This window comes from Chenopodium quinoa, unplaced genomic scaffold (genome assembly GCF_001683475.1).
Source record: "Chenopodium quinoa cultivar QQ74 unplaced genomic scaffold, ASM168347v1, whole genome shotgun sequence".
In the NCBI taxonomy this organism is placed as follows: domain Eukaryota; kingdom Viridiplantae; phylum Streptophyta; class Magnoliopsida; order Caryophyllales; family Amaranthaceae; genus Chenopodium; species Chenopodium quinoa.
In genome coordinates, this window is record NW_018745248.1 from 395,990 (window position 1) to 528,316 (window position 132,327).

At 37.3% G+C, this 132,327-nt stretch overlaps 3 protein-coding genes across 3 annotated transcripts; all 3 read left to right on the top strand.

Annotated features, from left to right (window-relative positions):
• The first annotated feature begins 33,046 nt into the window (after nucleotides 1-33,046).
• On the top strand, nucleotides 33,047-43,350 carry LOC110711236 (protein DCL, chloroplastic-like). The gene is made up of 3 exons (XM_021889614.1): nucleotides 33,047-33,422; nucleotides 39,250-39,364; nucleotides 42,615-43,350. The coding sequence occupies exons 1-3, from the start codon at nucleotides 33,118-33,120 to the stop codon at nucleotides 42,828-42,830; spliced, it is 636 nt and encodes a 211-aa protein (XP_021745306.1). The 5' UTR covers nucleotides 33,047-33,117; the 3' UTR covers nucleotides 42,831-43,350.
• A 3,578-nt stretch (nucleotides 43,351-46,928) lies between these two features.
• On the top strand, nucleotides 46,929-48,362 carry LOC110711267. Its single transcript, XM_021889646.1, has 3 exons — nucleotides 46,929-47,127; nucleotides 47,193-47,970; nucleotides 48,047-48,362. Exons 1-3 carry the CDS (start codon nucleotides 46,929-46,931, stop codon nucleotides 48,360-48,362), a joined length of 1,293 nt encoding a protein of 430 aa, XP_021745338.1.
• A 16-nt stretch (nucleotides 48,363-48,378) lies between these two features.
• On the top strand, nucleotides 48,379-97,274 carry LOC110711268. The gene is made up of 12 exons (XM_021889648.1): nucleotides 48,379-49,311; nucleotides 49,393-49,596; nucleotides 49,683-50,269; nucleotides 50,313-50,337; nucleotides 50,411-50,474; nucleotides 50,524-50,651; nucleotides 80,171-80,308; nucleotides 80,377-80,487; nucleotides 94,066-94,398; nucleotides 94,487-95,821; nucleotides 95,925-96,068; nucleotides 96,184-97,274. Exons 1-12 carry the CDS (start codon nucleotides 48,379-48,381, stop codon nucleotides 97,177-97,179), a joined length of 4,998 nt encoding a protein of 1,665 aa, XP_021745340.1. The 3' UTR covers nucleotides 97,180-97,274.
• The last annotated feature ends 35,053 nt before the right edge of the window (nucleotides 97,275-132,327 follow it).

Consider the following 132,327-nt stretch of genomic DNA (forward strand, 5'->3'; position numbering starts at 1 on the left):
AGCACACTTAATTGCATATTGGTTATAGTTTGACAAGGGATTGTGAATTAGAATTGATATATTTGATTGCATTTTGGGTAATTTTCTTCTATGCACCTAGTCAATGAGGGATCTAGGCTAGGAATTTGAGAGATTACTTTTGAGTGTAGTTAATTCTCATTATAATTCTTTCTTTGCATGATTGATTATCAAATGGATTCTCATTAGCTTATTAATTGTTCTAAGTGGATCTTTTCCCCTAGTACACTTTATCATACCTTGTTCTTTATATGTGTTTTAGTGTAGTTGTAGTGTCCTTTATCCGTAAATCGACTTCGGCATAGCTTAGGCATTAGATTAAGAACAATATAGCAGTACCGTTCCTTGTTGTTCGACTCTGAACTTACCACTAGACTTGTTTAGGGGTTAGTTTTAGGATTTATAAATTTATTTGATTGAGTGTGAAATGTGCGACCGTTCTAACGCCCATCAGGAACACCTTCTTATCAATACCCTTAATACTCATTATTGTCTCGAAGGCTATTAAATGAAAATAAGGGTTATCAGTTGCTTTGTATTTTGGGATATCGTTGGCATTGAACTTCTGCGGAAGAAGATCTTTTTCCTCCGAGACCCCTTGGGAATTAAGCCCTTGAAACTTGTAGTCGCTAGATAGCTTGCTTAGACTCTCTTGCATGAGGTCCATCTCTTCTTGTTTCACGTGATCATCAATCTTAAGTGTGAGGAGCTTCAGTGCCTCAGTCACGGTAACCAGTTGGTTCCTAAGCTCGTTGACTTCTTCTTGTGTTTCCATTATTGTCCTAGATTTCCTCTTACAAGCTATGGGTTTGTCGAAAAGTTGGACTTGTACGAAAAGGTTGTCTTTGATTAACCGTCCTTTCTTTCTTGACCACACCCTGTAATTTAAACCAATTTGCGTTTTAATTACTTGACTCGAATTGACTTGACTATACGGTTTTTAAAAGAGGAAAAAAATATTAAAAAATGGGTGCATATTTTTTAGGCAAAAACAATGTGTATATTTTTAGGGAACTAAGTATAGTTTTTAAATTGGAGGATTAATATCCGACTTACCCCCCTAAAAAAATGACGGGAAAAAACGCGCATACAAGACTCTCTTAGACATGGTCAAAGTGTGTGTATTGGTGTGTGCGTTGAGTGTAAGTGACATATTTGGACTCTTCTGTAAGACCATGGGACTTAGTGCCTAAACTCAATTAATGTCTCAACCAAGTACTATTGACAGCGAAAATTAACTGAATTAATTATCAAACTGGTTAATTAAACACTAGATGATGACTCGATCAATAATCCAAACTGTCGTCAAAACGACAGGACTGGCGCCTCTCTTTGCAGTGTAGCGCCTGACGACAGAGCTGTCGCCAAGCGCCACACTCCACAGAGTGGCGCTACAGTTCAGACTTTGGCGCCAATGATGGAGCTTCAATCTGAGACTGTTTTCAGTGTTATTAATCAACAGGGGCATGACTAAAGTCGTACTAGGTCAATTCTGGTTAAAAAATTTATACTTTATTTACTCAAATTAATTAATTAATTAATTAGGAAAAGTTCTTTTAGTCATTAAATTATTTAATCTCAGCACAAGTCAAACATTGGTTAAGAAAAACATATACCATATGCACAACAAATAATGCACAATTAGTCAAGTAGGCACAATATGATGCAATGAGTTTGCAACCTAACCATGGCTCTAGTTCTCTAAAGTTCGGGATATGGGTTAGTCAATAGAGGGTCCATGGTTAATTGTCCGGATGCACCGCGCGGAAGCCTAACCGTGAAGGCTTGGCGCGAGTGGATGGGACACCGCGAGTTTAGAAGGATGTACCCTTTGTTGCTCCGAGCGTTCAATCAGGTAGAAGGAGCATGAATTCCCAGAGGGTTATGTCCATATGTAGAATACATATGGGTTTCAAAAAAGTGAGAAAAACTCAATCAGGAAGTAGGATCGAGCAAACAATGCGAAAAACTTGTCGAGATTAGAACGCATATTTCTGGCTCGGTATTGGAAGAATTTGGCGCCAGCAAACAGAGGTTGGTGCTAGGATTTAGCTGTAGCGCCTGACGATAGAGCTGTCGTCTGGCGCTACAGTCAAATGTCTGGCGCCAGCTTCTGTTCGCTGACGCTAATTCCTACATGCCTCAGTAGCTTTCTATGCTCGATAAAATTTTCCAGTTTCGCACAGTGTTATTTCGGTCCTAGTTGTGAAAGATATTTCTAAAATTTCCTACATGTAAAATCCTATGTTTTAACTCATTACGGATGGTCTTTCCAATGAGATCTTTTTTTATGCATATGATAATAATGTTAATCAAATTACGCACATGAAATACTTAGAACGTTTCGAGTCTCATCCACTCATTCTAAATCATTGCCGAAACTAATTCAGGAATTAAAATAGAAATCCTCCCTAGTGGAGTCGCCAAAAACTGTAGGGAATATTTCAAGAATTAATCCCCTAGCTTGAACCCCACTGCGATCATACCGTAAAATATGGTGGCGTCCAAAGGGAAAGAAAATAGAGCAAAAGAGTCGTCAACAAGTTTTTTTTAGGAACTTGTAAACCATTCACGAGGTGAAGGTTACACCCCTTAACGATCCTAGAGATTGTCAACTCCATAAGGTCTTGAACCAAATAGGGTTCGGGGATGAAGGTATAAATCCAACCTAAAAGAGATTGAACCTACCCTAATAATAGACCTCTACTTTATTCATATCGTATTCATGTGCGCTTTCTGCCTAACATGCAATCAATAGGATTAGCCCTAAACCTGTTTATCTATGTTGGTTGAATATTAATGCACAAATAAACTATTATTGGCGACCATTTGAATTATAATCAAATTAACCCTAACAAGATTATTAATTATCTTATATAAGCGTGATTACAAGTACAAATTCCCCTTTAAACATACATAAAAGGATGTGATCAAGCAATAACAATAAATACATATCAAGCAACATAATAGCAATCATAATTATAACAATTATAATCATAAAAATAATCATGTTAATAATAAAGCATAATAATAATAGCAAGATCCTAGGCATGATACTAACAATCATAAATATCAGGAAGAACATAAAAGGCATCATAACAATAACATTTAATATTAAATTTACCCTAGACATGATACTAGGAATATCATAATAACAACCTAACATGAACTCTATATCATAACATTAATAAAACAATTAAAGTACTTACTTTGATGCCTCGTACCTCTTTCTAATAACAAAATACACGCGATAGTAACTTCAAGGAAAATAATAAACAAAACAATTAAACTAAATTAATTGAAATAGAGATTTGGGACCAAACCCTCAGAAATTAAACCTTTCACGTCTAGGGCAAAGGCAACTTCGAATATGGCTAGGTGTTTCTAAATCTAATGTATGCGGAATTTTTATATTTGAGAAAAGGCTAGTTCAGAAAAGAGAGAGAGAGAGTAATCTAGAGGATCTTGATGAGGGTTCGTACCTTGAAAACGGAGTTTTTACGACGTTATTTATAAAGAAAACCATCCAAAAGATAAAATATCAAAACAGAGTTCTGATGCGTAATACAGGAATTGGCGCCAAACGCTGACCTTGGCGCCAGATGCCAAGGCTAGCGCCAGGCGCCAAGCGTAGCGTCAGGCGCTACAACTGGCGTTTGGCGCTGACTAGGAATTTGACGCGTTTTCTTAAAATCAGATAGAAATTGCCGTACAGGAGGATAAAATCGTATTTTTCCTCAAAAATTCTCTTTGATTTTAATTAAAACTCTGAAAAGTCAACAAAAGTCAATTTATCAATGCTTATTGAATTATGAATGAAAAGAACCTTCTAGAAGAATCTAGAAGACTAAAACCATTCCTAATTGCATTAGGAATGATAAATCTATATTAGACCCTCCCCTAGATCATTGGGACGCATATAAGGCTCAAACCGGGCCCAGTTCAGTAATTAGGCCATAACTTCCTCAATATTCATCGGAATTGGACTTCTAATATATCGTTGGAAAGGTCTTTTCAAACCCAGACCAAATACACTATTTTTAGACCCATATCATGGACCAACCAAACTAGATTGGTTGTTTTCTTAATATAATTTTTCAAAAACAAAGAGAAGAGAAAAGAAACTAAAACCATCCGCAACACTAAACTTTCCACACTTTCACTTCATTCGATTATGATTCGACGTGAAAGGTACTTCATTCGATTATGGGTTTGGTTTTGGGGAGACACAAATGGGTGTCTACAGCCGTTGAACATCCCTCTTTGTTTTCGGCTCGGGAAGATCGAGCGCTGCTTGCTTCTTGGTGGGATTGGCATCAATCCTTCTTTTACTGACCATGAAGCCCAGAAATTTTCTTGACTTCACTACGAAGACACACTTCTTTGGATTTAGCTTCATTTAGTGCTTTCTCAAGGTGGCGATGGTCTCGGCCAGGTCCGTGAAATGGTCCTTGTCTTCCTTGCTTTTGACGATAGAATTGTCAACGTAGACTTCCATGTTACGACCTTTTTGCTCGGCAAAAACCTGATCGACCAGCCTCTAATATGTGGCCCCCGCATTTTTCAATTCGAAGGAAATCATTTTTTAATTGTAAAGCCCGGCGTTCATAACGAATGCCTTTTTGCTCGGTCGCCGGGGTGCATGAAGATCTAATGATACCTCGGGAATGCGTCCATGAAACTAAGCAGAGCATGCCCACTTGTTAAGTCGACAAGCTGATCGATCCTCGACAAGGAATAAAAGTCCTTCGGGCAGACCCTATGTAGGTCCGTGAAGTCAACGCACATTGTCGTTTTCCTTCTGAACCATCACCATATTGGCCAGCCATTCTAGATATTAGCAAGGTTCGATGAAAACTGCGTCTTGTAATTTTTTTACCTCGGTTATGATGTCTTGGTTCTTACTTGCGGAATAATTCCGCTTCTTTTGCTTAATGGGCCGACACGTGGGGTCAATGCTAAGTTTATGAGAGAAGAGTTTCGGATCAATCATGGGCACGTCTGCTGCCGAGAAAGCGAACACATCTTTGTTGTCCCAAAAGAGTAGTATAAGTTCCACACGGACGTTTGGATCAAGGTCTAGTTCGATGGATACACTTTTTTCAACATCTCCTTCGATCAACTCTATTGACTCAGTCTGTTGATCCAGCTCCATTGTGTTGGGGCCGGACTCTTTGCAATCGGGCCTGCTGTGAATATCAGCAGGTCTCCCAAACTTCAGTCGACCTTCTGAGTCCTCCGGCTTAAATAAGGGACCAGCTTTTTCCTTCCCTGCCGATCTTTCTTTTGCCAAGGCTCCTTGGGCTAAAGCACTTATATCTTTTGGCTTCTTTGCGTTTCGCTCCATTTCTTTTTCTTTCTCTTCCTCATCCTCGTCGTTGTAAGAGCGACTCATGGATAGCTTGAGGTAGTTGCATCTTTGGGCTTCCTTTTAGCTGCCCTCGACTCTTTTGGGGTAACCGGCGTTTAAAACGTAAATCATCATCTGATGGTACGTGGAGACTACCCCTTGATTCTCATGAATCATAGGTCTCCCCATGATCACGTTGTATACGAATGGAACATCAATGACAAAAAATTCGGCTATAGCATTGCTGACTGCTTCATCGCGGACGATGATGACAGGAAGAGTGCTTTTGCCGTATGGATATGTTGAGGACCCGTTAAATCTTGATACCGGGTAGGGTACCGGAGTTAGATGTTTGGTCTTCAACTTGATCCGGTTATAGGATTTGCGGAACAAAATGTTCGCACCGCTGCCACTGTCGACAAGGGTTTGCCAGACGTTGTGGTTGGACAATGTCGTGATGATCATTAGAGGATCTTCATGGGGAAATTTCACCCCCAGTAGTTTGCTGCTATGAATGTAATGTTTGGCACTGGAGACTGGGATTCTCGGATGTCCCCATGGTTCACTTGAAGGGTCTGGGCCCTCAAGTGGCGTTTAAGTGGCGTTTTTGCTCCCTCTGAGAATTTGTCCCCCCGAAAATGGCCAAGACTGGAGGATGAGTCTCTTTTTCTTGCCTCTTTCTATTTTTTGGGGAAAGTTCAGCTCTTACCGAGGATCTTTCTCGGCTTTCTCGACTTTCTTTTCATCGCGGTGATCCGCGAGGTATTTTTTCAAGTAACCCTTTCGGACCATATCCTCGATTTGATCTTTCAACTTGATATAGTCCTCGGTGTGGTGTCCCAGCGATTCGTGGAACTCACACCATTGGTCCTTATACTTATGCTGATGCCACTATGGAAGTTTCCTCGGCTTTCTATATTTTTAAACGTCCTTCGTCACGTTGTAGATCTTAGCACGAGGAAGGGAGAGAAGAGTGTAAGACTCGTATCTACCCATGTGTGGGGCTGACTTTTCTTTCTTCGGCTCAGCGGCTGAAGACGGTTCAGAGGCTTTTACCTTCCCCTTCCTCTAGCCTTGGCCTTCAGATTGTTATTGTTTTGATTTCCCACCCCCAGACTAAGGTTAGGATTTAGATTTTTTCTATTCCTCAGCTTAGATGAATTTATCAGAGGCATCTAAGGCTTCTTCCAAGGTCTTCGGGGGATGCATGACCATGAAATCAAGGAACTTGCTGCCAGCTTGCAGTCCGTTTTGCAGAGCAAAGACGGCTAACCCTTGGTCTAAGCTTGTGATCCTATACAACACGTTGCTGAAGCGAGTCAGATAATCGTGGAGGCTCTCGTCCTCACCTTGCTACAAAACCACGAGTTCTGCAGTCATTTTCTCTCGGCGATTGTTTATAGAAAACTTGCTCTTAACCTTGTTGGAGAGGTCTTTTAAATCGGTTATCGAGCCTTCCTTTACCCCTTTAGTGATCCACACTTGCGCGACACCTTTGAGGGTTGTTGGAAAATAGTTACACCATGTAGCTTCTGACTTGGGGTTCAAATACATGTGCCCCTCGTAAGAGGCTATATGGTCCCTCGGATTTGAAATACCATCGTAAGTAATGTGTGTCGGGATTTTCACCGTCGGCACATGCTCCTCAAAAATCCAGTTTTGGAAGGGTGAGCTGGTCGGAACCATTACGACATTTCCCTTTATCTTAGCCATTAGGACCTCATTTCTCCCTCTTAGAGAGGTGGAAGTGTTTTTCGTCCTTGGATAAGACGATTCGGGATGAGGCTCGATTCCCTCTTGGAAGGAGAGGCGGCTATGCACGCTCAACTCTCTTGAGCTGAGGCGTTCGTGGACGCTTCGACGAGAAGGCTCAGTCCGCACAGAGGCGGAGTTGCTACTTTTGTAGCTGAGGAAGTTCGACTAGGTAGATTCCCTGAAAAACTGAGGGTTTCTTTTTCTCTCCCTTTCATTGCTTCAAGTATCTTCCTCCCATTTGCTCCCTAGTTCTCGGAAGGATGGAGGCTTTCCTTCTTTCCCTTGGCCAGTTCTCCTCCGTAATTCCTCGGCAAAAAGGGTGAACTGTCACAGGTTGGAGGGAGATTTCCGGCCTGGGCCTTCATTGCCTCAATAAGGACAGCAACTACTCTCACTACCTCCTCCGTGGAAGGCCTTGAATGAGGGGTTATCCTCGGTTGGGATCGAGAACGAATGCTTTGAGGCGAGCTCTTAGCGTCGGACCGACTCGGGTGGTGTGACCTGGTCGGTTGTATAGAATTATTTAACGTAGATGATGATCTTCCCGAATGTTCCCTCTCTAAGTTGACCCTCTCCAAGGAGTCTGGTTGTCGGGGAAGATGAGCGAGTTGGCGACGGGGTTAGCGTTGAAAGAGGACCTTTCCTAGGTGCCATTGGGTTCTTCCTCGAGGAGGAAGGGCAACTTTTGCTAGCGTTCTTGCCATTATTACGATTCTTAGCCATGCTACTAAGAGAGTGTAGAACGATTGAGATTGGCTTGTTCTTTGAAAGTCTTCCCCACAGACGGCGCCAAATTGTTTCGTTTGAAAAAAACAATGAGACCTTTGGATAAGTCCTTTCATAATGGGTTGAAGACTCAACTCGGTCCAAGTGATAGCTGGGCCGAGGATTTCCTGCATGATAAACACACGAAATTGGCCTCGGGGGGGTTGTGCCGAGGAAGACCCCTTCGATGCCAAAGTCAGTATAATGTTTAGTGAGAGAAAGCTATGCAAGAGTATTAATCGCGAGCTTGAGACTTGAAGTGAATAAATGTAAAGAGAGAGGATTGATGGCTTTTATAACTTGTCATAATAAGGAGAATGGGCGTGAAGTCAAGTGGGCTTTCCACGTTGACCAAGCCATTGATTTGACTTAGCATGAATTGAAGAGTTGAACCTTGATTGTGGGCTTTATAATTGAATCATTTATGGACTGGCCAAATTGGAGTGAATTGGACCCAAACAAAAGCTAAACCGTTTACACTTGTATGTAAGGGTACAAAAAAGACAACTACGCTCGTGTAAATAATACTCCGTACTTCGTATGATAAGTTTAATCTACTTTGTATTCTATTCGATACCATATCATAAAACTTACCAACAACACTAAATTAAGGTGAGTTACTTATACGTACACTCTAAATCAACTAAATTTTTAACCTCTTCACAAACCATAATGGCAAAGATTTTTTCATAAAAGCTATTATATCAAACCCAACACTAAGGTATTTGATTATCTCAGGCTCTTGTTTATTATATCTACTGTAAATGGAGTATGCAAGATTTAATCATATGTATTACTTTCCCCATATTCTTACTTTAAAATAAATGAATTGATAAATGGTCCTAGGCCATACATGTCATTACTATATTTTTTTTAAAAAACAATGACTACTCACATTTTAGGGAGGGTTTTGTATGAGTCCAATTAATGTGAGTCCGGTTTATAATGCATATTCCCATCCCCTACCCATTGACAATGCTCAACCCTACCGACTACCGGCGACCTTCTCCCTCCCATTCACCGGTGCCAGAAACCCTCCCCCACCCATCCCCATACAAGTTTATTTGAGCATCTAATAGCGTGGTTGTACCAAGTTCAAGCTTCTTATTAAACTTGATATATGTTAAATATTATTAACGTAATTGCTTGATTTCATTTATAACTTTTCCTAAGCTTATATGATACAAAGATCAACCTTATTGTGATAGGATTAGGAAACTACCAAAGATAAAATATACCAAAAGATACACTAGCACAAAATATGCCAAACAAATATATCCTAATAACGTGAGTCCGGTTTATAATGCATATTCCCATCCCTACCCATTGACAATGCTCAACCTTACCGACTGCCGGCGACCTTCTCCCTCCCATTTCCCGGTGCCAACAACCCTCCCCCACCCATCCCCATACAAGTTTATTTGAGCATCTAATAGCGTGATTGTACCAAGTTCAGGCTTCTTATTAAACTTGCTATATGTTAAATATTATTAACGTAATTGCTTGATTTCGTTAATAACTTTGCCAAAGCTTATATGATACAAATATCAACCTTATTGTGATAGGATTAGGAAACTACCAAAGATAAAATATACCAAAAGATACACTAGCACAAAATATGCCAAACAAATATATCCTAATATTTCCTAAATATATCTAAATACCGCCCCACCCCCCCCCCCAAGTTGGAGCATGGGGATTGAAAATGCTCAACTTGGAGAGTAGAGTATCAAACTGCAACTTCCGAAGCGGTTTCATGAAAATATCCGCTAATTGTGTAGAGGTTGGAACATAAAAAGGAGAAATCAAGCCATCTTGAATGGCATCCCAAACAAAGTGACAGCCAATCTCAATGTGCTTCGTTCTTTCGTGAAAAACGGGATTTTTAGCAATGTGTAGAACCGATTGACTATCGCAAAATAACTTTATCGACTTAGGATGTTGAATCCCCAAACTGAATAAAAGTTCCTTCAACCATTTCAACTCCATCGTGATCAAAGCCATGGAACGGTATTCTGCCATGGCAGAAGACGTCGAAACTATAGGTCATTTCTTGGTCTTCCAAGAAAAAGGAGAATGACCTAGAAACAAAAGCCAACCTGTCAACGAACGATGAGTGAGAGGGCACGTCGCCCAGTCTAAATTATACCATCCTTCCAAAGTCAAGTCATTATCTGCACTTAACAAAATTCCCTGCCTCGGGGTACCCTTCAAATACCACACAACACACAAAGCAACATCCCAATAATGCTGAGTTCATGGTTGTTGCATAAATTGAGAGAGAATATGAACATAATAAGCAAGATCTGGTCGAGTGACTGCAAGATAAATCAAACAACCCACTTATCTTCGATATGCCTCGAGATTATCCAACAACTCACCATTAGCAAGACTAAGCTTGTAATTTTCTCAATAGGAAAACCACAAGGCTTAGCACCCAATGAACCTGCTTCTGAAATGATATCAAGGGTGTACTTTTGTTGACACAAAAAAAATCCCAAAGGACTACGAGCCACCTCGATACCCAAAAATTATTTCAAAGGACCTAAATCCTTAATCTTAAAACAATCACAAAGATAAGCTTTGAATACTACCAACGCAGCGGAATCATTCCCAAAAACAATATGATCATCCACATATACTAAGACATTAATCTGAATTTTGCCTTTAGTGTATGAGAAAAGAGAATAATCATAATAAGATTAGAGAAAACCATACCCTTTCAAGGCCGTAGTGAGCTAACATCTCGGAGCCTGCTTTAATCCATACAAAGACTTCCTCAAAGGACATACTAATGAAGGATATGAGCTTTCAAAACCTGGAGGTAATTTCATGTACAGCTCCTCTGCCAAATCACCATGTTAAAAAGCATTTTGAACATCCATCTGATGGAGTTCCCAATTCTTGGAGGCTGCAATTGCAAGAAATGCCCGAACTGTAGTCATTTTTGCAACCGGAGCAAAAGTTTCACTGTAATCAATACCTTTCTGCTGATGATTTCTAAAAAGAACAAGACAAGACTTAAGACGCTCGACATCACCATTAGACAAAAAATTTGTCTTATACACCCATTGACAAGAAATTCCCGACAGAGCTCGCTTACCAGGAGGAAGATGCTCTAAAGTCCATGTTCTATTGTCCTCTAAAGATGTGATCTCTTCTTTCATAGACCGTCGCCAACCCTCAGATTGCATGGCCTCTTTAAAGGAATTTGGATCCTTTCCCTGAACAACTGTTGCAATAAACTTATGATAATTGACAGAAAATTTGTCATAATTTATATAATGTGCTGGATATGGCAAATCTGAAGGAGGAATTGGAGGCGGAGACGGACTATAACACAAACAGAATATGATACATCCAAAGGTGCGAATAGCATCAAAAAAGGGGGGTTTATTGAATAAAATTTAAAACGGAGTTTTATTTGCAGCAAAGGAGTAGGAGTTAGATTAATGAGATGAGCGGCCGCAAGAACACACTCACCGTATCCCAACAATAGATAGGCAATTTGGCTTGAAATCTCAACGCTCTCCCAAATTCAAGAATATGTTTGTGTTTTCTTTCAACCCTCCCATTTTGTTGTGGAGTTCCTACACAAGAGGTTTGAAAAAGAATTCCTGTAGCACTAAAATAATCAAGCAAGCAATTAAACTCAGTGCCATTATCACTTTGTAAAACTTTAATGGTTTCAGAAAAATGCCTATCAACCATCGCAACAAAAGACAAAAAACAAAAGCTTCAGTTTTATCAACCAACAAGTGAATCCAAACTGCTCGAGAATAATCATCCACAATAGTAAAAAAATAACGAGCTCCACATGATGAAACATGTCGATATGGACCTCATAAATCACAATGTATTTTCTCCAAAATTCTAGAAGCCCTACGATCACTTAAAGGAAATTTATCCCTAAGATGTTTAGCACGCATACATACTTCACACACCTTATCAAGACTATTTTTATTGCTACTAACATGAAGAAGTAACTTAACTACTTTCTCGGAAGGATGACCCATTTGATGATGCCACAACTCCAAATTCGATGTAGCTTCAAAGGCAGCTACATGATTCACCGATTTCGTATTGCTAAAATAATATTGTCCATCTCTCCTAGCTCCTGTTCCAATCAGCTCCTTCGTTTGATCCTGCATAACACACATATAAGGGTTAAATTGGATTGCCTCCATTGAGAACTCCCTTTGATCCTTCCGGAACTTTGGTGAAAAATGTGGGGGACGGTGTGTCTCAAACTGAATATGCTAAGGTTCTTGGTAGTCTGATGTTTTTGATGAACTGCACTCGCCCTGATATTGCTTTTGCTGTTAGTAGACTTAGTCGCTATACTCATTGTCCTAGTGAGCAACATTGGGTTGCTTTGAGGCGTGTGCTCAGATATCTATGTGGAACCGTGTATTGGGGATTAAATTTTGTTGGTCATCCTTTGATTCTTGAAGGGTATTGTGATGCAAATTGGGTAACGGATAATGATGAAACAAGCTCTACAAGTGGCAATGTGTTTACCCTTAGTGGGGGTGCAGTTTCACGGAAGTCTGGTAAGCAGATGTGTATAGCTAGATCAACAATGGAAGCTGAGTTCATCGCATTGGATCTTGCTACACAAGAAGCAGATTGGTTGAGAAATCTGCTTATTGATATTCCTTTGTGGGGGAAGCCGTCACCACCTGTGTCTATGTGTTGTTTTAAAGAATACTACAAGAAGGGGGGGTTGAATTGTAGTATGATAGATTAGCCAAACTTTTTGCGGAATTAAAATTAAGTTAGCTAAAGGAACTGAAAGATTAACTAAAGGAACTAAAGAATGCAAGAAGGATTTTACGTGGAAAACTCCTTGGCCCTAACAAGGAGAAAAACCACAACCACTTGGGATTTTGGGAAAAGAATCTTCACTATAATAGGGAAAATGATCATATTACAAGCTAACGACTCAAACTCAAGTTCCTCTACAAACTTAAGACCCTGAGGAACAAGTCACTCAACTTTGTTACTCTTCTCTTCTCTTTCTCTCTTCTCACTTCTCTGTTCTCTCTTCTCTTTCTCTTCTCTTTCTCACTTCTCTTTCTCATATACAAACTTTCACTCAAACTTCCCCATTCCCCAAATTACAACTCGAAAAGTAAACAAACTCTAGTATAAGAACATTAAGAACACTCTAATGAACTTGTGTGGAATTTGACTCTTAACTCGATTTAAAGCTTGAAAACTTATGTGAGCAAGGGTGAGTTTTTCCATTTAAAATCAACAGATATTTATAAACCAGAATTCGTTTAGGAAAAACTTCTTTGTGCAGCAAATCTACAGCGCCACTACTCCAACCCACTAAGAAGATGATGTTCCTAAAATAAAGGAAACATGAACTCCTTAATGTGCACGACCATGACTTGAAGAAAATCATGGAGGTGTAGGCCGCAAGTTTTTAGAAAACGTGGGAGATTTTATTTGCAGAAGATATTTTTAGAAAATCAGAAATAAAATCTTTTTGGTTAAGAAAAAGATAATCGTTAAAGACTTAACCACTTTCCTAAAAACTAGCATGTACAATTTTATCTTTTTAGACCAATTCCACACAGATTTTTCGAGTGCAAATTAATATCTTATACTTACATAAATCCTAAAATATATTTAGTCTTCATGTTCTCTGATGAAGCTTCTACTCCGAGGCTTCTGTTCCTTGGGAGGAGCTTCTCTTCTCTGATGAGGCTTCTTCTTTGAAGCTTCTGTTCCCTGAGGGACCTTCTCTTCTCCAGTCTTCATTTTTGAAGTGCCAGTTCCTGTGAGGGAACTCTTCTATATGGCTAGCTCTGATTTTGGCCTTCTTGTTCCTCATGGTATTTTTACAAGACACTTCATTCTCCTAGTCTTTGTAACTGAGTACACACTTAAACAATCAAGCACTTATTAGTTTGTAAGTGAGGTTGTGTCATCATCAAAATCATTAAGTCCAACAATATTCCCCCTTTTTGATGATGACAAACAAACCAAACTTACTTACAAGGAAACAGAGATATTCCATTTTATTCCTAAAGAAAGGAAATGCAAAAACAAAATACAATGTAGAATGGAAACTAATGTTAAGGAAATAAAAACAATGCATAAATAGATAACTTAAGGAAAAACTGAAAAACTTGAAAAAAACTTGTATATACATTATACCTGCTTGTAGAGATTAGGCAGCTTGTGAAGATTTCGAACAGAGACCATAAAATGATTAAGTTTCCTTGATAGTTTGCATCTTTTTCCCCCTTTTGGCATTATCAAAAACTAACACACACATATATAGTATACCATAACACAGCACCTTCTAGTGGTTTAGTGTTAAGACAAGAAGCATGCATAGAGATAAAATATTCACAAAGCAAATAGGCAAAAGAAACATAGATTATAATCATCCAAAACCAAGTTAAAACATCGGCCAAATGTACCAAATTCGCAAGTTTACCCAAAGAAATTTAAGAAGTGCCCAAAATATTACAGACCAAAAAAAATTGTTCCCAAAAGCAGATAAAATATAAGTTTCATCAACATGAAAAGGCTGCAGAGAAAGTTAGGTTAAGAAGCAATGCTCTGGTCATCATCAACAGCAAGATCCTCCAGCTTCTTGCTAATTTGAGACACTATGTCCTTCACAGTTGACTGTCTCCCCTGTTCTGAGCTCGTGACCAGTTCCTTCACATCAGCATCTAGAGTGAGCACACTCTTCTTCAGTTCCTCCATCTTCACCTTTGACTGCTCTTGTTCCTTCAGCAATTTCTGGAGCATCTCCTTCATCTCCTTCACATCTTCGTTGAGAACCTTAGGTGGGGAACTGAAAGCTGCAAAACCTATACCTGTAGCTGCATACTTGCCCGAAATAGGAGAGCTTGTGACATTCTTCAAATCCTCTTGCACCCCTGAGATATCAATGCAAATGGGGGCAGAGGTCTCCTTTTTCTTCATCAACCTCAAGCTCTTCCTTTTCTTCCTTCCCCCTGTCTCAATGACCTCTTCCACCTGCTTTTCCTCTTCCTCCTCTTGTTCCTGAATTTCCTGAACAACTCCCTCAACCACAGAAGCAACCCTTTCATCTTCCCCCTCAGATGGTGCACTCACTTCCCTAGGTCTTTTCTCCTTTTCCTCCTTCACAGCTTCAAAACACCCATCTACAACCCTCAACTTATGGTTTTCAAGGAATATAGGCTGTATGTACTCAATGTTTTTGAGGGGCAGGGGTTCAACAGCAGTCAAGGAGATACCAAAGCTTTCAAATACATAGGTGATTAGGTTACCATATCCCACCTTCCATCCCTTAGGAACACAGTGGGAAAGGTGTTGAATCATGATGGAGGGAAAGTTGATTTGGATCTTTTTGGCTAGGCAATAGATTAGGATAGAATCAAGCTTGTTGGCACTGTCTTTCTTTTGAGAACGAGGGATTATGTCATTGAACACAAATTTTAACAGGATTTTATCAAGAGGGGTTAGGTCATTGTGGTTTATGTAGGTTTCCTCAGGGTCACCACCTAGATACTCCACTATTTCATCAATATTAGCATCAGGAAGAGGGTTCCTTATCACATTATTTTTGAAATAAATATCATAACCAGTATTGGGCACATCAAACAACTCATCCAAATACATAGCATCAAACTCAATATCCTTCTTAAGCACACAACAACGAATTACACCTTTAGAGTACTTGAAGCTTTTACAGAAATCCTTCATAGCATCAATATACAGACTCCGATTGAAACATTCACCCGACAAATTCACCCAATTTTGAGCCTCAAACAAATCTAGCAATTCATAAAGCTTAACAGAACTACACCAAGGCAAATTAAGTACCAAACCTGTCACAAAGTGGTCACTGATCTTCTCCAGCCTCTTCATGGAAGCAGGCTTGTCTCGATAGTTGACACCCATCTCCGGAATGTTCTCGATTTCTTCTTGCATGTCTTCAGCTTTCCTTTTGCGAGAAGTGCTAGAATCAGTGAGAGATTCATGCTTGGAGGCTTCAGGATTTTGTGTTTCCGGAATAATTTCCATGGTTATGTCTTGGGTAGGGTTTGTGTTTGTTTCGGCTTCAATTTGGGTTTTTGGTGAGACAGACATTGGAGAGTAATTTTGATCGGAGTGATGAGAGAGAAGGTAATTTTTGTGTGGAGTGAGTTTTGAGGAGGCTGTCATTGCTTTTATGGTGGAGGTAAATAGGTGAAGTGAGGTGTCGCTTGGGAGGTGAAGTGAATTTAGTTGATTTGACACTCATATTTATTGCTTAGGGAAACGCAAACCGTGTTTCAAGAGAGTAGTGTAAGTGGGCTACTTTTTGAACAAAAGATAATGATGAAATTAGATGCATTCATCCTATTATTTGTGTTTAGATAAAAAGAATTTGGAATTTTGAAAGATAGATAAACACAACAATTTTATCTTTTGAATATTATCTGTAAAGATCACTTGTAAATACAACTTGATACACGGAACAAATCAACAAGGCTCATGCAACCAATTTTGGACTTTCCATATTCTATGACTTTCAAATTTACATGCCCTTAGTAAATACTACTCCTGCTCACAACCTATCTTAACTATGTATTTAAACATATAACACTTGTGCACAGTATACAGTAGTTTAAGCACGTCAGTTTGAGCTTCATACCTGAGGGAACTTGATGCATTTTTCTCAGTATAACTTAATCATTCCAAGTTCCATTCTCATCTTCTCATGCCTTTCTCTATTCAAGGGTTTAGTCAATATATCTGCAATTTGATTGTCAGTTTGGCAGATATCTAATTTAATTAAACCCTTGTCAACATTATCCTTAAGGAAATGATGCCGTATATGAATATTCTTAACTCTTGAATGATGGACTGGATCTTTAGATATGCAAATTGCACTAGTGTTATCACAGTAGATAGTAATGCAATTAAATTTAATACCAAAGTCACGCAACTGTTGTTTAATCCAGAGGACTTGAGAGAAACAAGCAGCTGCTGCTACATACTCAGCCTCTGCAGTAGACAATGCAACAGTATTTTGTTTCTTGGAACCCCAAGAAACTAGACAAGAGCAAAGGAACTGAACCATACCTGAGGTGCTTTTCCTATTGACTAGGTCACCTGCATAGTCAGCATCTGTGAATCCTTTAAGCATAAAGTCATCACTTCTAGGATAGAACAGACACAGGTCATCTGTTCCTTTGAGGTATCTCAGAATTCTCTTAACAGCCGTTAGATGTGATTCTTTAGGATTGGACTGAAATCTAGCACACAATCCAACACTAAAAGAAATTTCAGGCCTACTAGCTGTTAGATATAGCAATGAACCAATCATACCTCTGTAAGTGGTTTGATCCACACTTGTTCCTTGTGGATCCTCATCAAGTCTTGTTGTTGTTCCCATAGGTGTATGATTTGTCTTGGCATTCTCCATGTTGTACTTCTTCAGAAGTTCCTTGACATACTTTTGTTGGTGAATCATTATTCCTTCAGCTGTTTGCTTTATTTGAAGTCCAAGGAAGAAATTTAATTCACCCATCATGCTCATCTCAAATTCACCACTCATTAGCTCAGCAAAGTACTTTCACAAACCATTGTTAGTAGCACCAAATATAATATCATCTACATAGATCTGTACAACTAACAAATCAGTTCCTTGAGATTTAAGAAAAAGAGTTTTGTCTACTTTTCCTCTTTTGAAATCATTTTTCAGTAGGAACTTTGAAAGTCTTTCATACCAGGCTCTTGGAGCTTGTTTAAGCCCGTAGAGAGCTTTATCAAGCTTAAAAACATGATTTGGAAATTTAGGATTTTCAAAACCTGGTGGTTGTTCAACAAATACATCTTCATTTAAGAAACCATTTAGAAAAGCACATTTCACATCCATTTGATAGAGTTTGAAACCCATAAAAGAAGAAAAAGCTACTAGGATTCTAATAGCTTCTAATCTAGCTACAGGAGCAAAGGTTTCGTCGAAATCAATACCTTCCTGTTGGTTATAGCCTTTCACAACCAATCTAGCCTTGTTCCTTACAATGGTGCCATGTTCATCAAGCTTGTTCCTGAACACCCATTTGAGCCCAATTACTTTCTTTCCCTTAGGCTTTGGCTCAAGGTGCCAGACTTTGTTCCTTTTGAACTCATTGAGTTCCTCTTGCATGGCCACTATCTAATAAGCATCTCCTAAGGCTTCTTGATGATTTCTTGGCTCTAGAATGGACAGAAATGCATGGAATGCACAGTAGTTCCTCATTTGTGATCTTGTTTGAGTTCCTTTTCCTATATCACTGATAATTAGATCAGTTAGATGGGAACCTCGATACTTGAATGGCCTGGGTTGAAATTCCTTTGCTGGAACTCCAATTTGAGGAGCTTCTGGTTCTGTTCCTCCTGCTTCTTCTGCTTGTTCCTCATTTACCTGTTCATCGGGTTGAGGAACCTCTCCATTTTCTTGATGATCCTCTTCTGGAGCAGGCTGCTTTTCCTTGGTTTGCTTCTGAGTCTCTTCTTCATCCCCGTCTCTTATCAATCCAATTTCAAAATCATTATCATCTTCTAGTTCCTGCACACTCACAAATTGGTTAACTTTATCAAAGATTATATGAATGCTTTCCTCAACATACATTGAGCTTTTATTGTAAACTCTATAAGCTTTGCTGTCAGAGGCATATCCTAGAAATATGGCCTCTTCATTTCTTTCATCAAATTTCCCTAGGTTTTTCTTACCATTGTTATGTACAAAGCACTTACAACCAAAGGCTCTAAGATGAGATATGTTTGGCTTCCTCCCCCTGAATAGTTCATAGGGAGTCTTGTTGATGATACTTCTGATTGTTACCCTGTTAAGGATGTAACATGTTGTATTCACGGCTTCAGCCCGGAAGTTCCTTAGCAATCCACTTGCAATCAGCATCGTTCTAGCCATTTCCTCAAGGGTTCGATTCTTCCTTTCTACAACTCCATTCTGTTGGGGAGTCCTTGGAGCTGAGAAGTTATATTCATGCCATTTTCCCTGCAAAACTTATCGAATCTTGAGTTCTCAAATTCAATTATGTGATCTGATCTGAGATGGACTATGGAGTGACCACTGATTTTCTGTATTTTCTTGGCAAAAGCAACAAACTCGTTAAAAGTTTCATCTTTACTGGTAAGAAAAATAACCCAATTGAATCTAGAATAATCATCAACAATAACCAAAACATATTTCTTGCCACTCCTGCTTTGAATTCTCATGGGACCACACAAATCCATATGGAATAATTCCAAAGGCTTTGTAGTGCTTACCATTTTCTTCAATTTAAAAGATGAGCGAACATGCTTTCCTTTCACACATGCATCACAAACTTTTTCTGTAGGAACTTGATAATAGGAAGTCCCACAACCAAGTTCCTTGACCTCAGCTTGCCTAGTAGTGAAAAGCTAGCATGTCCAAAACGTTTATGCCATAGCAGGGGATCATCTTCAATAACACTCAGACATGTAAGGTTGTTCCTTGGGATTAAGTTGAGGTCAACTGTATAAGTGTTCCCTCTTCTTGTTCCTTCTAGAACAACCTTTCCTGACTTGTTGTTGATGATGTTGCAAGAGTCAGAAGTAAAACTTACAGAGTTTCCTTTATCACAGAATTGTGATATACTGAGTAAATTGTGCATTAAGCCCTCGACCAGGAACACATTATCAATGAAATGAGATTTTGATCTACCAATTTTGCCTTTTCCAATGATCTCGCCCTTCTTATTATCCCCAAAGGATATTGTTCCTCCAGTAGTCTTCTAGTGAGAGGAATTTTGATTTATCACCTGTCATATGCTTTGAACAACCGTTGTTGAGATACCATGAGTTGTTCCCTCTCACTAGGATCTGCAAGAAAACTAAGCATTAGGATCAGGAACCCAGGTTTCCTTGGGTTCCTTAGATGTGGATGCAATATCAGTTTTCTTGACCCACACTTGTTTTACATTTCTTTTATCAGCTTCTTCTCTTATCCTATATTGTCCATAGAGATGTCAAGTCTTACCACAAAAAGTAAATACCTTCATTCTAGGAAGCTCAACATATTTCTTTTGCTTACTTTTCTTCTTGGTCATATAACCAAGGCCTTCAGTTCTTTTTCCTTGAGCTTCATCTATCCACTTAGGTATGACTTTTGGGTCAATACTTCTATCCTTTCTAGCATTTAGTTCTGATTCAAGTTGATCCTTTTGGGTTTTTAAAGTAGAAAGCTCATTTTTCAAATTTTCAAAATCAACATTGAATTTAAGCAACTGATCGCTTGAGGAACAACTAGAACTGATATCAGAATTTATGAGCTTATACTGAGTTAATTTAACATTCAGAAGAATACTTTCATTCTTAATCCTATCAGCTATCTCAGTTATGTGTTTGTATTTAAAATCAAGTTCTCTTAATTTGCTTTGAGACTTGGCATAGGCTGTTTCCAACCAAGCGCCATGTTCTTTGCAAACCTTAAGAGCTTTTTCACATTTATTTAACTTCACACATGTATCTCTAAAGAGTTCTTCTTCTTCTAGACATATATCTATCAAGTCATCTTTAGAGAGAGTTTTAAGCTGTTTAGGATCAAGAAATACCTCTTTCTGGAGTTCCTCAAGGTAAGCCTTTTCATCATCTGATTTGGCCATCAAACAAAGATTGGACATCTCCTCTTCTTGTTGGTCATCATCTTCTTCTTCACTTTCTGAGTCTCCCTAGGCTGCTATCATAGCCTTTCTCATGTCTGACTTTTGATAGTTTGATTTGCTGAATTTTTCTCTTCCCTGTTCCTTAGCCTTTCCTTTTCCTTTATCATTTTCCTAGAGGGGACAATCTCTGATAAAGTGATCTGGGGATCCACACTTGTGGTAGCTGTAGTCAGTCTTTGGATTCGAGGTCTTTTTCCCGAAGTTCCTTGAGGTTCGGCCTTTCTTGAACATCTTTTTGAATCTTCGCACAATTAGGGCAGCCTCATCCTCGTCCACTTCTGAGTCTTCCTCCTCATCAGCCTTAAGATCCAATCCCTTGTTCCTCATGGGTTCATTGTTGACTCCAAGGTGTAGCTCATGAGTCATGAGAGAACCTGCTAGTTGTTCAATATTGAACTTTGTAAAGTCCTTCGTTTCCTGAAGGGCTATCACCTTAGCTCTCCATCTCTCATCTTGTGGAAGACTTCTAAGAACCTTTCTAACCTGCTGATCTGTAGGAATCTGTCTACCAAGGGAAACCAACTCATTTATGATGTTAGTAAAACGGGTTAGCATCTCTTGAATGGTTTCCTTAGGCTGCATTTCAAATCGTTCATACTTAGACATAAGTAGATCGATTTTTGAGCGTTTAACCTCATTAGTTCCTTCATGAGTAATCTGCAGCAAATCCCAGATTTCCTTAGTGTTCTTGCACCCCATAACACGATTGTGTTCATGAGGTCCAAGTCCACAGTGGAGCAATTTCACAACCATAGCATTTATTTCCATTTTATCAAAGTCCTCTTTCTCATATTCAGACATAAGCTTAGGGATTACCTCATTCTGAGCATTAGTTTTGGTGACTTCGAAATCACCAACCTCGATGACCCTCCAGACTTGGTAGTTCTCTGCCTTGATAAAGATTTCCATGCGGTTCTTCAAGTAGGTATAGAACTTGTCGTTGAACATAGGAGGCCTCTGAGTTGAGTATCCTTCCTCGAGCTTTTCATGAGTATTCATTTTCTCCAAGACCTTTCTTCTTCAGGGTTTCCTGATTTTCCTAGAAGTTAGGCTCTGATACCAATTGTTGTTTTAAAGAATACTACAAGTAGGGGGGGTTGAATTGTAGTATGAGAGATTACCCAAACTTTTTGCGGAATTAAAATTAAGTTAGCTAAAGAAACTGAAAGATTAACTAAAGGAACTAAAGAATGCAAGAGAGATTTTACGTGGAAAACTCCTTGGCCCTAACAAGGAGAAAAACCACGACCACTTGGGATTTTGGGAAAAGAATCTTCACTATAATAGGGCAAATGATCACGTTACAAGCTAACGACTCAAACTCAAGTTCCTCTACAAACTTAAGACCCTGAGGAACAAGTCACTCAACTTTGTTACTCTTCTCTTCTCTTTCTCTCTTCTCACTTCTCTGTTCTCTCTTCTCTTTCTCTTCTCTTTCTCTTCTCTTTCTCACTTCTCTTTCTCATATACAAACGTTCACTCAAACTTCCCCATTCCCCAAATTACAACTCGAAAAGTAAACAAACTCTAGTATAAGAACATTAAGAACACTCTAATGAACTTGTGTGGAATTTGACTCTTAACTCGATTTAAAGCTTGAAAACTTATGTGAGCAAGGGTGAGTTTTTCCATCTAAAATCAACAGCTATTTATAGACCAAAATTCGTTTAGGAAAAACTTCTTTGTGCAGCAAATCTACAGCGCCACTACTCCAACCCACTAAGAAGATGATGTTCCTAAAATAAAGGAAACATGAACTCCTTAATGTGCACGACCATGACTTGAAGAAAATCATGGAGGAGTAGGCCGCAAGTTTGTAGAAAACGTGGGAGATTTTATTTGCAGAAGATATTTTTAGAAAATCAGAAATAAAATCTTTTTGGTTAAGAAAAAGATAATCGTTAAAGACTTAACCACTTTCCTAAAAACTAGCATGCACAATTTTATCTTTTTAGACCCATTCCACACAGATTTTTCGAGTGCAAATTAATATCTTATACTTACATAAATCCTAAAATATATTTAGTCTTCATGTTCTCTGATGAAGCTTCTACTCCGAGGCTTCTGTTCCTTGGGAGGAACTTCTCTTCTCTGATGAGGCTTCTTCTCTGAAGCTTCTGTTCCCTGAGGGAACCTTCTCTTCTCCAGTCTTCATTTTTGAAGCGCCAGTTCCTGTGAGGGAACTCTTCTATATGGCTAGCTCTGCTTCTGGCCTTCTTGTTCCTCATGGTATTTTTACAAGACACTTCATTCTCCTAGTCTTTGTAACTGAGTACACACTTAAACAATCAAGCACTTATTAGTTTGTAAGTAAGTGAGGTTGTGTCATCATCAAAATCATTAAGTCCAACACTATGCATTGTGATTCACAAGCTGCTATATGTGTTGCTAAAAACAGCGTTTATAATGGTAAGAAAAGGCACATAAGAGTCAGACACGAGTCTGTGAGGCAGTTTATTGTGAATGGGGTTATTTCGTTGGACTATGTTCGAACAGAGAAAAACCTAGCAGACCCTTTTACTAAGGGATTAAGTCGTAGACTAGTGGTGGAGTCATCAACTGGTATGGGTTTAGGACCTATGTTGTAATGACTTGAAATGGTAGCTATATTAGCTATGTGACATGATACATTGGTTTTATTAAATTTGGAACCTGTTTTGGTTTATTTGTTTCATTGGCATGAATCATGTGGATTTGTTATATATGTATCATGTGTTTGAATCTATTACTCTATAAGAGTGGTAATTTTTACCAGTTAGATTCTGCTAGGATGAGTTTGTCTCGTAATGTCATTAGTCCAGTTGTTTTATGAGCAGGGATAGATGGAGGTTCTTAAGAGAGTTAAGACCTTTGTCCTAGTAGTTCTTAAAACAAGATAGATAATGACACCGAAAGTTGAAGGGTTGAACTTATGTTCCTAATTTTCTAGTTCCATTGCATGTAATTCTCTGGTTTGCAAGGTGCTTAAACATGTTTAAGCCTGCAGGGAAAGACCTTTGAATTTGTTGGGAACGTGTGTGAATAACACATAGGATGAACACCTACGTGAGTACGAGAGGTGGCCTCTCTCAAGGGAAGACTGGAGTATTGTTTTCCTGAAGTACTCATGAGAGCCCAAGTGTTGGCCAAGATTGGCGGAGTTGCTTAAGCTCTAAAGTCAACGTATGTGTATTCAAGGTCCCTTCCTCGCTCCTAGGAGTTCAAATCTTAGGATACTCACTAGGGAAGTGTTGAAAACCTTGTGCACTAATGTGTTAGTTCAAACCTTTGGATACTAGCATTTAAGTACTAAGACTTTCATTTACTGTTCAGATTTCATGTTGAAGATCCTCTCACATTAGTGGGGGATTGTTGGAAATAGGTAATGCAAACAGATGCACGCGCCCGATCGGGCGGAGATGGTCAAGGAAAATAGGAGAACTCTCACGCCCAATCGGGCGGCCTTCGCCTGACCGGGCGGCGGACTCGAGTTTTTGACGAGAAATCTCGCGCCCGATCGGGCGGCCTTCGCTCGACCGAGCGGCGGGCTCGAGTTTTTGACAAGCCCGATCGGGCGGCTTTGCCCGATGGCTCGCCCGGGATGGGGTTTCTAGATCGCCCGACCGGGCGGTGTTCGCCTGACCGGGCGCGACACTAGGACTGGAGAAACTCGATCTCGCGCCCGATCGGGCCCGCCTTTTTTCCTAGGTCGGTTTGTTTTGCGTGTTTCCTTTTCCGGGACTCATATAAATACGTGTCTTGCCTTTTCATGAGATTCATTCACTTTCTAGCCGAAAACACAAACCTACCTTTTGAGATCTGAACAGTTATTGAGCAATTCCACTCTTCGAGTTCGGGTGCACGGATTACGGAGAGAGTTGCGTTAAACTTGGGGGGCGTGCGTCACTAGGAAACTTGTACCGGCGGTGGCGTATTTCGCTTGTAAGGCAGTGGATTTTGTTCCACGACGCGACTGTGAGTTTGGGATCTTCAATCCAGGAAAGTTCTAATGTTTTGTTTGTTATTGATTTCAACAGTTATTTTACCAACATGTGAAACATGCTTTCTCTTTTTTGGCTTGGCATAAGTCAGTCCTTCGTTCTCCTTCTCATCCCACTAATGGTCTTCCCTCGTGTTGGTTGAAGGGTTTAGGTCAGGAACCATGGGAATTCTGTCTTATTTTTTTATGGTGCCTGGGATAAACAGAATAATTTTGCTGGAGCTAGCTGGAATTTTTGAGCTTCTGGGTCGGACATTGTTCTAGCTGGAGCTTCCCGAGCTTGTCACTCTTCCTTTGCTCTTTAAGCAAAATTATAGGCATGTCTTTGGGCTCCCTGTTCTGCAGTTCGTCGCAACTACTTGACCTCTTGATTTACTCGGACTGTGCAATGCTAGTGTCTTTACTGGGTGATACCTGCTCGGCCTATATTGACCATTTTTGGTTGCTTCAGGATATCTGGTCGACTTTAGGAGGAATCTCTACCTGTAAGATTCAAAAGGTTCCTCGACCCTAGGTTGCTTTGACTCATTGGTTGGCGGTTCAAGCTCGACAACGGAACTTCACCTTTTGTTTCTTTTAGTTTGCTTTATTTATTTTTAATTTTTTAGTATACCCACATTCATCATGATTCAATAGAGAACACGTACATTTACCTCTTTGTGTAAGAGTGTTTTGGCAAAAAAAAGAATAAAAATAAAAATTAAATATGAGGGTAAAAGGGTAAACAAACATTTTGAAGGTTATAATTGTCAGTGCACTATTCATAAGTGTAATCTTACACTTTTTATAAGGTAGGGATGTACGTAATTTTATCTTATTTTGTCGGCATTAGTTAAATATTTAAGGTCAGAAAAAGGTGTTTTTTTCACTTTTTTGTTGTTAGTTTTCAAAATTATTATAATTCTAATAAATTTAAATAATTTTTGATTCATTATGTGACATATATCATATACTTTTATACAACAAAAGACCAAAAAACAGAAAACCATAGCAATACCAAATGAATCCTTAGCTTTCCATTTTGGGTATCAATCAATCAATAACTATATACTAAAAGACACACCAGCAATGACACAAGTCAGTTTCTGGTGTGTCCTTAGTATTTTTTTAAAAAAAAATATTTAATTGAAAATTTATTTAAGGAAATTATTTGTATAATTTAATTACTATATAAATAGAAACGATATTTACCTTTTTTTTTAATATTCACATTCAATTAACTAATTAAAATGGAAAATAGAATAGCAAAATATAATCTTTGTAAATATTTTTAAAAAATACAATCTTCTACTGTTAAACATAATATCCGTTTCAAGGATACAATTGAGATTGACAAAAATTAATGACTAAAAACGAGATATTATAATATATGATACTGATAAGTATATATGTACATAATTTTTTTGTCAATAACCGTGCATGGCACGGGACCTAACCTAGTTTGGGTATTGTAGACACCCATTTGTGTCTCCCCAAAACCAAACCTAGTGATGAGTACCTTTCGCGTCGAATCATAATCGAATGAAGCGAAAGTGTGGAAAGTCTAGTATTGCGGATAGTTTTAATTTCTTTTCTCTTCTCTATGTTTTTGAAAACTTATTTTAAGAAAACAGTCAATCTAGTTTGGTTGGTCCATGATACGGGTCCAATAGTAGTGTAGTTGGATGGGGCTTGACAAGAGCTTTCCAACGATATATTATAAGCCCAATTCCGATGAATATTGAGGAAGTTATGGCCAATTTACTAAACTGGGCCCGGTTTGAGCCTTATATACGGCCCAATGATCTAGAGGAGGGCCTAATATGATTTATCATTCCTAATGCAATTAGGAATGGTTTTAGTCTTCTAGATTCTTCTAGAAGGTTCTTTTCATTCCTAATTCAATAAGCATTGATAAATTGACTTTTGTTGACTTTTCAGAGTTTTAATTAAAATCAAATAGCATTTTTGAGGAAAATATATGATTTTATCCTCCACTACGGCAAACTTATCTGATTTTCGAAAACGCGTTGAAAACAGGCCTGGCGCCTGACTCCAGGCATTGGCGCCTGTGCTAGCCATTGGCGCCTGGTGCTAGCCATTGGCGCCTGGCGCCAGTTAGCCAGGGTTGGCGCCAGCTCTGTTTTTCGTGCGCCAGACTCTGTTTTGTTAATTTATCTTTTTGGCTGATTTTCTCCATAAATAACGTATTAAAAACTCCGTTTTCATTCACCAATTCACACGAATTCTCACTTACAACCAGTTTTCATTCGTTAATTCTCATCAAAATTCCTTAATTCATTCATCTCTCTCTTTCTCTTTCTATCTTTTCTTTCCTAATCTTTCATATACAAAATTCCGCATTCACAAGATCTAGAAACACCTAGCCATATTCGAAGTTGTCTTCGCCCTAGACGTGAAAGGTTTAATTTCTGAGGGTTTGGTCCCAAATTTCTCTTTCAATTATTTAATTTAATTGTTTGTTTATTATTTTCCTTGAAGTTACTAACGTGTGTATTTTGTTATTAGAAAGAGGTACGAGGCATCAAAATAAGTACTTTAATAGTTTTTATTGATGTTAGATGTAGACATCATGTTTACATTGTTATTATGATATTCCTAGTATCATGTCTAGGGTAATTTTAATATTTAATATGATTGTTACGATGCTTCCTATGTTCTTCCTAATATTTATGATTGTTAGTATCATGTTAGGGTTAAAGATTTGATTTTTATTGCTTAGTGACATGCTAGGGTTTGTTATTAATCTTGTTAGTATCAAACCTAGGATCTTGCTATTATTATGCTTTAATATTAACATGAACATGATTATGATTATAATTGTTGTAATTTATGATGATTATGTTTATGATTATTATTATTATTATTTTGATGATGATTATTATTATGATTATAATTTTATTGTCATGATTATTATTGTGTTGCTTGTTATTTATTGTTATTGCTTGATCACGCCTTTATGCATGTTTAAAGGGAATTTGTACTTGTAATCACGCTTAATAAGATAATTAATAATCTTGTTAGGGTTAATGTGATTATAATTTCAAGTGATCGCCAATAATAGATTTATTTGTGCATTAAATTCAACCAACATAGATAAACAGGTTTAAGTTTAAGCCTATTGATTGCATGTTAATTAAAAAGCGCACATGAATACGATCTGAATAAAGTAGAGGCCTATTATTAGGGCAGGTTCAATCTCTTTTAGGTTGGATTTGTACCTTCATCCCCGAACCCTTATTTGGTTCAAGACCTTATGGAGTTGACGATCTCTTGGATCGTTAAGGGGTGTAACCTTCACCCTGTGAACGGTTTACAAGTTCCTAAAACTTGTTGGCGACTCTTTTGCTCTATCTTCTTCCCTTTTGAACGCCACCGTACTTTAGTGTATGATCACAGTGGGGTTCAAGCTAGGGGTTAACGCTTGAAATCTATTCCCTACAGGTACTAAATGCAGGACAATTTCACCTAAATGCAGAATAAGTTATTTTTTTAAAAAAAAGATTATTTTCCAAATTTGTCCTTGTTTTAACTTAATCCTCTACACTTTTTTTGTAAATGATTAAAATTAATCTTATATACTCCTAACTATATAATCATCCCTATTCCCTACTATCTAATTTACAACCAAATTCTAATGTATTCAGTTTTGTATCCTATTTAATATTGAATACTATACAGATTCAAAGACAATAATAAATGCACTATGGACGATTTTTTGAGGTGTGAAAATTATGTGCCGTAATAGATAAATAATCAAACAAAATAAAATTTCCATCTTGTACGGGTAAGATTTTCGAAGGTCTCCAACACCCCTGTGTACGATTTCCGGGGGTCTTTAGTACCCCCCGGCTAAGATTTTGGGGGTCTCCATCACCCCCCGTCTATGATTTCCGCAGGTCTCCAATACCCCCGGATAAGATTTCTGGGGGGTCTTTAGTACCCATTGGATAAGATTTCCGGGGGTAAACAGTACCCCCGAAAAAATAGACGGAGGTACTAATAATGAAAAATTACAACAATTCAACAAAAAAATTAAAAAAAAAATTAGAATGGATGGTTTATGAGCGGTGAACGACTTCTTTGTCTCTAAAGCTCAAGTTGAAGAATTTTGAGGGAAATGGAGAAATGAAATGAAAAAAATAAATAAAAATACATAATAAAAATTGGTGAATGAAATGGAAAAAATTGGCGAGTGAAATGAATTGCACAATAAAAAATGTAAAAACTGAAAGTCGGGTGAAATGACGAATACGTTTTTTTATTTTGGAAAAGGTTATTTCAGTCTTTTGATTATGTTTGTATCATTAATTAATTTCTACATTTAGGTTATTTTGTACTGCATTTAGTACTTGCGTTTTTTTTGTTTGGGTTTTTCTATACAATGCCCCTGAGGTATTGACTTTTCTAAGTTGTGCCACCCATTTTCAAAATTCTACACTGTACCCCCAAGCTACCTTAAGTGTCTACGATGTAACCCTACCCTAATCCCTCCGTTTAATTAAGTTAAATTTCCGTTAACTTAAAAATAAATAACTACCAGCCACCACTACACCTCCCTCACAATTACCCACCAACCACCACTACACCTCCTGCCGCACCATCCTTGCACCCCAAAAGCGTCGATATATAATCTTGCATTAAGACTTAGAGCTGATCCTGTTTTTTTAACTATTTACACAAGCTTGAAATAGAGTGAAGGAGGAAGAGAGGGGTCTTAAAGGTACCCCAATTCCTTATTGCTCCGACGCATCAAATTGAAGGAATTTGAGGGGTCTTAGCGGGGTAGTACACTAGCATAGAGGTGTTGAGAAAGGAGAGCAAAGAAGACAATTTTGTGCTCAAACCCCCATTTATATATATATATATATGTTTCAATTGGTCGAATCTGGGGATGAAGAACGATTGGTGGTGCGGTTGTGGCTCAATTGAGAGAGAAGGAAAGAGGAGGGTGACGCGTGCGGTGGTGGGTCGAGGAGAGAGGAGCGCGACTCGGTGGTGCGGCTGGAGGTGCGGCGGTGGCGCGGTTGGAGGTGCAGTGGTGGCTGGTGGGAAGTTGTGAGGGAGGAGAGAGAGGTGTTTAGGGTTTTTTTGTTTTTTTTTAATTAATTTATTTTGAAGTTAACGGAAAGTTAACTTAAATTAACGGAGAGATTAGGGTAGGTTACATTGTAGATATTAAAGGTAACTTGGGGGTGCAACGTGGATTTTTGAAAATGGGTGGACACAACTTGGAAAAGTCAATACCTCATAACGAGGGAGCCCTAGTCGATCAGCCTGATTGATCAAAGGATGTAAATCAAGCCTTTTTGTGGGCCCCACTTTGTCATAAATATTAATATAATAAAGCTTTGTACGGTATTTTAAAGTAAGAATGTAACGAAAATGATTTCGAAGTTAGGAACGGAGTCAATAAATCATTTCCCAAAATTTAATCCAAGTAAAATAGAAAAAATATCTAACAGAATTCCAGATCTTCATCGCACTAGTTTACTCCTTCCCAGTTCGACAGATGACAGAGTAGCCGTATGCCTGTTACATTTTCTTGGCTATTTGGTGGATCTGTTAATGTTTGTTTGGCTATTTGGTAGATATTAATGTTTGTAGTGAAATTGGTAATTTTTATTTACAGGAAAAAGGAATTACGGATAGGGGTGGCAACGACTCGGATCTGGACAGGATCCAAATCCAGATCCATTTTTCTACCCAATATCCAGATCCAATCTGGATCCGTCGGGTATGAAAAAGTGGGATCCATATCCATATTCGTTGGATCCTACGAATCTGGGTCTAAAACGGATCCAAAAAGGATCTTGTACATTTCACTTATTTTAAATAACAAATTAAGTGTTTTTGTATAAAATATATAACTAAGTTAGTTAAAGTACTAACTAACTGCAAGTTATAGGAACAATTATACTGATAAGATAAAAAAAAAAAATCAACATGAGAAGAACAGTGAGCAGTAAAGGAGCTCCAGACTTTCTTGAAATTAGTATGAACAATAATGAAACAAAAATTCTCATTATAACATGTTGTGGATTGTGCCTACAGTTTTAAAATAAAAATTTATTTAAAACGGGTAAACGGATCTGGATACGTGTATTTTGGTTAGACCCGTATCCAGATCCGTTTTTAGCACAGGATCCGGATCCGACCCGGATCCGTCGGATCTAAATTTTAAAGATCCATATCCGTTTTTCCACATATCTGGATCCATTGTCATCCCTAATTACGGATTACATTTAATAGTAGAAATTGATGTTGTATTATCAATTTTCTTTGGATTCAGTAGCCATTGATGAAGCTGGTCTTTTAGGGATTTTTCGTTTCGATTGATGAGATGCAGGGATCTTGCGTGTGAATTAATTGACTGACTAAAAATTTTGTTCGTCGGATTTATCGTTTTAAACTTGTTTTTTGCAGTAATTGTTTTTGTAAATCTGCTCGAATCATGGCAAATGTAAATGGGTTTATGTTAATTATCCAGATGCAGTAACATGCATCAATTACAAAGAATTACAAATTTACAACTCCGCCGTATCACGAATTTGACAACAATTGATCGGAATCGGAGTATCCTCGAATCTCTTTGCTAACAAATATCGTGTTATCAGTCGAAAATGCTGCAGAATTAATGGTTCCCGAATTGCTCGGAGAAGATGAAGTTCGAACTTGGTTTTACCAAGAAAAAGGGAAAGTGAAGGAAAAGGAATCTTTGTGTTCTGTTAACGAAGTTCCAACGGAAGGGTAACGACATTATTTGGCATGTTATTTTGTTGTATAACGAAGATCTAGGTAAAATTACATATTTACCCTTCAAAAGACGAATGTACCCTAGATTTGCTTCCCATGTCAATCTAGCTGATCAACATGTATTTCCCCACCTCATAACTAGAGGTGTCAAAATCGAACCGACCCGAAAAAAATTATCCGTTTCGAACTGTAACCGATCTGATTTGATCCGAGAAATTTAAGACCCAAACCCGATCTGTAACCGAACTGAACTCAACCCGAATCCGAACTTAACCCGGCACCGATTTGTTCCGACCTGAACTCAACCCGAATCCGATTTGACCTGAGCTGAACTCAAACCGAACCGATTTGACCTGACCCGAGCTCAACCCGATCCGAAATTGACCCGAAAAATAATCGATCTAATTCGATCTGTTTTGATCCGAACTGATATTAACCCGATCTGATTTTAACCCGATTTGATTTTTACCCGATCCGAATTTAACCCGATTATAATTAATTATTTACTTTTTTATTCAAGTTCTTATACTATATATTTACTAATTATTAATAAGTTAACTTTTTGACTACAAAGAAATAATCCGGAGTCTTAAGTTTACTTCATGTACATATCAATTACATTAACGGAAATTCTCATTGGTAGCCATCAACTTTTGTTTATTTTCATTGGTAGCCACTTTGTATATAAATTATCTTTGGTAGCCTTAAGGAGGCTTAGATCGTTTCGATGGAGAACTCAGAGAGTCAAAGTAAGCTATAAGGAGGCTTAGATCTACCTTTCATCAAACAATTTGGGTGAGAATTCTAAGAGATATAAATAATTAATTAGCAGAGGGAGGAGAGAAAGAGGAACAGTACGGAGGTGGAGGAGGAGGAAAGATGAAAACATTTTTTTAACATTTTTATTTTAACAATTTTAAAGATAATTTTAAAGATTAATTAACAGTTAAAATGACTCTAAATCAAAGTTAACTTTTATTTTAGCGTTTTTATCCATATAAGGTTACAGAAGTAACATTTTAAAAGTTAAAGGCTACCAAAGATAATTCATATACAAAGTGGTTGCCAGTGGAAATAAGCAAAAGTTGATGGATACCAATGAGAATTTCCCTTACATTAATGTACTCTCTAAGCTTTAATAAATGCCACAAGATCTAATAAACCTAAACATTAAGCGGGAGTTAATTGATTTGCTTGTAAAACTCTAGTTAAATGCTGTCTAAAGCCTATTGTCATTTTTAATGAATTTCCTCCCATTCTGTTATATTTTATTGACTCAATAATAATGTAAAGCCTAAACAATATCTCTAGCTTAAAAATAACCTTATTTGGATATGAATTTGGTCAACTCGACCAAAATCCAGCCAAACACAAAAAGGAATTGAACCGAAATTGACCGGACCAAACTTGACCGAATCGAAATCAACCTGACCCAAATTCATCCGACCCGAAGTTACCCGACTAAACCCGTTTTAAACCCGATCCAAATATATCCGAACCGAAAGTGAATCGATTTGAAGTTGACCCGACCCGTATCCGATCCGGACTCAATAGACCATCACCCGAATTTGACCCGATCCAAGTTAAAAGGATAATTTTGATCCGAACATATCCGACCCGAATATACCCGACCCAAATAGACCCAACCCATACTCCATCCGCTTATCCAAATTGACACCTCTACTCATAACATTGTATAGAAAAAACTTTTTTTTTTTAAAACCATTTTATTTGAGAGCTTGACTTGACCTCACTGTAGTGGGGAAATGCACCTCCCATAATCCCACTCCTAAATTCCCATGGCTGTACCTCCAATTCTCAGAGGCTTGTCTCTCCTCCGTCTTCACCTCCGCCACAGACTCGCCGCCAGGATACCAACTCCTCTTCGTCGTCCGTTCTTCTCAACAACCTTTTCTGGTTCAACACCGTCCCCGTTAGACACATCGTCGTCGACTAGTGAACTATCAAAAGTACAAAACCCTCCTAATTCCTCTAACAGGATCAATAACCCTAGTAATGTTGAATGGCAAGATATGGAGAAAGAGATTCTAAGGGATATTGAACCTGTTGTTCTTCTCCTCAAAGATATTCTCCATTCTGATAGGTATCTCTCTCGATCTATTTACTGTTTTTTTTTTCTTTTTATTTCAGGCTTTTCTTTCCAATTTACAGTAATTGAATTCCTTGTCGTTTGGATTTCTGTATCGATTATTATATACTTCGTGGTTCATATGTATATAAATGTGATTTTTTCACTATATAATCCTAATTAAACACCCCATTTTGTAATTTATGTTTAAGATAATTAGCAAATCATAAGTACTAAATGCAGTACAAAATTTCCTAAATGCAGAAAAGATTAATAATATGTAAATTAAAAAGAAGACAAAAATAACAGTGGATTCTTCACTCCTTCCCCCCTTCTCTTAATGTCTAGTTGTCTACTGTAATCTTCTCTAAGCCAATTCTACATTAACTTCATCTCTTAAACATTTTTTTTGGTTGCTTATTTGTCGGTTGACTTCACAAATTGTTGTTATTTTTCATAATTAGGTAGTTTACCTTCCATATATATGTCTAGTTTGTGAAAAAAAGTGCCTTTATAATTCACTGTATTTTGATAAGGGTATTTGTCTTGAAGTCCGGAAACATCATCCGGTAGGTAGTTTAGAGCCCTGGAAACATTGTCCGGTACATAGCTGTCAGCGTCAGAAAAATTATCCGGTAGTTGGCTTTAAAGCCGAACATTACAACCAATTGCTAAATGTTGGTCTTGGAAATTTTTTAGAGAAACTTTTCCATCAATCTTACAAATATTATGTACTTCGTATGATGAACGTGACTGGAAAAAAAAATCAAAAGGTTAAAAAGTTGGAATTTGCGTACAAGTGGTAAAAGGGATGATTATATACTACATATATAAAATTTCTGGGCTGGAACTCTTGGACTTTAGAGTCTTAAAAGAGGTTATTTTTAACAAAGGGTAAGATTGGAAATCTAATTTTCATAAAAATTAATTTATCCTGCATTTAGTATTTAGGCGCGGCAGGGCTGGGGTGGGGATTCATAGTATTGAGGCTGGATGCCTCTGAATTGGAAGATTGGGAATGAGGGAATTGATTAAATAGTTAATTAATTATTAACTAAGGGAATCAAGGTTTTTAGGGCTTAGACTGAAATATCATTAGAAGCAAAATCAGAGATATGGGGTGGAACTACACTTCTCCACATTCGTTTGCCAACATCTCAAGGTTGGAAATGGGCTACTTTATTCCCAACACGCTTTACATATGACCGGGACACACTAGCAACACAATCACTCTCAACAATTTAATTGGTCCTACCTTTTTCTTGTGCCACATTCAAAGTTCAAACCAAAACACTACATTTGCCACCACCACGTTGGTCTCCCACACCTCTGAAAATTGAATGGCAGCACAGCAGGACACTTTCCCCCACTCGTCACTACACACCTCACCATATGGTTCAAGGGTGTTATTTAAATCTCTTTCCCTTCTATGGTTCATGTGAACCTGAAATGACCTAGGAAATGATCTATGACTTATGGCTTTTGCTATAAATATGATCTCAGTTGTTATGTTTTATTATAGTGATGCACATGTGAGTTGAACTAATTTTCTTTACATAAATGAGTTATGGGTACGAAAGTTTCAAAGCTGAATACATGGACCACAAATCTTTTTGCAAGAAGATTGATTTTTCTATCCTTATTGTTCAAGCTTGTGGAGATCCAAAGTGTTTTTGGTTTAAAGCCTTGTTTTTTTTTTTTCCCAGAATCTTTACGAAATAAGTCATGCCTAGAAGTAACTCTTGATGGTTGGTTTCTTAGTTTCAAAATTTTAATGTAATTTGGTTAACTAGATACTCTACAAAACAGTCATTGTTTCTCTTGGAGATGACCATATGACACTTGTAGTGTACATTGTATACCATGGTTTCTCTTGGAGAGAACCACTTTTTGCACTGTATAACAGAAAGTCTTGGTTGCTTGTAGTTGAAATTATATACATAGTATAAATTTTTTATGTTTGGAATCGCTTTCAAGAATTTTACAAATTAGAATTAGCGGTATATTTAGTGTTCAAAAGGTTAGAAAAAAAGCAGAAGGAAATGATTGGATATCTAAAGTGAAATTGATTTCAATTTTAAGATATGTCGTGTCATAATATCTTTGTCGTGCTAAATGACCTGATGTATTGATTTTAAATCAAGTAAGGTTCTAGTGGAAGTATATGGACAAGAAGACAGGTTGGTAAATGAAGATAATAAAAAAAAATATTGCTAGCATTAGGATCATGAGCTAATTTGTCAAAAAGTCAAAAAGTTGTTACAAATTGGTAGCTAATTGATAATTTATTTTGTTATTAGAAGCTAATATTGATAATAGAGGAAATTCCTCACTATACTACAAATATTTTATATAAGGTTTGATGATCAACCTCTCTAAGAAGTTTTTTGGTTGACATATAATCACATAGTAAAATGAATTTTCTAAAAATTAGAGGCATTTGCAATGGCGGATCGAGGGTTTCCAATGAGGGGTAGCGCATAGTTGTTTTGAGAAAATTTAAAAATGAAATTTTGGACTCTATTTTAGAGAAGCGGGGATCGAACCCTGACGGCCTATACAACCAAAATTTTAGAAAACTCTCCTTTAACCACTGCAACAATAGTTGACATTTATTATAAGTTTGCAATATAAAAATTTTATACCAAATTTCTGGTGCTACCCCTTGTGACAACGTAGATCCGCGAATGGGCATTTGGTTTGGGGGTATTCACTAAAGGGTAAGGGCAAGAGTAGACTTGAATTCCTATGGTGTCGTTTGTTAGCCATGTTAGGTCAAATTTATCATTCTTTTACCATCTATTCTTTTTCACTTCTCCTCAAAGTCCTCTACACCCCTTAGGCATCTCCCATTTCTTTTCCCCACTTCAGATCCCTGTCTTCCTTGAAGTATAGAACTCCTTGAGCCATAGCAGCCATTGGTCCTCACCACCGCTGGCCATCTCTGGTCATTGGAGAGTGTCTCTAACTATCGGCAATTGTCACTGGTGACCATCTTCAAGTGGCGTTTTAATGGCCTTCGTCTTCCTCTATATTTTCTTCTTCTCCCCTGTTTTTTCTAACAGATCTATATCCTCTTCTCATTCTTTATAGTTCACCAGCAACCTTTTCTTATATTTTGTTTGAAAATCAATCTTTTTCCTGTCTTATTCACCCATATCTATTATTCTTTGTTTGTTCGTTTATTTTTTTTCATTCTAGAATTCCATGTGTTCAGCTTATTAAATTTACAGTTCAATTTTATGGCCCTTTATTCCCAGAAAATTTGTGTACTAATTCTTTTTCCGTATTTTTTCCCGACTTTATCAGAAAATGAGTGTTATTTTTTTGTTTTGTTATTCTTGTTAACTATTAGCTTATATATAGTCAAATTAATTTATTAAAGCTTGTATCTATGGACTTAATTTTGTTTTTCGTACCTTCTATAATTCTATATGAATTATCTTGCCATTCTTGCATTTTTGCCCAATAGATCGTTGTAATTTATTGAGAAGGATAACAGTTGGGACTACAAAGTTGTAGTTTGATTCTCTTACTATAACCAAATAGTTACAAAACAAATTTAAAAGGTATTCATTCTGTTTCTAGACGAAAAACAAATGGGTGGGTGATTTGTTGTGATTCCTTTCCTTTCTATTTTGGTTTTGCACTAAAATAGGAAGTTTTACGTCCCACAAATTGGAGGCGGTCTTTTACTCAACATCAACTAGGTAAGGAAAAGTAAACAACTATAGTATGTGTAATTATTATCAATAACTACGCTATTTAATATTTTTTGGTGATTTTTCTGGCCTTAGTTTTAGTGGCCTTAGTTATAAGTTATGTAGATGTGCTATACATGGTACTTGTATGTATTTTGGTATCCTTGTTATGTTTACTATAAATTTATTACATAAAATAATTGCCATTATATTTTTCATTTTTAAAATTCATGTTGATAATAAACAAAAACGAATGAATGATAGACGAACACTAACAAGTTTGTGAGCCAAATTGAGTCAAAACCACGTTCACTTAGAATTTTGTTAAAGCCTGTTTGTTTATCTGCTTATCTAGCAAACAAGGTTTGATTAAGCTGTTAACGAGTGTATTGTCTAATTCAAATCCCTATGATAAGGCATCTGTCCTACCCATCGTCGTGCCTATGAGGCATTTGACATGATGAGGCATACAACTCCTTAATTTTTTTTTTATTTTTTTATTTTATTTTATTTTATTTTTTGGCTTTAATGTGACAACTAATGCTTGTGTAATTGATACATCTATTTTTTTAGTATTTTATTATTTAGTGTTTTTTTTTAATCTTTTATATATTTTCTTAAAAATAATTTTCTTTATTTATTAAATAAAATTTTACGTTACTTATTTTACCTTACCTTATTTCATTAGTCATCTTTTAGAAAATATGGTAACAATAGATGAGGCTTTACTACCCCAAAATCAATTTACCTAAGAATAAAATTACTTAAGCTCTTGAATTGGAAATTATATACCATGTAAAAATAAAAATAAATCAGTACTTTAATATTGCAATAGTTTCAATATTAGGATGTTTTACAAATATTGCAACTTTTTCTATTTTGCACATGGTTTCATTTTATTTCATAAATCAGTACTTTAATATTGCAATAGTTTCAATATTAGGATGTTTTACAAATATTGCAACTTTTTCTATTTTGCACATGGTTTCATTTTATTTCTCTCTTCATTATATGATTCCATGTCTTTATTTTTCTCTATCTCTCTCTTCATCTAAAATCCATGTATGTCTCCCTTATTTCAATCTTAGGGGAATAGAGGAAGTATATTGTTTGTACTTGGGTCATGCATGAGTTATCGATGTTATTTATTAGTTTTTAATGATTTTGTTTTCATTTTCTAATGATTAGTTTGGGCCTGGGCAATATTCCATGTCGTGTGAACAAATGTACAATTGTAAATCAGTCCTTACTCTAATACATGGGCCCACTTAAATCATTTAATTACACTCATATCTCTAGACAATTCTAACTAATTAATTTTAGATATATTGAAATATTGTCCCTTCGTTTCGACCTGAAAGTTCGACTTTCTTACTATAGACTCTTGTTTCTTTGAATATTTGGAAGAGTGGGTGTAAGAAAAAAGTAATTTAAGTAAGAGAGACGAGGTAAATAGGTGGGTGTAAAGAAATGTGGATAAAGTAGAAGAGAGTGAGAAAAGTGTGAACAAAGTGGGATAAGAGGGGTAATCCTGAAAAAAAAGGAGTTTTTCAAATAAGAAATAAATTAGAAATGAGTTAAAATTTTGAGACAACTCAAAGTGAAAAGCAAACTTTCAGGAATGGAGGGGTATTTTTCTCCTTTTTGATGAATTAAGATTGAATTATTTTTAGTAGTTTTATTGATTACAACCAAATTTATGTAGGCTGATGGATGGGGTTTTAGGGGGTGTTTGGTATAAATATTGTAAATGAAATGGAAAGAAATCAAATAAGTAAGGGAAAGAGTAATGATAAACGTTACCTTAACTATATGTTTTGTATCCTAGTGGAATGGAAACAAATTGAGGAGATTATGATTGAGTGAGAAAACATATTTTTCTCCACTACTTTGTCAAGGGTAAAAATCAAGGGATTTTGTTACCCTTCGGAAACGGTATTTGTTATTTTGAATCCGTTCCAAACAAAGAGAAATGGAAACACGTAATTGAATCCGTTTCCTGGATCTAAAATAACTATACCAAATGTCCCCTAGAGTCTTCTTTTATAATTACTATAATATTATCGATAGTTTTGCCTTCTAAAAAAACCTTTTCTCATTTGTTGCCAAATATTACCCTAGTTGATGTTTTGCATTGGCAGGTACATGGATGGGGAACGTCTTACTCCTGATGATGAAAATGTTATTAGAGAGAGGCTGCTTGCCTATCATCCTTCTATTGAAGAAAAAATTGGATGTGGACTTGATTCAATTATGGTTAGACTCAATATCCTAACCATTTTTTTTATAGATATAAATTTCCCGTTTGGTTCCCATAAATATATTTTGACCATAATTTTTTGGTTTTTAGATATGGTATTAAATATTAAGGCCACAACAACAAAATCCAACCACTTTACCCTCGTAAGTAGGATAATTAAGGGTTTGTTGAGTTTGGAGCAAAGCCTTGTAATTGTTCGTTCATAGTTTGAGCAATTATTAGAAACACTAACTATTCTATCATTGTATGTGCTACATTTAATTCATTCCCCCCCCCCCCCCCCGGACTTAATTTCTTCCACATGTAGGTTTGATTCCCACCCCTTCAATCCTTCCATCTCCTTTCTTAACTTTTTGTTTTTCCAATTAAAAAAATACTACTTGCGTTTCATATTATTTGCAACAAAAGAATGTTTTATGCCTCACAAATAATATCCCTTTGATGCAAATAATATGAAATGGCTGTAGTATTATAAAACAAAAACAATTATATTATATACCTATAAACAACCCATACGTTCCAAAATATTTAATAGAACCCTAATTCTCTCTATCTCCTTATTATTCAGTCATCTTCTCTACTTACACACCCTTATTATCTGCCTTAAAAAATAACCCTACCTTTTATAACCAAAGATGGTTAAATTAAGGATGGCTAGTAGAATATCATTGGAACTGTGTTGTTTCTACAGTTTATCACTGTAGGAAGCGCACCTACAATATGGCGACTCCACTATGGAAATGGGCTAAGAATTAGGTTGTTTTGTTAATTTTATTGGATTGAATATGGATTTTAAGCACTCCAAAGATTAAATACTTGACCCCGACCTATAATGGCGGTGAAAGGTTGTTCATAATCGGATTTGGTTTTGGAGAGACATTTTTAGGTGTCTATAAGCACCCACTTAAAAATCTACTTGAATGTGAAGAAATGTTGGGAAGTGTTTCTATGGTTTAAATTAGAGTGATTTTTTTTTTAAATGGTACAATATTAAGAACTATGGACCTTGTGCTTTAGAGGTTTATCAATCGTTTGACAAGTGAGAATGATGATCTTAATCAGAGATATATAACCTAAAACAAGCCCATGGGAGTTTTATGAATGAAAGTTATCACTCTAAGAATTTGGAAGAGGAAGTAAAACCATTGACGCCAAATTAAACCGTCTCCCTTTTAAATTTGCAATAAAATGGCTAATTTACAATTATCAACCATTGGTGCCAAATTTCTAAGTATAGTTCATGATGAAGAAAGGGAAAAGTATGTAGAGAAGAGGGATACAAAAGAAGAAAGAGATGAGAAATACTTAGGAAAGAGGGGAGAGAGAAGGAATTGGGGTTTTTTTTTTTTTTTTTTTACATATTTTACTTTACAATAAATAAATAAATAAATAAATTGATTAATATAAATTACTGATTTGATAATTCATTTGTAAATGCTAAAAATGATTTAAATAAAGTAAAAATTAAGTTTCTGGTATGTGAGCTGTGAGCCCACTCCAATATCATCAATGTTAAATTCATAATTATTTAAACAAGTTGGTGTCAATCGAACGAGTGGTACAAGTTAGTGTCAATAAATGCATAATCACCCTAAGTGGGTGTCAACGAGTATGATTTTGCCTTATTGAAATGAGTAAAAAGGTGAGAAAATGCAATAAAGCCTTGTGATTTACCATAAAAGCCCAAGTGGGTAAGCAACTAAAGAGTTTTCATTAAGGGGTATATTAGGTATTTGCATTGTGAAAAGTGACATCAGGTTTGGAAGGGAATTGTTGCAATATTTGTGTACCTTCCTTGGGCAATAATAAAATAGAGGAAGTATATCAATTTTGTGCAACGATATCATCAAATTGGGCAATAATGTGTAATTTTTAACAGAAACATCTGCACACAAAACAGAAAAGAAAGGGGGAATTAAAAGTGCACATTATAAGTAGCATAAAGAATAAAAAGAAAAGGATCAGGGGTGGGGGTGGGGCTGGGGCTGAGGAAAGAAGGTAGTTGGAGTGTATGGAGAGGAGAGTTATTTTTTATTTATTTATTTTTTTATTACCTTTTTAATATTTATGTGATATCTAAGACTACTTTTGCGACCGCTAGCATTTACTGTTTCATGGAGAGAGAGAGGGGGTTCATTGAATGGAATTAAACACAAAGAGTGTAGATCTTCAAGGAATGGAGGTACTATGTGTTAATGTGTTTGGACGTGCTTGTTTTACATATATTACATTGAATGGATTCAAACACGAAGAGCGTAGATCTTCGTAAAATGGAGGTACTGTGTGTTAATGTGTTTGCTCATGCTTGTTTTAGATATATTCTTGTTTCTTCATTAAGTAGTTGGAGTACACATGGTAGGGGGTGCATGGCAAACAATTACAATTTAAGAAATTTAATGAAATTTTAAATGTAACTGTTTTTTCTTCTTTGTTAATGGTCGTATTAAAACAATTTAAAAAGAGTGTCATACAATTAAGTACAATTTAAGAAGTTTCAATGAAATTTCAAATATAGCTTGGGGTGGATTTTCCATTGTTTTCTTCTATGAGATTGTTAAAAATTAAATGGGTGTCTTTTTTTTTTTTTCTCTTTAAAACCTTTTCTTGCAAGTTGGGGCTTGATGGATTGCTTAAATTTTGATTTTTAGAAAAACTGGAAATGGTAGTAGGTAAACCAAAAGGCATAAATAATAATAATAATAAAAAAAAATAAAATAAAATAAAAAGCGCTTGATGTTAAGGATATTCGTACTAAAGACCTTAGACTCCTTAAGAGAATCACAACTTGAGACAAACCACTTAGGGCATTTTAAGTATTGCACAATGCTTTGGTTTTAAACTTTTTTTTTTTTTTTTGTTTACTGGGTTTTAGGGGGCTGCCCCCCCCTCATTTTGTTGTAAGCTGGCTCCGCCAGTGGTGCATGCTTTGCTCTAGAATATTTACGTTACAGAACATGTGCCTGTAGGAGACTCTTCTGGACCTGCTATTTACTATCTTTATTTATATCTTAATTTAAAAAATACTTGTAAATTGTTATTTTCAATTGGATAAAAAGGCCTAATTGACAATTTAATTTTAGAAAATGTCCTTTAAGTGATAATATTTTCAGTTAAGGTTGAACTGATGATGGTAGTAGTTGACTAATTTTCCTATATAAGGAGTGATGTTAAGTTCAATTTGAAATCATTAGCTGATAATGCTTAGTTTCTTTATCTTGAGTTATTGTTCATTTTTCTTGTGTACAGGTTGATCAGCACCCCCAATTTGAAAGATCAAGGAGTTTATTTGTTGTTAGAACGGATGGTGGATGGATTGACTTCTCTTACCAAAAATGTTTACGGGAGTATGTCCGACAGAAATTCCCCTCTTATTCTGAATATTTTGAACAGCAGAAGTCAGCTGTTATTTATAAGAAACAGCCACGACGACTTCATCTTTGGTCCAGAGGAGGTATCATGTAGAAAAGGTATTTTGTTCGTTTCTGGTATCGGCGTTGGTGTGTTAGGCTTTGATTAGTTTAAGTTCCTTTGGTTGAGATTTGAGGCAGTTATCCTACCAGATTTATCAGACAGAAATCATTCTATGTCAAGAAACTCTGTCTCTAAATTGAATGTGCATTTTATTATCTGAGTTCTTGTGTGCACTTTCCCCTTTTATTTTGATGGACTGCAGTGTGAATATTTTTTTTTGGTGTTTAGAGAGCCACAAGGGTGAGGGTGAGAATCGATCCCAGGACCTCCTAGAGTCGGGAGGGAAGCTCTGACCACTTGAGCTATCCCTCACTCTCATTGCAGTGTGAATATGGCTAACCACTTTATATACATGTTTATTGATAGACAGACAATTCAGTTGTTTTGATATCTCTAATGTGATCCCTGCTCTGTATAGCAAAGGCGAAAGGTTATCTTGGCCTTACATTGTGTTTTGGGTGCAAAGGAAGATTATTTTGCATAAATAACATTTATATTCTTATGTATGGAAGTCTCTATTTTATTTATTTATTTATCTATTACTATTTACTAGATGAAGTCCGTGCGATGCACGGTTTGTTAGTATTTTTTTTTTATAAAAATATTTTTCATATTTATGTGATTAAAATTGTTATTATATTAGTTTTAAAATATTAGATAAAATTCCTAATCTCAAAAGATAATATTTTGTATTTAATTAATTTAAACATTAAAATCTCATTCGTCAATTTTACTTCCGTGGCATTTGAATTATTTAATTGTAAAAGAAATTAAAAATCTCTTATTTAATTGGCTACCACTTAAATTTATAATCCTACATGGTCCATTAAGAAAATTAAATCCTACGTATCTCTCTAAAAAGTCGTGAAAAAACTCCCCTTTAAATATATATACTAGTTAAATTCCCATGCTATGCACGACTTTACTAAATTATCCATACCTTATAAAAATTAGAAGATAACTCTTAGGAATAATGTGCTACCGTAGACACTCATTTGTGTCTCCCCAAAACCAAACCCGGTGATGAGTACCTTTCGCGTCGAATCATAATCGAATGAAGTGAAAGTGTAGAAAGTCTAGTGTTGCGGATAATTTTAATTTCTTTTCTTTTCTCTCAGTTTTTGAAAACCTATTTTAAGAAAACAGTCAATCCAGTTTGGTTTGGTCCATAGCAAGGGTCCAATAATGGTGTAGTTGAATGGAACTTGAAAAGAGCTTTCCAACGATATATTATAAGCTCAATTCCGATGAATAATGAGGAAGTTATGGCCAAATTACCAAACTGGGCCCGATTTGATACTTATATACGACCCAATGATCTAGAGGAGGGCCTAATATGGATTTATCATTTCTAATGCAATTAGAATTGATTTTAATCTTCTAGATTCTTCTAGAAGGTTCCTTTCATTCCTAATTCAATTAGCATTGATAAATTGACTTTGGTTGACTTTTTAGAGTTTTAATCAGAATAAAAGAGTGTTTTTAAGGAAAATAGGATTTTGCCCTTCTGTACGACTAAATTTTATCAGAATTAAGAAAACGCGTGAAAATAATTGTTAGCGCCTGACGACAGGAATTAGCGCCTGACGCTAATGCTTGGCGCCTGGCGCTAATGTTCAGCGTCTGGCGCTAACCTGTTTTATCCTCGTTGAAACTCTGATTTGTTTTTTCTATCCGTTTAGCTGATTTTCTCTATAAATAGCCTCATAAAACCTCCATTTTTCATCATTAATTCTCTCTAATTCTCATCAACAATCATCAAATATCATATTTTCTCTAGTTTTCTTATTCTCTCTAGTTTTTAAGAATTCTTCTCTCTCTAACTTTCTATACAAAATTCCACATTCACAAGATCTAGACACACCTAGCCAAATTCGAAGTTGCCTTCTCCCTAGACGTGAAAGGTTTTAATTTATGAGGGTTTGGTCCCTAATCTCTATTTCAATTATTTAATTTAATTGTTTTGATTATTATTTTCCTTGATGTTACTAATGTGTGTATTTTGTTATTAGAAAGAGATACGAGGCATCCAAGTAAGTGCTTTAATGATTTTATTGATATTATGATATAGAAATCATGTCTAGGTTGTTATTATGATTCCTAGTGTCATGTTAGGGTGTTTTGATCTTCCTATTATCATGTTTAGGGTAACTTTAATATCAAATATGACAATTGTGATGCTTCCTATTTTCTTTCCTAATAGCATGTTAGTATCATGTTAGGGTTAAAACTTTGATCTTTATTGTTAAGTGACATGCTAGGGTTTGTTATTAATCTTGTTAGTATCATGCCTAGGATCTTGCTATTATTATTATTATTATTATTATTATTATTATTATGCTTTAACGTGAACATGTTTATTTCTGTGATAATAATTGTTATTATTATAATTATTATATTTTTGGATTATTATTATGTTGCTTGATATTTATTGTTATTGCTTGATCACACCTTTCATGATGTTAAAAGGGAATTGGTACTTGTAATCATGCTTAATAAGATAATTAATAATCTTGTTTAGGGTTAATTTGATTATAATTCACGTGATCACCAACAATAGTTTTGTTTGTGCATTAATATTCAACCAACATAGATAAACAGGTTTAGGGTTAATTCTATTGATTTCATGTTAATCAGAAAGCGCACATAAATACGATCAGAGTAAAGTAGAGGCCTATTATTAGGGCAGGTTCAATCTCTTTTAGGTTGGATTTGTACCTTCATCTCCGAACTACCAATCATGGTTCCAGACCTATTGGAGTTGACGATCTCCTGGATCGTTAAGGGGTGTAACCTTCACCTTGTGAACGGTTTACAAGTTCCTAAAATTTGTTGGCGACTCTTTTGCTTTATCTTCTTTCCCTTTGGACGCCACCATGCTTAAGTGTATGATCACAGTGGGGTTCAAGTTTGGGGTAATGCTTGAAATATTCCCTATTGTTTTTTGGCGACTCCACTGGGGAGGATTTCTATTTTAATTCCTGAAATTTATTTCGGCAATGATTTAGAATGAGTGGATGAGACTCGAAAAGTTCTAAGTATTTCATATGCGTAATTTTGATTAACTTATTGTCATATGCATAAAAACGATCTCATTGGAAAGACCATCCGTAATGAGTTAAAACATAGGATTTTTACACGTAGTAAATTTGAGGAATATCTTTCACAACTAGAATCGAAATAATGCTACGCGAAACTGGAAAATTTTATCGAGCACAGAAAGCTGCTGAGGCATGTAGGAACTAGCGTCAGGGAACAAAGTCTAGCGCCAATTATTTGACTAGCGCCAGGCGACAGCTTCTGTCGCCAGGCGCTAAAGCCAAATTATGGCGCTGGCCTCTTTTTGCTTAATGATGATAAGAATGCTATTCTATGTTCTGGTCCTCACATGTTCTTTGGTAAGCCAGCCATTGTTAAAGCATGGTCTGACAAATTTGATTTCCATGCTGAAATATTGAGAACTGTCCCTCTATGGATTAAGCTTCCTAATTTTCCACTGAACTGCTGAGGAGCTGAAACCCTAAGCAGAATTGGTAGCCTACTTGGTGTTCCAGTCTGTGCTAATGAGTGTACCTCTAGGTAGCTAAGGGTTTTATTTGCTAGGCTTCTTGTTCAAAATGATGTTACTAAGGCTCTACCTAGCTTTGTGTGGGTTGAGAGTCCTGCTGGTGAATTGATTGAGAACACAGTGCATTATGAGTGGACCCCTCCTTTTTGTAAGAAATGTGATAAGGTTGGGCATGACTGTTCCAAGCCTCAACCTATTAAAAAGAAGCAAACAGGTGATCCAAAGACCACTCAAACTCAGGCTAAGAAAGTCTGGGTTCCTAAGAAGATTACAAAGGTGACTGCTGAGGTAACTAAGGTTCCTACTCCTGTTAAGGAAGTTACACCACCCCCTCAGACTCAGAACAATGATGATTGGCAAATTCCTGGCAAGAAATCCAAGAAAAAAGCCAACAGACAGATCAATTTTCATGTCTCTAGTTCTAATGTTTATCAACCTTTGACTTTGGATACTGATGGTGTTGAAATTGCAGATAATGCTAATGAACCTAACGGGGGTGTTGGGAATCCCCCTCTAGGGTCATGATAGTTCTCTCATGGAATATCAGGGGTCTTAATGACCCTGGGAAGGTGGCTGCTGTTAGAAAGCTACTTTCTGATCAGAAGTGTGATGTTCTTTGCCTTGTTGAAACTAAAGTAAAACAACATCATTTTGTCAAGATTCAGAGGAAATTTGGGGTTGCTTGGACTTGGTTTGTTAACTATGCTAATTCTCCAAGGGGTAGGATTTGGATAGGTTGGAAAGCTGATCTTTTCAATCTAACTGTTCTTTCTTCTCAAGAGCAGTTAGTTCATTGTTTGATCACCACAAAAGATCTGCAAACTCAGATTTTCATTACTATTGTGTATGGGTTACAACTGTTCAGGATAGGCTTCCTCTGTGGGCTGGTCTTAGGCAGTTGGCTGGTATCTCTGGAGCCTGGTTATGTGCTGGTGATTTTAACTCTATTCTATCTTGTGTTGATAGAATTAATGGGGCTCTGGTTACTGATTATGAAACCAGGGATTTTCAGAGCTTTGTTGACGATTTGGCTTTGACTGAAATTAAGAGTAAGGGTTCCTTCTTCTCTTGGTGTAACAAAGCTCATAATGGTCCTAGGACTTATTCCAAAATTGATAGAGGTATTGTTAACCAAGATTGGATGGATATTTATGGGCATGTTAAAGGTATTTACTTACCCCTCTCTCTTTCTGATCACAATCCTATTATCTTTGATATCTTTCATTCTCAGCCTGGCAAAGGGAGACCTTTTAGGTTCCTTAATTGTCTTGCTGATCATGAAAGTTTTCTAGATATTGTGGATTCTGCTTGGCAATGTTCTGTTCCTGGTAATGCAATGCATAAGGTTTGGTCTAAACTTAAGCAAGTTAAGACTGCTCTTAAGTCTATGAACATTGAGAAATTTGGTAATGTTTCTGAGAAGGTTGAAGCTGCTCAAAATGCTCTAACTGATATTCAGCAGCAGATTTTAAATGATGTTAACAATGTTGATTTGCACTTCAAGGAGTTAGAAGCTATTCAAACTATTAAATACTGGATTAATGTTCAGGAAAGTATTTACAGGTAGAAATCTAGAGTGGATTGGCTTCAGCTTGGTGATAGTAACAACAAATATTTTTTTTGCTGTTATGAAACAAAGACAAGGCAGGAATATTGATACTCTTTTTACTAGTGATGGCACTTTACTGAAAACCCCTACTGCTATTGAAGAAGAAATCACAGGTTTTTATAAAGCTCTTCTTGGCTCCAATGTTGATTCCCTTCACGGGGTTGATCTTAGCACTATGAGAAGAGGTGCTCAGCTTTCTAGAGATTCTCAGCAGTCTCTTATTGCTCCTATTTACATTGAGGAAATTGACTTAGCCTTGAAAGATATTGATAGCTCCAAAGCTCCTGGAATTGATAGGTTTAACTCTCACTTCTTCAAGAAAACTTTGGGATGTTGTGAAAAATGATGTTTATGCTGGTGTTATGGAGTTTTTCAATACTGGTGTTATGTTGAGACAATGGAACTGCACAACTATAACCTTAGTTCCTAAGGTTCAGAATCCTTCCCTTGTTAAAGATTTTAGGCCAATTGCTTGCTGTTCTGTTCTTTATAAGCTTATTTCTAAAATCATTACTTCAAGGCTTGCAAATGTGATTTCTGTGGTGATTGATGGCTCTCAAGCTGGGTTTATCCTAGGGAAGCATATTGGTGACAATATCTTATTAGCCACTGAGCTTATTAAAGGATATGGGCATAAGTTCCTTTCTCCCAGGTGCATGTTGAAGATTGATCTGAAAAAATCTTATGACTCTGTTGAATGGGGCTTTCTGAAGACTGTTATGTCTGAGATTGGTTTTCCTAACCAATTTATTGCCTGGATTATGGCTTGTTTGTCTTTTGTCTCCTTCTCTATTTTGATCAATGGTGTCCCTTCCAATTCATTCCCTGCAAAGAAGGGTCTTAGCCAAGGTGATCCCATGTCTCCCTTTCTCTTTGCCATTGGAATGGAGTATCTCTCCAGATGTCTTTCTGAGCTTCAGCTGAATCCTGATTTTAACTATCACCCTAGGTGTGAGAAGATAGGGTTGACCCATCTTATGTTTGCTGATGATTTGTTGCTTTTCTCTAGAGCAGATGCTCAGTCTGTTTCTTTTCTTTTTCAGGCTTTCTCTAAGTTTTCCGAAGCTTCTGGTTTATCAGCTAACTTAGATAAAAGTGAGGTGTATAATGGTGGGCTTCTTGATTTTGAGCAGGATGAGCTGAGAGATTTGATTGGGGTTGCTCCTAGTACTATCCCATTTAAGTACTTAGGGGTTCCTCTTTCTTCTAAAAAGTTGACCATTGCTCAATGCAAGCCCCTTGTTGATAAAGTGACTGTTATAATTAATGGTTGGTCTGCTAGGCACCTCTCCTATGTTGGTAGGCTCCAATTAGTCAAGAGTGTTCTGTTTGGCATACAAACTTATTGAGCTCAAATCTTCATTCTCCCTAAAAAGATCCTAAGAGAAATTAAAGCTAGATTTAGAGCTTTCATTTGGACTGGGAAAGCTAATCCCTCAAAGAAATCCCTTGTCTCTTGGTCTCAAGTTTGTCTCCTAAAAGTTAGTGGTGGCTGGAACCTTCTTTCTCTTCCTGAGTGGAATGTTGCTGCTATCTCCAGTCTTCTCTGGGATCTTGCTCATAAAGCTGATAACTTATGGGTGAAATGGGTTCATACTTACTATTTCAAAGATAAACCTTGGTGGAATAAACCTGCTCCCAGGAGATGTTCTTGGGTGCTTAGTAGAATTTTGAATGTAGAACTGTTATTGATAATATTGGTGGTTGGGATGCTGTTAAACAAGGTGGTAAAATCAAGATTAAGAAGATCTATTTGAAGGTTATGACTCAAGCTCCCAAAGTCCCATGGAGAAGACTCTTTTGCAATAATTCTGCCACCCCTAAGAGCTTATTCATTCTCTGGCTTGTTGTTAGGAACATATTACTCACAAAAGATAGATTGAGTTCATGGAATATGCAATGTGATCCTATTTGTTTCCTGTGTAATTTGAATCCCGAGTCAATTGAGCATCTATTCTTTGAATGCAGTTTTACTAAGGTCATTTGGGAAAGAATTTTGGCCATTTGTAGGTGCAACAGGTCTATTTTAAGCTTTGATACTGAAGTTATGTGGGTTTCTAAACTCTACAGGAAGGATAGAGCTGAAAACAGACTGTTGGGAATGTGTTTTGCTGAATATGTGTATCATATTTGGTTACAAGGAAACTCCTTGATTTTCACAGGAAATTGCAAATCTGGTGAAGCTGTGATCAGAGATATATTATTTGCTGTTGCCTGTAGATGCTCTGGTTCTGACAGGAATTTGTTGATCCTGTAATTCTGTTTCTTGGGCAGTTTTGTTTTTTCTGGTGCTTAGCTTGGTGTTTCCAATCTTGAGTCCAGTTTGCTGTTATGGTTTGTATTCTCTGAGTTGCTGTATTACCTCTTTTTGTCTAGTCCTGTTGCTTTTTGCAGCTGAGTCTAGGTGGGGGTTTTTATCTATTATACAGTTTGCAGGGTTGGTGTGTTTTGTTTGCAGGTTTGTCGTGCTCTGTGTTTGTTTTTGTGTTCCTGGGCCTGGTTTCCAGAACCCTTCCTAGAAGGTGGCTGGAAGCTTGAGCTCAGGTTGTTCTTGTCTCTTTCTCTTGAACCCTTACTAGAAGGTGGCAGGAGATTGAGCTTGAACTGTTTGGTGGTTGGTTGGCCTGTTTTTCAGGTCTTGTGGGGTTTGGTGCTTGTTATAACTTAGCTCTTGTAAGTTGTAACTTTTCCTTTTGGTAAAAAAAAAAAGTGAAGTCCTTGCTATGAATAATCAAGGACAAAAGAAACCATTTAGGAGGAACTTTACTCCTATAGGTATGAGTTATGACACCGCATTTGACCGATTAAATGGAAAAGGTCTTATAACTCCTATTGGACCATTTGGGGACCCACTGGTCGAGAAGAGGACAGCTAATTGGAACCCCAATGCACATTGCAAATATCACCAAGGTAGGGGCCATCTTACCGAAAATTGTTGGAAGCTTAAGGAAGCTATCCAAGATTTAATCGATGACAACAAACTTCCATTGCCTCCTGCAAGTAAGAAGCCGAGCATTGACAATGCACCTCTCGCTCACTCCTTGGCCATCTCTGATGAAGAAAACGAGGTTGATCCCTCATCTCTCATCAGGCCTATCGAAGAAGAGGAGGAGATCTTTTTCGATGCCATGGATGAATTTTCAAAACTAGCAAGTAAAGAAGATGTATGGTTGATTACATTGTCCATGTTAGAGGGATCAAACTTGCTACGTGAAGCTCTTGAAGTTGCGAAGAAACAATTAGAGGAGCTTCAGAAAAAGTGTGACAAGGTTCCACCCACGAAGAAGAAACCCTTCTCTCTACAAGTAATTGACAGACCTAAGAAGAGTAATAAAGTCTATACTCCAATTGGGACTTCATACGATAAAATGTTCAAAATGCTCCCCGAGAGTGGCAAGGTCAAACCTCTCGAACCGAGACCATTTGAATCACTAAAAAGGACAGATAGATTCTACTGCAAATACCATCAATCAGGGGGTCACACTATTGAACACTGTTTTAAATTTAAAGATTTAATTCTGAAAATGATTGATGAAAAAAAGTTAGTCCAAATTCAACAAGAGGAAGACATAAGCATTAATGGAGTTTGGGACAGTGATGAAGAAGACGTCTACTTAAAAGACATGGAAGGACCTCCACCTTCAGTGTCATATGCCATGGATGACTTCTGGGTTGAAGAAGATTCATCTATAGACGTCCTCACAAGATCTGGGAGAATGCAACCTCCTATTTCGACACAACCTATACCGACTACGCAAAAAGTTCCCATACCTATCATAGAACACAATGATATTGTCAAACAGTTCAAGAAAACCAAGGTTGAAATGAATGTATGGAAGCTTCTAGCAACATCTCGAGAGCATAGGTTGGCAGTGATGAATGCTTTGGATAAAATAGGGATAGATTTTGACACCACTCTTGAGGGGTTGGCTAACTTCCTTACGAGTGATCTCCCTAGTCCTATCAACTTGATCACCTTTTCCGACAAGGATTTACCTCCAGAAGGTGACAAGCATTATAAGGCACTAAACCTCACAGTAGTTTGCAAGAAAATGAACGTCCCTATGACTCTTGTAGACAATGGATCGGTCATTAATGTTTGTTCACTCAGAATTGCGAGGATGATAGGCATAAGGGATGAAGACTTAACCCCGTCAACACAAGGAATAAGAGCTTATGAAAACACTCATCGTTAAGCTCTTGGCAAGACTACTATGAATATAACGACGGGAGCGATAGAACATGCTACTACATTTCAAGTAGTAGATATTAAGGCTTCATTCAATTTATTTTTGGGACGCCCTTGGGTTCATGACCTAAAGGCCGTCCCTTCATCTCTCCACCAACAGGTAAAAGGCCATAGTTGGAGGAATTCCCATCACGATCGATGCTTCACCCATGAGGATTAAAGCTATAGAAAATCCCATCATTAACGTGGAGCACAATGAAGACGATGAAGATTTGTGGGGCTTTAATGAAGAGGTTTCCTTAATCGAGGAGGATGAAAGGACCCCTCTCTGCCATGACCCCCACTCAAATATGATAGTGAACTCTATTATGAAGAAACAAGGACATTTTCTCGGGATGACTCTAGGAAAGAAGAAAGGAATAGCAAAATCGCCGGAATCACCTAGCCTCCCTAAATTAGACACTTTCGAACTTGGTTTCGAACCGACTTGGGAAGATCTAAAGCGATCCCAGGAAAAGTCAAAGGCGCGTAGGAATGCTCGCATAGAAAAGGAAGCAATCCCAATGGATCAGTATCCTCTTACTCTCAATGGACAATTCATAAAAGAAGGAGAGGACTATCCATGCTACGAATTTCCCGAACCTTTTGTCGTAAATGGAATAAGGCAACCGGGATTCGAAATTTTCCTAGATTGCTATTTTCTAGATGAAATCCCAACTCCTATCAAGGAGAAAGCACCCCCATGATTTGACTTTAATGTCATGGGATTACTATTTGGGCGAGAAAAAGATGAGACGACGTACATAGAGGATAACTCCTCGCTCATCCAAACGGTCCTACAAAGCGAAATCTTTGATCCCTCAAGGCTCATCACTCCAGCTGAAGGATCACTACAAGGGTGGCGCAAGACAGTCAAGGTGACTACTCCAAGCGGAAGGAGAATCTCCATTACGACGGGGCAAGGACCGATGTTCGAAGAGTCGTTTGAGTCAGAGTCAGAGTCGGAGTCAGAGTCTTTTCCTGTAGAGTCATCTAAGTCCTTAGTTGTAGCACCCCCTTCTTATATCTCTTCTACTAGTATAGTTAGCAATCAAGTCCCTGAGGACATATCTCTTTTCGATGTAATGATTTCTGAGTTTAATAATATGTCTTCTTCCCCTTACTCCTCGTGCTTTTCTTTAACCCAAGATGACGAGCATTACTTAACTAACAATAAAAATGACAAAGAACTTATTAAAGCCATGGAAATACTTGAAAAGAAAACACCAATAATGGAGGAAACTGAGACGGTTGATATCTCAAATGATTCAACCAATAAAAGAGAAGTTAAAATCGGATTAACACTTAATGAACAAGAAAGAACCGATTTAATCAATCTACTTAAGGAATTCATCGATGTATTTGCTTGGTCATATGAAGATAAGCCAGGCAGTAATAGAGAAATAGCTCAACACACCATACCACTAATTCCAAGAATGAAACCTGTAAAACAAAAGTTGCGTCGAATGAAACCCGACGTAGCTCTTAAAGTAAAAGAAGAATTTCAAAAACAAATAACTGCAGGTTTTATCAAGGTATCCAAATACCTTGAATGGGTCGCTAACGTCGTCCCAGTTCCGAAAAAGGATGGAAGGGTAAGAATGTGTGTCGGCTATCGAGATCTAAATAAGGCAAGTCCAAAGGACGACTTCCCTTTACCACACATCGATATTCTGGTAGATAATACAACGAATCATGCACTTCTCTCGTTCATGGATGGATACGCGGGGTACAATCAAATTCTCATGGCAGAAGAAGACACGGAGAAAACAACCTTCATAACACCATGGGGTACTTACTGCTACACGGTAATGCCATTCGGGTTGAAAAACGAGGGTGCTACTTACCAACGAACATCGACTGCCTTGCTCCATGACATGATGCACAAAGAAGTTGAAGTATATGTGGACGATATGATTGTGAAGTCAAAAGATCGCCCAGGCCATCAAATAGCCTTGAGAAAATTCTTCGAAAGACTAAGAAAATACAACATGAGGTTGAATCCATCCAAGTGTGCTTTTGGAGTCATCTCATGCAAGCTTTTGGGTTATGTCATAAGCTCTAGAGGAATAGAGATAGACCTAACCAAGATCAAGGCAATCATGTCAATGCCACCGCCCAAAATCGAGAAACAAATTCGAGGATTTATTGGCCGGTTGCAATACATAAGCATGTTCATATCAAAATTGACAACAATATGTGAACTAATATTCAAAAAGCTTAAAAAGAATGTACCAGTAATATGGGATGACGGGTGTCAAAAATCCTTTGAAAAGATCAAAGCCTATCTCGCAAATCCTCCCGTATTGGCACCAGCACTTCAAAGAATACCTCTTAGGTTGTACCTAACAGTCACCAAAGAAAAAATGGGGGCCATGCTCGCACAACAAGTAGAAGGCAAAGAAAATGCAATCTACTATCTTTGTAAAAAGATGCTTGAGTATGAGGTACGCTATACACCACTTGAGAAATTGTGCCTCGCATTGGTGTGGGCTACATCCAAGTTAAGACATTACATGCTCGTGCATACAGTCTTTGTAGTTTCCCGATTGGATCCACTCAAATATTTATTCGAGAAGTCTACACTCAATGGGTGCATATCAAGATGGATAGTCAACTTAGCCCAGTTTGATGTAAGATTCATGCCTCAAAAAGCTATCAAAGGATCTGTGGTTTCAGATTTTCTAGCGGACTTTCCAATAAAAGATTCAACGCCAATACACGACAATGAATTTCCAGACGAAGACTTGATGGTCACGGAAGATGATACTTGGACCTTATACATTGATGGAGCCTCAAACCAAAAAGGATTTGGCGTTGGAGTACTACTAGTATCACCTAAAAAAGAGCATGTTCCAATCTCCATAAAGCTAGATTTCGACGTTACCAACAACGCTGCTGAATACGAAGCATGCGTGGTAGGCCTTGAAACAACTTTGGCATTGGGAGTGAAGAAATTACGAATATTCGGGGACTCTTCATTGATCATCAATTAGATCTCTAAGAGATGGAAAGTAAGGAGCGAAAGTCTAGCCCCTTACCAAACTTATCTGGAAACTCTCACTAATCAGTTAGAGAAGGTGGAATACACGTATCTACCTAGAGAAGAATATCAATTTGCTGATGCCTTAGCAAGACTAGCCTCAATGGTTAGGATTCCAATGGAAATCGAGCAAATGCCTCTAACTATAGAAAAAAAGGCATAAACCAGCTTATATTCAAGCTAAAGAAGATGATGAAGTGATCCAAGATGAAGAAGAAGAAGAAGAGTCGTGGTATACGGGTATACTTAACTATGTCACCAAAGGAGAATACCCTTCCCATGCTGACAAAAGAGAAAAATGAGCATTAAGACTCTTGGCTTCCCAATACGTGCTCATAGACAACGAGTTACACAAAAGGGTACCTAAGGGTCGAGCTCTCTTATGTGTAGGAAGAAAGGATGCTCAAAGAGCAATGAGGATAGTCCACAAAGGCATTTTTGGAACTCACGTGAACGGCAAGATGCTAGTCCAAAAGATAATGCGAGAAGGATACTATTGGACTACCATGAATATGGATTGTCATCAATACATAAAAAGATGCCCTAAGTGCCAAATCTACGCCAATTTACAACATGTTCCTCCATCCCTACTCTAAATCCTACACTTCGCCATGGCCATTCTCTACATGGGGAATTGACATTATTGGTCAAATCACTCCCCCAGGAATAGGAGGTCATGAATATATCCTAGTAGCAATTGATTACTTCACAAAGGGGGTCGAAGCACAATCATACGCTAAAATCACTGCAAAACATGTAGCACTCTTTATCGAAAGAAATATTATTTGTCGATATGGAGTCCCACATGAAATGATAAGTGACAATGGAACTCACTTTCAAGATGAGTGTGAAGAATTGCTACAAAAATATGGCATTCAGCATCATCATTCTTCTCCTTATAGACCTCAGGCAAACGGAGCAGTCGAAGCGACTAATAAAAATTTAAAGACTATCATCGAGAAAATGACAGAAAATTACAAGGATTGGCCTGACAAACTCCACTTCGCATTGTGGGATTATCGCACGTCAATTCACACATCAACAGGAAATATGCCATTTTCCTTGGTTTATGGAATGGATGCCGTACAACCTGTAGAGCTAGAGATACCATCTCTATGCATTGCATTAGAAAGCAAACTCGATGAAGTTGAATGGACTAGGGCGAGATATGAGGAGATAATTCTACTTGATGAAAAACGACTAGAAGCTCTACATCATACTCAATGCTACCAAACTCGTATGGCTAGGTATTTTAATAAGAAGGTCAAGACAAGAAACATCAAAGTAGGAGACTTTGTGTTAAAAGCATTAAGAAAGAATGTTTTAGATCTAAGGGGGAAATTTAGGCCTAATTGGTATGGACCCTATATTGTCAAAACAATCCTGTCAAGAGGTGCAACAAAATTAACTGGTATGGATGGCAATGAGTTCTCGAACATGACAAACCTTGACCAACTTAAAAAGTACTACCCATAATTACTTGAGTAGGATACTCAAGAGAGCTACGTTTGGCCTGATTCCTTAAGAAAGGATACATAGGCAACCCTTTACGGGTGTGGCCACTTTACTTTTTGCAAACCTCGCGTCACAGACTTAAAAACAAATTGGACAGAAATTCGACGAAGCATCGGCCCGTCGCCAGCCGATTGACTCTAGAGCCAAACGACAGTTTCTGTCGCTTGACACCAGACTGCCGCAGCTGGCGCCAGTCGTAAAAATGCGATGCCATTTTTCTAGACAATACCTGGGAATATTTCGGTGATTTTCGGAAAATTTTCGACTTCCATACTCCAAAAAATTTCTGGAAAATTAAAATTTCAGTTTTCATTGCTTTAATAAATTAAATTTAAAGAAGATGATTTAATTAAAAAAGCTGCAATTTCATTAATAAAATAAACTAACAATTACATTATTGATGGAATTTAAATAAAGCTTAAACAAATTAACTTTAAATTTAAAATTAAGTCTAATAATTGAAAGTTAAGCAATGCTTTAATCTTTTTTCTCTTTCTTTGCTCTCTTCCAATTTTTGTCTGTAGGCATCCTTTAGAGGACCTACATTCAATTTTGGAGTAAATAGTTTCTCCCTTAGCTAGGACTCCATGTTTCTTCTCTACCCAAGCCTTCTTCTCTGATGTGTCAGCTTTTCTCTTCCCTTTATCCTTTGTAGAACTTTTCTTCCTAGGCATTGTAGGTGTTTTGAACTAAACCTTTTCACCCAAGCGTTCCTTAACGGGAATCACTTTGTCACCTAGACGACTCTTCACATCAGTTTTACTCTGATTTTTCTTCATGCCCTTTGAAGGTTTCTTCAGAAGCCACTTCTTCACATCATAGGGCAAGGAATGAGGAAAATTTTGGGTAATCACTTCCCTTAAAGTTCTAACGCTCCAATATGCATCAAATTTGTCTACTTCTAGAGACACAAGGAATTCATAGGGACGACGAAGATCCCCATAAGGAATTGTTTGAAGTAGGCCGTACTGTATTTTTACCCTGGAGGGATAATAAAAAGTCATCCTAGATAATCTTGGAAGACGGCAGAATGGTTGCTTGTTGACACCAACCATCTTTACTATTTTCCACCAAGGGATGACCCACTTGATGGCAAAGTTGCAAAAGGCAAAGACCTTCATCCATTCATGGCGCCCCATCTTAGAGAAGTGTTTCTTCCTTATCATAAAGCAATTTGGAGTGTATTTTTCAACATTGTATGGAGGACTAATTAATTCTAGTCTTTCCATTAGCCACATCTGTAAAAAATTCAATGCAAATAAATTAATATTACTATACAAAAATATGTTTTTGATTTCTATAATTAAAAATATTATTTTTCTACCTGTGATAAAATAGGAGAGCCCCGAAAAGGTGCTTTTGGATTTCTTTTCAATTCATCAAGACTAAGCATATTCTCTCCAATGATTAATGACATTGGATTTCTCCCAGATTCAACCTGCTCCAAAACAGTTGATATGATTGCTTGACCCTCATTAGTTCTACCACTAGTGAGAAGATATTGATTAAGCATGCACAAAAGAAAAGCCTTTCTTCTATAAACATGAAAAGACTCAGAATAAGGTCTATCAAAATAATATCGAGCAAATTCTTTCAAATTAACTATGCTACCATCTACTATATTTGTTAGATCTTTGTCTTTTAAATTAAAGAAGCGCTCAAAATCCTTATAATAATATTCATTTATTCTAGGGATTACTGCAAGATCTAATGCAGGGAAGCCTAAGATAGCACCGAATTCTTCCGACAAAGGGCTAATTTCACCACACCCTAGTCTAAAACAATGAGTATCCACATCCCAATATTCTAAGGCGGTACGAATAAAGTCTACATCAAGATCTACCCCCTTGACACCATAAATACCTCCCATATGAAAAAAGTCTAACTCGTTTCTCTCCTTGGCAGTTAGAGACCAACACCATTCATGAGTGAAGTTGGTAATACTCTGAGAGACTAAAGACATGATTATTATTTTTTCAAAAGCTAAGGGTATATTTAATCCGCTGAAATTATGAAGAAAATCGGCTGAGCAGGGGGCTATTTATACACAAAATCGACACAGTTTTAATCCGAAAAGGATTCGGAGTCAGCGCTCATCAGCGCCTGACGCCTGACGCTAGAGCCTGGCGCCTGACGCTAGAGCCTAGAGTCTGACGCCTAACGCTAGAGCCTGGCGCCAAACGCTAAGAATTAGCGTCTGGCGCTAACCCAAAATGCGTGGCGCCAGATGGCGCTAACGTGTCTTGTCATACGAGCTTTTCAAAAACCACGTTTTTTTTTGCCTGATTCGAGTTTGAATATTGACTTTACGATCTTTTATTCTTTTTATACCCTTTTTCTAATTATATTTTTCTTTTTTTTGGATTTTATTTAGACTTAATTTTTAAGTTTTTGTAAATCCAATATTTTTTATTTTTTCATTTTTTCTTTTTGGTGGAGAAAGTCGGATATTCTCCATCAATAATAAAAATGACGGAATTTTCGCTCAAAATTATTAATTATCACAATTCTTTGCACACAAAAACATTCACATAAAAATGAAAAAAAAATTAATAAATGTTAAATAAATAAACTCATAGTAATATGTATATACAAATATGTCTAATAAATGAGTCTAATAAAGGCAAGGTTCTATACAAAGTCAAAATAAAAAAGCACAGGAATCAACTACGGCGCCGGAGGACGTACGCACATCATGTCATTAAACTGCGCAGTACGAGGAGTAACCTCTCCACCAGCTCCAGCTCCAGTCTCCTCGGGAGGTGGAAAACTCAGCTTAGGACCCGTCCACCGAAGATCAACCTGAGGCTGAGGCTGCGGAGGCTGCTGCGATGACGAGCCGACCTCGTACATCCCACCACCTCTAAGAGCCGAGGTAGCCTCTCCCTGGCCTACCGACGCAGCGTGTGCACCCTCAGATGAAGAGCCTGAGCCCTCCACCGCCTCGGTCCGGGCAGCCTCAGAACGACCACCCCGACTGCCAGAACCAGTATGGCGACGTCTCGAGCTAGACCTCGCCGGTTCTCTCCGCACCTCAGGTCTCGTCCGGGTACGAGAAGGAATGGGTTGGCCTTGTAAGAAGAAACTAAATCAGAAACAATCAAAATAGAAGTAGTAATGCAAAAATAAGAAGGGAAACTACCTACTGAACGGCGTCGTCGCGACGACATGTAGCCACATTCCTCATCCGAACGAGCTGGCTCCGGAAGGCATCTATACACTTTGCCATCGCCGTGACCACCTCGCGCGAGAACTGTCAAGGAAATAAAGTCTGTAATGATGCATAACATATATGGACAAAATTGCAAATAAATAAAGCTTACCCGAGTCTGGTGACGAGGAATCTACCGCTCTACAAAGCACTCATCCTCGGGAGCCGGAGGAATCATCTCCTCGATTGGTCCGTATGTCCCCTGATAATGGATGGACATACGAGGTGGTATGAACTCAGTAGGTCCAGCCTGACAAATGCAAATCAAAATCAGTAAAATATTACTTGGGGGGCTACTTAACGGAAGGTAAAAGATGAAAATCATACCGCCACCTCCTCAGCCAGTACAGGGACTGGAGCTAACAAAGGCTACATCTCCTCCTCATAGCACCGCTCAGGGATTGTATAAGATCTCCAAGGGGTACCAACTCTCTCTAACATGCTCACCAACCTCGCGCCGTTGAACATATGACGCGGCGGAGGAGCAGGAACGACGAAAGTTTCTGAGGAATGCTGAATAGCAACCCTCTCTCCAAGATATGCAACTGCTCCGTATGTCCCTAAGAAATAGCGACGCTCAGCAGTATACTGCGCAGCTAACCCAGGGACAACCAAGCCAATCCACGGCCGGTACTGCACGTCAGGCTCCTGCAAAGAACGCCTATCAGATAAGAATCCATCAAAAGTAATACGAAAATGTTCAACTATGCAAAGAACCATACCAAGATGATCTGATCTCGGACATAAGCAGTGGACATCCCAGCGCGGCGGCCTCCCCAACAGGCACTCACTGGAAACCTGTGCAGTGCAGTCTCGCCGGGGCAACTAAGGGAAAGTACTCGTAGAACCAGATCTACAAAAGGAAAAAAGTATTAGCAAGTGCTAACTAAAGCTTAGAGCTAAACTTTATGGGAGATAAAGTATACCTCTACTACTCTACAGAAGCCGGACAGAGCGACGTTCCCTGTGAAGGACCGGTGTCAACACGAGTCTCGTAACGCTCAAACAAAGTCAGCATAGGCCAAGCTGGCCCAATCTTAAGTGTCGATCAAGTGTAGATCACGGATCGAAGGATGGTAGTAAAGCAGCACTCTACTATCCTTGTTAGGGGAGAACGTCCCTGACAGTAAGATAAGCACAAAGATGCACACCCGTTGCTCTCGGGTGGTCGCATCATCCTCAAAAGTCGCCGCCAGAGTCGAACGGCGAATGCCCTTGGCGCTGAACTGAGTCGACTCTACCTCAACACGAGCCCAAACAGCAATCGGACCAACAGCTCCTCAACCTCAGGAGAAAAGACGCTGATCTCGTTGTCGAACGGCAGCGCAACAGAACTAAACTTCAGTCCCGTAATAAGACTGAAGTCGGTCGGGGTGACCATCATCTCACCCTAGGGGAAGTGGAAAGTGTTGGTGGTGTCCCAAAAGAACTCCACCAGGGCACGAGCCACGTGCTGACCCCCGCTAGAGGCAATCATGGCCTCCGAGGTCTCAAACAGTGCAGTCAACCCGCAAGACTCCCAGAGAAGTCTCACTTCTCCATCAATGCCGATGTACATCTTGTATAGGTCGCCCAAGGTATCACAGCCTGAGCCGTGGTAGCGCGTCCTACCAACCGTAATCCCACATCGCACCTTCTCAGAAATACGGTGGACGGGGGTGAAGTACAGAGTCCGCTCATCCCACTCAGGGAGGGGACCAAGAGAAGTGGACGGGTCGGTGTCCTCCTCTACGGGCTCGTGCTCCCGTCATGCGTCTCGGGATTGTGAACCCGAACCTGCTTTCTAGCCATGCTACATTGTGTAAAATCATCATAAATTAAGGTTCTATATTCGCCTAGCCGCATGATACTATGTTCAAAAAAAAAAAAAAAGAGTACGTAGTACTAAAACAGAGCACAATTTCGAATTGAGCATACACGACATTTTTCAAGAATCCAAACAATTTCTTGCAATACTATGGTAATTATTGCGACAAATTAGACAAGAATTGCTAGCAAAACACCAAGAACAAGCTACATTGTATTCCCGACCTTAAGAGGTCCAACAATGGTGATTTATTCGTTTCTTCACCAAATTGAGTCAAACAAGTCTCAAATTACTCCCAAGGCAATCTATAAACATAATCAAGCAATTTCATGGCATAAAATTTGACAAACAAAGTGAATTAAGCAATTCAAGTTTCGAATTTTCAAGAAATTCGTGAACAAACATGTGCAAAATTCATAAAAGCTGGAGTGAGTTTGGAGAAAACTTACATAGATTGGGAAAATGGATGAAATAAGCTTTGATTTGCAACAAACTTTAGTGAATTTGGTTGAGAAACGAGCAAGAATGAGTGAATTGAAGTTCACGGACGATTCTCGAGCAAAAATGAGCAGCAGCAAGTGACAGGATTTTGCGCCAGACGATAAGGTTAAGCGCCTGGCGCTAGTGCCAGCGCCTGACGCTAGAGCCATATATGTGGCGCCAGCAATATTTCAGCGGCAACAGAATGTTCAGCCACTCATTGCGGTTATTTCAACCTCTTACAACATTTTGGGTTCCTTGGCACGCCAGTTAGCCCCTCTAAGAAATTTGACATGATTTAGTAATCGGCTCGATTACAATTGCATAAAGTGATCGACCTGATGATTGATCGTCTCACTTAGCTTAAAGCGCCTAAGCATTGGCTCATCACAAGGCACCGACATAATGGTTCATACAGCAAAGGCACCGAAATACTGGTTCATAGTTCAGAAGGCACCGACATAGAGGATCAAAAGCAGCAAAAGCGTCGACATACTAGCATAGCGGAAGCAAAGTTCAAGCGAGCTTTTAAAGATCGACAAGCGTGGGTCTTTGATAATTTTCCTTGGAATGTTATCGCAACAAATGAGGATAGCTTCAGGCGAGGATATCTTCGGCAGCGTTCCCTAGCTTGCGGAGAGTTGTCACAAATAACCGGAGGTTTTTCAAGCGAAGTTGTCTTCGATCATGTTCCCTGGCTTGCGAAAAATGGTCACAAAGTGCTAGAAGGTGGTTTCAAGCGAAGAAATCTTCGATGGGGTTCTCTAGCTTGAAGAAGTCTATCATGGCAAGATTGTAGGCAGTTACAAGTGTAGTAGTCTTCAGGCGGCATTCTCTAGCTTGCAGGAGTTCGTCAAAACAAATAGCGGGATGGCATTCCCTGGCTTGCGGAAGGTTATCAAAAAATACAACAATACAACAGCAAATCGGTTACTCTCAGAGACGTGTGCTCGACGGTGCAAGATACGTGTTTCTTAACTCTCTTATCTGTTTTAACTAACTCTAGTTTGCAGGTATCGGCGTTACAAGAGTGATTAAGGATCGCAGAACGTTCTAAATCATTCTCCGTCCCTATCGATACTTTGACTTTTGTTTTCGAAACTTGCGTTTCTCCAAACTCAGTCAAAGTGGGGGCTTCTGTAGACACCCATTTGTGTCTCCCCAAAACCAAACCCGGTGATGAGTACCTTTCGCGTCGAATCATAATCGAATGAAGTGAAAGTGTAGAAAGTCTAGTGTTGCGGATAATTTTATTTTCTTTTCTTTTCTCTCAGTTTTTGAAAACCTATTTTAAGAAAACAGTCAATCCAGTTTGGTTTGGTCCATAGCAAGGGTCCAATAATGGTGTAGTTGAATGGAACTTGAAAAGAGCTTTCCAACGATATATTATAAGCTCAATTCCGATGAATAATGAGGAAGTTATGGCCAAATTACCAAACTGGACCCGATTTGATACTTATATACGGCCCAATGATCTAGAGGAGGGCCTAATATGGATTTATCATTTCTAATGCAATTAGAATTGATTTTAATCTTCTAGATTCTTCTAGAAGGTTCTTTTCATTCCTAATTCAATTAGCATTGATAAATTGACTTTGGTTAACTTTTTAGAGTTTTAATCAGAATAAAAGAGTGTTTTTAAGGAAAATACGATTTTGCCCTTCTGTACGGCTAAATTTTATTAGAATTAAGTAAACGCGTGAAAATAATTGTTAACGCCTGACGACAAGGATTAGCGCCTGGCGCTAATGCTTGGCGCCTGGCGCTAGCCTTAGTGTCTGGCGCTAATGTTCAGCGTCTGGCGCTAACCTGTTTTATCCTCGTTGAAACTCTGATTTGTTTTTCTATCCGTTTGGCTGATTTTCTCTATAAATAGCCTCCTAAAACCTCCGTTTTTCATCATCAGTTCTCTCTAATTCTCATCAACAATCATCAAATATCATATATTCTCTAGTTTTCTTATTCTCTCTAGCTTTTAAGAATTCTTCTCTCTCTAACTTTCTATACAAAATTCCGCATTCACAAGATCTAGACACACCTAGCCAAATTCGAAGTTGCCTTCTCCCTAGACGTGAAAGGTTTTAATTTCTGAGGGTTTGGTCCCTAATCTCTATTTCAATTATTTAATTTATTTGTTTTGATTATTATTATCCTTGAAGTTACTAACGTGTGTATTTTGTTATTAGAAATAGATACGAGGCATCTAAGTAAGTGCTTTAATGATTTTATTGATATTATGATATAGAAATCATGTCTAGCAGTCTAGGTTCTTTTTATGATTCCTAGTGTCATGTTAGGGTGTTTTGATCTTCCTAGTATCATGTTTATGGTAACTTTAATATCAAATATGACAATTGCAATGCTTCCTATTTTCTTTCCTAATAGCATGTTAGTATCATGTTAGGGTTAAAACTTTGATCTTTATTGTTTAGTAAAATGCTAGGGTTTGTTATTAATCTTGTTAGTATCATGCCTAGGATCTTGCTATTATTATTGTTATTATTATTATTATTATTATTATTATTATTATTATTATTATTATTATTATTATTATTATTATAATTATTATTATGCTTTAACATGAACATGTTTATTTCTGTGATGATAATTGTTATTATTATAATTATTATATTTTTGGATTATTATTATGTTGCTTGATATTTATTTTTATCGCTTGATCACACCTTTCATGCATGTTTAAAGGGAATTGGTACTTGTAATCACGCTTAATAAGATAATTAATAATCTGGTTTAGAGTTAATTTGATTATAATTCAAGTGATCGCCAATAATAGTTTTGTTTGTGCATTAATATTCAACCAACATAGATAAACATGTTTAGGGTTAATCCTATTGATTGCATGTTAGTCAGAAAGCGCACATGAATACGATCAGAATAAAGTAGAGGCCTATTATTAAGGCAGGTTCAATCTCTTTTAGGTTGGATTTGTACCTTCATCCCCGAACTACCAGTCATGGTTCCAGACCTATTGGAGTTAACGATCTCCTTGATCGTTAAGGGGTGTAACCTTCACCATGTGAACGGTTTACAAGTTCCTAAAACTTGTTGGCGACTCTTTTGATCTATCTTCTTTCCCTTTGGACGTCACCATGCTTAAGTATATGATCACAGTGGGGTTCAAGTTTGGGGTACTGCTTGAAATATTCCCTACAGCTACCAAGTATACCCTCAAAATTGTGTGCAAAATGTGTATTTACTTTTTTACCCTCATTAATATGTTTACTATCATTAATGTATTTAATGTTTTGTTTTTCATTGAACATATATGATATATCATCAATTAATTCAGTTTCATTTTTTTAAAAACAAAAAACATGTAATGCATTTTCTAATGTTTTACACTTCATATGATATTATAATTATTAAAAAAGAAAAAAAAATTGTATGTACAAAGAGACAATTTATTGTCAAGAGAGTGTTTATTTTTACTCTTTTGTAGTTGCTCTTCTTATTTACTATCTTGTTGTCCTTTAATTACAACTATTTTTAAGGTTTATTAGCTTTTGAAATGTACATATTTACAACGTTATATAATTTGAATGAGATTTATATTAAATATACATAGATATTTGAGCAGACGTATGTTATCAAGAGGTATAAAGAACTTTAAAATCCTTAAATCAAGGGAAATCAATGGTAGGAAAAACATAGCTGATATTAATTTTGAGAGAATTTAAGAGGAAAAATATTCATTATTAAGTTTTTAGCTGCAACATTTTACATATTATTACTCCATAGTCCAAATTACTATAGCTCACAAAAAAAATCATTTGAAGGAAAACACGTTAGAAATATTACATATAGTATTATTGAAATATGCACATCAATTAAGAGTTCTAAACTAACACTTGGCGCTTAAAATATGAAGGGATGCAAATCAATTAAATATTACTTAATAATAATTTTTAAATAACACTATCAAACTTTTTAGTGTTTTAAAAAATATTTGTCTTAAAAGATTTTGGTGGCTTTCTTATACTATTCTACAAATTCACCACATAGACACATAAACCAAATAGTGTACGTATTAAAATTACTAGGTCTACCACCCAAACCAACGGTATAAATACACGCCAATACAAATTTTCCGCAAGAGCTAGTCCCTCAGCGTGCATCGCGCACGAAAGACAACCTAGTATAGTGAAGTACAACATTAATTCCGGTGAAATAGATGCATGATTGTTTAATACGGAGTGATTATAATACAATAAAATTATAAAACGACATAAAAAAAATAAGGACTCGACACCAATTATTATAAAGTATGAAGTATATTATTTAAAATAACCACATACAATAGTTATAATAAACAATATAATATTTGCTTTAAAAAAAAATAAAAAAAATAATTTTTTTAGAAAGTTTAGATTAGATTTTATGTAAAGCAAATCTCGTTATTTAGATACAATGATCATTCATTATAGTAAGATTTTTTTTAAGTAAATACTTTTGGAGGGAAAATACTCCATACAATGCTGCCAAGTGTCATTTTAGATTCGCCTTTAGTAATATGTAATAGATTAGATTTATATTAAACGCAACAAGGAGATATATGATTACTCCCTTAAAAAAAAAAGAAGGGAGATATATGATTACTTAATTAAGGCAACTGTCCATAATCATCATAATTACAACAAGATGAATATAACAAATCTTACAATCAAGCATCTTGTAATTTCATTAACTAGTGAGTAAAATAAGAGGTTGTCTCGAGTTGCTACTATTTAACGAGGGGAAAATATTAGGTCGTTGACTACTACTCCCTATGTCAAACTAAATTTATAAACACTTAACGAACCTAAATACAAGCATAGAGGTAAGTCAAGGGTCGAACCCAAAGGAACGGTAATGTTCAAGTGCTTTCAATTTGGGCGCCTAAGCTAGGTCAAAGATAAGGGTAAGAGGTAACAATAACAACTAACAAACTAACAATCTAACAAATAAAACACTAGGAATGGGGATCAACAAGTAATCAAGACAATTGCAACAACTTGGGAAGCATATGCCAACCAATGGTTGTGAAGATTAATGATAAGAGCAATGCTCGTGCATACAGTCTTTGTAGTTTCCCGATTGGATCCACTCAAGTATTTATTCGAGAAGTCTACACTCAATGGGTGCATATCAAGATGGATAGTCAACTTAGCCCATTTTGATGTAAGATTCATGCCTCAAAAAGCTATCAAAGGATCTGTGGTTTCAGATTTTCTAGCGGACTTTCCAATAAAAGATTCAACGCCAATACACGACAATGAATTTCCAGACGAAGACTTGATGGTCACGGAAGATGATACTTGGACCTTATACATTGATGGAGCCTCAAACCAAAAAGGATTTGGCGTTGGAGTACTACTAGTATCACCTAAAAAAGAGCATGTTCCAATCTCCATAAAGCTAGATTTCGACGTTACCAACAACGCTGCTGAATACGAAGCATGCGTGGTAGGCCTTGAAACAACTTTGGCATTGGGAGTGAAGAAATTACGAATATTCGGGGACTCTTCATTGATCATCAATTAGATCTCTAAGAGATGGAAAGTAAGGAGCGAAAGTCTAGCCCCTTACCAAACTTATCTGGAAACTCTCACTAATCAGTTAGAGAAGGTGGAATACACGTATCTACCTAGAGAAGAATATCAATTTGCTGATGCCTTAGCAAGACTAGCCTCAATGGTTAGGATTCCAATGGAAATCGAGAAAATGCCTCTAACTATAGAAAAAAGGGCATAAACCGGCTTATATTCAAGGTAAAGAAGATGATGAAGTGATCCAAGATGAAGAAGAAGAAGAAGAAGAGCCGTGGTATACGGATATACTTAACTATGTCACCAAAGGAGAATACCCTTCCCATGCTGACAAAAAGAGAAAAATGAGCATTAAGACTCTTGGCTTCCCAATACGTGCTCATAGACAACGAGTTACACAAAAGGATACCTAAGGGTCGAGCTCTCTTATGTGTAGGAAGAAAGGATGCTCAAAGAGCAATGAGGATAGTCCACAAAGGCATTTTTGGAACTCACGTGAACGGCAAGATGCTAGTCCAAAAGATAATGCGAGAAGGATACTATTGGACTACCATGAATATGGATTGTCATCAATACGTAAAAAGATGCTCTAAGTGCCAAATCTACGCCAATTTACAACATGTTCCTCCATCCCTACTCTAAATCCTACACTTCGCCATGGCCATTCTTTACATGGGGAATTGATTAAATGGAGATTTAATTGCTCAATTTTCTTCTTAACCCTAGCTGAATTTTTAAGCCCTAAATGCATTAATTTATTGTCTAATTTCCGTTGTGTTATGAACCCCAATTTTGAAAATTAATGTGTTAATTTCATATTATTTGATTTAATTTCTCATACTTAAAATGTGTTTAGTGTGATTAATTACTTCATGTAAAAGAGTTTTATGTGAATTAGAAATCGAATTTTATGAAAAGCCCTAAATTATTTGAAATGGAGATTTTAGATTAATTTTATGAAATTATGCATAAAGGAGTTTATGTTTAATTTAATTAGATCACCAAATTCATTTTACAAGAGTTGTGAAATTAATTTAACTTAAAAAAATGAGAATTAATTGGTTGAGTGGGAGCAACCACGATTAGGTGGTAGAACCATTTGTCAGTGGTCCACGGTGGCTGCTACGGTGGTCGGCAAGGGCTGAGGGCAGCAGGCATGGCGATGGTGGGGAGGGGCGGAGGCTGGAACGTGCAATATTTTCACAATTTCAGCTCTGTACCTGCTGGTTGTTGTGTTGGGCTGCTGCCTAGTGCGCCAGCCAGGACTGTTGTGGCTGGGCGACTGCCTGGCCGCGGCGGCTAGCTGTTGCGGTGGCTGTGATGTGGCTAACAGTCTACTCAGTCACAGTCCCCTGTCTTTCAAAAAAAAAATTAATTAATTATGAATTTTAAAATTTAAATTTAATTATGGATAAGTATATCAAAATCTGTTTTTTAGGATATAAATGAGCAATTCCAATTGTGGTTATTTGACTTGGTTTATGTGATAATCCAAAATTTGATTTTTTGATCTAATTAAATTTAGATGGTTAACTAGTGATTAGGATGGAATTTTAAATTGGTTAAGATAATCCTAGAATATAAATGTGATTTATTTTCTTAGATTATATATTTATTTGATTTCATATCATTCCTAATTTAAATATATGATATTTTAGTTATGGTAATGAATAATATGGAGATATTATCTAATCGTGCCTTAAAATATGTGATATTTTGAATTATACGTTGCCTTAATTAAGAATATTTGATATTTTAGTTTAGGCAAAGTATGTTATTTGAATTATTATGTGGCAATTATATGTTATATATGATCTATTATTATTCCTATAAATGACTAGTATGGCCCAATTTTTAAATTAGAAAATACGATCTGCGTATCGTTGTGTATTTTTGTAATTTAGATACGAATACGTATCGTTAAGTATTTTTGTAATTTATTATAATTATGAATTGATTTTATTATACTTTATTAATTTAAAGAAGAGCCCAGAATGAGGAGGCCCATGATGAAGATGGATGGAGATCCATGAAGAGTTCAAGGAGGAGCCTAATCAAGCTTAGTTTTTTGGGATTAGAGGCCATACTAGCTCATATTTAATTTTATTATTCTTAAAGCATTTATAAGTTTATTGAATGTTTTTATCAAGAGTTCACTAATTTATAACAACATAATAAACTTAATTCCCACAAATATCGAGACTCGCTTTTCCAAATATAAAGTACTTATTAAACCCTTGATTAGCAGTAATGGATCATGCCTTCGCAGGGAATTATTATTAATCTTGGGAGGTAAGGTGAAATTGCGAATTTTTCACACTTAATTTGGTCATCCTTAACAAAATCATCAAAAGCGTTTTGGATTTTGAAGGAAGGGGATAGTTGAACATGTGATGTTATCTATCCAACCAAGAATTACAAGAAGTTGTAATTAGTAAAAGAGTTTACTAAGCTTGAAAATGTAACCTTAAGGAAAGGCCTCCGTCCGCTTAATGCTACATAGGGATAGGATCTTGGAATCACATTATTCATAAAGGGACATAAAATGAATATAGTGTAAAGTAGCTAAAATGATTTCAAAGGATGTTTGAATCATAAACTACTTTGATAAACATAGTTGAATTTGTTCTAAAAAATTAAAAGAGTATCCGTAAACCATTATCCATGCTTTGCTATAAGGTTTTAAAGGCTAAGAGGAGAATTTAAAACCTATTTAAGAATGTCATATGTCTAATGATAGATTCCAAGAACTCAAAAGTTTGAATAATTTAATGGCTACACCATTGACTCATTTTGAAAATGTTTCAAGTGATTGGACTCGATGGAGAGGTACGAGACCTCTAAAGGCAACATGAGTGCAACTCACATGAAGAATCTAATAACTTTCTTTATCTTCAATAGGGTTAAACATGATGAAGGACTTGGATTTTCATACTATCAAATGTTGATTAAGTGACATAATTTTGAGCAATTCCAATTATTACATGCGGTGTTAAATACAAGATTAAACTCCAACATGAATTATGTTGAATGGTTTTAGCAAAATTATGTAAAATGTTCAAAGTAGTTGAGCATAGTATCATTTTGAGCTTGAAAAAAATGTTCTAAATGGTTCAAATGGAAAAGGGTTTAAGAAGGATGGGGACGACAATAAAATGCCAAAGGATAAAGAAAAGACAAATAATTTGTCAATCCCAAGTCTACTAAAATGTTTAAATTGAGGAGTAGCTCCAAGAGATTGAAAACTACCCCATAAAGTACAGTTGGAAGGTAAAGAATGGAAATGTTCCACATCAAGTACTATAGAAATTGATTTAGCAAAGTTCTACTTATTTGACATATGATGTCAAGATTAACTCTCTCATTCAAGAATGTGGTTGAGCTAAAGAGTTGAAACTTGGATAAGAGAGAAGTAAATCTAATATGTGAGAAACAAATGTTGTTTTACATGTATGACTTTATATTTCACTTAACTATATATAGTTTAGCATTGAAATAAATAATCGTTATTACATTCTTGCTATAATCAAAACATCATTTCACTGTAGTTATCACTGAATGTTAAAGATTCAAAAGCATTGAACAAATGTTATTTTGTGCTTAGTTCAATCAAGGGAGGTTTTTAAACACTAAATAGGTTAGAGAGTTCTATATGTTAAATATAGATGAACCAGATCTATATATAAATCACTCTAGAAATGTCAATTTGATCAAAATAAAATAGAATTGCATATGGAAGCTCCAAAGGGATGGACTTATAACATCATAAGATTATGAATCCATTGATATATGCAAATCTTATTGTAGTTTGATGATTAAAAAGTTTATCTTTTGGAGAAAAGGTGACGTGAACCTATGGTTGAATACATAACGATGTAATTAAGAAACCTAAGATTCAAAGGCTAGAGATGAACTTGGACACTTCATTTGAATGTGATCACACATGCTTACATGAAGCATGAATTTGCAAGTTTTGAAGGAGTTCAATAAGGTTCAAATTAAGAATAAAAGAGACTTGACAAGACAATAAAACATTGCGATATGATCGTAACAGTTTACATTTGAGTCAAATTGTTAATTTGGAAAGAATCCAAAAGCACTTATGATATGATCGCAGTGATGAGCATTTGAGCCAAGAACTTGATGATTATCCCAAGGATTGTAAAATTAGTTTACAACCTACTCCACTAAGAGAGAATGTTTTTCAAATGGAGGCATTAAACTATATAAGATATAGCATAATTCATAATGAATTGTACTTATCTTCCAAACAATAGTTCTAAGGATACACCTTTAAAATGAGATTTTACACTAATTAGGACTGCGTCAAATCACAATGTAGATAAGACATCATATAAGATATGAATAAGAGAAGTTCTTATTTTTTCCTTTCTACAAATTTAAGAATAAGAAACTTGTATTAAATTGTTTAGTGCAAATTGAATTCTAAATCACAGTACAAGGGTACTACAACCACAAGTTGTTTGAGGAGAAATTGTTTGTTGCTCAAATTGGTGCCTTTTTGAAAAAGATGTCATTTTCAAAAGGGCAAATGGAATTAAATCTCGAAAAGATTGAGAAGAGAAATAAATTGCCTTACCCTATGCTAAAAGAGAGCCTTATCATAAGGCAAGTGGGAGTTAAGTTTCGAAGGTGTTCGAGAGAACCAACGAATGAGCATGTTTCACACCATGTTAGTGCCGACAATAGGTGGTCTCATTAAGGTAATGAGATATATAACCATGTGTCAAGTGTCACATTCCATGTATACCCTTCTTATGTTGTTCTTCATTGAAAATAAGTTTTCACTTGTTGCGTATAAACACACAAAGTCTAGTAAATCTAAGCTAGAGAAATAAGTTTGCTGGTTAAGAAATTCTAAAATATTGATTTTAGAATGTAAGATTTGAAAAGTCACAACTCCAAAATAGCTTAGTACATTGAAAATCTAAAATGATATCATGTCTAAAATTGAGTGTGAGACACTTGGTTGATTCGCATGAATTGGGTGAGACCCATTGAATGCAAAGAGTAGACAAGGAAGGAAAAAAGTTTTCTAAGCATAGATTAGTTACTAAATGATTCAACAAATTCATAGTATTGACTATGATGAAATCCAACGTTGCTAATATTGCTTAAACCCTATTTGGACTCTTCTAGTGATTTCCACCCTATGTGATTTGATTGATGGAGTTCAAAACGCTTTCTTGAAATTGTTCATCAAAGAGAATGTGTATGTGATACACACATTAACGTTTTGAAGGACCAGGAAGTCCTAGAGATGCATGTAATTTTCATAGGTCCATTAGTGGATTGAAGTAAGCATCATGGAGTAAAATTTTCTATTTACTAAGCTAATAAAATTGGTTGATAGTCTTTTAAATGAAGAATCTTGTACATACACGAAATTTAGTGGTACCTATGTAGTCTTCTTGGTTTTGTATGTAGATGACATACCTCTTACAAGATACGATGTTCCCATACTTGAATAGGTCAAGTAATGGCTAATGAATTGTTATTGTATGAAAGACCTTGAAGGGTTAAACGAGTACATCTTTGGATTCAAGATTTATAGAGATTAGTCTTGAAAGAGGATTGAACTTAATTGAGAAACTTATATAGATGAGGTTCTCTCAAGGTTCAAACATGAAAAATCCAAAAGAGGTTTCACTCCCATGTGACATAGCACATTGCTTATCAAGACTCAGTGCAAAGCAAAGACTGATGAGATTTAGCGAATGAGTGACATTCCTTGTGCATTTGCAAAGGATTCATCATAAAGGCTACGTATTAAACTCATTAAATGCATGTTTGCAATTTTCAATTGAATTTTGATTTATGATATTGGAAATTAAAGAGTTAAGAATTTCCTGAAGTACTTGGAGAAGAATAAAAGGGAAAGTCTAAGTAAATGGAGATAAACTATTGTAGGAAATATTTCAAGCATTACCCCAAACTTGAACCCCACTGCGATCATACACTTAAGTATGGTGGCGTCCAAAGGGAAGGAAGCTAGAGCAAAAGAGTCTCCAACAAGTTTTAGGAACTTGTAAACTGTTCACGAGGTGAAGGTTACACCCCTTAACGATCCAGGAGATCGTCAACTCCAATAGGTCTGGAACCATGACTGGTAGTTCGGGGATGAAGGTACAAATCCAACCTAAAAGAGATTGAACCTGCCCTAATAATAGGCCTTTACTTTATTTTGATCATATTCATGTGCGCTTTCTGACTAACACGCAATCAATAGGTTTAACCCTAAACCTGTCTATCTTTGTTGGTTGAATATTAATGCACAAATAAATCTATTATTGGTGATCACTTGAATTATAATCAAATTAACCCTAAACAAGATTATTAATTATCTAATTAAGCGTGATTACAAGTACCAATTCCCTTTAAACATGCATAAAAGGCGTGATCAAGCAATAACAGTAAATATCAAGCAACATAATATAATCATAAAAATCATAATATATATAATCATGTTAAAGCATAATAATAGCAAGATCCTAGTCATGATACTGACAAGATTAATAACAAACCCTAGCATGTCACTAAAAAATAAAAATCAAAGCTTTAACCCTAACATGATACTTACATGATATTAGGAAAAGAATAGGAAGCATCGCAGAAATCACAATTGTCATATTTGATATTAGAAATTATAGTTGCTACCCTAGACATGATACTAGGAAGATCAAAACATCCTAACATGATACTAGGAATCAAAATAACAATCTAAACATGATTTCTATATCATAATATCAATAAAATCAATTAAAGCACTTACTTGGATGCCTTGTACCTCTTTCTAATAACAAAATACACATGTTAGTAACTTCAAGGAAAATAATCAAATTAAAGAATTAAATTAAATAATTGAAAGAGAGATTTGGGACCAAACCCTTAGAAATTAAAACCTTTCATGTATAGGGCGAAGGCAACTTCGAACTTGGCTAGGTGTATCTTGATCTTGTGAATGCGGAATTTTGTATGAGAAAAGCTAGTTTAGAAAAGAGAGAGAGAGAGAAAAAGAGAATCAAGAAATTCTTGATGATAGTTGGCGATAAGAGATGAGAAGAATTGACGATTGAAAACGGAGGTTTTAGGAGGCTATTTATAGAGAAAATCAGCCGAATATGATTAAAAACAAAACAGAGTTTCGAAAAGAATAAAACACGACCGCAGCGCTAAACACGCGCGTGGCGCTTAACGCTGGACCCTAGCGCCAGACGCCAGGTATGGCGCCAGGATCTGGTCCTGTCGTTAGACGCTGGAAATAAATTTCCACGTGTTTTCTTAATTTGATAAAATTTAGCCGTACGAGAGGGAAAAATCGTATTTTCCTTAAAAACACTTGTTTTATTCTGATTAAAACTCTAAAAACTCAACTAAAGTCAATTTATCAATGCTAATTAAATTAGGAATGAAAAGAACCTTCTAGAAGAATCTAGAAGACTATAATTAATTCTAATCGCATTAGGAATGATAAATCAATATTAGGCCCCCCTCTAGATTATTGGGCCTCATATCAAACCGGGCCTAGTTTTATAATTTGGCCATAACTTCCTCATTATTCGTCAAAATTGCGCTTATAATATATCGTTGGAAAGCTCTTTTCGAAGCTAACCCAACTACACCATTATTGGACCCTTGCCATGGACCAAAACAAACTAGATTAGTTTTTTTCTTAAAATAGGTTTTCAAAAATAGAGAGAAAGAAAAGTAATAAAAACTAATCGCAACACTAGACTTTCCACACTTTCACTTCATTCGATTATGATTCGACGTAAAAGGTACTCATCACTTGGTTTGGTTTTGGGGAGACACAAATGGGTGTCTACAGAAGCCCCACTTTGACTGAGTTAGAAGAAATGCAAGTTTCGAAAACAAAAGTCAAAGTATCGATAGGGATGGAGAATGACTCAGAACGTTCTGCAATCCTAAATCATTCTTGTAACATCGATACCTGCAAAACTAGTGTTGGTTAAAACAGATAAGAGAGTTTAGAAACGCTAATCTTGCACCGTCGAGCACACGTCTTTGAAGGAGTAACTGGAATGTTGTGTTGCATTTCCCGTTATGACAACCTTCCGCAAGCTAGGGAATGCCATCCTGCTGCTCATTTTGACGATCTTCTGCAATCTAGAGAATATCGCCTAAAGACTGCTACGCCTGTAACTGCCTCCAATTTTTCCATGATAGACTTTTACAAGCTAGAGAACCCCATAGAAGATTGCTTCGCCTGAAATGACCTTCTAGCGCTTTGTGACCATCTTCCGCAAGCCAGGGAACACGATCGAAGATTGCTTCGCTTGAAACTATCCTCATTTGTTGCGACAATACCCTGAAGAGTATCACCAAAGACCAACGCCTGTCGACTCTTTGCTTTTTCTATGCCAGTGCGTCGGCGCTTTGCTGCTTTTCAACCAGTATGTTGGTGCTTCTGAATTGTGAACCAGTATGTCAGTACCTTTGCATTTATGAACCATTATGTTGTTTTATAGAATACTACAAGAAGGGGGGGTTGAATTGTAGTATGAGAGATTAGCCAAACATTTTGCTGAATTAAAATTAAGTTAGCTAAAGGAACTAAAAGATTAACTAAAGGAACTAAAGAATGCAAGAGAGATTTTACGTGGAAAACTCCTTGGCCCTAACAAGGAGAAAAACCACGACCACTTGGGATTTTTGGAAAAGAATCTTCACTATAATAGGACAAATGATCCTATTACAAGCTAACGACTCAAACTCAAGTTCCTCTACAAACTTAAGACCCTGAGGAACAAGTCACTCAACTTGTTACTCTTCTCTTCTCTTTCTCTCTTCTCACTTCTCTATTCTCTCTTCTCTTTCTCTTCTCTTTCTCTTCTCTTTCTCACTTCTCTTTCTCAAATACAAACGTTCACTCGAACTTCCCCATTCCCCAAATTACAACTCGAAAAGTAAACAAACTCTAGTATAAGAACATTAAGAACACTCTAATGAACTTGTGTGGAATTTGACTCTTAACTCGATTTAAAGCTTGAAAACTTATGTGAGAAAGGGTGAGTTTTTCCATTTGAAATCAACAACTATTTATAGACCAAAATTCGTTTAGGAAAAACTTCTTTGTGCAGCAAATCCATTACGCCACTACTCCAACCCCCTAAGAAGATCATGTTCCTAAAATTAAGGAAACATGAACTCCTCAATGTGCAAGACCATGACTTGAAGAAAATCATGGAGGAGTAGGCCGCAAGTTTTTAGAAAACGTGGGAGATTTTATTTGCAGAAGATATTTTTAGAAAATTAGAAATAAAATCTTTTTGGTTAAGAAAAAGATAATAGTTACAAACTTAACCACTTTCCTAAAAACTAGCATGCACAATTTTATCTTTGTAGACCAATTCCACACAGATTTTTCGAGTGCAAATTAATATCTTATACTTACATAAATCCTAAAATATAAAAATATATTTAGTCTTCATGTTCTCTGATGAAGCTTCTACTCCGAGGCTTCTGTTCCTTGGGAGGAACTTCTCTTCTCTAATGAGGCTTCATCTCTGAAGCTTCTGTTCCCTGAGGGAACCTTCTCTTCTCCAGTCTTCATTTCAGAAGCGCCAGTTGCTGTGAGAGAACTCTTCTATATGGCTAGCTCTGCTTCTGGCCTTCTTGTTCCTCATGGTATTTTTACAAGACACTTCGTTCTCCTAGTCTTTGTAATTGAGTACAACTTAAACAATCAAGCACTTATTAGTTTGTAAGTAAGTGAGGTTGTGTCATCATCAAAATCATTAAGTCCAACACATTATGTCGATGCCTTTGCTGCTTATAACCATTATGTCGGTGTCTTTACAGTGAGCAAATGTTTAGGCGCTTTAAGCTAAGTGAGACGATCTGCATCAGGTCGATCACTTAATGCGCTTGTAACCAAGACAATTACTAAATCATGTCAAATTTCTTATAGGGGCTAACTGGCATACCAAGGAACTAAAATTTCTATAAGAGGTCGAAATAACTGTTCTAAGTGACTTAGAGTTCTGTCGGCGCTGAAACGTTGCTGGCGCCACGATTTATCTTTGTCGCCAAACTCTAGATTCTAACGCCAGGCACTGAACTCTAGCGTTAGATGCTAAAGCTGTCTTTTTGCACCAGAGTCGGGAATTTCGTATATATTCCCTTTTCTTCCTCATTTCGCCGTTGCTGCTTCTTTGTTTCAAAAATTCGCCGCCGAACTTCGTTTCACTCGCTCTTGCTCATTTCTCAACCAAATTTGCTCAAATTTGTTGCAAATCGAAGCTTTATTCATATACTTTCTTGATATATGTAAGTTTTCTTCAAACTCACCCCAGTTTTTGATGAATTTGACATTCTTGTTCATGAATTTTTGAAAAATTCAAACGTTAAATTGCTTAATTTGTTTTGTTTGTCAAATTTTATGCCAAAAAATTGCTTGATTATGTTTTTATATTGCCTTGGGAGTGTTTTGAGACTTGTTTGACTCAATTTGGTGAAGAAACGAACAAATCACCATTATTGGACCTCTTAAGGTCGGGAAGACAATGTGGCTTGTTCTTGATGTTTTTTGCTAGCAATTCTTGTCCAATTTGTCACAATAATTATCATAGTATTGCAAGAAATTGTTTGGATGCTCGAAAAATGTCGTATATGCCTGAATTGAAATTGTGCTCTGTTTTAGTACTACGTACTCTGTTTTTGCGAACATAGTATCATGCGGCTATGCGAACCTTAGATACTATAGAACCTTAATTTATGTTGATTTTGCACAATGTAGTATGGCTAGACAATGAGGTTCGGGTTCACGGTCCTGAGACACACGACGGGAGCATGAGCCCGTAGAGGAGGACGCCGACCCGTCCACTTCTCTTGGTCCCTTCCCTGAGTGGGATGAGCGGACTTTGTACTTCTCCCCCGACCACTACATTTCTGAGAGGGTGCGTCGTGGGATTACCGCTGGTAGGACACGTTGCCATGGCTCGGGCAACGATACTCTAGGCAACCGGTATAGGATGTTCATCAGCGTCGACGTAGAGTTGAGACTTCTCTCGGAGTCTTGTGGGCTGGCTGCCCTGTTCAAGGTCGCGGAGGCCATGATTTCTTTTGACGGGGGTCACCGCGTGGCTCGCGCTTTGGTGGAGTTTTTCTGGGACACCACCAAGACTTTTCACTTTCGTTGGGGTGAGATGATGGTCACCCCAACCGACTTCAGTCTCATCACGGGACTAGAGTTCAGTTCCACTACGCTGCCGTTCAACAGCAACATTAGCGTCTACTCTCTTGAGGTTGATGAGTTGATGTGTCCGATCACCGTTTGGGCCCGTGCTGAGGTAGAGACATCACGGTTCATCGCCAACGATATTAGACGGCCGACTCTGGTGGCAGCTTTCGAGGATGATGCGACCACTCGAGAGCAGCGGGTGCGCAGTTTTGCGCTTATCTTGCTTTCAGGGACGTTTTCCCCTGACAAGGGTAGTAGAGTGCTGCTTTAATACGTTCCTGAAGTCCGTGATCTTCACATGATCGGGACTTACGACTGGGCCATCTTGGCCTATGCTGATTTTGTTCGAGCGTTGCGAGACTCTTGTCGACATCTGTCCTACACGGGGAACGTCGCTCTGTCCAGCTTCTGTAGAGTCGTAGAGGTATACTTTATCACCTATAAAGTTAGATATAAGAATTTGTTAGCACTTGCTGATATTTTTTGTCTTTTATAGATCTAGTTCTACGAATACTTTCCTTCTCTCACGCCGGCAAGACCGTCGCCACGGGGGTTTCCCGTGAGCTCCTGCTGGGGAGGCCACCACGTTTGGGCGTCTACCGCCCATGTTCAAGAGCAGATCCTCTCGGTATGATATTTTGCATAGTTGAACACCTTTGTATTGCTTTTGGTAGATTCTTATCTCATAGGCATTCTTCGCAGGAGCCTGATGTGTAGTACCGGCCATGGGACGATTTGGTTGTCCCTGGGTTAGCCGTGCAGTACACTGCTGAGCGTCACTACTTCTTAGGGACGTGTGGGATGGTGGCATACCTAGGAGAGAGGGTTGCTATTTAGCACTCCTCGAATGTTATCGTCGTCCCTGTTTCTCTGCCGCGTCATACGTTCAATGACGCAAGGCTGCTCAGCATGTCGGAGAGGGCTGGTACCCCTTGGCGATCTCATGTGATCCCAGGGCAGTGCTATGAGGAGGAGCTGCTGCCGTTGTTAGCTCCGGCCCTTGTTCTGTCTAAGGAGGCGGCGGTATGATTTTCATCTTTTACCTTTTGCTAAGTAGCCTCCAAGTGATATTTTACTGACTTTGGTTTGCTTTTTGTCAGGCTGGGCCTAATGAGTTCGTACCCCCTCGTATGTCCATCCATTTCCAGGAGACATACGACCCTATTGAGGAGATGATTCCTCCGGCTTCTGAGGATCAGCGCTGTGTGGAGCGATCAATTCCTCACCACCACACTCGGGTGAGTTTGTTTACTTGCAATTTGTTCATATCTTTCATGCATTGTTACTGACTTTCTTTCTTTAACAGTTCTCGCGCGAGGTGGTCACGGCGATGGCGAGGTGTATAGACGATTTCCGGAGCCAGCTCGTTGGGATGAGGAACGTAGCTACGTGTCGTCGTGACGACGCTGTTCAGGAGGTAGTTTTTCTCCCTATTTTTGTATTGTTATGCTTCTATTTTGATTGTTTTTTACTTGATTTCTTTTGCAGGGTCAGCCCATCCCTTCTCGTACCCGGACGAGACCTGAGGTCCGGAGAGAGCCGGCGAGGTCTAGCTTAAGGCGTCACCGTACTGGTTCTGGCGGTCGGGGTTGTCGATCTGAGGCTGCCCAGACCGAGGCGTTAGACGGTTCGGGCTCTTCATCTGAGAGTGCACGTGCTGAGCTGGTAGGCCAGGGAGAAGCTACCTTGGCTCCTAGAGGTGGTGGGATGTACGAGGTCGGCTCGTTATCGTAGCAGCCTCAGCCTCTATCGGTTCATCAGGGCGACCTTGGGTGGACGGGTCCTGAGCTGAGTTTTCCTCCTCCTGAAGAAATTGGAGCTGGAGCTGGTGGAGAGCATACTTCTCGTTCTGCGCAGTTCTTTGATATGATGGGCGTCCCTCATCATCTGCCTCCTCCAGCGCCGTAGTTTGTACCTGTGTTTTTTTTTACTGTATAAAACTTTGCCTAATTGACTCATTTATTAGACATATTTGTATATACATATTATCACCTATTTATTATGACTTTATTTATGTTGGATTTATTTTTTCATTTTTATGTGCATATTTGTGTGTGCAAAAATTGTGATAAAAATAATTTTGTGCAAAAATTTCCATCCTTTTTATTATTGATGGAGGGTATCCGACTTTCTCCCCCAAAAAAGAAAAAATGATAAATAAATTGGACTTGCAACAATCTTAAAAATAAATTAAGTCTGAATAAAATCCAAAAAAGAAAAATGGGAATTAATATATGAAATTAATTTGTAAGGGTATTTGTAGATAAAGGGATGAAATCGTAAAGCCATTGTACGAGTTCGAATCATAGCCAGAAAAACGTGGTTTTGAATAGCTCACTAATAAGACACATCAGCGCCACGTGGCGCCACACGTTTTGCATTGGTGTCAGGCGTTGCTGCTGGCGTTGGGCACCAGACTCTGGCGCCAGACGATAGAGTCGTCGTTTTGCGCTGAAAAGCGCTTACTCTGAATCCTTTCCGGATTGAAACTGTATCGATGTTATGTATAAATAGCCCCCTAATCCGTCGAATTTCTTAATAACTTAAGCAGATTAGTCATAGTCTTAGCTTTTTGAAAAAATAATTATGTCTTTAGTTACTAAGAGTTTTACCAACTTCACACGTGAATGGTTTCGGTCTTTAACTGCTAAAGAAATAAAAGAACTAGACTTTTTCCATATGGGAGGTATCTATGGTGTTAAGGGGGTAGATCTTGATATAGAATTCATTCATACCGCCTTAGAATATTGGGACGCAGATACTCATTGTTTTAGACTAGGGTGTGAAGAAATTAGCCCTTTACCGGAAGAATTTGATGCTATCTTAGGCTTCCCTTCATTAGATCTTGCGGTAATCCCTAGAATAAATGAATATTATTATAAAAATTTTGAGCGCTTCTTTAATTTAAGAGACAAAGATCTAACAAATATTGTAGATGGTAGCATAGTTAATTTGAAAAAATTTGCATGCCATTACTTTGATAGACCTTATTCTGAATCTTTTCATGTTTATAGAAGAAGGGCTTTTCTCTTTTGTATGCTTAACCAATATATTCTCACTAGTGGTAGAACTAATGAGGGCCAAGCAATTATATTAACTATTTTGGAGCAAATCGAATCTGGGAGAAATCCAATACCATTAATTGTTGGAGAGACTATGCTTAGTCTTGATGAATTGAAGAGAGATCCAAAAGCACCTTTTTGGGGATCTCCAATTTTATTACAGGTAGAAAAATAATATTTTTATTTATAGAAATCAAAAACATATTTTTGTATAGTAATATTAATTTATTTGCATTGAATTTTTGCAGATATGGCTATTGGAGAGACTAGAATTAATTAGTCCTCCCGACAATGTTGAAAAATATACTCCAAATTGCTTTGTGAGGAGAAAGAAACTCTTCTTTAAGATGGGGCGCCATGAATAGACAAAAGTCTTTGCCTCTTGCAACTTTGCTATCAAGTAGGTCATCCCTTGGTGGAAAATAGAGACGATGGTTGGTGTCAACAAGCAACATTTCTGTCGTCTTCCAAGCATAAACAAGGTGACTTTTTACTATCCCTGCAAGGTAAAAAGACAGTACGACCTACTTCAAACAATTCCTTCTTGGGATCTTCGTCGTCCCTATGAATTCCATATTTCACAAGAAGTAGAAAAATTTGATGCATATTGGAGCTCTAGACCTTTATGGGAAGTGATTACCCAAAAAATTACTCCTTTGTTGCCCAATGATGTAAAGAGGTGGCTTCTCAAGAAACCTTCAAAGGATATAAAGAAAGATCAGAGTAAAACCAATGTGAAGAATCGTCTAGGTTACAAGGTGATTCCCGTTAAGGAACGCTTGGGTGAAAAGATTTATTTCAAAACACCTATGATGCCTAAGAAGAGGAATTCTTCAAAGGATAAAGGGAAAAGAAAAGCTGACACTTCAGAGAAGAAGGTTTGGGTAGAGAAGAGACATGGAGCCCTAGTTAAGGGAGAAACAATTTACTCCAAAATTGAATGTAGGTCCTCTAAAGGATGCCTACTAGCTAAAGGCATGGACGATGAAGAGGATGTAGATAAAAATTGGAAGAGAGCAAAGAAAGAGAAGAAAGATTGAAGCATTGCTTAAATTTTCAATTTATTAGACTTAATTTTAAATTTAAAGTTTATTTCTTTTATTAAGCTTTATTTAAATTCCATCAATAATGTAATTTTTAGTTTATTTTATTAATGAAATTTCAGCTTTTTAATTAAATCATCTTCTTTAAATTTAATTTATTAAAGCAATGAAAATAGAAAATTTTATTTTCCAGAAATTTTTCCGAGTACGAAAGTAAAATTTTTTCCGAAAAACACCGAAATTTGCCCAGGTACTCCCAGAAGAGCAGCGCCGCTACTTTATAGCTGGCTCCGGCTGTTGGCGTCTGGCGTTTGGCAACAGGCGCTGCAGCACATCGGACAGCGACAAGCTTTTTTCTCTAACACCGATGTTCCGTCGAATTTCTCTTTATATTTGGGATGCGAGGTTTGCAAAAATTAAAGTGGCCGCACCCGTAAAGGGTTGCCTACGTATCCTTTCTTAAGGAATCAGGCCAAACGTAGCTCTCTTGAGTACCCTACTCAAGTAATTATGAGTAGTACTTTTTAATTTGGTCAAGATCTATCATGTTCGAGAACTTTGCCGCACCTCCTGATAGGGTTGTTTTGACAATATAGGGTCCGGACCAATTAGGCCTAAATTTGCCTCTTGGATCCAAAACATTTTTCCTTAATGCTTTTAACACCAAGTCTCCTACTTTTGTTTTTGAAAATATTTCATTTCTTACCCTGGTTTTAAAAAACGTGCATTCCAGTTAAGTTTGGTCCATAATATGGGTCCAATAATGGTTTATTTGGATGGGGTTTGAAAAGACCTTTCCAATGATATATTATAAGCCCAATTCCGATGATTAATGAGGAAGTTATGGCCAAAATACTAAACTGTGCTCGAACCGGATCTTACCTACGGCACAATGATCATGTGGAGGGTCCAAAGGTCTAATTCTATTCCTAAAATAATTAGGATTAATTATAAGCTTTAATAAGTTTCTAAAATATTTTAATTATCCTTTTTAAAAAGATAAGATTAAAGAATTTGAGTTAAATAAAAACTTTCCTTTTATAAAAACTTTCCTTTTTATTAATCCTAATTCTATTCGAATTTAAAGATGTTCAAAGACAGTCTGATTTTATTTTTGTGCCTCATAATCTTTATCCAAATCTTATATGGTTGAATATATCTTAAAATTATCTTTCTAATGATATAATATAATATTAACTTTGAGCTACAACGAAAAAGATATGAATGAGATATGAAACTCAATCCAAAACTGACACCCATCCTACTATTTCAGCAATATATTTTTATCTACAAAATATTTTAATCTGATTCTAATTGGGTTGGAAAGTAGATTTCATGATCTTTTCAACGACATATTATATGCCTTATTTGGACTTGTGGATCAAAAGATAAGATAAAAACAAAATCCGCAAAAAGTGTTGTCCATCGAGTTCTATTTCGATTCGAATTCGGATTTTTTTCTTATTCTTCGACCCTCTTTTTTTCTATAAATAGAGGTCACATCTCCCCTTTTTCAATCACAAATTCTCATCAAATATCATCAATTCTCTAATTCTCTCTCTCAACAATTCACATCAAGAATTTCTTGATTCTCTCCCTCTTTCTAAACAAACCCTTTTACGAACACAATTCCTCACACATTAGCACTAGACACACCAATCATAGTTCAAAGTTGCATTCTCCCTAGACGTGAAAGGTTTGATATTTCTAAGGGTTTGGTCTCAAATCTCTCTTTCAATTATTTAATTTAATTGTTTGATTATTATTTTCCATGAAGTTACCAACACATGTATTTTGTTATTAGAAATAGATACGAGACATCCAAGTAAGTGCTTTAATTGATTTATTGATATTATGATATATAAATCATGTCTAGGTTGTTATTATGATTCCTAGTGTCATGTTAGGGTGTTTTGATCTTCCTAGTATCATGTTTAGGGTAATAACTATAATTTCTAATATCAAATATGACAATTGTTATTTCTGTGACGCTTTCTATGTTCATTCCTAATATTCATGTTAGTATCATGTTAGCGCTAAATGTTTGATTTTTATTGTTTAGTGACATGGTAGGGTTTGTTATTAATCTTGTTAGTATCATGCCTAGGATCTTGCTATTATTATGCTTTAACATGATTATGATAATTATTAGTAATATAATTATTATTTATTATTATAATTATTATGTTGCTTGATATTTTACTGTTATTGCTTGATCACACCTTTTACGCATGTTTAAAGGGAATTGGTACTTGTAATCACGCTTAATAAGATAATTGATAATCTTGTTTAGGGTTAATTTTATTATAATTCAAGTGATCGCCAATAATAGTTTTATTTATGCATTAAATTCAACCAACATAGATAAACAAGTTTAGGGTTAAACCTATTGATTGCATGTTAGTCAGAAAGCGCACATGAATACGATCAGAATAAAGTAGAGGCCTATTATTAGGGCAGGTTCAATCTCTTTTAGGTTGGACTTGTACCTTCATCCCCGAACTACCAGTCATGGTTCCAGACCTATTGGAGTTGACGATCTCCTGGATCGTTAAGGAGTGTAACCTTCACCTCGTGAACGGTTTACAAGTTCCTAAAACTTGTTGGCGACTCTTTTGTTCTGTCTTCTTTCCTTTTGGACGCCACCGTACTTTAGTGTATGATCACAGTGGGGTTCAAGCTAGGGTTAGTGCTTGAAATTTTCCTTACAGTTTTTTGGCGACTCCACCGGGGAGGATTTCTATTTTAATTCCTGAAATTTATTTCGGCAATGATTTAGAATGAGTGGTTGAGACTCGAAAAGCTCTAAGTATTTCATGTGCGTTATTTTGATTAACATTATTGTCATATGCATAAAAAAGATCTCATTGCAAAGACCATCCGTAATGGGTTAAAACATAGGATTTTTACACGTAGGAAATTTAAGGAATATCTTTCACAACTAGGATTGAAATAATGATGCGCGAAACTAGAAAATTATATCGAGCACAGAAAGCTGCTAAGGCATGTAGGAACTAGCGTCAAAAAACAGAATCTAGCGCTACTGATTTGACTCTGGCGCCAGGCAACAGCTTCTGTTGTTAGGCGCCAAAGCCAAATTGTTGGCGCCGACCTCTGTTTGCTGACGCCAAGTTCTTCCAATACCAAGCCAGAAATATGCGTTCTAATTTTGACCAGTTTTTAGCACTGTTTGCTCGACCCTACTTCCTGATTGCATTTTTCTCACTTTTCTGAAACCCATATGTGTTCTACGTATGGACATAACCCCCTGGGAATTCATGCTCCATCTACCTGATTAAACGCTCTAAGCAACAAAGGGTGCATCTGAGAATGTTGAATTCACCATACCATGGAAGCGAGTTTTTTCTAAAATCGCGGTGTCCCATCCACTCACGCCAACCCTTCACGGTTAGGCTTACGCGCGGTGCATCCGGACAATTAACCATGGACCCTTTATTGACTAACCTATATCCCGAACTTTAGAGAACTAGAGCCATGGTTAGGTTGCAAACCCATTTCATCATGTTGTGACTACTTGACTACTTGTGCATTCTTTGCTTGTGCATACTTATTATGTGACTAAACTAACCGTTTGGTTTGACTTGTGTTTGTAAAAAATTCTTAGAAAACTAATTAATCACTAAAGGACTTTGCTTAATGAATTAATTAATTAATTAATTTGAGCTAATAAATATGTCTAAAATCGATTTATAGTCCCTTTAAGTCAACCCGGATTTTTATTCCCGTATACTGCATAAGCGCCAACTTGTTTTGGTCATATCCGGAGTTCTAGGAAGAACTACGAGTCGTCTAACGTATGGATCTGTAGCCCCGAGTTTATCTTTAATTTGGCGTTGGTTTTGTCTTTATCAGATTCACAGATCAAAAGTTATGACTAAAATACCACAGCCTGTCCAGTTTAATGCATATACATGAAGTCTTAACTTAGTCTTTTTTCAAGTCTAGTCACATAGTCTAGCCACATGGTCATGAAACAAGTCTTAACATGTCACTTACACTCACTAGTCTTAGCACACACTTTGTGTATAGTCACCATGACCATGTCTTAGGTTCATGCATGAGTCGGTTTTTTCAGTCACTTGAGTTGGGGGTACATTCTATTCTTAATTTCTTCATATCTCTCCATCTACATCATCTTTCTTCACATCACAACCTTCATTCTTCCTACCTTCTTCCATTTTTCATGTTGAATAGAGTTGAGTCAAATAATTAACAATGAATATCCCTAATTTCCCTTTCCACAGTACTTGGTCAAGGAGAGAAAGGCGATTAATCAAGGACAACACCTTTGTTCAAGTCTTACTTTTTGATAAACCGATCCGTCAAAAGAGGAAAGCTAAGAAGATAATGGCAACTCAAGAAGAATTCAATGAACTTAGGAATCAATTGATTACCGTGAATGAAGTATTGAAGGCTTTAACCCTCAAAATTGATGACCCTGTGAAGCAACAACAAATAAAACTTATGCAAGAAAGCTTGAGCAAGCTATCTAGTGACTATAAATTTCAGGGCATTAGTTCAAAAGGGGTCTCGCAGGATAAGGAACTTCTTCCGCATAAGTTCAATACCACTGACATCCCAAAATTCAAGGCAATAGATAACCCTTACTTTCATCTAAGAGCTTTTGAAACTATAATGAACATTAAGGGGATTGATAAGAAAGTCTTTCATTCCTTGTTTTCTTTATCACTTGAAACTGCTTGTCAACAATGGTTCTTTTCTCTTGATAAAGAGAAAACCTCTACTTGGGATGCTATTGTAAACGCTTTCATTAATAGATATAAGTGTAATATTCAAGTCGAAACCGATTATAGACAACTCGAGATGCTAAGACAAAAAGAGAATGAAGGCTTTACTTCTTTCTTCAATAATTGGAGGGAAACCTCCGCTAAGATGATTGAGGTGCCCACTGAAAAAGAATCTGTGAGGATGTTTATCAAGAATCTCAAAGAGAAGTATTCGAAGCATTTAAAGTATCAACATAATTTGAATACTTTCAAGGCCGTCTATGATATCGGTATTGAAATCGAAGATGACCTCGCAAAGCAAAAAGTTACTAACAATAGTAACCACGGTGGCTGGAAAGGAAAGAAGAATGACAATCCTTCTTTTTCCAAAAACGCCCACTATAGTAACAATGTTAGTACATTTGACCATAACAGTGTCTTAGCTATGGATAATCAAGGACACAAAAAGAAACCCAGGAGAGAGTTCACACCCATTGGGATGACCTATGATGCTGTTTTTGATCGTCTCTATGATCGAGGATTAATCAAACCTATTGGCCCTACTGAGGATCCAAAGCCAGAAAATCGATCTTTGAGATGGAATCCCAACTCCTATTGCGAGTACCATCGAGGAAACGGTCATACCACTAATGAATGCTACAGGTTTCAAAATCTCATTCAAGATCTCATAGAAGCAAACAAGATCCCATTGCCTCTAGCTAGCGAGAAGACTGGATGAGTCGGAGCAAACGACATAAGACAAGAGGCGAGCTGCAACGACAAGATTTCGTGGCCTCTTTTTCTATTCTTTATTTACCCTTTCCCTAATAAGTCTAGCATAGACACCTTTCTTTTCCCTTAGATTAATTTTGTAGATTCTTTCTTTTTCCTTTTAATAAAATGAGCATTTATTTTCTTTGCATATGATCATTCCATTGCATTGCATGACAAAAAAAAAAAAATCATTGTCAAGCTAAGCACAAGGTATACCAATGAATTGAGGCAACCCTTATAGCCACATCATATTGCCTTTCTCCTCTCTAATATACAATAATCCTTTTTTGATAAACCACTTTGAGCCTCGTCTAACGATAGACCTTTCATTTTTCAACCCATATCTACCTAAAATTGGGATGGGATGGTGTGTAACTTATGAAATTTTCAAAGAACAAAAGCTTGAGTGATTTAAAAGATTAAAATAGCAAAAAATAAGAAAAAATAAATAAAAGTGTACAAAAGGGCAAGTGTTCCAATGTCTTTAATATGAAAATATCTTTGATATGAAAACGTCTCAGATTGCGTCTCTTATCGAGTGCTCGGTACCGTGCCTGAAAAACATGAATGCCAAGTGAGTGATAGACCGCATGATCGGGATTGCCCACACTTATAAAAATAAAATAAATGCTAAAGTAAAAAAAAAAATATAAAAAAACAGAAAAGAGAGCTAAAAAAGAGTAGAAACTCAAGCATAAAAATAAAAAGATTCAAAAGCAAGGTTGCACACCTTGGAGGCTTATCAAGGGTCTTGATCCTTTATCCCCTTTTTCTACAACTATTAGCCTAACCACGTAACAACCCTTCAAAAGACCTTTTTGAGGTATACACACACTTTTGCGAGGTTCGGTTAGAGCTACGTTCGGCCTGATTCCTAACGGATACGTAGGCAACCTCACATCGAGGTGCGGCCGTAATAAACATGCATTCATATTCATATTCACACACCATGATCATATCAAGGGATCTTCAATGCTCATCCCTATCTACTTAAAGCTAGACTTGATCCTTACATCATTAGCTTACCTAGCCTAAAAAGTCACCATCATTTGACTCTTCTTGAAATAATATTTTCCCACACACTTAGCCCTTGCGGCCTAACTTTAAGTATCACTTTCACACACCGCACAGATAGATGACCAAATATACCTTCCCTTAGGAACCCTTTGTCATGAAATCTTAACATAACGCTGAAGCATGCCTTGTCATGTCAAAATCGCTCATCAATTATCATTGCATCACAAAGTATGAAGTACTTAGCCTTCGCGCCTATGTTACCTAAATACATTCATTATTGAGTCAACTAGGATAGTGTAAGCTGTTACAATTCTTGTACAATGAGAAACAACGTTAACGGATTAAGCTCATTCAACATGCACCTTCAAAAACTTCGCTTCTTTCTATTTCGCGTCTTTGTTTTTCATAACAAAGTCGGTACCCTCCACAAAAATGACTGAAAGTTTTTGTTTTTTTGCATTTTCGAGTCGCACGATCACAATACAATGCACACACGAGTCATGAGTCAAACGTGTCATTTCACTTCGAGTCGAGTTAACCTCGAGTCAATCACAGCGAGTCAAATTTATTCCTTGAGTCGTGTCAAGTCAATGAGTCAAGCGACATTAAACCTTAGGTCAACCCTAAAATAATTAAGGAAATTCGCTAAGTCCTATAGTCAAAGATAAATACAGGTGCGTCCCAGCGGCAGCAAGAGCAGAATAGGGAAGAACCGACTCCAACGCTAGATGACAACATCTAGCGTCTGGCAACAGATTTCAGCGCCTGTCGCTAGATCCCAACGTCTGGCATCAGAGCCGATTCTTGGCGCCAGAGATATTTCAGTAGCGACAGAGCTCGAAGCCTCTTAGAACGGTTATTTCGACCTCATACAACAATTTTGGGTTCCTTGATACGCCAGTTAGCCCTTATAAGCAAATTGACATGATTAGTAGTCGGTTCGATTACAATCGTAGTAAGTGATTGACTTGACTAAAAATCATCTCACTTAGCTTAAGCGCCTAAAACACTGGCTCATTACAAACACCATGGTATCGGTTTAAAATCAAGCACTTAAACGACAATATTTCCAAATTTTGATTGTCACGCATTCTTCTTAAACGACAATATTTCTAAATATGGATTGTCGCGTATTCTTCTTAAACGACAATATTTCCAAATATGGATTGTCACGCATTCTTCTTAAACGACAATTTTTCCAAAAATTGGATTGTCATCCCTAACTGACAATATTTCCAAATATGGATTGTCGTGCATCTTCTTCAACGACAATTTTCCCAAGATTGGATTGTCATCTCTGGCAAAGTTTCCAAGCGTGGATTGTCGTGCTCCTTATTTGTTTGGCAAGTCTTTCCATGTTCGGATTGTCATCGCTGGCAAGTTTTCCGAGATTGGATTGTCATACACCCAGTTCCCTATGGCAAAATTTCCCAAAGGATTGTTGTAGGTCTCTATTCATCATAAATTTCGGCAATGGTTCCTCAATGTGGAATGTCATTCATTTCAGTAAGTGAAAATTTTTCCCAAAGTGGATTGTTGATCGACTCTTTTTTGGTAAATGTTCTAAGACGCGGATTGTCAATTGTGGAAATATTTTCCTAAAAGGATTATCGCAGAGCATTGGCAAATTTCCAAGGTGGATTGCTTTCAAGAGTATATTCCAAGATGTGGATTGTCGATTGTAGGAACATTCTTATGATAGATTGTTGCGAAGCATTGGCAACTTTTCCCAAAATTGGATTTTGGCAAATTTTCTGAGATACGGATTGTCGCTTCATCGTAGCAAAATTTCCAAGGATGGACTGTTACGTGGCATTGACAACTTCCCCTAAATCGGATTGTCATACATCATACAAGAGTTGTGTTGGAAACTATTCCCAAAGAAAAGAGGATTGTCATCACAGCAAAAGCACCGACATACTGGTTCACAAGCAGCAAAATGTCGACGTATTGGCATAGCAGCATTAAGGATCAAGAAGCAGTGGTCTTTTCGAAGACTTTCACGGCAAAAATTGGAGGCAGTTATAGGCGTAGCAGTCTTCAGGCGGTATTCTCTAGCTTGCAGAAGATCATTGAATCAAACAGCAGGATGACGTTCCCTAGCTTGTGGAAGGTTATCACAACAACAACAATGCAACAACAATAAGTCGGTTACCCTCAGAAACGTTTTCTCAACGGTGTAAGATACTCGTTTCTTAATTCTCTTATCCGTTTAACTAACGCTAGTTTGCAGGTATCGACGTTAAAAGATTGATTTAGGATCAAAGAACATTCTGAATCATTCTCCGTCCCTATCGATACTAGGACTTTTGTTTTCAAAACTTGCGTTTCTCCAAACTCAGTCAAAGTGGGGGCTTTTGTAGAAACCCATTTGTGTCTCCCCAACACCAAACCCAGTGATGAATACCTTTTATGTCATTTGATTATCGAACAAAGCGAAAGTGTGAAAAGTCTAGTGATGGGGATATTTTTATTAAAATATCTCTTCTTTTTGTTTTTGAAAATATTTCTTTTCTTACCTTATTTAAGAAAAACATGAAATCCAGTTTAATTTGGTCCATGATATAGGTCCAATAATAATAGTTATATAGGGCTTGAAAAGACCTTTCCAACGATATATTATAAGCCCAATTCCGATGAATAATGAGGAAATTATGGCCAAAATACTAAACTAGGCCCAAACCGGATTTTACCTACGACCCAATGTTCATGTGGAGGATCCAAAGGTTTAATCCTATTCATAAACTAATTAGGATTAATTAAAAACTTCCACAAGTTTCTAAAAGATCTTAATTATCCTTTTTGAAAAGATAAGATTAAAGAATTTGTGTTAAATAAAAACTGTCCTTTTTTTAAAACTTTCCTTTTTCTTAAATCCTAATTCTATTCGAATTTAAAGATGTTCAAAGACAATCAGATTTAATTTTTGTGCCTCATAATATTTATCCTAATTTTATTTGGTTGGATAGATCTTGAAATTATCTTTCTAATGATATATTACAATATTAAATCCGAGTTATAACGAAAAAGATATGAATGAGATATGAAACTCTATCCAAAACTGACACCGTCCTAACATTTCGGCCATATAATTTTATCCACAAAATATTTTAATCTTATTTTAATTGGGTTGGAAAGTAGATTTCAATACCTTTCCAACTACATATCATATGCCTTATTTGGACTTTTGGATCAAAAGATATGATAAAAACAAAATCCGTAAAAACTGATAACCATCCAGTTTTATTTCGATTCGAATTCGGATTCTTTTCTTAATCTTCGACCCTCTTTTTTCTTCATAAATAGAGGTCATATCTCCCCCTTTTCAAATCATCAATTCTTATTCTTTCTAATACTTTCTTCTCATCAAATCTCATCAAGAATTTCTTGATTCTCTCCCTCTTTTCTAAGCCAACCCTTTTACAAAAACAATTCCTCATACATTAGCACTAGACACACCTAGCCAAGTTCGAAGTTGCCTTCGCCCTAGACGTGAAAGGTTTTAATTTCTGAGGGTTTTGTCCCTAATCTTTATTTCAATTATTTAATTTAAGGATATTTTGGATTTTAACACCTTACAAAAGGCTGAAAATGTTTTTTAACACCCCCCAAAAAAAAACTTTTATTTTAACACCTCCCAAAAATATAAAAGTTGGAAGTTAACACCAGTTAACGATTTCCGTCACGGAAATTTAACGTGGGTCCCACAAATTGGCTTGAACTTCAATTTTCACCCAGCAAAACACGAAACTTCTTTCTTCATTGAATTCGCACCAACCTTCTGCATTGAATTCTTTCTGAACCTTCATTGATTTCGCTTTTGAACCAAAGGAGATCTTGGCTGAGAAGTGGAGTGTAGGGTGGTGTCAACGTTGGAGAAGATAAGCTCAGGAGGGTTTCTTCATCATCTTCTTCAACTACAAAAGTGCGAAAGCCGCTTGAAATTCACAGAAAATAAGGTAAAATTGCTCTCCTTTGATAGCAATTTCGTCAATTACTGGTGCTTCATTGCTGTAAACCTTGCAATAATTGGGTAATTAGGGTAAATTTTGGGACCACAGTAGGAAAGCCTTGATAAATCAATTTCTGTAACTGACTATGTGACTTAGGTTAATTGGATTTCGTAATTGAAAGTAGAGATTAATTAAGGTGGTTTATTGTTAATTAAACTAGCAAGTGTGGTTTGTTGATTAATTTATGTTACTGAGCACCTACATTGGCTTGTATATGTTTATTTTCAATTTTTTTTATGTGTTTGTTTGTGTGGCTGTGATGGATTTGTTTATTCGTATTGTGCATGTATAGTTACATGGCTTTTAATATGTTTTATATGTTTTTCACTGGTGGGTAGATAATGGGTGACAAGGATAGTTTGGTTGACATCTGCCTTAGAGTGGGAGGTGCTTTTGTCCCTAAAAGAGTAACCAAAAACAGGCAGCTGCTGTGTTGGTGTGGTGGTTGGTGTTACTGGAAGAGGAAGGTTCAAGTATCTAAGTTGGATGTGCATTTGATTAGAACAGCTGCAATTCATGGTTTTGTTAATGGTGATATGGATGTGCCTATGCATTACAGCTGTTGGTATAGGCAGAAGGGGAAAACCTTTAACACTGGGAAAAGGGAACTAGTTAACAGTGAAGAGGTTAAGGGCCTTTTGGAGACAGTAAATGAAGAGGGGTATGTTGAGGTTTTTGTAACAACAGAAGCTCCTAGTCAGCCCATACAAGAGGCCCAACCCAATCCTCCAAAGACAAAAAAAAAGGATAAGAAGGTAGAAAGTTCAAATACATCGACTATTAGGAGGAGCCCTAGGTTTAAGGGAGGAGAGTCCACCTAGGAAAGCCTCAGCTAATGCTAAAGTGTTGAGGTTTGATGAAGAAAAGGATGATGGATGTGAAGGATCTGGTTATTCAAGTTCAGATTTGAGTGATGAGGGACAAGATTGGGAACCTGGTGAAGAAGAATTTGATGAAGGGGATGAGGAATGGTATATTGAAGGGTCAAAGGAGATCTTGGCCAAAGTGAACAAGAGCCTTAGGAAAGGTTTGGAGAGTGCAGTAGATGACAGGGTTGGCAAAGATAAGAGAGTAGAGTTGAGAAATGATTTGGATGTTGGAAAACCGAAGGTGAATCCAGAAAGTGATGCTGATTCAGATGATTCAAGGAGTTTGTGTGGATCTGATGAGGAACAGGACTATGCTCCTTGGTTTAATGCTGATGTGGACTTTGACAACCCAATCAAGTTGAAGTTAAATCAGAAATTCAGTAATGCTTCAGTCTTGAGGAGGGCCTTAAGACTTCATGCCATTCAAAACAGGTATGAGTTCTACTACTTGCATAATGACAGTAAAAGGATTACAGTTCAGTGTAGATACAGATGTGGCTGTGAGTTCAATAGCTACACTTGTAGAATGCCTGCTTGTACATGTGTGGGGGGGGTAAAGTGTCAGTTCAAGGTGTTTGCATCAAAACTTGTTAAGCAGCAAACTTGGCAAATCAAAACCTTGAATTTAGACCATTCCTGCTTCAGAGTAAAGAAGAACAAGATGCTTACTGCTGAATACATAGCAGAGAGGTATTTAGAAGAGTTTAGGAGTAACCCTGGTTGGAGAATTAAGGAGATTAGGGCTAGGATTTTGAATGATTTAGGAGTTGATGTGAGTTACTATAAGGCATGGCTAGCTAGGTGTAGGGCAAAACTACTGATATTTGGTTCAGCTAGGGAGCAGTATGCTAGGGTGTGGGATTATGGGAAAGCTGTGATGAAGTACAACCCTGGTTCAGGGTGCAATGTTGTTGTTGATGGTATTGACAGGCCAGAGCCACCATTGTTCATGAGGATGTTCATCTGTTTAAGGCCATTGAGAGATGGATTTGCAAAGGGTTGTAGGCCTTTAATAGGGTTGGATGGTTGTCACCTCAAGGGTGCCTTTCCTGGGCAAATTCTGGTGGCAGTTGCTAAGGATGGGAATAACAACTTGTTTCCTCTAGCTTGGGCCACAGTGGAGATTGAAAACCAGGAAACTTGGGGTTGGTTCTTGGAATCCCTTATGTCAATGTTCACACATGATCAAGGAGCTGGGCTGACCATCATGTCTGACAGGCAAAAGGTAATGCTTCTGTTTCCCTCTTAACTATTTAGGTTCAATTTCTAAGTTTTCATGTGTATGTATGTGATTGACTAATGATTATACTTTTGTCTGCATTTGGTAGGGTTTGATTAAAGCAATGGCTGATGTTATTCCCAAAGCTGAGCAAAGGTTTTGTGTGAGGCATATTTGGGCTAACTTCAAGCTCAACTTCACTGGATCAACCTTTAAGGAGCTGTTTTGGAGAGCAGCTAGGGCCACCACCATTGTAAGTTTATTGATTGTTGAAGCTAGCCTATGCTTTTATATGACTGTTGGTGTGTTTTTATATTGGTTAGCTTGTATATGCTTGGTGTGATTTCTGGTATGCTTTTATATGTCAGTTTGAGCATGAAATTGCCATGGAGTCTATCAAATTCCTCGATGAAGAGGCATATGAGTATTTAATCAACATTCCTCCCCACCATTGGTCTAGACATGCATTCACACCAAACTGCAAGTCCAACATGTTGTTGAACAACATGTGTGAGACTTTCAATGCAGTCATTAGGCCTGCCAGAGATAAACCTATCCTCACCCAAATGGAATGGATGAGGAGGTATATTATGAACAGGAATAATGAAAAGTGGGAGGATTCAAAAACAATTACACACAACTTAGTGCCATATGTGAGGCATGTTCTGGGGAGGATAGACTTTGTGGCTAGGTCCTGTGTGGTGCAGCCATCCAGAGGGAATACATTTGAGGTGCAGCTGAAGGATGACCAGGTGTTGGTTGATTTGGACAAGGAGACCTGCACATGTTACCATTGGGAACTCACTGGCATTCCATGTGTTCATGCTTATGCCTGCATATTGGATATGAGGGGTGACATAGAGGCTGTTGTTGACCCATACTATACCATGGACACATACAGGTCTGCTTATGAACCAGCTGTCCAACCAATGCCTGGCCCAAAGCACTGGGAGAGAGTCAGAATGAGGGAACCACTACCCCCTTCTGTTAAGGTGCAACCTGGGAGACCAAAGAGCAAAAAAAGGAAGCTTGAGCCAGGAGAATGTTCTTCTTCAGGTGGTCAGGCAAGTACCAAGAGGAAGAAGCAATGCAGCAACTGTGGGGGATATAGGCATTATGCCAAGACTTGCAAAGTACCTGCTGCACCAGCTACAGAGCTGATAAAGTCAGCAGGCAGACCCCCACTGAACACTCCTTGGATGGTGGAGGAGAGGAAGAAGAAAGAGATTAGGGCTGCTAAAAAGGTAACACAAGCATTACACCAACTCCCCCTTTGTTTTATATATGTATGTGTCTTTTCCATTGACTTTTTATTTTTATATGCATGTCATAGAGTGCAATTGGGGCTGGACCAAACAGCATAGGAAACAAAAAGTTTCCTCAAGAGCAAGAAGGTTGTCTGCCATTCAGCAAGCGCCCACAGCCACAGTCTTCCTCAGCTAAGCATTCCTCAGCTCAGCCATCCTCTAGTCAGCCATCCTCAGCTCAGCCTTCCTCAAGTCAGCCTGCCTCAAGCCAACCAAAAAGAAAGACAAGGTCTTCCTCAAGTCAGCCTACAACAGCCACAGGTGTTGTAACAAGGGCCAGGCTGCAATCCCTCAACAACCTTACTCAGTGATGTACTCATGCTGGATATCAAACATTATGTCTGTTGAACAATTTCAAACTTTTATTATGTACTCATGACTGGTTATGTAACTTGCTAGTTTTTTAGTGGCTTCCCTTAACAAATTTGAACAATTAGATATTGAATTGTAATGGTTGCATGGCTTTGATTGCCATTGAAACATGTTGAAGTAAGGTTCTTTTGTCAACCTGTACTTGAACTATCTTAGTGTTTCACATATTTCCCATGTTTTAATGTTTCACATGTTTAAATAGGTTGATTAAAAGACAAGGCATAAATAGGAACTTAGACAAGGCATAAATAGGTTGATTAAAAGACATATTTATAACACTTCAAGTCATTACAAGAAATTATAACTACTTAATACAGCTTACTATTACACACCCCTAGCCATTAGGAAAATTACACCCATTGACAAACCTATACAAATGGCCATGCCCACCCAACCAAAACAGCTGATTGAAGACACCTTCCCTTCATTGCACTCCCTGTTCATTCTCTTCCTGTCAGCGTTCAAGGCCTTGCATCTCATCTTCAAATTATCAACTTCATTAAGTAGGCACCTCCTTTGGCCACTGATTTCATCAACTTCCCTTTTCAATTCATTAACTTCACCCTTTAGCAGCTTCTTATCCAACAACAGGTTGTTGATAACCCCTGTTTGCCAATCTGTTCCATCAGGTTGATCAACCCATTCGAAAGCTTTGCAACCCCTTGTTTCTGTTATTGGGTCATAAAACTTACATGATATGAACTTCCTGCCTGGATTCTCCCTTGTCCAGCTAGTGAGCTTGGCCATTGGCATACCACACTTACATTTTCTGGCCTCAGGAGGGGAAGAGCTAACAAACGACATAATCTGCATCAATTTTAGATCGACAGTCACATTTACAGATTTGTACACTGACGAATTAACATTGACAGCAACAAAATTCATTTTTAATTTCATAATACGAAAAGCCCCAAATTCAATTTCTGACGAACCCTAATTTCGCAATTGGGCATTTAGATGCGTACATAACATAATCCAACCATTAATCTGAGTACGAAACAATTGCAAATAATAATTGAAGAGAATTTAAACCATAATTACCAAACAACCGAACAATTGACCGCACTCACCTGTTTCAGCAGCTTCAATCTGTTCCTCTTCTCAAAAATCGTGGAAGAATCGTGCAAGAATTGTTTCAAGTATCGTGCAACAATGCAATGCGCTGCTGCTATTCAATAAGAACAACGATTTCGTTCATTGGGGGAGAATCGTGCAAGAATGGTTCTTATATATCGTGCAAGAATCGTGGAAGAATGGTTCTTATATACAGATCTTTTAAAAATATATCCGTTGGGGTGGGCCCCACTAACAGTTCTGTTAACGGAAGATGGATTTTGGTGTTAACTTCCAACTTTTATATTTTTGGGAGGTGTTAAAATAAAAGTTTTTTTTTGGGGGGTGTTAAAAAACATTTTCAGCCTTTTGTAAGGTGTTAAAATAAAAAATATCCTTAATTTAACTCTTTGATTTTATATTTTCCTTGAAGTTATTAACGCGTTTATTTTGTTATTAGAAAGAGATACGAGGCATCTAAGTAAGTTCTTTAATTGATTTATTGATATTATGATATAGAAATCATGTCTTCGTTGTTATTATGATTCCTAGCGTCATGTTAGGGTGTTTTGATCTTCCTAGTATCATGTTTAGGGTAACAACTATAATTTCTAATATCAAATATGACAATTGTGTTTCCTGCGATGCTTCCTATTTTCTTCCTAATATCATGTTAGTACCATGTTAGGGCCATATATTTGATTTTTATTGTTTAGTGACATGCTAGGGTTTTTAATTAATCTTGTCAGTATCTTGCCTAGGATCTTGCGATTAATATTATGCTTTAACATGATTATTATAATTATGATTATGATTATGATTATTTTTGTGTTTAATTATATAATTTAACGTAATTTGTAAATTTACGAATTATTTCATGTTATTTGTTAATTGACGGATAACTTATATATAATTTGATTATTATTATGTTGCTTGATATTTTATTGTTATTGCTTGATCACACCTTTTACGCATAATTAAAGGGAATTGGTACTTGTAATCACGCTTAATAAGATAATTAATAATCTTGTTTAGGGTTAATTTGATTATAATTCAAGTGATCGCCAACAATAGTTTTATTTGTGCATTAAATTCAACCAACATAGATAAACAGGTTTAGGGTTAAACCTATTGATTGCATGTTAATCAGAAAGCGCATATGAATACGATCGGAATAAAGTAGAGGCCTATTATTAGGGCAGGTTCAATCTCTTTTAGGTTGGACTTGTACCTTCATCCTCGAACTACCAGTCATGGTTCCAGACCTATTGGAGATGACGATCTCCTGGATCGTTAAGGGGTGTAACCTTCACCTCGTGAACGGTTTACAAGTTCCTAAAACTTGTTGGCGACTCTTTTGCTCTATCTTCTTTCCCTTTGGACGCCACCATACTTTAGTGTATGATCACAGTGGGGTTCAAGCTAGGGATAATGCTTGAAATATTCCCTATAAGAGCTAAAAAAGTGTAGAAAGTTTCAAGCATAAAAATACAAAGATTTAAAAGCAAGGTTGCACACCTTGGGGGCTTATCGAGGGTCTTGATCATTTTATCCCCTTCTTCTATAACCTTTAGCCTAACCACGTTACAACCCTTAAAAAGACCTTTTTGAGGTATACACACACTTGTGCGAGGTTCGACTAGAGCTACATTTGGCCTGATTCCTAACAGATACGTAGGCAACCTCACATCGAGGTGTGACCGTGATAAACATGCATTCATATTCACATTCACACACTCTCACACCATGATCATATCAAAAGATCTCCAATGCTCATCCCTATTCACTTAGAGCTAGACTTGGGGGCTTGATCCCTATATCATTAGCTTACCTAGCCTAAGAGTCACCATTATTTGACTCTTCTAAAAATAATATCTTTTCACACACTTAGCCCTTGCAACCTAACTTTAGTATCACTATTACACACCGCACAGATACATGACCAAATAGTCTTTCCCTTAGGAACCCCTTATCATGAAATCTTAGCATAACGCTGAAGCATGCCTTGTCAAGTCAAAATCGCTCATCAATTATCATTGCATTACAAAGTATGAAGTGCTTAGCCTCCGCGCCTAAGTTACCTAAATACCTTCATTATCGAGTCAACTAGGATAGTCTAAGATGTTGCATGCCTTGTACTATGAGAGACAACATTAACAAATTAAGCTCATTCAACATGCACCTTCAAAACATTGCTTTTTTCTTTTTTTTTGCGTTTTTCTTTTTGGGGAGAAAGTCGGTACCCTCCACAAAAATGACTGAAGTTTTTGTTTTTCTGCATTTCGAGTCATATACATATCGAGTTTCATGAGTCAACACTACGCACACACGAGTCACATCGAGTCGGGTCAACCTCGAGTCATTCAATCATAGTGAGTCAAGTTTATACCTTGAGTCATATCAAGTCAATGAGTCCAGCAACACTAAACCTTAGGTCAACCCTAAAGAAAGATAAGCAGAGTCCTATGGTCAAAGATATAAATTCAGGTGCATCCCATCAAGCGAGGACATTCCCGGATTTTTTTCGAAAAAATCGCGAATATGACACAGGACATTCCTCCAAGATAAGAGGAGTTACATGGATCAGTAAATTAGAGATGAAGAGCTTTAATTTAAAACATATTTGAGCGGATTTGGTGGAAAGGAAACGACCAAGCTCAAAGTTTGGAGCAAAACCAGGCAACAACGGCAGCAAGAGCAGAATAGGGAAGACCCGACTCCAGCACAAGACAACAAGGCTTTCATCTGGCAACAACATCTGGCGTTCGACAACAGAGTTTGGCGCCTGACTCTAGATCCCAGCGTCTGGAGATAGAGCCAATTCTTGACGCCAGAGATATGTCAGCAGCGACAGAGCTTGAAGCCTCTCAGAATGGTTATTTACACCTCATACAACAATTTCGGGTTCCTTGGTACACAAGTAAGCCCCTATAAGCAAATTGACATGGTTAGTTGTCGGCTCGATTACAATTGTTGTAAGTGATTGACCTGACAAAAAGGCGTCTCACTTAGCTTAAGCGCCTAAGCATTGGCTCATTACAAACACTAAGGCATTGGTTCAAAAGCAAGCGCATCACTTAAACGACAACTTTTCCAAAAATTGGATTGTCATCCCCAACTGACAATATTTCCAAAAATGGATTGTCGTGCATCTTCTTCAACGACAATTTTCCCAAGATTAGATGGTCATCTCTAGCAAAGTTTCCAAGCGTGGATTGTCATGCTCCTTCTCTGCTTGGCAATTTTTTCCAAGTTCAGATTGTCATCACTGGCAAATTTTCTGAGATTGGATTGTCATACACCCAATTCCCTATGTCAAAATTTCCCAAATTGGGATTGTTGTAGGACTCTATTCATCATAAATTTTGGCAAAGGTTCCTCAACGTGGATTGTCATTCATTTCAGTAAGTGGCAAATTTTCCCGAAGTGGATTGTCGGTCGACTCTTTTTGGCAAATGTTCCAAGACACGGATTGTCAATTAAGGCAATATTTTCCTAAAAGGATTGTTGCATAGCATTGGCAAATTTCCAAGGTGGATTTCTTTCAAGAGTTATATTCCAAGATGTGGATTGCCTATCGTAGCAAAGTTCTTATGACAGATTGTTACGAAGCATTGGCAACTTTTCCCAAAATTGGATTTTGGCAAATTTTTCAAGATACGGATTGTCGCTTCATCGTAGCAACATTTCCAACGATGGATTGTTATGTGGCATTGACAACTTTCCCTAAATCGGATTGTCATACATCATACAAGAGTTGTGTTGGCAACTATTCCCAAAGAAAAGAGGATTGTCATCACAACAAAAGCATCGGCATACTGGTTGACAAGCAGCAAAGCGCCGACGTACTGGCATAGCACCATTAAGGATCAACAAGTAGTGATCTTTTTGAAGACTATCACAATGGAAATTGGAGGCTGTTACAAGCGTTGCAGTCTTCAGGCGGTATTCTCTAGCTTGCGGAAGATCGTCAAAACAGCAAGATGGCATTCCCTAGCTTGCGGAAGGTTGTCACAAACAACAGCAAATGCAACACAAATCAGTTACCTTCAGAGACGTGTGCTAGACGGTGCAAGATACGCATTTCTTAACTTTTTTATTTGTTTAAATAACGCTAGTTTGCAGGTATTATCATTACATGAGTGATTTAGGATCGAAGAACGTTCTGAATCATTCTCCGTCCCTATCACTACTTTGACTTTTATTTTTGAAACTTGCGTTTCTCCAAAATCAGTCAAAGTGGGGGCTTCTGTAGACACCCATTTGTGTCTTCCTAAAACCAAACCAAGTGATGAATACCTTTCATGTCATTTGATTATCGAACAAAGCAAAAGTGTAAAAAGTCTAGTGATAAGGATGTTTTTATTAAAATATCTATTCTTTCTGTTTTTGAAAATATTTCTTTTCTTACCCTATTTTTGAAAAATGTGCATTCAAGTTTAGTTTGGTCCATGATATGGGTCTAATAATGGTGTAGTTGGATGGGGTTTGAAAAGAACTTTCCAACGATATATTATAAGCCCAATACTGATGAATAGTGAGGTAGTTATGGCCAAAATACTAAACTGTGCTTGAACCGGATCTTACCTACGACCCAATGATCATATGGAGGGTCCAAAGGTCTAATCCTATTCCTAAACTAATTAGGATTAATTAGGAGCTCAATAAGTTTCTAAAAGATCTTAATTATCCTTTATGAAAAGATAAGATTAAAGAATTTGAGTTAAATAAAAACATTCCTTTTATAAAAACTTCCCTTTTTTTAAATCCTAATTCTATTCGATTTTAAAGATGTTCAAAGACAGTCAGATTTTATTTTTGTTCCTCATAATATTTATCCAAATTTTATATGGTTGGATAGATATTGAAATTATCTTTCCAATGATATATTATACTTTTAAATCCGAGGTATAACGAAAAAGATATGAATGAGATATGAAACTCTATCTAAAACTGACACTCGTCCTACTATTTTGGCCATATCATTTTATCTACAAAATATTTTAATCGGATTCTAAATGTTTTGGAAAGTAGACACACCTAGCATAGTTCGAAGTTTCCTTCGCCCTAGACATGAAAGGTTTGATAAGGGTTTGGTCTCAAATCTCTCTTTCAATTATTTAATTTAATTGTTTGATTATTATTTTCCTTGAAGTTGCTAACTCGTGTATTTTGTTATTAGAAAGAGATACGAGACATTTAAGTAAGTGATTTAATTGATTTATTTATATTATGATATAGAAATCATGTCTAGGTTGTTATTATGATTCCTAGTGTCATGTTAGGGTGTTTTGATCTTCCTAGTATCATGTTTAGGGTAATAAATATAATTTCTAATATCAAATATGACAATTGTGATTTCTGTGATGCTTTCTATGTTCTTTCCTAATATTGATGTTAGTATCATGTTAGGGCTAAATATTTGATTTCTATTATTTAGTGACATGCTAGGGTTTATTATTAATCTTGTTAGTATCATGCCTAGGATCTTGCTATTATTATGCTTTAACATGATTATGATAATAATTTTAATATAATTATTATTTATTATTATGATTATTATGTTGCTTGATGTATATTAATTTTTATTGCTTGAACACGCCTTTTATGCATGTTTAAAGGGAATTGGTATTTTTAATCACGCTTAATAAGATAATTAATAATCTTGTTTATGGTTAATTTGATTATAATTCAAGTGATCGCCAATAATATATTTATTTGTGCATTAATATTCAACCAACATAGATAAACAGGTTTAGGGTAAACTTTTTGATTGCATGTTAGTCAGAAAGCGCACATGAATACGATCAGAATAAAGTAGAGGCCTATTATTAGGGCAGGTTCAATCTCTTTTAGGTTGGATATGTACCTTCATCCCCGAACTACCAGTCATGGTTCCATACCTATTGAAGTTGACGATCTCCTGGATTGTTAAGGTGTGTAACCTTCACATCGTGAACGGTTTACAAGTTCCTAAAACTTGTTGGTGACTCTTTTGCTCTATCTTCTTTCCCTTTGGACGCCACCGTACTTTAGTGTATGATCACAGTGGGGTTCAAGCTAGGGATAATGCTTGAAATATTCCCTACAGTCATTAATCGTCCACCATTTAAATGACCTTGATTTGGGATAATTTTCGATTAAGATAATCAACGTTCACTTAATAGGTGTTTCTTTATCCAAGGCATTGTCTTGATACCCTATTTTGAATATTCTTTAAAATCGAACAGACTCATTATTTAATGCTTAACCACAATTAAATAGTTTTGTGGAATATTTAGGAAATTTTTTATTCCACTATGAAACTTCACAACGTTTCATCTTATGATAAATGGTTTTCCCAAATGTTTTAAGAGTAGTACTCTTCATAAAATTTTTTTATAGAAACCATACCCATATTTGATATGCTTGATTTCTTTCATGCAATTTGTGAATGTTGTCGTTCACTTATTGCATAGGTTTAGTTATAATTACCTTGCTAATCTTAGTATCTTCATTACTGATCACTCTCATAATAAGATGATAAAATTTGAGAGTGTCATGGAATATAGTGATTTAGGATTTATTGTCCTAGTGATGGCTTCCACTCATTTTCATGTTTGAGATCTTCAACTTGACAACCTACAATCATTAACGTTCAACAACAAACTTTCCATAGAACATCTTCTTTATTATCGCCTTTAAGGCAATAATATTCTCAACATATATTTTAGTAGACTTCCTAATGATGCATTGCTTGGGTTTCACACCAAATGACTCACAATGACTTAGGATACCCTAATCACTTGTGATCATGGAAATTTACTTTAAGTTCCTGCACATTAAACATGGATGCACCTCCATGTTACCATTCTTAAGCCACGACTTATTGTTAGCTCGTGCTTATAAACGACTTCCTTGTTAAGAATTTAATCCTTGTTAAGGCTTGTGCTTGCAACATCAATCCTCAAATTGTATTTGTTTCCACAAGTCAAGAACTCATCCTGTTACTTATCCAAGTACTTAGGATCTTCTTGGCCATAACCTAATGATCTAATACATAGATTCTGGTTGATTGGTGCTACATAGGTACTTCAAATGATCTAAGCATGTAAGTCGTGCGAAGATTCCATATCATAGCGTACATGATGGATTAAGTTGTAGAGTAATTCTCAATCTTATTCCATCCATGTGACATTTTAGCTTATTTAGTTTCATTGAGTCTTGCTTAAATTGTTCGCTATGTGATACGGTTTAAAGTCTCTTACTAGAGTCTATCTTGTTTGACTTGGTATTTAGCCTAGCTTATACCTAGTTCAAACATTTACCTAGCTTTATACATATGGGTCGAAAGGCTTTCAAAGTCCTTTATGTTTAATATGGTAGATTCCTTTATTCGTTTAAAAGTTTAATTAAGTCTATACCATAGAACTTAATTCCCAATATGTACTAAGTATCCTCTTTTGCTTGGTCCATTGTTGAAAATACTTTCAAATCGAAGCATTTAGCATTTGATAGTTAATTTACAATAGATTTCGTAGAATTCTTATTGGACCTTTATATAATTTACTTTTGCTCCCACTAAACTTCTTATTCATAAGAATTTCAATGTTTCTCCATAAGCCAACCCTCTTATTAACTTCATCAGAAAACACATTTCAATTCCTATATGCAATGATTCCTTTACTCCCATAACAGATTCCTTGAACTTGCTTTCAAATCTAGCATTTATTTACATTTTCAAAACCCTTAGACTATTTTATAGTAACTTACAAAATCCTATTTTAGGAAGGCGTTTTTGGTATCTTTTTTGCCATTTTTCATATGTGCAATTTTGCTAGAACAATCACAAAAAGACTTGAGCATTTCAATTGGTGAGTAGGTTTTCATTAAAATCAACTCCGTGAATTTAATTGTATCCATTTCAACCAATCTAGCTATGTATGCATATACATTTCCACATTTGGTATTTTTATCCTTGGAAACTTATTTGCAATCGACGGGTCTTTCACCCCTCATGAAAATTAATCAAGTTTTAAATATGATTTTCAGACATGGAGTCAATTTTGGATTTTTATGGCCTCTAACCATTATTCAGAATTTGGATTTGTCATAGATATTTTACAAGACATTATTCCCTTACTATCTAACAGTAAATAGTATGCTTGTAACTCATAGGTTTATTTCCAACTTAATAGAAAATTTATAGGATTAAATCCAAGCCTTTGGTGAATTCTATACCTATACGGGGTTATTGCATCAAACACTGAGTTTCAAGGCGCTTCCAAAGACCTTTTATTAGTTGATCTTACTCCAACATTTCTAATGTTTTGTGAGTAATGAATTCTTTTTTAAGGCACTTGTAAAGTCCTTTTGAGTATTCTTGATTAGGCATTCTTATGAAGCCCTTTTAAGGTGTTTCGAGATTCTCAGTTCTAATTTGTTGCTAATCTCGATGGTTATCAGTTTTCGAGTTCTTTTGCCTCCCACTTGTCGTTTTGGAAACGTGTTACTTTCCAGAAAGACACCATTTAGAGCAACAAACTTTATGTTCTCAATTAGGTTATGGAGGCAATGCTCGTAGTCTCATTTGAATGCTTACAAAGAGACATGTATATTGTCTTTGGGTAAAAGTTCGTTGTGAAACAAACAGTTAGCTCCCACTTGAGCCATCTTAGCCTTTAATGAGCCATTAAGCTCCCACTGAACCACTTAGCTCTTGCTAAGCAGGTGAGCTCCCACTGAGTCACTTAGATCTTACTAAGCCAGTGAACTCCCACTATGGCTAGGAGTTTTAGACATATACTTGAAAAGACGTTTAGAAGTTAATTCTATCCATAATTGAATATGGTGTCCTTTCTTAGCTCCGACATTTTGTTTTGTGTAACAGTAGTCCTTTGTGCAAATCTTAAGAACTTTATAGGAAAGGATGTGATCCATCATTGTTCGAGTCATTTTTTAATGGCTCCTAGGTCTCCGTGAAGACGCAGTATGTTCTTCGTGGAGTTATTTGTGAAAATTCCAATTTCATAACGTTGTGATGATCACGCTTGGCTCAAGCAAACATCGCTCGATCTAATCTAGACGTTTTGATATCTTGCCAAGTCGATTTTGTACTTCTCAAAACTCTTGAACTTCCCTGGTCAAGTTTGTTCACATTTGATGAATATAGCCATATTCTTTCAAATTCTTTGTGAAACGTTGAAGTAAATGAATCCTCTTTAGCTTTCGGAGTCAATTGTCTATACCAAGAACAATAACTCTTTACTTTGTCGGTTTCAAAAAGTAAGACTTGCTTGTCTTAGAACGATTCTAAATTGATCAATACCAAGAGCCTATCTAGTAGAGCCTTGAGTACTTCTTGTTGATGTGACATTGCTAAAGATGTTCGGAACGCAAATCATGCCCATGACTTTGAGCTTTTGCCAGTTTATCATGTTAAGAAAATGTTTGTTTATAATCAAGCATTCTTGACTCATGGCTTGAATAACCATGCCATTCAAATAAATTTTGCAACTATTGCTCATTGCTTTTAATGTGAGCCATTCCATGTGTAAACGGATTGTTTGCAGATTATGGAACAAATAACAATTTATTTGTTTGAGCCTTAGCTTAAACGTCTTTAAACAAAGCATATGACCTTACAACTGATGTAGCATCACTTGCTTCATTCTAAGCTTGTAAGTCGATAACTTAGCCTATCTTCACTGGTTTGAGGTCACTTTCAAAGTGGAATACTCAAGCAGTATCCGATACTTTGTGAAGATAATAAGTTGTTAAGTTAACTACAATAACATGAATTCTTTAGTAAAGTGGAATCTCATTCCTTTTCTTTGTTCCTCGTCTCCTATATTTCTTATCATACAATATATTATAACCTTACTTTAAGAACCATTTCCTTAAATACCTTGACTTTTATACTTTGTTAAGAATAATTAAGCACCTAGTGTGCCATAAAACAAAGTTCCATATTTTCCTTTAATTCATGCTTGAATTACTACATCAATGAGTACTACTCATCTATGTATTAAGCGAAAAGATATTTTGGTTGTCAATATTGACAATTTGAGTTTGCAACTCAATACTTCATGTTTTATCAAAACTATCTAGTATTTTGAATACATGATGTCCAACCGTCCTTTCGGACTTATAAAATTCATTTATGAGCATTGTATTTTTAGAATTGCTTTTCCTTTCTTTGAGAACCGTTCTCAAAGATTTCTTTTACTAATCATAGAAAACAATATAGTTTGATTTGGAATTCTACAAATATAAGTGCAAAGTATAACCATTTATCAAGTAAATATTATAATAAGTTTGAAAATTAAGAAGTATTCATGGAAATTTTTAATCTTATTAAACGTCTTATCCACACATTAAATTTGTCCCCATTTGGCGAGAATAAGTCAATTCAAAGATCCAAAGAAACAAAGAGTGGTTAATCATGCTTTGACTTGTCTTAACACTCAATCTCCTAAGGTAAGAAATGCTTTGCTAATGGCTCCAAGCCACTCTTGGTTGAATAAATCGTCGTATCTAATGCTCTCTCAACAATTTATTCACTTTTCCACGACATGTTAGGACTCCATCACTCATGTCGTTGAGTACAACAAAAACCAACATGCACACCCGGTGAGCCTCACGTTCCAAGAGTAGTGATGGTGCTTCGCTTTGGTGTAGCCCACCATCATACTCATTCGGTTGGCAAGTGTTGTTTTGGAAAGGCAAGTTTTACTCAATATTATTAAGGACCTAGGATTTCTATGTTAGTTGATTTAAGTGAACTTAATTAATCATCACAACATAATGAAAACCTAAACATGCATCTAACATATCATTCATATGAAAAGCATAAACATAAATATGTAAAGCATAAGAGTTTGATGCATATTGGCAACTAGCATGACCCCTTAAATTCTTCAAGTCTTCAAAGGTCTTTTTTTGCAACTTCATGGCTTTGTCTTCCAAGAACCTCCGTCTTCAAGACTTGACCAAAATTATGCAACTACTAGTATCTATAATTAGGACTAATCTAAATATTAAGGTACAAAAATACTTAACGGTACACAAACCGTATTTTTAGATTTACAAAAATACATCACGGATCGCAGTCTGTATTTTCTATCCTTATCGGGCCCCGCTAGTTGCCATTTTTGTAAGACCTGTGAGAGAATATACATTTCAGTCATCCATTCACTATTTGTGAATGTCCCATTTTACAACGATAAACAAGTAACAATGCATAAAACACGCGAGCACTAGTAACTGATATAGATGGTTAATTCCATTAACACGCCTAATTAAAACTAGTCAAAGTTGTTTTAATCGATTATGTAAATAAATGCAATTAATATTTGAAGCTCCCACTAAATTTCGCATCCAACTTAGTTAATCCAATTAATTAAGCCGGTAAAACCCAATTATTTTCCAAAATAAAATTTTGCAAATGCCGCTCATAAAACCGAGGCCTAGCCTCCAAAATTTATTAAAATAATTAAAACCAAATTAAATTAAATTAATAAAAGAATTAAAACGACAAAATAAGAAAAAAATTTACGTAGTCCAAAATATCCAAGTGCCTAGCACTAAGACCTGGAGTGCTCACAACTCGCACACAACTCGCACGATCTCATTGCACCACATTGCTTAACAAGCAATGTCTACGCATATTACCCTTAAATTTTGTACCAAGCTACGCACAATGCAAGCACCCTAAACGGGTTACCCATGGAAGCCATGGTGCACCAAGGGGTGCACATAGCAACTCCAAACACGGCACACAACAACACCATAGATCGAGGCACCCGAGCAGCCTCTGCAGCCCATGGCTGCGTTAGCAGTCCGGCTGGCCATGAGCTAGCTCGGGGCTTCTTCGGCCTCGATTTTTGGTGCTCATACCTCGGGAAAAATTCCGATCTTGTGTGATATATTTAATCAATTCTAAATTTATTTTAGAATCAATTAATCTTGAGGAAAAATGAAAATATAACAAGTCTAACTTAAATAAATTCATCCAAGTGCATAAAACCAAAAATTATTCCAAGAACCATTCTTTAACAAAATTGGTTTAACTTGGTGCAACAAAAATAAGAGGGAAATTACTCACTATTATTTAATCAATTTAAATTAATCTTGAGATTTTGACAAAATAAAAGGGAGTTGGAAAAATGAACATAAGTTCAATAAAGATTCCAACTTTTAATACTTGTGAATCCTTGAAAAATTATATCTTCCAATATGAAGATAAATAATTTTCTATCACAAGTTTCAAACTTTATGATTCCTAAAAATGATTAAATCAACAAAGTACAACGAAAATTTATGGAATTTAGTAACTCAAAGTTTCAATCACTTAACATAATTAAAGATTGAATCTTTAGTAATTAGAAGTCTTAAAGAATAACAATTTCACACTTAATGCAATTAATTTGCAATTATGTGGAAAAAAAAAACCAAGCTTTCAAACACAAATTACTACCAAGTAATGATGCCTAAAGTGGTTTAAAATTGCATACAAAAAAATAAGGATTGAACCAATTACATCACTACCATAAAAATGCAATTAATTTTCAAGGTTAGAAAGACTTAAACAATTTTCGTCAAAAAGAAAAATTCCCCGAAAAGTGCATTTCTGGTCGTTTTTTAGCTAAAAACCGAGCCCTGCAGGGTGAAACCATTTCCAAAACGCTTTTTCTACCAAAAATTCAATTTTTTGGGTAGAAATCTTGTTTCGTGAGCTGAAGTCAGCTAATACGAGGTTAAAATGGATAAAACGAGCTACTAATCTAATTAGCAACTTAAACCAGAAAAATTAAGCCATAAAAACACCTTGAAAAATATTACGATTTTAATAATAAACGAGCGAGGCTCTGATACCACTGTTGGGGTTTGGTGAGTCCGACTCACCCCAGAAGAAACCCCGAAAACCAGACTACACTCGCAATAAATAAAACCATAAACATAATTAACTTAATGACAAGATGAAGATAATAAATATACCTTTGAAGCGTGCTTTGCCCAACCACTAGGGCCCTTACTTGAAAGCAAGCCTCGATAATACGACGGCCTCCAACGATGATCCACCCACAACTCGAACACCGACTAGGTCCAATGCCTTTGAGTTAGCAAGGACCAATTGAAACCCGAGTAATTGAGATTAAAGGTTTTCACAATGGTGATGCCTTTTTCAACTGTTGAGTTCAAAGGTTTTCACTACTAATGATGCCTTATCCAACTCATACTCAAGTGAGCAATCCCATGCCATGCCTTGGCTATTTATAAGGAAAGCTTCCTTGTGAATTCTACTCATCTTTCAATGTGGGACTTTTTCACAAAAATATCCCACATGGAAAGATTAATGAATTCAACCATTAGTAAAATAAACCAAGGAACAAGTAACAAGTGTCACATGGTTAGGTGAGGACCACTTTCTCACTTGGTCCCCAAGGCAACTCACATGCATTGTGAGGTAACCGTGTGTCACCCAACCTTGAGCCCCAAGTTGGGTTCGGTTGGGCCACTTTCTTTTGGCTCGTGTCCATGACCCGTCACTCGGGTCCACGGCCCCCTCGCCACATGCGCTAACACCATGGCGCGTTGCCAATGTGGCACACTACCTCATGGCGCGCTGCGACGTGGCACTCTACCACATGGTGGATGCCAACGTGCGCTGCCACATGGCGTGCTGCCATGTGTGCTACCACGTGGCACGCTACCCTTGTTTTTGCGTGGCTATGGTTTTTGCTTGTTACTTGAATAATTTTCCCGTCTCGCCAATTCCTAAATTTTTGCTCGACATTTGAGATTCTCCGACACTTGGTTTTGACGCTCGATGCTCGAATTTCCGACGTCTAAATATAAATTACTCGGTCGACTCATTAATTCTTTCCAAATTAATTCGTCGATTCGGCTCGTTAGTTGCTTGGGTGTGACTCGATATTCTAGGTCATCAAACCATAGATGACACAATTTCCACCCCAACATGTGGTCTAATAACATCAGGAAGCCCAAATCCTGAGAAAGTCGCAAAACGACGCCCCCAAAGGACACATGCCCTCACCTGATTGCGCTGCCAATCAGAGCACGATATTCTAGGTCTCAAAACCCTAGATGACACAATTTCCACCCTTACAAATACCCCAATCATTTATGATGGAAGGGGTGGATTGGGACATATCATTTAAAAGTACTAAACAGGTCCAAATTCTCTCTACTTTCTCTCTCTACATCTATTCCGTTTCCGATCACTAACTTGATCGTCGGAGGCAAATATTCCACCAACCAGAATATTCATTGTTTTTGTAGATGTCCGAAAATCGGGTGATAATGTTCTTCCAGATGAAGTAGATGACATCATGTGTCCTTATGCTTTAGACGACCTCCGCCTCTACCCATTTGGTGAAGTAGACGAGGAACTAAGATATATCGTTGTTCGCATGACGAAAGAGTATATGTTCCCAGGGTATCCATGCCCCATTTGGAAAATGGTACCGGGCTATGATTGGTTGTCAGATCTGTGGCCTGACGATGGATTAGCTTGCCAAACCGTTGCCTTTTATCACACTTCTTCACCATTTTCATGGCGTCGAGCGTGGGCCAAAAGTAGCCCTGCCGCCTGGCCCTAGCTGCTAGAGCCCTACCACCTATATGGGAGGTGTAGTAGCCCAAATGTAACTCTTTAAGAACCTTATGCCCCTTCTCAGGGGTGATGCACTTCAAAGTAAGCTTTAGAAAGCCTTTTTGAAGAGTTCTCCATTTTTTTTATTTCAAAGATGGTAGCACGTTTTTTCATTGCGACCATTTCTGGATATGTATCTGGCAGGGTGCTGTCTAGTAGATAGGTACAGATGTCGTCCATCCAAGTTGAAATTCGGTCAAGTACTTTGATGAGCGTCATTTATGGCGCTCAATAAATAAGATTTAGTTCCTTTCTCTATATTTTCTTGCTTCATTTTCAATTAATTTTCCTAGCTTTCTTTGATTTTCCGTCTTAATAACTCGTTTTGGTTTTTCGTTTACTTTTATGAGTTTTTCACGATTTTTGTTCTTAAAATTTGTGATTTTAGTTTAGTTTCATTTCATTTTGTCTTCTCTTTTATTTTTACATGAATTTTTGTAGGTGAAGTTTCAAAGTTTAAGTTGTCGTGCTCTCACGATTGCGCTCTCATTGATTTTAGGTCATGAACACGAAATTATGTGAAGATCAAGGGCTTCCCTCCTCGCGGGCATCATCATGAGAGCGTCGTCGATAGGGATGCACGAGAGCGCTAGGAGCAAGACTTCACGCAAGGGGCTACGAGCTAGCAAGAGGAGCCGCGCGCGTCGCAAGAGTGAAGCAGGGGTGCGCGTGTGCAGACCCATGTTTGCGCGCACACAGGGCTGTTGTGCGCGCGTACCACTGCTCTGCGTCCCCTTATGTTTATTTTACTATTTATACCCCTTGACTTTTCCTTTTTTGGGGGACGAAGTTTTTACTTGTGCTTAAGACATATTTCCAGATTTAGTACAGAGAGAAAGTAGAGAGAGAAACGCTAGATTACTTAATTTTGTACTTCAAATTACACATTAAGCTTGGATTTAATCATCAGTCAATGAAAATTAGTGAGAATTTCTTCCATTGAATTTACTTTTGCTTGATCTTTCCTTTAATTCTTGAATGTTTGATTTGATTGTTGATCTTTGGTTTGAAATGATGATATTTGTAATTCAATTTGCTTTGGTTTTTTAAATTTGCAATGAGTAGTGAGTAGATTACTTGTTAGGGATAGAGTGAAGCATTTATGAGTGTTAATTCATGATTAATTGGGGGAATTTGATTGATTATCACTGTGATTAAATTGGTTAGTGAAATTTGTGCATGTGTTTGATATCTTTAGGAGTGATCAACCTCAACTATCGTGCTAGATTGCATAATAGGTTTCAATGACACGAACAATTGATATGGAAACTATTATTTTCGATTGATCTTAATTTCAATTTTCCTTTAAAATCATGTGTAGAGACATCTAATTTGACCCTAGGAAATAGCCTATTGAGCGATTTTGATTGCATTTCTTGCTTTCCCTCACGTTTTATGTTTGACCGATTTCTTTCCCAATTAACGTGATTATTACAAGTGCATGTAAATCCCAACTCCCTAATATTCTATATATCTTTCTAGAAATCGTTTAATTGCATTGTTAGACTTGTTAGACCAACCCTCATTTAGCCTTCGGAGTAGCTTAGCTTTAGACCATAGTAAGTACCACATTTCATTCTGACGAGGGGAAAAGACTAAGTTATTGACTAATCCTCCCTAAGTCAAACTAAATTTATAAATACTTAAAAAACCTATACAGGTATAGAGGTAAGTCAAGGGTCGAACCCAAAGGAACTGTAATGTTCAAGCACTTTCAATTTGGGCGCCTAAGCTAGGTCAAAGTCTAAGGTGAAGAAGGAACACTGAAACTAACAAACAAACAATCAAGGAAATAAACATTAGGAACGGGGATCAACAATTAATCATGACAATTGCAACAACTTGGGACAAACATGCCAATCAATGGCTGCGATGACTAATGATAAGAGCAATCAATTGGAATCAAAGAGATGTCTCCTAATCGCTAAGCTATATGTCTCTACGAATAACAAACTAAGAGAATCACAATCCAAACCATTCGATAATTGCAATTCCTAAATCAATTGTTCCTGTCATTAGCAATTACAATGCAATCTAGCATAATTCTCAAGGCCTAATCGAATTACACACATGAAAACTTCCACTAATCACTTTAATCTCAACAATCAATCAACACAATTTCAAAATTAATCACAATTAATCAATCAAACAAGTTTCACCCCATTCCTAGCTAGACAACTACTCAAGAATCATCATCTATCAAAAATAAACTAAAGAAATCAAGAATCAACAAAATATCAAGAACAATTATACTAATCTAAATCAAACATAAAAATCAAACCAACAAACATGAAATTAAACAAAGCAATAAAATGAGATAGAGTACGAAATGCTCATGGATAATAGAGAAAATCTTCAACACAATAGACACCCTTGTACCATCAATCACTCACATCATCATTGATACTCCTAACTTTCTCTCTCTAAATTTACCCCTAAAGTAACCCTAAAACTAGAGAGAGAAACTCTCAACTATGCTAGAATTATGATCAAAATTATGTCTCAAACCAACTACCAAAATCGGGTAAAGAAAGGTATTTATTGGGGCGCGAAAAATAGATCGAGCGAAGCCGGAAATCAGGGGATGAGTGCTCGCGCAAGCAGAGGCGCGTGCCTGCGCCCGAGCCACGCGCACCCGCGCTGCTAGGTGGCGCGTCATTGCGGATGGCGCGCTGATAGGTGGCGCGCCCGCTCTAAACTGGGTTTCTTTCGACTTTATTTGACGATAGAGGCAGTAGTTACGAGCTCTTGTTGTGGGTTCGACACCACGTCTTCATGGGAGCACAGGTCGATAGCGCAAGAGCTAAACTTGGAGCATCCACTTCCTTGCATCTTGAGCTTCCTCAATGCTATGAGACTACTCCACAAGAACCTTCCAATCTTTGAAAATCATCAATATCGAGACCCAAACCTCGTTTAATACCTACGACCACGAAAATGAGGGAAATAAAGGAGAAAACAGAAGAAAAACAACAAAAACACAAAACAAGAGAGAAAAGGGAAATGAAGGGAAAAAGCATAACACTAAGAATTTATTAAGAAAGAAAGCTATGAAAAGAAGGTAAAAATAACCTAAATTCTCATCAAATGAGTGTCATAAATGGCACTCATCAAATACCCCAAGCTTAGCTTTTGCTCGTCCTCGAGCAAAACCAAAACAAGGGAAAAATGATGAGCATATTCAAACACACAAAACAGGATGAGAGGAGACAAGACTATACACTAACTCACTTTCATAGGAATCACGATCAATTTTAACAACTAAAGAAAAGTTATTTAAACCCCTAGATCGCCCTAGAGGACGAGTAATGCTCTCGTAAGGGTTTCCTAAGAGATTGAAACTTAACTCTGATAAACCAAACAAACAAGGCAAATCATGAAAAAGAAGCAAAAAGAAAATAAAACAAATGTTCATGAATAGACTTTTTTGCAAATGTACAAGCATAAATGAATGCAAATCTTTCTTAACAAGTAAGGGAATGCATGTTTCTAGATATCTAAGGTTGATTGAAACATAGGATATGCTAAGAATAGAGAACTAATGAAACGCAATTCACTTTCATCTCAAATCATTTTTAACACATTCTTCTAATTAGCTTCAAATCTACCTTTAGTGATCGTCTTAATGGTTCCTCAAAGGAGTCAGAAAAGCAAGAAGTTTTAGGCTACTCGACATCTCGACTATTGTATACAGCTCTATAAGCTTGACTCACATCTCCCTCCACCGAATTGTTACTCAACCAAAAAGGTCAAAAGGTCTTGAAAAGGGTTGTAATGTTAGGGCGAAAAGGGTGAGGGTAGGATAAAATTTGAAATTTGGTGTGAAGCAAAGATTGGCCAAATCTCAACACCAAAATCAAGTAATCACCAAACAAAAGCACCAACGCCCCCAAACTTATTCAAAGCCAAGATCACAATCATGTATACAAAAAGCGTAAGAACGCTTCCCCCCTAGCTTGAACAAAGCATTGTCCTTAATGCTTAAAATAGGAAGAAAGACACTTACATTAATTTTTTTTTTTCATTTTTCTCATTTTTATCGTTTTTTCCAATGCATTTGAATTTGCTTTGCTTTTTCTCCTTTTTTTTCATTCTTTCAATTTATTTCATTATCCTCGCCTCTTTTAACTATGGACGGCTTTTTCAACTTGGCACTTTGCCTTTTATTCACAAAATATTTAAAACTCAAACTTTCTTACATTAAAAGAACCAAATAATAATTCTCATCCATCAAAACTCCAACAATAGAGACCAAATGCTTCTCAAAAAACAATGAAGGGAACAAGAATGAAACAAAAGGTTCAAAATCAAAAGATATGGCTTGAAAAGAAGGTTTATGGCTCAAATGGTTAGCAAGTAGGCAAATGAAAACCCAAAATAAAGAAATAGAAAACTATCCAAGAAAAAGAAAAATCAACATCCCGAAAAGATGCCTTTGTCCTTCCTAAATGGCTCGATCGCAATCTCGGGAGACAAGAGTCAAATTCTAGATAAAGTATGTAATAGTTAAGGATCCATGTATCACTCATGCAAGATATGTAGAAGGCTTGAAAAGAATGAAACCTCACATGGTTGTAGTAATAACTCACTATTAGTTTCAAATTCACCAAAAAGGGGCAATTGCAAATTTTCAAAAAACAAATAGAATTCGGCTTTAAGGTCCCAAATGTTCTAAAGACACTACCTTAGAATACTCTATCCTAGAATCAACCATTGATACTCTCAAAACATGCACACCGATACCATTTAAGAAGAAAAGCGTTCAATTATACAAGTCCAAACGTATTATGTCCAAAGCAAGAACAAAACAAAACACATTGCAAATTTTCCTTGATAGAAAAAAAAAACATTTTTTGAGTTTTTCAAAATAAAGAACATAGAAATGCATATACAATAAAGCATGGAATATATGAATCAAAATCCCACCAAACATGATAGAATACCCTTCCCTAAGCTTGAATGAGACAACATGCTCAAACATAAATCAAATAATCCATGGGAGGGGAAAAGAAGAACGATATCAATCCAACAAACCAACACACGTCCAACAAATCATCAACCATTAGAGAAAGAGCAAGCAAAGATATTACCAGATTTAGATGGGTGTAAATACCCGCAAATGTCCCAATTTAACCTTTCAGGGTAAATTAAATATAGAATTGAATCTTGTATTCCATATGCTAGCAAAATAAGAGTCAATCTTCCTTGATTCTTGAGTAAAAGAAATGTACCAAAGTATATCTGATCTAAGGCAAAGACTAGGTCGTTGAAAACTAATCTACCCTCGTGTGGGGAATAAATTTCAAGCGTTAACCCCTAGCTTGAACCCCACTGTGATCATACACTAAAGTATGGTGGCGTCCAAAAGGGAGAAAGATAGAGCAAAAGAGTCGCCAACAAGTTTTAGGAACTTGTAAACCGTTCACAGGGTGAAGGTTACACCCCTTCACGATCCAAGAGATCGTCAACTCCATAAGGTCTAGAACCAAATAAGGGTTTGGGGATGAAGGTACAAATCCAACCTAAAAGAGATTGAACCTGCCCTAATAATAGGCCTCTACTTTATTCTGATCGTATTCATGTGCGCTTTCTAATTAACATACAATCTATAGGATTAACCCAAAACCTGTTTATCTATGTTGGTTGAATTTAAATGCACAAATAAATTTATTATTGGCGATCACTTGAATTATAATCATATTAACCCTAAACAAGATTATTAATTATCTCATTAAGCGTGATTACAAGTATAGATTCCCTTTAAACATGCATAAAAGGTGTGATCAAACAATAAATATAAATAAGCATCAAGCAACATAATAAATAATAAATAATGATCATGACAATAAAATTATAATCATCATAATAACAATATATTAATCATAATAATAATCATGTTCATGTTAATATTAAAGCATAATAAAAATAGCAAGACCCTAGGCATGATACTAACAAGATTAATAACCAACCCTAGTATGTCACTAAGCAATAAAAATCAAAGCTTTAACCCTAACATGTTACTAACAATCATAAATATTAGGAAGAACATAGGAAGCATAGCAGGAATCATATTTATTATTAAAATTACCGTAGACATGATACTAGGAATCATAAGAACAATTTAAACATGATTTCTACATTATAATATCAATAAATCAATTAAATTACTTACTTTGATGCCTCATACCACTTTCTAATAACAAAATACACGCGTTAGTAACTTCAAGGAAAATAATAATCAAAAAAATTAAATTAAATAATTGAAATAGAGATTTGGGACCAAACCCTCAGAAATTAAAACCTTTCACGTCTAGGGCGAAGGCAACTTCGAATATGGCTAGGCGTATCTAAGTCTTGCGAATGCAGAAAAAGATAAAATTAACAAAATAGAGCATTGGAGCAACTGAAACAGAGCTGGCGCCAACATTAGGCTATTGGCGCTAAGCGCCAAAACTAGCGCCAGGCGCCAATGCTGGCGCCAGGCGCTACAGCTGGCGTTTGGCGTTGATTTCATAAATTCACGCGTTTTTGTTTTTGTTTTTATCATATCTTTTGATCCAGAAGTCCAAATAAGGCATATAATATGTCGTTGGAAAGCTCTTAAAGTCTACTTTCCAACCCAATTAAAATAAGATTAAAAAGTTGAAGGGTGTCAGTTTTGGATAAAGTTTCATGTCTCATTCATATCTTTTTCGTTATAACTCGGATTTAATATTATAATGTATCATTGGAAAGATAATTTCAAGATCTATCCAACCATATAAAATTTAAATAAATATTATGAGGCACGAAAATAAAATCTGAATATATTCCACTTCGTACAAAACAAGGATTCTTAAAAGAAGTAGTTTTATTCAATTTCAAACTCTTTAAAACGTAATTATCAATCTTAACTCCATTAGGATTTAAAAGAACCTCTTAGAGTATTCTAAAAGACTATAATAAATCCTAATAGCTTTAGGAATGATAATTAATAACAGGCCCTCCTCTAGATCATTGGGCCGCATATAAAAACCAAATCGGGCCCAGTTTAGTATTTTGGCCATAACTTCCTCGATATTCATCGGAATTGGGCTTATAATATATCGTTGGAAATTTCTTTTCAAACCCCATCTAACTACACCATTATTGGATCCTTATCATATAACAACCAAACTGGATTGACTATTTTCTTAAAATAAGTTTTCAAAAAACAGAGAGAAGAGAAAAGAAATAAAACAATCCGCAACACTAAACTTTCCACACTTTCACTTCATTCGATTATGATTTGACGTGAAAGGTACTCATCACTGGGTTTGATTTTCGGGAGACACAAATGGGTGTCTAAAGAAGCCCCCACTTTGACTGAGTTTGGAGAAACGCGAGTTTCAAAAAACGTAAGCCAAAGTAGCGATAGGGACGGTGAATGATTCAGAACGTTCTGCGATCCTAAATCACTCTTGTAACGCCAATACCTGCAAACTAGCGTTAGTTAAACAGATAAAAGAGTTAAGAAACGCGTATCTTGCACCGTCGAGCACACGTCTCTGAAAGTAACCGATTGCTATTGTATCCTTGTTGTATTGATGACCTCCCGCAAGCTAGAGAATGCCATCCCGCTTGAAAAGCGCTACGCCCGTAACTGCTTCCAAATATAGAAGATTGCTTCGCCTGAAACGATCCTCCTCCGTTTTGATAATATTCCACGTCCAAGGGAATACTATCGAAGATTATTTCTCTCGAAATTACCTTCAGTTGTTTGTGAAATCTCCCCACAATCTAAGGAACGTCACCTTGCTGTTTCGAGGTTCACTCGTCTCTGAACAAAGAGCTTCTTTTTTATATGTTCACGCGCTTCTGAACAAAGAGCTTCTTTTCTTTTTTTGGATATGTCCACGCGTCTCAGAACAAAGAGCTTTGATAATATGTCCACGCGTCTCTAAACAATAGAGCTTTGGTACTTGAACGTTTGTTGCGATAATATTCTGAAGAAAAAGCTCGCTTGAAATTTGCTTCCGCTAAAACCAGTATGTTGGTGTTTCCGTGATGAGCCCATTCTTAGGCGCTTTAAGCTAAGTGAGATGATCTTTCATCAGGTCGACCACTTATTGTGATTGTAATCAAACTGACTACTTAATCTTGTCAAATTGCTTATAGGGGCTAACTGGCGCACCAAGGAACCCGAAATTGTTGTATGAGGTCGAAATCACCGTTCTGAGAGGCTTCGAGCTCTGTCGCTGCTGAGATATCTCTGGTTCCAGGAATTAGAGTAGGGTCCTCCCTATTCTGCTGCACCTGTATTTATTTTTTTACTATAGAACTTTGCCAATTTCTTTAATCATCTTAGGGTTGACCTAAGGCTTTAAATTATCTTAGGTTTGACCTAGGTTTAACGTCGCCTGACTCATTGACTTGACACGACTCAAGGTATAAACTTGACTCTCTGTGATTGACTGACTCGAGGTTGACTCGACTCAAAGTGAAATGACACGTGTGACTCGTGACCCGTGTGTGCATTATATTATGATTGTGCGATTCGAAAATGCAAAAAAGCAAAAATTTTCCGTCATTTTTGTGGAGGGTACCGACTTTCTCCCGAAAAAGAAAGACGCGAAAAAGAAAGTCAAAAATTTGAAGATGCATGTTGAATGAGCTTTGTCAAATGCTGTTTGATACTATCTCTCAAAGTACAAGGATTAATCCATCCTAGGATATCTCAACTGTTAACTCAATGATGAAAGTATTTCGATAACTTAGGCATGGAGGCTAAGCACTTTATACTTCGTGATGCAATGGCGATTATGATTGATGAGTGATGTTGATATGACAAGCTTCAGCGTTGTGTTAAGATTTCATGACAAAGGGTTCCTAAGGGAAATATATTTGGTCATGTATCTGTGTAGTGTGTGATAGTGACACTAAAGTTAGGCCGCAAGAGCTAAGTGTGTGGAAAGATGTTGAATAGAGTCAAATGGTGGTGACTCTTAGGCTAGGTAAGCTAATGATATAAGGATCAAGCCCCCAAGTCTAGCTCTAAGTGAATAGGGATGAGCATTGGAGATCACTTGATATGATCATGGTGTAAGTGTGTGAATGTGAATATGAATACATGTTTATTACGGCTGCACCTCGATGTGAGGTTGCCTACGTATCCGTTAGGAATCAGGCCGAACGTAGCTCTAGCCAAACCTCGCACAAGTGTTTGTATACCTCAAAAAGGTCTTTTAAGGGTTGTAACGTGGTTTTGCTAAAGGTTATAGAAAAAAGGGATAAAGGCTCAAGACCCTAGATAAGCCCCCAAGGTGAGCAACCTTGCTTTTAAATATTTGTATTTTCATGCTTGAGGTTTTCTACACTTTTTTTAGCTTTTCTTTTGCTTTAGCATTTATTTCATTTTTATAAGTGTGAGAAATCTCGATCATGCGATCTATCACTCACTTGGAATTCATGTTTCTCAGGCACGGTACCGAGCACTCGATAAGAGACGCAATCTGGTTGACTTTCTCTCTTCTCTCTCTTCTCCATGGTTCTTCAACTTTGATTGGTTTCTTCATCAATTTTGAATTTCAATGGCTAAGAAGAAGAAGCAGACTATTTCTACACCTCAAGTAGCGCAACAAAAGACTGCTCATGAAGCTTTTGATTCGATATTGCAGAATTTGAGAAACTCAGGCACATCTTTCGTTCCTAGTCCGATTCAAGAGGTGGATGAATTGGTTACTCCGGCGCCGGCGTTAGTGCATCCAGCTTGTGGAGCTATTCCCAGAAGTGATGCTGAGACCATTGCTCTCTTTGCTGAAGCTACTGCTAGGCCGGATTTAAGACAATCCAATGGAACAGTACCTAGGGTTTCTGGGTTTACTGTTCCATTGGGTGCTGGTGGATCTGAGCATCGTGCCGAGCCAGGAATTCATCCTCGCCATTCCTCACCCTCTTTGGAGCAGAACACGCACAATAATAGTGAGGATCGAGCTACTTCTTCCCCTACTCTAGAGCTGAATTCGCGCAAGAACAATGAGGATCGAGCTGTTCCTTTTACTGGAAATTTGGCTGCTAAAGGGGCTTCTTTATCTTTTGTTGCTCCGAAAGTCCAGGAAGGGAAACAAATTGCTGAGCTACAGGAAGCCGAGCTTGAGGCAGGTAATAAAAAATGGGCTAATGCTTTAGTTTTCTATGTGGTTGGCTTTTACCCCACTATTGCTGCTGTTCTTCGACTTTTTGCTCAACAATGGAATGATATGCAAAAACCAGATGTTTATTAGCATGATGATGGGTACTTTATCGTTAATATGTGTTCTAGTGATGATAAAGATTATATACTTTGTTCTGGTCCTCATATGTTCCTTGGAAAACCAGCAATAGTGAAGCCTTTGTGTCCTAATTTTGATTTTAATGCTGAAATTCTTAGAACTGTTCCTCTCTGGGTTAAGTTCCCTAATCTCCCACTTAATTGTTGGGGATCTGACACTCTTATTCGCATTGGTAGTTTGCTTGGAGTGCCAATTTGTGCTGATGAATGTACTACTAGACAACTTAGAGTGTCTTTTGCTAGGGTTCTAATTGAAATTGATGTTACAAAGCCTATGCCTAATTCTGTATGGGTTGAGAGTCCTTCAAAGGAAGTATTGGAGCTCAAAGTAGTGTATGAGTGGGCTCCACCTTTTTGTTCTAAGTGCAACAAGGTTGGTCATGATTGCTCTGTTAAGCCTGCTATGTCTAAGCAGGTTCCTAAGCAGCCGACTCCTGTTCCTCCTAAGCAAAAGCAGGTCTGGGTTCCTAAGCCTAGCCAAGCCCCTGCTCCTGCTACTGGTGTTAATGTTGGTGCTTCTGTTCATGGAAAATCTATCATTACTCCACAGGTTCATACTTCTCAAAATTCAGATGAGGGATGGAGAATAGTTGGAAGGAAGACAAAAAGCCAACAAACTAGAGTTCATCAGCCCGCTTCTACCTCTAATGCTTTTGTTGCTTTATTTGCAAATGAAATGGATGGTGCAGGTGTTTCACTATAAATCCTAGCGGGGACGAGGTTAATCGCCCTTTGGTGTCATGATTTACTCTATTTGGAATGTCTGGGGCCTGAATGAGCCTGGCAAAGTTGCGTCTGTAAAGAGGTTGCTTCATTCTCATTCAGTTGATGTTGTTGGTTTGCTTGAAACAAAAATCAAATTGAAAAATGTTCTCACTTATCAGTGGAAGTTTGGCTCTTCTTGGCCTTGGTTGTGTAATTATGACCATTCTCCCAAAAGGAGGATTTGGCTTGGTTGGAATGCAGATAGAGTAACTGTTAATGTCTTGAAGGTTCATGAACAATTCATTCATTGTAGTGTTTCTTCTAAGGACCTCTCTACTCAAATTCATCTTACTGTTGTTTATGGGCTTCACTCCATTCATGATAGGCTTCCTTTGTGGGAAGGTCTTAGAAGCATCTCTATTCAGCATTCTCCTTGGCTTTGTGCTGGTGACTATAACTCTGTCCTTCATACTTCAGATAGGCTTCATGGTACTGATATTACTGATTATGAGACTAGAGATTTTCAGAGTCTGGTTGATGATTTGGACCTCACTGAGATTAAGAGCAAAAGAGCCTTCTACTCTTGGTCAAATAAGGCTCACACTGGTCCTAGAACTCTTTCTAGGATTGATAGAGTCTTTGGTAACCAAGCTTGGCTGGCCTCTCATGGGCATGTTGAGACTGTCTATCTCCCCCCTTCTTTATCTGATCATAGTCCAGTTCTGTTGGATGTATGTTCTGCCCCTGTTGGGAGAGGTAGGCCATTCAGGTTTCTAAACTGTATTGCTGATCATCCTGATTTTCTTGATAATGTTTCTCAGGCTTGGGGTTCTGGTTGTTCTATTTGGCAGAAGCTTAATTCTGTGAAGTCTTTAACTCTTAATAGCAAGCAGTTTGGACACATTGAGGAAAAGATTGATCAAGCTAATATTGAGCTTTCTGGAATTCAGAACTTAATGGCTCAAAATCCTGATGATTTGGATCTTTATGCTAAAGAATCTGATGTTATTAAGGTTGTCAAACATTGGAATGATATTCAGGAAAGCATCTTCAAACAAAAATCAAGGATCAATTGGATTAAGCTTGGAGATGGCAATTCTCATTATTTCTTCTCTGTGATGAAGAGTAGACAAGCAAGGAATAGAATTGACTCCATTTTTTATTCTAATCAGGTGTTGCTCAAGGATCCGGATGCTATTTCTCATGAAATTATCTCCTTCTATAAGTCTCTTTTAGGGACTCAGGCTCCTTGGCTCCCTGTTGTTGACCTTGTCACTATGAGGAGGGGTAAGCAGCTTAGCTTTGCTGCTCAGAGCTATCTCATTAGGCCTATTTCTCATGATGAAATTGAAGCTGCCCTTAAGGGAATTGATAACACTAAAGCTCCTAGTATTGATGTCTTTAACTCCCTTTTCTTTAAGAGAGCTTAGCATATTGTGAAAGATGATATTTATGCTAGTGTTATTGATTTTTTTACTAAAGGGACCTTGCCTAAGCAATGTAATTGTACAACTATCACTCTTGTTCCTAAAAACCCTAATGCTTCTCATGTTAAGGATTTTAGACCTATAGCTTGTTGTACTGTGGTTTATAAGCTCATTTCTAAAATCATAACTGCTAGACTTGTTGCTATCATTGGTGAGGTGATTGATGATGCTCAGGCAGGGTTCATTCCAGGCAAGCACATTGGTGACAATATCCTTCTTGCAACTGAATTGATCAAAGGCTATGATAACAAATTTATCTCTCCTAGGTGCATGATTAAGGTGGATTTGAAGAAAGCCTATGATTCAGTTGAATGGGGATTCTTGATCACTGTTATACAGGAGCATGGTTTCCCTCAGAAATTTGTTAGCTGGATCTGGACTTGTCTTACTTCTGTCTCCTATTCTATTCTTATTAATGGTTTTCCTGCTCCTCCCTTTGAAGCTAAGAAAGGCCTAAGGCAAGGTGACCCTATGTCTCCCTTTCTTTTTGCTATTGGTATGGAATATCTCTCCAGATGCCTTGATGAGCTTAGGTTAACTCCTGATTTCAACTTTCATCCTAGATGTGAAAAGTTAAACCTAACTCACATGATGTTTGCTGATGATCTTCTGATGTTCTCTAGAGCTGATAGTGTTTCTGTTAAGCTCCTCTTCCAAGCCTTCTTAAAATTCTCAGGTGCCTCTGGACTTTCTGCTAATCTTGATAAAAGTGAAGTCTATTTTGGAGGAGTTCCTATTGATGTTCAGACAGAGCTGAGGGAGCTTCTTGGTGTTTCTCAAGGTACTATCCCTTTTAGGTATCTTGGGGTCCCTCTTTCTTCCAAGAAGCTTACTAATGCTCAGTGTAGGCCTTTGGTGGAGAAGGTGACTGCTAGAATCCAAGGGTGGATGGCTAAACACTTGTCTTATGCTGGGAGGCTTCAGCTGGTGAAGAGTGTGTTGTTTGGTATTCAGACATATTGGGCTCAAATTTTCATCTTACCAAAGAAAATTTTGAAAGAGGCCGAGGCTAGATTCAAATGCTTTCTTTGTACTGGTTCCTCTACCCCTGCTAAAAAATCTTTGGTGGCTGGGAATAATGTCTGTCTCCCTAAAGTTTGTGGTGGCTGGAACTTGCTTTCTCTTCCTGAATGGAATAAAGCAGCTGTCACTAAGTTACTTTGGGATATTGCTCACAAGGTTGATAATCTTTGGGTTAAGTGGGTCCATATCTAATACTTCAAGCATAGAGATTGTTGGACCACCCCTACCCCTGCTAAATGCTCTTGGTTGTTGAAGAAGATTCTGGGTTGTAGAGATGTTGTGAATGATCAAGGGGGATGGGATGGTTTCATGTAGGGCAACAAAGTGAAAATCAAGAAGCTTTATGCTGCTATTAGACCTCAAGTCCCTAAGGTTCCTTGGAAGAGAGTCATTTGTCATAACTTGGCAACTCCGAAAAGTGTTTTTATCTTGTGGCTAGCTTTGTTGAATAGGCTTTTCACTAAGGATAGGTTGCTCCAATGGAACATTTCTTGTGATCCAAGGTGCTTCTTGTGTTTGAATAGCAATGAAAGTGTTCAACATCTATTCTTTGATTCTGAATACTCTAGACAGGTTTGGAACAAGGTGTTGGAAATTTTACATGTTTCCAAGCCTGTTCAGCAGTTTAGTGATGAGATTGATTGGATGAAGAAAATCTGCAGAAGTTCCAGATTGAAAAACAAAGTGATCCATGTAGCCTTTACTGAAACGGTTTATGGTATATGGATTCAGTGGAATGCAGTTTTGTTTACTGGGTGCTGCAAATCTGTTGATGCCCTAGTTAGGGATATTGTCTTTCATTCAGTCTGTAGAATCCCGGCGGGAAGCAAATTTTTTATTATTTAGGGCTACTTCTGCTTCTCTAGTTTTCTGGTGTTGTTGCTGGTTCTTGATATTTCTGATTCCTAGTTTCTGAGTGCTGATTTTTAGTTTTGGGTTTGTTCTTGTTGGTTTTGCTTTTGATGCTCTTTTGGGTTATTTAGTGCTTTGTTGTTGCTGCTGGTTTGCTCTTTGAAGCTATTTTCAGTTTTTAAAAAAAAATATAAAGCTGTTGGCTGCTGCTTCTCTGCTACTACTTCTGCCCTGCAGGTTTGTTGCCCTACTTCTGAATGCTACTGATCTGATGTCTGTTGCCCTGGTGCTGTGCTGTTCTGGTGTTGTGCTGCAGGCTGCTGCTTCTTTTCTGCTGCTGTTGCCCTGCTGCTCTGCTGCCTTGCTGCTTTACTGCTGTTGGTGCACAGTTGTGCTGCTGCTGTTCAGTTGATGTTGCTGTCCTGTGATGCTGCTCCTCATCAACTGTTGCTGTTGCTGTTTGTCTACTGTTAAGCTATTGTGATAGTCAGCAGCTGGTCTGCTGTTGCTGTTCTGTTGCCTGCTGCCTGCTGCTGAACTGATGTGATGCTGCTGCTCAGTGTTGTGTTGCTGTTGCAGTTGTTTGCGGTTGCTGTTCTGGTTTCTGCTAGAGCTGCTGTTTTGGTTTTGGTTGCTGCTGTTTTGGCAGGTGGTGCAGTTTATTTGCTGCTTCTGGTCTGGTGTTTTGGCTAGGGTGGCAGCTAGCTCTACTCTTCTGCTGGCTCTGTTCTTGTTGTTGTTTGCTGGCTCTGGATGGCAGCTGGTCTGGTGTTTGCTAGGTGCTGTTGTTCTGGGTGTGGCAGAGGTTACAAGCTTGCGGATTTGCTTGTAGATGCCTTGTCTCTAATAGAAAACCTTTGTTTGTTTAGGCTTTTTTTGTTTTGGTGTTTTTGGGTTGTTTGCCTTTTAGTTTGCTGCTAGTGTTGTTGTCTGGTCCTGGTTTCCAGAACCCTTCCTAGAAGGTGGCTGTTAATATGAGTCCAGTTTGTTCTAGGCCCTTCCTAGAACCCTTCCTAGAAGGTGGCTAGCATAGGATCGAGAAATGGTTTTTTGGGGGTTGGCCTGTTTTACAGGTCTTGTGGTGTTCTGGTGGTAGTTATAACTTAGCTCTTGTAAGTTGTAACTTTCTCTCTTTGGTAATAAAATCTTATTTTCCAAAAAAAAAAAGAGACGCAATCTGAGACGTGTTCATATCGAAGACATTTTCATATCAAAGACATTGGAACACTTGCCCTTTTGTACACTTTTATTTATTTTTTGCTATTTTTGCTTATATTTTCTTGCTATTGCTTTCTTTTGAAATCACTCAAGCTTTTTAGAATTGCATATGTTGCACACCATTCCATCCCAAGGTTAGGTAGATGTAGGTTGAAAAAAAGAAAGGTCTATCGTTAGACGAGGCTCAAAGTCGTTTATGAAGAAAGGATTGTAAATTTGAAAGGTGAAAGGAGAAAGGAGATATGATGTGGCTACAAGGGGTGCCTCAAATCATTGGTATACCTTGTGCTTGATTCGACATGTTTTTTTTTTTTTTTTGATGCAATATAATGAAATGATCATATGTAAAGAAATAAATGCTCATTTTTATTAAAAGAAAATATATAATGATCCTACAAAATAAATCTAAAGAGAATAAAAAGGGTGCCTATGCTAGACTTATTGGGGAAAGGGTAAATAAAAAAGAAAAAGAAAAAAGAGGTCGCGAAATCTTGTCGTTGAAGCTCGCCTCTTGTCTTGTGTTGTTTCCTTTATCATCACTCGCTCTTCTTGTTAATTAGAGGCATGGGAATCTTGTTATTATCAATCAAATGTTGGATATCCTCCTTTAGCTTCCAACAGCTCTCAGTAGCATGACCCCTACCTTGGTGGTACTTGCAGTGTTCGTTTGGAATCCAACTAGGCAATCTTTTCTTAAATGGGAGATTTTGAATAGGTCCAATGGGAGTAATGATTCCCTTGGCATGGAGTTGATCGAAAGCATCATCGTAGCTAATTCCAATAGGGGTAAATTCCCTTTTCGGTTGCTTTCGATTACCCATGGCTAGGATCTCACTAAGGTCGAAAGTACCAACACTATTACTAGAGTAGGTGTTTTCGGAAGAAGAAGGATAGTCGTTCTTCTTCCCTTTACAGCCACTGTTACCATTGTTACTAATCTTGGCCTTCTGGTCGCGCGGAGGAACATGAAGGAGATTTGAATCAATGAAGTCTTGAACACGATCCTTGAGGGCGAGACACTTTTCAATAGTGTGACCGCGACCTTTATGGTATCGACAATAGGAATTTGGATCCCAATTGGGAAAATGTTTTTCAGATGGAGGGTCTTGACTGGGACCAATGGAGTGAATATGACCTTGATCATGTAGACATTCAAAAGCTTCATTGTAAGTTGTTCCTATTGGTGTGTATTCTTCAATGGTCTGTTTTGCCTGTGGCATAAGAGCATTGAGTTCTTCATTAAACCCTTGGCGAGAATTTTGTTCAATGGCCATCACCCGATTTGCTAATCCTTCTACCACATTCAAGAGCATGGAAATGACATCTTGTAGTTTTCGAATGTCCTCTTTTAGACTTGACGAGTCTTCCTTGGTATTATCTAAGAAAAGACTTTCATCCTCCTCAATTATGGCCACTTCATCGAGAGAGGTCATATAAGCTGTCACGATCATGGGCTCTCCTACAGGTGTGATAAGAAGTGATGGATCAAAGGATTCTTGATCATATTCGATGGCTAGAATCTCGGAAGTTCCATTGTTATCGATCAGATCTTGAATAGCTTCTTTGAGTTTCCAACACTCTTCAGTGTCGTGACCCTTTCCTTGAAGATATTTGTAGTGCTTATTAGGGTCCCACTTAGGTGGCCTGGCTTCTGGAACTGGATCTTTGATGGGCGTTATGGGCATGACTAGTCCTTTGTGATGTAGCTTCTCAAAAGCTGTTTCATAACTCATACCAAGTGGAGTGAACACTCTTTTTGATCTTTGGATTCGTGGTTTAGAGGCGTTTGTGGCATGTACTTTATTAATGGGAGAGGAAGAAGAAGAAGAAGGATGGTCGTTCTTCTTTCCTCTCGCACCATTATCTTTCAGAAGGTCATCTTCAATGTCAATGCCTATATTATAGACAATTTTGAAAGTATCTAAATTGTGTTGGTACTTTAAGTGCTTTGAATAATTCCCTTGGAGATTCTTGATAAACATCCTCATAGATTTTTCGGTAGGAGCCTTGACCATATTAGCGGAAGTTTTCCTCCATTTATTGAAGAAAGAAGTGAACCCTTCGTTTTCCTTTTGTTTTAACATCTCAAGTTGTCTGTGGTCTGTTTTGTCTTGGATGTTTCACTTATATCTATCTATGAAAGCGTTTGTTATCGACTCCCAAGAAGAGGTTTTTTCTCTCGAGAGAGAAAAGAACCATTGTTGACAAACGGTTTTGAGAGATAGTGGGAACAGAGAAGGGAAAACCTTCTTATCGATACCCTTAATGCTCATTATAGTTTCAAAAGCTCTTAGATGGAAGTAAGGGTTATCTATTGCCTTGAATTTAGGGATGTCAGTGGCGTCAAACTTATGCGGAAGAAGTTCCTTGTCCAGCGAGACCCCTTGTGAACTCATGCCCTGAAATTTATAGTCACTAGATAGCTTGCTTAGACTCTCTTGCATGAGATCCATCTGTTGTTGCTTCACGAGATCATTGATCTTGAGTGTGAGTAGTTTTATTGTCTCAGTCACGGTAACCAATTGGTTCCTAAGCTCATTGACTTTTTCTTGACTTGCCATTATCTTTTTAGCCTTCCTCTTTTGACAAATTGGTTTATCAAACAGTGAGACTTGAACAAAGAGGTTGTCCTTGATTAATCGCCCTTCTCTCCTCGACCAAGTACTGTGGAAAAGGAAATTGGGGATATTTATTGTTAATTATTTGACTAAAACTTTATTCAACATGCAATGGAAGGAGGAAGTGAAGAAATATTGGAATAGAATGTGAAAGAAGATTTAGATGGAGGGATTTGAAGAATTAGGAATAGAATGTACCCCCCAACTCAAATGACGGAAAATACCGACTCATGCATGAACCTAGGACATGGTCACGGTGACATATAAAAAGTGTGTGCTATGACTAGTGAGTGTATGTGACATGTTAAGACTTGTGTCATGACCATGTGGCTAGACTACGTGACTAGATTCAAGCAAAGACTAAATTAAGACCTCGCGTATATGCATTAAACTGGACAGACTGTGGTATTTTAGTCATAACTTTTTATCCGCGACTCTGATTGGGATGAAACCAACGCCAAATTAAAGATAAAACTCGGGGCTACAGATCCATAGGTTTAAGACTCGTAACTCTTCCTAGAACTCCGGATATAACCAAAACAAGTTGACGCTTGTGCAGTTTACGGGAATAAAAATCCGGGTTGACTTAAAGGGACTATGACTCGATTTTAAGTTTATTTTTTTTAGCTCAAATTAATTAATTAATTAATTAATTAAAAAAATTCCTTTAGTCATTAATTATTTTATTAATACTTATTTACAAACACAAGTCAAACCAAACGATTAATTTAGTCACATAATAAGTATGCACAAGTAGGAGATGCACAAGTAGGAGATGCACAAGTAGTCAAGTAGTCACAACATGATGCAATGAGTTTGCAACCTAACCATGGCTCTAGTTCTCTAAAGTTCGGGATATGGTTTAGTCAATAGAGGGTCCATGGTTAATTGTCCGAATGCACCGCGCGGAAGCCTAACTGTGAAGGGTTGGCG

What these genes read in the sequence shown, in the direction of transcription:
- LOC110711236 (XM_021889614.1), top strand. Translation starts at nt 33,118, where the DNA reads ATGGCTGTACCTCCAATTCTCAGAGGCTTGTCTCTCCTCCGTCTTCAC. An exon ending in GATATTCTCCATTCTGATAG is followed by an intron (nt 33,423 to 39,249) that starts GTATCTCTCTCG and finishes TTGCATTGGCAG; the next exon opens with GTACATGGATGGGGAACGTC. An exon ending in GTGGACTTGATTCAATTATG is followed by an intron (nt 39,365 to 42,614) that starts GTTAGACTCAAT and finishes TCTTGTGTACAG; the next exon opens with GTTGATCAGCACCCCCAATT.
- LOC110711267 (XM_021889646.1), top strand. Translation starts at nt 46,929, where the DNA reads ATGATAGTTCTCTCATGGAATATCAGGGGTCTTAATGACCCTGGGAAG. An exon ending in CTATGCTAATTCTCCAAGGG is followed by an intron (nt 47,128 to 47,192) that starts GTAGGATTTGGA and finishes TCTCAAGAGCAG; the next exon opens with TTAGTTCATTGTTTGATCAC. An exon ending in GTTCAGGAAAGTATTTACAG is followed by an intron (nt 47,971 to 48,046) that starts GTAGAAATCTAG and finishes TATGAAACAAAG; the next exon opens with ACAAGGCAGGAATATTGATA.
- LOC110711268 (XM_021889648.1), top strand. Translation starts at nt 48,379, where the DNA reads ATGGAGTTTTTCAATACTGGTGTTATGTTGAGACAATGGAACTGCACA. An exon ending in GACAGGAATTTGTTGATCCT is followed by an intron (nt 50,270 to 50,312) that starts GTAATTCTGTTT and finishes TCTGGTGCTTAG; the next exon opens with CTTGGTGTTTCCAATCTTGA. An exon ending in TTGGTTGGCCTGTTTTTCAG is followed by an intron (nt 50,652 to 80,170) that starts GTCTTGTGGGGT and finishes GCTTTTTGTCAG; the next exon opens with GCTGGGCCTAATGAGTTCGT.